We start from the raw sequence: 136,185 nt of genomic DNA, 5'->3' as shown, positions 1-136,185 counted from the left end.
ATATATATATTTCTGCCCGGTTAACCAAAGTAGTGCAGTCGGTCAGGCAGATGTCGTTGGTCATTCTTTAATCACCAAACTTCTCCATGTAGCAGTGACATTTGTTACAGGCATTGCAAGAGACTGAAAAGTGTTACTAAGCGTGTATATGTTTCCAGCAAAAAATCTTCATTTCCATTTAGCTCTACAAGGTAGTATTTTGACCTGGTGTGTTTTTCTACGTTGCTTTAACAGACAGCGGTGCTGTGGCTGGAGTGACCAGTGCTTTCGGGACTTGTGTCACGTACCTCCCTGCTGTGCTGAGCAGGGTCTCTGGAAAGTCTCCCAGTGCGCAGCGAGAGGAGGGGAGTACAGCAGGGGGGAGATAGCTCTCCTCTCTGCACAAGGCTATTTGGAGGGAGTAGCAAATGCCAGAGCTGCAGGAGAGCTCAGGGACCTGGTGTGCTGGGTGTCACGTGGCTGACAAAATGGTCATGGATGTTGAAGAGAATAAACCAGCATGGGCAGAAACATGTGGTCGAGCCAGTCACATTGCCCAGCTCTTTGGAGCTCACCCCCTCGCTGTATAACCCACAGCTCCATCTTTACTCTCCTTCTTTGTGCCTGCCCCCAAGGCCTTACAGCTCTGGTCCCACCTGTGCCTTCTCATGGAGGCATTGCCCTGTGCTCTGCAGACACCACCAGCGTTGTCCCTCCCCTTTGCTGACAAGGCTCTGCTTCCTCTGCCTCCTACCCATGGATTTCTGTATTAGAGCAGTTTGTCAAGTCACCCATCAATTTTCATGAAAGCCCTTTTTTGAAAGCCCTTTTTTAAAAGCCCTGGGGGCAGATGCCTAGCTGGTCTAAGCTGCAATGGCTTTACTGACCTCAGTGGGCGTTCACACTGCCTCAGGATCCACAGGAACAACACATTGAAAGCCACCGAAACTTCATTCCGTCAACCAAGATTCAATTTAATGATTTGCTGGGCTTAAACATTTCCTACACAAAGTCACACAGGCTTCAAGAGATGGGCAATCAGTCACCAGCAGTTTGTTGCAATGGTTAATCACTATCACCGTTCAAAGAAGTTGTACCCATCTTATCTTTGAAAATTATCTGCATTCAGTTTCCGTTTATTCACAGATCCTTCTCAAGGAGGACAAAAAGTACCTTAATAACTGCTCTTTTCACCTGTGGTGCTATTAGAGATACTCTTCTCAGTCTTTGCAATAATCTACATAAATTTTTGTGACATCTTTCATCAAAGGAACTCTTTCTTCTCTTTGAAATATATTTTTGTTACTTCAACACATTTTTAAAAAATTTTAGTCCCTTGCTCATGTGCCGGAGGAGCAATGGGGATTGACAAGCAGTGGAGAACTGTGAATTCACTTAACTGCCCTGGAAAAGCTGGAGGTCCCTTGGTACACATGAGAGGAGGGAAATAGAGGGAATTAGCTAAAAGAAGATACTGAGAAGGCAAAAAAAAAAAAGTGTTAAATTCCGTTTTTCACATTGTTGTTCACAGAAAAGTATGAGCAATTTAAAGAAAAATCCTGGAACAAATTGTCAGACAACTTCTAAACTCCCAGAAGAAAATGACTGGATGAAGGACAGACATAGACTCATCAAGAACAAATATGTTAAACTTAATTTCTTTCTCTGACAGGCCAACAGACTTTGTAGCTTGGGGAGAAGCAGCAGATCTAGATAAGCTTGTAACACCATCTCACATGACATCCCCATAAGCAAGACAGGGAAGCATAGTCCTGATGAAATGTTTGTAGGATGGATGCAAAACATTGCTGCCTTTAGCTTGGTTTACCTTACTGTACTCCAAAGGGTGTTCTCTGTGACTCACTACCAACATGAAAGAAAGTAGCAAGTTTTGCACATGATCTGCAAGGAAACTCTGAACCGACTGGATGCTTAACCTAAAGAGAAGGCTTGGCAAGGGTACAAGTGGTACAGTAGATGTCTTTGGGTATGCAACAGCTGCTTCAGAGAGAAAAATACTCTGTTCCAAATGACCAGGGTATACAGAGCAAGAAGTAACGGGCTGAGAGTTTAGGAGGGGAAAAAAGAGGTTAGGTACTAGAATAGATACTAGGAAAACTTTCTAGCAATAAGGACAGTGAGGCATTGCAGTGGATTATACGGGAAGAGTTTGCAATTGCCATCATCAGAAGTCATTAAGACAGGTATAGCTGATCCTGTCCTAGGACACCATGCCCCTCCAGTTCCTGCCCAGCTCAGGGGCCCTCTCAGCACCCACCAGCTGGCACTGCTTCCCCTGCGCCAGGGCTTTAGCACTTCAGTCACTCCCTTCCTCAGAGTTCAGTGAGACTCGGACTTATACTTAGTTACTGAGGCCATCGAAATGCAGGTTTCCCAGGCTGCCTGGGACTCTAATCCTGCATTTCCTGGGTTTTCGTTAACAAAGGATGATAAGACATGTCACAAAAGCAAACACTTCATTCCATTTGACTGAGCCATATTACTATAATAGACAAATTTTATAAAATAATCATGTTTTGAGCCAACCAAATATACCCTTTTTCCATTTGACCACAGAAAAGTCAACAATTTGCTCAATTCTATTTATAACCCATCTATCTCCAAAATTAAAGCATAGTCAGGAGAAAAAATCAAGGCCTTTTTTTTGCCCGTAAGTCAGCTGTGTACTGAGATGCTGACTTTGTCAGGAGCAGAAATCCAGTCTGGAGAACAGTCACAGAAGACACCAGCCAACACAGGAAGCCACGAAAACTTCTAGCGCACAAGAGGGCAAGGCAGAATGCAGTGTAAGTGCCTGCCACAATGATAACTCCAGTCAAATCATGAACCAGGCCTTCTGTTGTTTAATTAATTACCCAACACTTCAAACATTGCAGTAATACGCAGTATAGGCTGTGTAAATACCCCTGGAGCTATAATCAGACTGCAGCAACCATACATAAAAGAGCTCACAGCATTTACACTTTCCAGCCTCTTCCTTATGGGTGTCTGCCTTTATCTAAAAGCTTTTAATGCAAACATGGATGAATGTGTCAGTGTATCTTCGTGTGATTTACTTTTGGAGTAACTGGGGGAGCACAAGGGTACCTGCGCAATCGATATTATGCTGTTTGACTTCTGGAAAGTTATTTCCCCTGTGCGGTTCTGTTTCTTTCAGAAACGGCACTCCGTGTCTCCAGGGCACACTGCCAGAGTATAGTTTTTTACTTCTTTGGTGCCTTCAGTCATGGGTATTGCCAGAGACTGCAAAAATCAGGCTTAATATGAAGTTAGTGGGGTTTCTGAATCCATTGCTGGTGTCCCATTTTAACAAGCGCACTTCCATCCTTCGGGATGTTCACAGGGGATACATGCTCGCTCTGCATAAGGTGAAACATGTCAGCTGGATCTTTCAGGTTTGTTGGATATAGGACCATCTCCAAGGATGATAAGAGTACCAATGATGAATAGAATTTGAACAACCTGGGGTTGAGTGGCATATCCACTGCGTTTCACTGTGGTGGTGTCAGCGGAGCTGGTGGCCGTTCATAGCACTTGTAGCTCTGCCCTTTGCATGACTTGGAATCAAACTCTCCAGGAAGTTGAGAGGATGAAAGAAGTGGGAATGCGTGTACTTACAGTGAGGTGGTTAAAAGTAAAGAAGCCCACACAGAAAGGGAAAGAAGACATTTCCTCTGCAGGCACAAGAGTCCCTGTGTTTGTCGGGAGCAGAGACTGGGAGCTGCAGGCAAGAGTGGTGCAGGAGAGAACATCCAAACAGGAAGATTTTACTTTTCAGTGTTAAAGATCAGTGTATGAGCTGGCACAAGTGTGCACCAGGGTGGGAATCACGCCACTTTATACTGGCCAAGGATTTCACCACAAATAGCTTTTGTGCTTTATTATCATATTTTTCATTATGGCCCTGCTCCTCTTAGGTCTGTCTTGCACCCCTCACTGATATCATCACATCAGAGCAGGTGCACATGCTCTTTGTGGAAAACTCTGGAACTTCTCCAGGTAGTGATGAGGACATTAGTCAACCTCATGAAATCATAAACACTAATGAATAGTTAGATTTCCATGCAACATGAATGGCAGGGAGGAGAGAAGTGCCAACGAACCCATGACCCCAAGCCTTCTTATCACAGAATAAAAATCAGATAGAGGCAAGACACTGTACATGTGCCTCTAAGCCACTATAAATCCCTAAATGGATTGTGCACTGTATGAAAGGCAAGGGAAATAGGCCAAGCCTGAATTGGGCAGAAACCTGAAAGGCTACAGCAAACAATGTGCTTGAGTGAATTGCAGGGCTTCAGGACTAATGCATTCGGCTGCTGCTTCTCACTGCTGAAAGGAATAACGATGCCACAACCCCCCAATGAGGCACGTCTTTAATACCACTCTGGATTCGTTAGAGCTCTTTCTTCAGCGATGCCTTTGTCCAGTGAATGCTTCTTTTCTCCCACATGACATGTCACTGTGCCCGTGGAGACTTATTTGAGTTTGTAAGTGTCTTTACGCGCCCTTACACTCTGTCTGAGGGATTACGCGTGTTGCGTGCTGAGCTGTGTCCTTTTGTATCAGCCCATTCTGCAATTTTGTGGAGCAGCATTAGCTGGATTAGGCGGCTTTGTGCGTACTCAGCCATGGGGCACCAGACCTCTTTGCATGGAGGTTCTGCTGCTAAAACTGGAAAAAGGTACTTTAAAAAGTATAAGACAAGACAAGAAGACGCTTTTAGAAAGATGTTTTACTTCTAGCAGTTTAAGAGGGCTGAAATAAAATATTGAAATACACACACTAATGCCCAGTGGGGCCCGTTGGAAAGTACTTCTGTCTGCTACTAGCAGATATACTAGAGGAGGCAGATATGGGGTGCTACAGGTGTCAAGGATTCCCCTGATGCTCCCTGTATGTCTGAATCCCCAGAGCAAACAGCACACTCATTTACCAGGAGAGAGTGCTCCCTTAAAGGGTATGAGTTCAGCTCTGTTGGTGTGAAAGCATTCAGACTGGATTGAAATTACTCTCTGCGTATCCTGAATAGGGACTAATTTTGCTCTGACTACAAGATTCTGGTCCTATCCAGCCCATGGCATTCCCTTTTTTTGCAGTAAGTACATTTCTTGAACACAGAACCCCAGCTAAAAAGGGTTTCTCAGTTTGCAATTCTCACAGCCCGTCTGCATCACCCCCTTGGGGAATTGCATCAGTAATACGCTAAGGGCCCCTGCCTGCCAACAAAGAAATAGTTCTAAATGCTTTTCAAAAGGCAGCAACAAAATGGAAGCAAAACGAAGCGTGAAGAGTCAGAAACTCTTCTACATGAACACTGAGAGTCCAGCAGGGCCATCTCCAGGCAAAAGCTGGCGCAGGTGTGAATAACAGCTACAGAACTGTCAATAGCAATTGAGAGAAGTCAGAAGTGCTCAATAAAAGAGTTGTTCTGACAATATTCAGAGGGGATTAAATGAACAACTGGAGTAATTGCAGCTCTCAACCCAACACTGATCTCAGGCAAAATATTGGAATGGCTGATATGACAATAAATAATGAGTTAGAGGGTAATTTGATTAATGTCAATTAGCAGGGCTTTAAAGAAAAATAGATCTTTCCAAGCTAATCCTTTACTGATTAATTTAAAATGTGTTTGCTGGAGGAAATGAAGCTATGCAGTGTGTTTCTGCAAGGCATTTAATGTTTCACCGCATGACATTTTGATTAAGGAACAGCAACAATAGCGTAGCAAGAGAAAATAAGGAAAATATTTTAAAACTGGATAAAAAATTCATATGGAGTATGCCTGTAAATGGCAAATCTTCATCAGACAATGCAATTATCTCCCCAAAGAGACCAGTTCTTTATCCTGTTCTGTTCTTGTCAATAAGCAAGAATGAAACACAAACTGCTTCCTGAAGAAGTCTGCAGTGGCACGAAGTAGATCAGAAAAACTGAAGGATCACTGAGAAGGAGCAAATGGAATATCACAGGGAAAGGCCTAGAAACTACTAGTGTCTTTTAACTACAGCTGATTGCAAAACTATCCATCAGTGAAGAATGTGGGTCATAATTTTAGGATAAGGAGGAGAAATTCTGGACATTAATGGAGAATTTTCTTGGAAAACTAGCTGAACAGTACCTTCCAATAGAAAAATGTGGCCAAAATATGCTAGCTTTTGTGTTTAAAAAAGGGAATGTTGTAAGAGTATGAAGGTTAAATTACCTCTTTATGTGATGATGCAGACTGTCTGAATCTTGGAAGTGAGAGTTCTCCTCTATCCAGCAAGCTAAAGATTTATTAAAATAGCTTTATTAAATCTATTACAAGATCCAGTGTCTGGAAGACCAGAGAAGATAAATTTGAAATAGAAATAAATTCATTTTTACCTTTTTAACAGTAACAACAAAGTTTGTTTCTCTATGAGTGTATTATTTAACTGATGATGGTATGATTTTCTGAAGGAGAAGGGCTAGTTCTCAGATGGGGATAAATCTGGAGAAGCCCAATAGCCAGTGCAATAAGGAAGAGCTGATTAGATGATCCAATAGCCAACGAGACAGGCTCAGAACCATCAATTATTGGCACCAGCTAAGGCAGCAAATTCTAACAGTGCTTTTGAAAGGCGCATTTGTTTGGATCAGACAACCTTTGCTAAATTTGGCAGTGATAATTAACTTCAGAGGAAAGTGTGTTATAACAGTTAAGTTTAATTACACAATTACTGGTCAAAAAAGTGGTTCTTAAATAATAGATTTTAACAATTTGTATTTTTTAAAATACAGGCAAACAAATATCACAATATTCTCCCCTGGCAGATGTACTCTGAGGTACACAGTGGTTTCCAGTAAGGTGCTCCTTGGAATCACCCACTTCCATGGCTGTCCTTCCGATGGATCCACCAGCCAGCCACACGTGATCTGTCCGGCCATCATTCACAGGACTCACACATTTCAAATGTGGCTTCAGCAGCACTTCTAACTTTTTCAGTCAAACACTAGGCATCTGCATAGCTTATCTTGGATTTATTCAGAGATGAACACATGAATGGGACAACCGAGAGAAGCGTTTTCAAGCTACATGGTCTACTGGCAGCCTCTGGACTGTGCCTGAAGCACTCAGCACCTCCCAGCATGTGAGGAGCCGGGGGGCTTGCTTGTCCCAACTCCTTAGCTGCAGCATGGGCAGCCACCTCCGAGCCAGCCATCAAGAGCTGCTGGGGAAGTGTTTCCAGGAAACAGTGCGTTTTATCGGGAGGTAGCTGTCGAAGTCAGGCGCATTGCCTTCCAGCAGATGCTGTCTCGCTGTCAAGGACCGCAGCCGGGTGCAGCTGGCTGGTGTACGGGTAGCTGTGCTGTGGGATCTTCTTCCTGGGCTCGTGAGAGCATCTTTCTAAGTGTGCAGAGTCAATGATGTGATTAAAGTGAGCAAGTTCCACCTTTCTATTCTTGTTTTGCTCTGATGGAGTCTCCTATGTTGAATGCCTGTGGACAACCTGTCCCAACAGCTTCCTACATGTTTCCCTTCACTGGAGTCACTGCTACCTTTTACTTATTCTAACTGAAACAATTGCCTGTTTTATTGTCTCTCAGGATGTCAATTTAGAAAAACATTCATTTGCTTAGCTTGTCTTACTGCTCTTGTTAATGTCTTGATACAAATAGTGGGCTGAATCCACAGTGAAGCGCATGGTGTATCTCCACCACTTTAACTGCTGCCCCTCTCTGCAGATATCATAACGTGCAATAATAATTCTCCTTGTCTGGTATTTATTCTTCCTGAAGTGTCCACAGACTGCAATAATATGCCTTCACAGACATAATTTTGCAAGGCTCAACAGGACAACCTCTTTAACTCACTGCTTGTAAGAGAGTCTCTCTATTTTCCAAGCTGTTCTAGGAGTGCTCCCCTACACCCGCATCTGTTCACATGTGCATTTCTTCAATATAGATAACCAGAATTGTACAGAATATTAAAAATGAGGTCTTACCAGATATTCTGCATCTGGTGATAATATTTTCTGCCTTTACCAAAGTTGTCACCTGCTAAAGAATTACTAGCAATATCTTTAGTATCTAATTTTTCCAACACCCTATAAGTAAAGGAAAGCAATTCACATCCCTATTAAATGTAGGGGTCCTCTGCTTGACCAGCACAGTCAGGCCTCTCTCCTCAGCCCCTTACAACTGATGAAGCCCAGCAGCGCTGAGGAGCGGTGTATCTGACAGTCCAAACTTTGTACAATTTCCCCAGGTACACAAGTTTCATCAGCAACCGTAGGTCTTTATCTGATGTCACACACTGTCAGCAGCAGAGGATGGCTGCATAACGAAAGCCATCTGGGCTCTCAGTGGACCTCAAAATAGTGCAAATGGCAGGCGGGGTTTGATGAAACACCTCGTGGCAAAGCCGTAGGGCTGGATGACAGGGTCTGTTTCCACTTACGGTGGGGTGTCTTTGGGTAAGGGCAATGTGCACAGTGCTCTCCCCCCCGTACAGGTGCTCCACCAGAGTGGGCCTTCTGGTGCTGGGCAGCTTGCTTACAGTTAGGAGGTGCCCCTTTGCTCATCTTAGCCTTTTCTGCTCTAGTGTTACCTCCTTGGAGGCTGCTGAGGTTTCTCAGGGATTCAGCAGAGCTACCAAGTCATGACTTTTAATCCTGTAATTTCCCAGGCTGCATGGCCAGAAGCAGCTATTAACTGCCAAGTCTTCGTGGTGTCACAGATTCGTGTTTGGAACACAGCTTTTATTAATATCAGTCTTCAGATATAATTACAATTTTTTATTAGTGTTATTTTCATGCTCCTTTTGCATCACAGATTATCATTGATCTCTTGAGATTCTACTGAAGTATTTGACAGGCTCATTTCACATCAAAGTCATAAAGCAGTGGGGCTTGGATGTGACTCTGTCAGCCTTGGTGTCTGGTTTCTTGCTATTCCAAGAAATCATTTGGGATCCAGACTTTGTATTAACACAACCACTGTCTAAAGCTAGCGTATTTATCCCACGTCATGGTTTTAATTTCTCCCTTTGGTTTGCAACAACATTTGAATCTTTACGTGACTATGAACTGAGCCTTAAGAGGAAGCCGTGATGTTTGCATTTCTTTCCTGATGAGCATATGGTGAGGAACAGGCTTGTTTTCCTGCATGATCTACTAAAAAACTCTTGATGGTACTTTCTGCTCTTACACCTGGCAGATCCAACTCAGAGCAGGACTCTCAGCACCCTGTACAGTTGTATTTTTCATACTTCCAAGCGGTGAAGTTTCCACAGCCTCTCTGAGTAGCTTTTCCCTTGTACCTTGCTGCAGCCTGTGGCTATCACCTCTTGCCTTTTGCTGAGCACCCCTGAGAACTGGCCCATCCATCCTGGAAAGCATAAAAGCCTCCTGCAAGTGCTGTCGCTGTTACTGGGTGAAGCAGGGCTTCCTGCGCTGACCTGGGAGCAGTGATTAGGTGGGGGACAGCCAGCTCAGCAAGGTCAGAGAAGCCTTGACCTGCCTCAAGCAGGAGCTGCATGGGAAAAACAGCGAGTCAAATGTTGAAAAGGAAGGGCTACAGCACTGGGGCTGTGATGTGGTAGGTGAGCTACATCACAGAAAAAGCCAGTCTTTTTTTTTTAATCTTACCCACGTGGTTTCACTATTGATTCTTTCATTCCCTTCCAAACCAGGTCAGTGCAAGTTATATGCATCTGTGCATGTCCCACTAAAACAGTCGTGCAGATGCCATTGAAAAGAGCCACTGAAGTGTATGAGCGAGCATGAGGCACGGCGCTGGGGGGACCGGGGCACAAAAGGTCCATCAGAAAGGTCTCAGCAGCTCACGGAGGGGGAACAGATAGAATAGGCAGCGTTTACCTTAATTGGCTCTGTTTGCAGATGAAAGAGAGAAAACTGGGAAACAGAGAAAACTGGGTGTGCACCTCCTCACCAGCACACTAGCAGAGTGGTAGAGTTGAAAACATATTCGATACACCCATAAAATAGGAAAGCCTTGACAAAAGCACAAACATAATACAATTTTTGCTATGACCGTATTGGGTTCTCACATCATTGCTTTTTGCACATTTGTCCTCTTCCTGCATGTTTGACCTCTTTATCTTCCTAATTCAACTTCTTGCTCTCCTTTCATTGCCCCTTCAGGCCAACATGTGCAGAAGTGAATGAGCCACAGCAGCAGCAGCAGCAGGACAAAGTGGGCCTGAGCCGCCGCCTGTCCCCTCGGACATGTGTCCGCATCGTGGCTGCTTTGCTTCTGCCACCAGCGCCATTTGCTTGTGTCCCACCTGGGACTGGCTTTGGGGACCTTTGGGGGTGAGACGGGATGGGAGGTGGGCCTTACACCCAGCACTGAAGTCTGTGGCTGCTCCTGCAATTGCAGCCAGGGGAACAGGATCATCTGCAATTTTTATTTCTGTTGGGGTGTGGGGACATAGAGGATAAGGAAAAGAAAGGGGGAATTTTTGTTATTGTTCACTTGATTTTTCTTGTGCTTTTCCATCTGGAATATCAGAGTCTCAGTACGTCTGCCTCTGGGAGCGCAACGTGGGCAGTGGTGCAGGCAGTGGGGCATGCAGGTGGGCATGCAGGTGAGGGCAGTGTTGCAGGCAGGCAGCAGAGCATGCAGCATTGTAGGTGGGCAGTGGTATAAGCAGCAGTGTGGGCAGCAGAGCAAGCAGGCAGCAGAGCAGGCAGTGTTGCGGGCAGGCAGGAAACAGCGCGGGTAGTTTGTGGGTGAGCAGGCAGCAGTGCAGGCAAGCGAGCAGGTAAGAGGGCAACAGTGCAAGCAGTGGTGCAGGCAGAAGTGCGGGCAGTGGTGCAGGCAGCAGTGCAGCCAGCAGTGCCAGGCTGGTGGGCAGGGATGCAGGCCATCAGGAGCAGAGGAAGTGGTGCAGGCAGCAGCACAGGCAGGCAGCAGTGTGGGCAGCAGTGCAGGAAGGCAGGCAGTGGTGCAGACAGGCGGGCAGCAGGGCAGGCAGGCAGTGGTGTGGGCAGGCAGGCAGCGGTGCAGGTAGGCAGGCAGGCAGGACAGGCAGTCAGGTAGCATGGTGCAAGCAGGCAGGCAGCAGCAGTGCAGGCAGGCAGGCAGCGGTGCCGACAGGCACGTAACATGGTGCAGGCAGCACGGTGCAGACAGCACGGTGCAGGCAGGCAGGCAGCAGGGGTGCAGGCAGGCAGCAGTGCAGGCAGCATGGTGCAGGCAGCACGGTGCAGGCAGGCAGGCGGGCAGCAGGGGTGCAGGCAGGCAGGCAGCAGTGCGGGCAGCGGTGCAGGCAGGCTCCCATCTGCTGGAGGCAGGCAGGCAGCTCCACAGCTGCTTTTCCCGGCTGCCTGGCAGGAGGGTTCCCGGTGGAGGGGAGCCTGGCAGGGGTGTCTGCACTGTGCAGCCCTAGCATCAGCGCCCAGGGGCCCGGGGGGGTCGGAGAGGAGGTGAAGAGGGTTTGGGGAGCAGCTCGGGGCTTGTTGCACGTTGGTCACCCTAAGCAAGCCGTGGGAGGAGTGGAAAGGTAAGGAGGCGTGAAAGCAATACAAAAAACTCTTCCTAAGAGGGGGAATTATTTTTTCATTCAGAAAAAACGTAACCAGGAGACTCTCTTTAGTGTATGTGTGGCTTTTGAGGGTCTCACTCATGCAATTTGTTGTATCAGGAGACGAAAAAGAGGGAGTAAGCAGATATGTATTCATGTCTGGAAGGACACACCTTCCTAGTACCTTCTGGGGAAGGGACAGGATTGGGGAGGTCCCTCATGACCCATAAAACTGTCCAGGGTCGGGTGAGAGTGAAAAAAATCCAGGCTGCTACAGTTCACAGCTGCCCTAACATGAGGGTAACTGGAGACTTCAGGGGATCCAGCTGAGCAGCTCCCACGGGTGCTAAAACTCACCCAAAGATGCAAAAAGGCAAAATAAAATGTATCTATCCTTTCTTCCCCCTCCCTCTTCGAAAGACATCACTCTCTGATTATGGAAATCTGCATACCATTAGCAGGTCTGTTTATGGCTTTGGCTTGAATGGCAGTTTCACAGAACTCACAGGCACTTGAAAAGGGGCTCTGATTTCTTGGGGCGAATCCTTTCCCCTCCCTCTCTGTTGAGACTGAATTTGTTATTGGAGGCTTCATACTAATAGCATTTGAATGGTTTATCTTTAAAGGAAATAATGTAATTATTTCAGAGAGAAATCCAGAGCAGAGCTAATAGAAGGGGAGAGAGTGGTTTGAGATGCTCTGGGCAAGGACCCAAAAAGCAGACTGTGGGCATGTGCAGTTGCAAGTTTATGGCTTTGCAGCACGGCGCGCTGATGTCAGCCCAGAAATAGTCCAGGAAAAGCGGAATCCCCTCCAGAAATTCAGCCCGTGGTATGTAGGAACACGATGGCTGAGTTTTGTGCTGAATATATAAAGCATAACATGTCTGGGAAAACAACATGCCCTTGCCAAAAGAAAGAATATTCTAAGATCAGACTAAAGTTTTGGTTTTAACAGGAAGAGACAGTGGGTTTTCCATGATCAAAAATGGAAATATGACATGATTACACTCGTCCCAGGGTCATAAACCTGCTGTCGCTGTACAAAATGGAACTGTGTGTTTCTTCCAAACACAGGCGCTTTCAAAGTGTGACCAAGAGACTCGGGGTGTCTCACCAGGTTACTGAGGACACCCCCCGCTGTGCATGAGTACCCCTTCATGGTGATCCTCTGCTCCCCTGCGCGTACGCTGTCAGAGGAAGGAGACCTGTTTCTTTACAGCCATTGCACTGTAGACTTCCCTCCCCATGGGACAAACCTGCTTTCCCCCATCTACAGTGGGCCCTAGGTAGGATCACTATATTTCTAGAAGAGAAAAAAAAGGGTGGTGAAGAAATATTTGGGAGCCCTTTGCCAAGCAGGGAGATGTGGAAGGACTGCCCCATGGGCCCGCGAGGCCCCGACGCACACACACATTATCATCAGCGGTCAGTGCGTGGTGTCCTGTGCTGCCACCCAGACCCGAGCCCTGAGAATGCTGCTTCTCCAACACTTGAGAAAAACAGAGAAAAAAGAAACAAACACAGAGGGCAAAAAACCCCCAGAATCATCTTTCCTTCCTCTTTAAAATATTTCTGCAAGCTTTTCAAACTTTTTCCCTTTGTTTACTTCCTTCATTTCTCTATCTTGTTTTAATAGTAAGGCTGAGCAAGGAAATTAAATAAACCCAGAAAAACTACAAAGCAAGCATTTCTAAAGCAGCACGTTCTGAGACAGAAAATGTTGGTGAACTTTTTTTTAAGACTTAATTCTTTTAAAACTCCAAAGCCCAAGAACATATTGGGATTTCTGCAAGATGTTGTCTGTTCTTTATTATCTTTCTCTAGTGCCAGAACAAATAAAAAAGTGGTTGTCATTAATTTGTACATGCCTTTTGCACATGGCTTCTGCAGGTCCTTGGAAGAGCTTGTCTCTCCATTTGACATTAAAGTCATTGTCCAGGGTGCCAGAGCCAAAAACGCTATTAACAACCTCCAGGCTGGCATTCCTTTAACAGCAACTCCTTTCATAGCCTAGGCAAAGTATTAGAAAACATTCAGCATTTCTGAGAGATGATTAAGATGATCTAATCGGGCTGTTCCACCTCTGATGTCAATAATCAAATGTCTTCATCTCATTGCTCACTGTGTATTGATGTCTGAAATGTTTCTGTTGGTTATAAATGTGGCCTGTAATTACCATTACGGCACATGCATGAGTAAAAAGAAGTTGGATTTTGCTTTGTGCTGAGAAGCATAATGCTGCTTTTAGGCCTCACGGGTGAAAAACAGTGTGCAAAAAAGGCTCGGAGAGAGGGCGATGGCTATTTTCTCTGCTCACGCCAGTACCCGAGCCCCACTGCTGGCATGGCAGCCTGCTGGGAAGCCTGGTTTGCACACCCAGGCACCATCGCCTGACAGCGCTTTGGAGGTGGGGGACTCCTGGAGAGGTCTTCCCTGGGCAGCAGCCCTATGGGGTTTCTTTTCGTGTCTCATCTGCCACGGTGGCTACTTCAAGCCGTGGAGCGGTTTGGCGGTGCTGCTGGCCAGGCTCTTGCGTTGGCAGCACTATCCCTCAGCAGTGGTGCCCCTGCAGACCAACCCTGGGACCCAGGGAGATGGGAAGCCCTTGAGGGCAATGCCATGCTCCCAGACACAAGCACAGGGCTCTGCCAGGTCCCCTTAACACGAGTGTACGTAAATGGCAAAAACTCTAAGGAATCTCGTAAACAGAAATTCGCAGCGTTCAGCCTCGCCCACACAGCCTGCGCATCTCGCTCCAGCTGCACCGATTAGTTGCAAAGTCAATCACTTGCTGTGTCTCTTTTGAAGTCTCTGGCTATGACAGTATCTCCGCTGCCAGCCTTTCTCCCTGTTGGAAGTCCTTTGCCTGCACAGAGCTTACTTTGTTCTCATACTTCTTACAGATTTAATCTGCTTTCCACAGCTTGGCATCACTGCGGAAAAGCAAGGTGAAATGGAAAGGAGACGAAAGAAAAACCCCATCATCTGAGAGATCCCAGTTTACCCACTGAGGACCCATGCCACTCAGGAGATGCAAGGCTCATTTGTCTTCTCCTGTTCACATGTCACAGCTTGCAGGGCTTCTCCTACTTTATGTACACCTTTTGTGTAAGTCAATATACTGTAAAATATAAAATACTCAAGTAAAATTGAATAATTCTTGCTGTAAGTAATAATAAATAATTGTAAAATTCATTCCAAATTTTTCCTGTGAGATCATCAGTAAATCAGTAGGAAGTTTCCTATCAGATCATGAGTGAAATTAAATATAGTAAAAAAACAGTCCTCAGAAGTACAAATCACTTTCCTGTGTGTGAACAAGTTTTACTGTATCCATATCCTTACGTCACAGGATGATCATAACGATTTTTCTTCTTCACTGATAGAGTAATCGTTCACACTATTTGTTGATGTTCCAGTGGATTTGGCTTTCCGATGAGTTTTGCTTTTGATCCCATGGCTTTGGGAGAATATCCCAGCCCCTCTGCTGGGGTGGGTGCAGGTGCCTCTGTAAGTCCCCCCTGCAAGGGTGATGCTGGCACAGCCTGGAGAGATGGTGTCACCTGCAGAGGAGCCCAGGAACCAGCTCCTGAAGCTTCACCTCAAGGAACATCTTGCGGGAGGGACAGGAAAGTAAGCGAATCAGTGTGCAATGCATTGCTCTCTTGTAAGTGGAAATAAAGGTCCCTGGAGCCTCCTGACGGCTGCGAGGGTGGAAGCCTGCGTGTGTGCGTCCACCACGACACCGGCTGCTGGGATCCAGGCGGCTGCGCCGTCCCTTGCCAGAGCCGCTGCTGCTTAAGCTGGGTTTGACCTCCCGCTTTTCACGGCCGGTTTCCTCCTGGCTGCTGGAGGGTGAGGGCTGGCTGCCCCAGCCCCAGCTGCAAGCACAGCCCAATACAGCTGCACCCCGGCTCCTCGCCCCTTCCTGGGGTGACTGCGTGCAACCCAGTGTGCCCTGGCACCCACCGGCCATCCCCAATCACATGGGACTGTGGCCGGGGACTTGACACCGTCCCACCAGATGCGAGAGCTCTGGCGTGCACGAGACCATCTCCCGCATGCCTGGGGCGAGGGGTCCGCACCGTGCCCCCCTCCCACCTCCCACCGCCTCCTCTACCGCGTCGGCGTCACCAGGCTGTGGTGCGACATATTGTACTCTTTAGGAAACAAGCTCAGTGCTCCTGGAATTAGGAGCCGAGTGACGCTGGCTGAATCATAACCTCTAAAAAATAGCAGATTTTTTTTTTCCGGTCTGTTTTTCCCGCAGTGGAACAAAGCCGGATTTAAAGGTCTGCCGTGGGTGGATGATTGCAACCCTTGATCCCCAGCCAGAAGCATTACATTACATAAAGAGTTCTTTTCTTCATTAGGAATTAATCTGTGCTAACCAACTGTCAACTGCTGGTAACGACCGTTTATTAACATGCTGCCCTCCCAGGACTAGGGGCATTTAACTGACTTATTACATTAGATGTAATATGAAAATGCACTTATCCATATCCCGGGCATGCACGGGGGCCCAGCTTTCCGCCTGCCTGCCCACGCGTGTGCTGGTGCGGGGAGCGAGGGCAGCCGGGCGGGCAGGGCAGGGGCTCAGCTTCCCTCCTGCCGCCCCACTGCCCGGCTGCGGGACGTGGCCTCAGCTCGTCAGAGCCTCCCTGATGGAGAGTCGAGCTGATAGAAGATTCCCAACCTGTGGAAGTCCTGCTTTGGATTATACTGGGGGCACCCTTTGCTGCCACGGCAGGAACCAAAGTTTGCAGTGATGCAGAAGGCATGGAAAAACACTTCGATGCATTGGTGGAAAGCATGAGCTTATTGATGGTTGAGTCAGGAGCAGGGGAGAATGGTAGGGGTTGGAAGGGACCTCTGTGGGTCATCTAGTCCAACCCCCCTGCCAAAGCAGGGTCACCTACAGCAGGCTGCACAGGACCTTGTCCAGGCAGGTTTTGAATATCTGCAGAGAAGGAGATTCCACAACCTCCCTGGGCAGCCTGTTCCAGTGCTCTGTCACCCTCAGAGGGAAGAAGTTCTTCCTCATGTTCAGACAGAACTTCCAGTGCTTCAGTTTGTGCCCATTGTCCCTTGTCCTGTCGCTGGGCACTACTGAAAAGAGCTTGGCCCCATCCTCCTGACACCCACCCTTCAGATATTTGTAAGCATATATTAGGTCCCCTCGCAGCCTTCTCTTCTTCAGGCTGAGCACGCCCAGCTCTCTCAGCCTCTCCTCGTAGCAGAGATGTTCCAGTCCCCTCACCATCCTTGCAGCCCTCTGCTGGACTCTAATGGGACATTCAGTGAAACAGCTGAAAAACATATATGCAAAACAAAAGAAAAAAAAATCGAGTTCCGACCTCAGACCATGCTGCTTCTTCCACAGAAAGAAACGGTGGGGGCGAGCAGGGCTCCTATGGCTTGATGGCATTAAGGCTGCTGTGAGGCTTTTCTGCAAACAGACTGGGGGGCTTCAAGGAGGATCACCGACAGAGTGGAGGTCACCTCCTCCAAAGAAGGGAAGAGTAGAGGAAACCTGACGGATACCTGTGCAAACTGAGGTGCATAAACTTTATTTCATATCCACTGCAGGTAGCACAGGGTGTAACAGGACCAGGTTACAGCAAGGGAGATTCAGCATGGCTACCAGTAAACACTTTTTCATTTTAAGTCTGGTTAACCGCTGGTATAAAATGCCCGGGGAGGCTGTGGGACTGCAGGTTTTTAAGCGCAGGCTGCAGGAGTATCTGTCAGAACTGATTTAAGGGCAGTCGATGCTGCCTTTGGGCGTGGGAGCTGGCTGGCCGGCCGGCCTCCCCACGGTCCCGCCAGGCCAGTCTCGCATGGCTGCTGGGACAGGGCTCGGCATGGCAGCCCTGTCCCCGAGGTGGGGCGAGCCTCAGCCCTGCCATTCCCTGGCCAGCAAGGTTGACACCTTCTGTGTGGGAGCCAGGCTGAGCTGCACTGCGCTGCCCAAGCACCCAGGGACCGAGTGCGGCACCTTCACCCTCTCCAGCCTTCCCATCCCTGGAGAAATGCTTTTCAGCCTCTTTCCCTCTTCTGCGGCTGCCACCAGCTCGTTCCTGGGTGATTCCTGATCTCCTTTCTCAGCCTGATGGGGAGCAGAAACGAGGATCAGGGCAGGCACCAGAAGATTGCTGGCAGGGTGTCTGCTTGGCAGCAAGTGCGTGTGAAGTCCTCAGGTCTGTCACCTGCTGTCATGGCAGCAGAAAGCAGGGAGACTGAGCTGAGATACAGGCAAGGTGCTCAAGATGTTGAGGCATGTCCAGGTTCAGGGAGGCAGCTGGGAAACGGCACCAGAGGCAGTTTGACACCACAGTGCTGAGCAGAGCTTGACAGCCAGCTGGGTGGGTGAGCCTGAAGGCTTGTGAGAAACGAACATCGAGGTGCTCCAAACAGGCTGAGCCAGGGACAAGGGGCACACCTTGGAGTGGCCATGAGGCCTCAGGACAGCCTCCCTACTGGGAACGGACACGGCTGGAAGCAACCATGAGCATTTTAGGGCTCTGGTGGCAGCCCAGCAGCATGGGATGGAGACACTGAGGAATGAAACTCTGGATCTCAAGGGCTTCCTGGGTGGCTGCTCCAGCCCCAGGGGCACTAGGGGGTCCTCCTGCCGGCCGGCTCCCGGACCTGCACCCCCCAGCCAGCCGGGCCAGCTGCGTGTCATGCATCTGCACCATGCTGCTTGCTACCTGAGGTGAGGGTAAGCCTCGGACTTCTTTCTGAGGCTGCTTCCTCCTCCGTGAAATCCAACAGGTTTTTTTTGGTTTTTTGCTTTGTAGCAGGCTGTATTACTTCCTCCTTATCAAACTGTTGCAACCAGTTGGTTTATTGAATTCACTCAGTAAGGAAACGATCTTACGGACAGAGTTTGTACTTGTAAAATAGGCTCGATGGTTTCTTCCCTTGGCAGAGCACCAGCACAAAGGTAGTTTGCACCGGAGCTGTTAGTCACTTATTTTCATGGCTTTTGTCACCAGCTGAGACGTGGGAAGAATGTTGACATGCTGAAATGTTTACGTCAGATGCTAGAGGACTAAGGAGTAGAAAGCACTAATATTACAGCCATGATTAAAGAAAAGCTGGAGATGTGAGGAGCCGCTAAGGGCTTGGCAAAGTACTGCCTTTGGCACAGTCACAAAAATTCTTCCATTTGTGGGGGAACTTTTTTACTTTTCTTGCCTCTCTCCCTTTTTCTACTTTTTTTTAAGGAATCCATGTCCTGATAAGCACTGCATGGCTGGGCCTGCACGAAGGCATACAGGAGGTGCAGAGAGCCCTTCTGTGGGAGGCTGAGCTCGGGGAAGGGCAAGCTGATGGGCAGCATTGCTCCTGGGCAGCACCACTGCTGGGCAGCACCACTGCTCGGTACCATCCCCACCAGGCAGCATCGCTGCTGGGCACCAGCCATTCCCATGCACGTTAGTGAGGGAAAGAATGACATCCACAGATGTCCTCTCCCAGCCTTACTCTGTATCAGTGGCGGTCGGGGCTGTGGGCAGCTCAAGAAGCGCCATTTCTTTTTCCCAGCTCAGTTCAAAATAGAGTGCACAGTTTTCATGTCCTCTGTCATGTAGGACACAGAGTGCTCAATTGTCTGGGACAGACCATTTAGCCCCAATTAATCAGCAGGGCCCCCCATTTCGATCCTACCCCTGCTTTCTGTACCATACACCAGCCCCTCTCCAAAAGAACCATCCCCTTGAAGCAGAGGCTCCTCCTCTTCCTCCTCTCCCTCCTCTCCTGGGCCACTGCTGGGATGAAAGGAAGGTCTGATATGCAGGACTATGACAGGAATATCCTGCAAATAGGCACCACACCTGCAGACTAGGGCACCAGCCTCCCTGAAGGACCTAACACACATGGAGAGCCTCCCGCCTGAGCCCCAGAGGAAAATAAATGTTTCCTTCAGCGCACTGTCCCGGGGCCAGATCAGAGACATTTGGGGCAGGCGGACACTGACCCCACAAAGAAAGGGACTCACAGAGGCACAGCATGTGGGACCAAGCCCTGAGGAAACGTCCTTTGTCACCTTCCCCAGGGTGGTAATTGCATCCGTGTCACCATCATGGCCAGACGTGACCACCTGAGATGACTGCTGTCTCCAATCTGGCCCAAGCAGGAGCTTCCTTTCCTCCCCATGGTCCTCCTTAGCACTGCACCCGAGCACTTAGCAAACATGTGTTAGATGTCGAGGCCACTATCTGGTGCAAATGACACGGTCTTTCTCCTGTCCAGCTCCTTGAGAAACTCTGCCTTTTCCATTTTGTGGAATGGCAGCTCTCCTGAAACTGGAGATGAAAAAAGACTTTTTACTTGAAGGCTGCTGCAATTACAGCCTGTGTGCGGCACTGAAGGTCTTCTTCTTTCAGTGGTGCTCAGTGACAGGACAAGGGGCAATGGGCACAAACTGAGGCACAGGAAGTTCCATCTGAACATGAGGAAGAACTTCTTCCCTCTGAGGGTGACGGAGCACTGGAACAGGCTGCCCAGGGAGGTTGTGGAGTCTCCTTCTCTGCATATATTCAAGACCCGCCTGGACAAGGTCCTGTGCAGCCTGCTGTAGGTGACCCTGCTTTGGCAGGGGGGTTGGACTAGATGACCCACAGAGGTCCCTTCCAACCCCTACCATTCTGTGATTCTGTGATTCTGTGATTCTGTGATTCTGTGATTCTGTGATTCTCCCAACCGTACCTATCAAAATGTGGTCATTATGCACCTTAATAAGAAAGGTTTAAAATTTCATGCTTGAAATTAATTTGGACCCTAATAAAAATCCAGATAAAATGGGAAGAGCCAGGAGGCTAGAGAATTTTACAGCTCTAATGTTCTGTCCCATTTCCCAAAATATATTTGTTCAAGTAATTCAAACTGTCGTTACAATTAACTCATCCTTTCATTTCCCTCTCTGAATTCCCTCCAAGCTAAACACACAATTTTCTTCTATAAATCTGCGTGACAAGTAGAGCAGTAAAATTCCCATCCCCCCCCCCCCCCCCCCCCCCATCATTTATATGCATTTTGCACAGATTGAGTTGCCAGGCACTTCTGCTAAGCTAATTTCTATGGTTGCAAGTGTGCATATCCACACTTAGAGCCCTGTAAAAGGTTTGTGGGAGAAGCCCAGTTTGGACAACTGGCGAAGACAAGTCTTGTGTATTTTCTCAAAGGTAGGAAATCTTAAAAATCGGTCTTCAAATCATCTGCTGAGAGCTTTACTGCTTGCTCCAAGGAGAGGGCAATGCAGGGCTGTCCGGGGGTCTTCTTTTATGGACGCAGTGCAGGCTAGCATAAAAAGTCGGTGGCATGAGGCACGATTCATTCAGAGAAAATTTTGTGGACAGCTGTGGGTGCAAATACTGCTTGTCTTTCAAGGTCCCCCTGCCTCAGGCCCCAGCCCACAGGCAGCCTACACCTATCTCCCAGCAGAATATAGCTTTTTCTTGCCTAAATCAAAGAGTGTGGCCATGTGGCCGTGGTGACGTATGATGCCCAGGCACAAAGTGCTTGGGAAAGCTGGGTCTTCTGATCCTCACCCCCGCAGTGGGTTCTGCTCAGCTTGGGGTCACCCCTGCACCACTGCAAAAGCCGTGCCTTGCCCCCTGGTCGCCCGCGACTTCCCTCCCCACCCTTCTCGCTTCGTCTGACACAGTAATTCCTCTGACCAGGAAAGTAATGACCCCGATACATTATTTTGAATGTCATTTTTGCAAAGGAATTAATCAGCTTAGTGTGAGACTGGATTACATTTTAATTTTAATAATGCTAAAGTCTAGCTGTTTTTTAAATACCTTTTTCCGTTCTTTAAATTTCAGCAGGGCAGTATCTCACTTAGCTAGGCTGTACCTTGCTGTAATCTCTCCGTTGTGGAAATTTGACAGACAACAGCCATGATTCAGTGGCCTGGCTATCTGCCTCACCTGTGCGTGCTGCCTTTAGTCCCCTTGTCTGCTTTCAGGATAATAGCTCGGATCAGGCAGCAGGGACTTCACAGCGGTTTTATCTTCCTTTGGTGAGTGTGGAGACAATTTTTCAAAGGCACAAAGGAGGAATTAAATGACAAGTCTTCATTTATAATCAAATGGAGATTGAGATATATACCTGCCATTTGGGCTTTTGAATATGTGCCCTTAAATGTGAAATAATTACTAAAATATCTTCAGTTGTGGGCTGCACTTTTCACAAAAGGTCTCTGTAGCTTATAGCTGTAATTAACGGCTCAGTTTTCCCAAGGAGCTTTGCATACTTCAAGGTACTCAGATGCTTCCACTACATTTCTTCCATCTTTTGAGATGTTTTTTATTTAAAATCAATCACAAATGAGGTGTTTATTCAAATCCTGTACCCCGGGCATTAGCTCATATCTAACAGATCTCGAAACAGAATTAAAGTCACATTTTAGAGTTCACACCAGGAAACGGACTCTTATCCACTCTGTTATTTTATTACCAGGTTTGATTACAGTGATCAGCACAGTGGATTGTACCCATTGTACAACCATTTTATTATTAGCCTTTCATGCAAACTTATCAACACTTCCTTTTTAAGAAGGAAAATGTGAGACAACCCATAATTTTTGCTAATACCTCATTTCATTGCCCTTGGCTGGCAATAAGAGCCTTTTTTCAATTCAACATAGTAAGTTTTCTGGGCATAATAAGTGGTAATTTACATACAATATATTACAATCTCACATATGTACACTATTTAACATAGGTGTATGTCCCAGTGTCTTCCTCTGTTATATGCTACCTGCATATACATTATATATATATGTACATATCTATATACAGAGCCACTTTCTTTCAAAGACGTGATTTGGTTAGAAGTAAGTAAAAGTACAATGAACCGAGATGCAGAATGCGCAGGGCCAACATTTCCTCTCTCTGCAGTTGGGCCAGGTTATTCAGAGAAGGCGTATTCATCGCTGGGCTTCATTTGCCCAAATCCCTTGTGCTCTTCTGAAAATCCTGTCCTTCGGTAGGTTAACGGTCCAGATGCTCAGTGCTTCGCAGAGTTGGGTTATATTCATCAAACAGTATTCAGGGCCTAGCTGCAGGCACTATTTCTCAAAACATTGGTTGGATCGTGCCAGAAGTTGGACGGTGCTCATGGAGTCTCACAATCCAGGGGAGATGAAAGGTGGAAGACGTTCTCAATGCCATACTTCAAATATTTGTTCCAGCTTCAGGCCTAGCCACTCGCCTCTTAATAAGCACAAAAACACAATTCGTACACTGCCTGCAGGACACATCTTGGTTTTATTTGCATCTATACTTTTCATCTTTTGTTTTAATGAATAATAAGAGTAAGTTGTGCCTAAGGTAGAGAATATTTTTTTTTTTTTACTTAATGGAAAAATACCCTCCTTGATGGTTTTATAGGCTCTATAATAATGTCTGGCAGAAACAGACAGCAATCTCTATCAGTTATGTACATGTGCATATAAAATAACAATAAAGTAGCCTCTCCAAAAGATGTTTATTAGCTAGCATTTCAACTACAGGCAGCACTAGTGCAAAGACGATAGGATCTAAAGGACTGTCTTTGTTGTCACGTAACTTCTAAGGGAACAGAGGATGTAATAAAAAGAAATGGAAAAATAAAGCACTAGGACTTCTTTTTTTGTGTGTATGCCAGGAGACACTATTCATTGACAGTGCTCACTTTTTGGCTGTTGGGCTGCATTTATCTCTGGTTTAATACCATTATAATGCAGGGGAGTTATCTGGCTTAATATCATTATAAGGCGGGGGAGATACCCGCTTACTTCCAGCTGGACCGATTCAGAGAGCACATTTGAAGAACTCGCTGGTAACCAAGACAAAAACCTTTGGATTCCCACTGGGTGACCTGCTCAGAAATCATAACCGCGCCCCACACACATGCTAGTAAGCAAGTTAAGCCCCTCAGCACCTCCTGAGGTAGGTAAATGTTGTCACTCCCCACCTTCCAGATGGAGGGGACGAGGCACTGAGAGGTTAAACGGCACATGCCATGGGTAATGCAGAAAGAGTGGCAAAATGCGGGGCACGGGAACTGAGTTTCTACTCCCTGCATTGGTGACTTCATGGTGCAGTTCTGCTGCCATCCCGCAGCAAAGGTCCCTTCGCTACACTGTCCTGCTGCCAGTCGCGGTGTTGGTTCCTGCCCTACACTCAAAACTGCTAATGTTGAAGAATGCACACTGTTATGTCCAGGCTTTAACCTCTCAAAGGATGGGTGGGCTATTTCTTTAATATTTTTTTCGCCTTTATTGTAGTGATCTCCACCTGTCAGTGTGAGAAGTATCCAGGTTTCAGCTCCAAGCAGAGTGATGTGTGGTAAATGCACCGACCTGGTGGCTCAGGAGAGAACTGGCAGGCTGGGATACCAGGCAATTCTTCCTTCCAGATACTGCCCTTCCATGGCTCCTCTTCTTGCCAGAGATTTCAGGGCTGTACTTTCTTACTTTCGTGACCAGACAGAAATCCATTCATGTCAGTTATTAACACGGCTGATGAAAGGGAAACACAGTTGTTAATTTAAGTTTCTCTCATCAGTTTTGTACCCAGTAAATCAGTGCAACCATCAGTGTGACTTAGGGAGCAATATTTGAGGCACAAAGGTTACTGCTGACAGCATGGAGTTGACACTTCCCTGACATCTTCTACATCTCTTGAGATTTAGAATATAAGAATTACTGCTACGATAAGCACAAAGTTTCACACGCCAACAAATAGTTGCGGTTTATTAGTATTTTTGTTTGATTTTCCTTTATTCATGTAGTTTATCTGAATCTTCACGGCCAAACCCCAGTCAGATGTGTAACTTAATCTTACCATTGAGTCAGAGTCCAACCTCAGTCCTCGTTCTTCACACTTCAGGCTTTGCCCGCCCTGTTGAGTTTCAGCTTGGTAACCAAAGGTTTTGATGCACATAATCTCCACCACAGCCAAAAAGTCATGGTATTTTCTAAAAACAAGGAGCACAGAAACCTGGACATCGTTGTCTTGTTGCTGTCGTGTTTCTACATTTGGGTTTTGTTGTCAGCATTGTTAGCAAAGGAAAGGGAGATATCACAGGATGAAAAATGAAATGCCAAGCACAGAAGCTTGTTATAATAGTCTCCAGCAGCTTCAAAGGACTTACATAGACCCCAGAGCCAGAGGCCAGACATGGTCTCGTTGAATCCCATTGTATTATTCATCACCATTTAATCTCTCACACACCTATGCTTCTGCAGAGAGAGGTTCTGGCAGACATCTCTCCCTCTCGATCCAAAATACCTGAACAGAAGGACCAATGTCTTGACTGGGAGAGGCACATTGCAATCTAAAGGTTCTCTGTGGGTTGTACTTTCCCCACAGGGGTGAGAAAAATCCTTGAAAGCCACCAGTGCTGTCCTCAACACTGTTTTCTGCTTCTGAAGAGAGAAGGTGAAGGTCATGTGAAGGTCCAAGAGACAATACCCACTCCCCATGTGCTGACTGTACATGCTACACGCCAGCTTCCACTCTCGTTTTAGAGGGCAGGTGCTACATATCATATGCTGTGCTGAAGTTATGTGGAGAACACATGCCTAAACCTCCCTGTTTTCATTGCCCATGTACCCTGGGAGCCATCTTCCGTGAGTCTGTGGGCTTCCTTGCGCTGCTTCATCATCACTCTTTACTTCTAATCTGGAAAAAAATGACCACTGACTCAAACATACCACCTGCCCTCTGTAACCAACGCTGTTGATCCTGGCCAGTCACCTGTCCTACTGGTATCGATGAAGGTCCTATCCAGAGGAAGAAGAATTTGGAACCTGAAAGGAGATCTTATCCATAAACCATTGGAAAGAAACATAATGTTCATACACCAAAGAAAAAGAAAAGGATTTGCTCAAAACCAAAGATTTGGTAAAGGAAAGGCCTCATTCAGTTCCCTTACAGGAGATGGACTGTACAGATCCCTCCTCGAAAGCTGTGTTTGTCTAATCCCTCAGGACAGCCTGTGTGAGCACTGTGTCTGGTTGTCCATTGCACAGCAGGCGCCACCACCGTGGCCGGCCCCAGATCAACATACAGCACATTTTTGGGTGAATGGTGAGCACATATTTTCAAGTATGAGAAACAACATGTGTCATAAAGCAAGTGGGAGCTGGGGCGTGGGTTCCTCCATGACGTCTGTGCATGGAGTTGCCCACTGGAGGATGTGTCCTCCCTTTTACCCTCCAAAGAAGCAATAAAATAATCAGTTTTCTGTCTTTGCATCCAGATTAGACTGAAAAAGAACCAACAAAAGAGAGTTTTGTAAATGTCTTCTGCTCCAGTCACTGCTATGCTAGCATGCTTAGCTAAAGACAGACCAATATACCAAATTAAAAAATATATAGGTGCCTGGAAATATTAATCGTGAATATTTATCTATCGCATGAGTGTTCTGGATGATGCGCAAGCCCACATGGCCCTTCAGGCCTTTCTTTCTAGATGAATTAGATTCATTGCTCATAGCTAAGTGCACAACCATCTTTTCTTGTTTTTCTTCCTCTGGGACCATCTGGTTTCTTGTATATCCTGCCAGGCTGTTGGCATCAGATTCACTGTAGTTTCCATCCAGCATCATAGTTTTCGAATGAGGTATTCCACACATACATGGAAGCTAGGAACATAAATAAGAAATATAGCTGAACACTGGAAGAACACATTAGCAACAGAAATGATGCCTTTCTATTAACAGACAGCTTGTAAACAGTTGAGCTTGAAATTTTAGTTGAGATACTGTAAGTTTCTCTTTGAACAAAAAAGTCACTTTTTTTTGCTTCTGTTCCAAAAGGAAGAGACATGGTTTAGCTACATTGCTTGGACAAACAGCTTCAGAAAACGTTAGAAAAATGCTTTAGCTGACACAAAAACTAACCATAAGGCTTTCTTAGCTAGCTCTGTTCAGCCTTGCTGTCTCGAGTTTCCTTGTTTTGCAGTCTTTTGTGTTTATACACACTCAAGGACAAGATGCCGTTTTAGCTGTGGAAATGGCTTATCTGGTACATGTTATGGAAAAAAAAGGGCCAAGTTCTGGTTTCACAGATACACATTTTCTTAGTAAATCTGATTTTAAACCAAGCAGAGGACCAGTTAAAAGCCCAATGTAAAGTCCCAGCTCTGTTGAAGCTGATGTCAGAACTTGCATTGACTTCAGCAGCACCAGCATGGATCTCACAAGTTAAAAAAAAAACAATTAATATAGGCAGAATTTTGAATAGTAAATAGTGTCTTCTGCTGTTTAAAATATGCAGGTTTTCTGTCTCAGCAATATAGATTGTATATTTGTATGCAATGAAAACGGACTCCAAAACCTCCTTTCTGCTAGGAGTTCCCGCCTATGATTCCCCACAGGCTGCTTTCCTTACCCAATAACACTTTGCCCCCAGTTCCATCCTCCACCAGCTTTGATGTGTGGATTTTCAAAGGACTTGTTTTCAAAGATGAGTTCAGCTGAAATAATTAAGTATATGTACACAGAAATTTGTATATCCTGAAAAAATATATATATATAAAAGTGTGTATACCTGAATATGTAGTATTCAGGTTGCCACTGGAAAACTCTGCACTCAAGGCTTTTTCTTCGAATTATTTAACCAACAGATCGCATTGCTTACTGAAAACATGGAAATCAACTTAAGAAATGTTTTCTTTATTCTAGTCATAACCAAACAATTTGGTATTAGCAGATTGCATGCAGAGAAACACAACAAGTTTGTAGCCCATTTGCTCTGCTTGTTAGGCCCATCAGTCCAGGAATTTTTTTGAGCACTCCGTGGATATGATTGAACATCAGCTGGGTTTTAAGACATATTTTATACGAAGTAGGTTTACCTCAAAAAAATAAAAAAAAACCACCAACAAAAGATAGGTAAGAACTACATCAGGCTCTTTATCATCAACTGACGTCAGGCCTGGGAGATGGTGGCTGGGTGGAGGGGAAAGTGGTTAACGGCAATAAGCTAATTGCTGCCAGCTCCAGCAGAGAAAGAAATTCTGCAGATTTACTCTTAGCCCCCAGGTCAAATTGCAGTTCCCACGGCTTCATGTACATGTGATGGCAGTCACTACTATGGACGAGGGAGCCTAATGTACTACAAACCCACCTCCACAGAGTCTTAAATTACTCCTGTCTTCATGTAGGCACATACATGCAGCGGTATGCTATGTAATTTCACCCTGCAGTGATTTTAGTCTATGTCTACACTAATAAATTAAACACCGCCAAAGAGCCTCCCTGGGCATGGGAACTCAGCTGACAATGCTATTAGAGTGTCAGAAATGTCTCTGGTCTGAATTTTGTTCAATACAACAAGCACCAAAAAGTTCCCATGTACGGTTTGGGAATTAGCGTGGGCCGCAGACCATTTGCCACAGGCAGTTCACAGCAACCACTCCAGTTCTGAAGGAAAGCAGGTTTAGTTTTAGATAGTCTGTGTCCATCAGCCTTGGTCCCAGGTACATTTAATTTCTTTATGTAGACGTAACACAGAACTCTTTTCTGGGATGCCTGACACATTCTTATTCAGGTTCTTTGGATCTTTCATAGGAGAGCAGCACTGGATGGCAAGATCTACATTTACAGTGAGAAATATCTCTTCTGCTTCTTCAAGAGCACTCACCTACATTTTTCCACAATCCCCTCAAGTAATGCTGCTTATTATCTCTGTTCTGGTTATCACCACTGAGGATTAATATCGTCACATTCTGAAGACAGGATAGAATATTTTACCTTGTGCAATAAAAAGGCATTTGTTGAATATAGAATTTAATGCACAAGACTCAATAAAGGGCAGATTTGTGATATAAATACCAAGCTATACCATCACTGGATGTGGGAAAACTTCCCTGAAAACTTAGCCGAACAGTAACAAACCCTCTTGAGTTAATTTAATCCATCTGATGCAGAAGGAGAGTTTTCTTGTCATTAAAATGAAACAGGGTTATTCTAGTCAAGTCAAATCTAGAAAGGACTATTTCTGCTGTTTCGTGAGTACTGTCAAGGTGCATTGGGTTTGTAGAAACACTGCTGCCTTTGGACATGGGAAGTCTGAGCAGGGCTGGCTAAATGGCCACAGACCACTGCTCACACACAGCAAGTAAGACACGCTTGACTCACTGCGCTTGTGCAGAGCAGCTCTACCTTGTGTTGCAAAGAACTGCTGGGCCCTGTCTGGGGATGAGGATGGGAGCATAAACAAATCAAGATTTCCAGGACCTATTCAAGTAGCTTTCCAGAATCACACTATTGTTGAGAAGGCCTTGGAGAGAAGTAAAATTTTGTCACAGGAGTCTGTTGAATTTATTAAATTATTATTATTAAATTAAAATGTATCTAAGTTTTTAATGAGATGTCAACTAGGAAAGGTACTGGGCTGACAGGTGGTCTATTCTGTACTTCAAGGAGGTCATAGGAAGAAGTGCAAGGGGAAGAGAAGGACATGCAAAGCCAACAGAGTAGCTCAGAGAGGAAAATGTCATGGTCAAATCACATGAAAGATAATATCTGCATTGGGATTTCTGAAAAGCTGATACAAATTTCTCCAGGAGTCAAAGGCAGTAGGTGACCAGCATTACCTGTGAACTAATGTAGGGAGTTCCTAATGGGAAGAAAGAAACTGTAAAATATGGTGATGTTCTGGTGTGTGGGGACTGAAAAAATTTGGTCCCAAATCTTAGTGTTCAAAAGATGATGGTGCTTTGTTTAATTACAAAGAAGAAGGGCTCACATGTCTGTAGGATAATTCAGGGTGGAAGGGACCTCAAGAGATCTCTAATCCTATCGCCTGCTCACAGCAGGGCCATGCTGCTCAGGGCTGTATCTGGTCAGGTCTTGAAAAACTCAAAGGATGCAAGGTAAGACCTTTCATAGCAATTTAAAAAGTACAAGCATGGACTTGGCTGACTGTTGTTTGTGTTTGGTAATGGGGAACAACTCCATTATTACATCCATTGAATCCAGTTTCCAGAGTAGATCTGATAGTAGAGGGAGGAAATGAATTTGCTCCAAATAACACCTTTATCTTAAAAATATAGCAATTGTGGCAGCTGCAGTGAAGTATCAGATTTGATACTTTCCCCTCTTGTCATCCCCACACAGTTCGGGGTTGCAGTCCCAGTTCGGATCACACTCGCCTTTTCTCTGGTGTTCCTGTCAAGACCCATGAGACCAGCTCCTGTTTTTCTGGTGTTAGCAATTCAGCCTGGGACAAAGCGGTCTAAACAGATCCAATTATACACACGTGGAGTCACTGTTTTCCCATTCATAGGCGCGAGCAAAGTCAACATAAAGACCAGATCAGCTGTAATAAAAAAAGGATTAAATGGATGAATGTAACAAAAGTTTTTCTCACCCTCTCCCGGGGTTTCCTCTCCTTCCGCTCTTGCACCGTAGTCAGGTAATTCACTGCCGCATATTCCAGCACCGAGAGGAAGACAAACACAAAACTGACCCACAGGTAAATGTCCACTGCTTTGATGTAGGAAACACGGGGCATGGAGGCGTTCACCCCAGTGATGATCGTAGACATGGTCAGCACGGTGGTTATCCCTGGAAAGAACCAAGAGAAATAAATTATATTGACTGATACAGTCCAGAAGGCTTTTGTCTCAAGAAAAACGGAAATTATGCTTTACATGATGCTCTAAAAGATGTTAGATATGAAATAAATTTGTGATAAGTATCTCTCCTGCCAACACAGGGCTGTTCCACTGCCTGGACTTCTGTGCGCATGATGGATTTAGTTCTGAGTAGCAACAGAGCAGCCACCTTTTTGCCAAGAGCAACATTTAACTCTCTCCTTAAACTCTAGGGTTTTAACGCACTGCTTAGAGTCAGGTCTGCTAAGACCAGTGGTGACAAGGACTCCTGTTTCCTACCTGTACCAATCTGTGTTGCAGGCACTGCCAGAAAGCCACCTAGTATTGACTTTTGGTCACAGCTAAAGAGGATTTGATCTAAGTCACTGACCTTAAAAGGAATGTGCAATGATGATAAAATGTTTTGCATGAAACCATGCAAAAGAAGAGCACTATGTTTTTACCTCTAGGAATATTTGTCTACAGCTCAAGCTGTGGGAATTAAAAAGTTTTGGACAACCATTGCATTATATATCTATATGTATGCATGCATGTGTATGTGTTTATAAACATATATGTATTTATGTTTATATATATACATTATATATGTGTGTGAATACATATATATATACACATGTATTTTCTACATATTTAGAAATATATAGATACGATCCTGCAAGATAGTATATACTTTGGATCATCATGGAGAGAAAAATATTTACAAGTTCCCAAAGCCACTTAAACAGAGAAAACAGAGCCAAAATGCATCCACAGCTACTTCAGCCATTTCAAAACAGTGACCACTACAAACACAGCTACTGTTGTCCACTTTTCATCAGGATCTAATATTTTTTAAATAATATCCACTGAACACATTTCTTTCCATGCAGCAGACTCTCGACTGCCTTTCCTCATATGTTTGCTGCAGTGCATAGCTCTCTAAATGAGAGAAAGTTGTGGGCTAATACACTGTTTTTACGCTTTTAGCGTTGGAAGCCTTACATATTAACATCCAGACATTTTTCCTATTACATTTTTGCCTTCCGCTAACCTATGCATGGAGTGATAAACAGATTGGCTCTTTTCAAGCTCAGTTGAAAGAATTTCCTCCAGTCCTGACATTGACAAAGCTCCTCCTGATGGGTTTTAAATATGCAGAGAGGCAGATTGGTGTGCACAGGATTTTAAAGCAGCTCCTTCTTCACTTTCCCAGTCTCTCAAACGCGAGACCTCCCTACCCCAGAAACGCTGGACCCTCAGTGCGAGGCACCCTTGGGAGAGGAGAAGCCCAACTTCCACCTCACCTTAGGGCTGGTGTTTTCTCATCCTCAGCACTGCAGATGTGAGAGGAAAGCCACATTCCTTTAACTGCCTCACGGCTGTCTGAGGGCATGATGTTATAGAGAGGCCCTGAGTGTCCCCAGGGACACATCAGATGGAGGGACATCTAAGTCTGCCAGTGCTGACAGGACTAGATCCCTTGCTGCCTTTCTTTCCCAGTTCTGTGAAGATGTGTCACAGCAGCATCCTCCAGGCAGCCTGGAGAAGGCCACCCAGCCACAGCACCAGTGACAGCTGGTTGGGGAGACATATACCTGGGCTGGGATACCCACTATGGAAGGTGGGACATGGCAGGATCCTGCTCATGAAAGGCATTCGTGAAAATTGTAACAGAAGAACTTATCTCCCTGTAGGTGCCTAAACTCCTCTGAAACTACCCTCACCGATGGCAATGCGTGTCTCAGAATTGCGGGACTGGATACCAGGGGAAAATCTTGAATAACTGACTTCTAAACACTGAAACCTCTCTTCTCTGCCCCACTCTATTTTTAAAACCACAGCCTTTTCTGTCTTGAGCTAAGTATAGATTAGGAGGACTGCTTAGTGATAAAGGACTTAAGACAAACTGCAAGTTTTACATTATATTAATCATCAGATAAAACAAGTATTTGTCAACCACCCCGACATCTGCTGGAAAAGCAACACAGCAAGCTGCAGGCAATCCAGCAGGTTCCTAGAATGCATTGAGGACAACTGCTTAAGCCAGGTAATAAGCACCCCTACCCGAGAGGATGCGATACTTGACCTGGTGGTCACCAATGCGAGTGAGCTCGTTGGGGATATCAAGATTGGAGGTAGCCTGGGCTGCAGTGACCACGCGCTGGTGGAACTAACGCTACTGAGGGAAATGGGAATAATGAAGAGCATAGCCAGGACCCTAAATTTTAGGAGGGCAAATTTCCAGATCTTCAAGGAGATAGAAGGACTCCCTGGGAAACGGTCCTCAGGGACAGGGGAACAGAACAGAGCTGGCAGGTCTTTAAGGATGTATTCCACAGAGCGCAGGAGCTCTTGATCCCCAAGTATAAAAAGTCGGGCAGAGAAGGGAAGAGACCGGCATGGCTGAGGCAAGAGATGCTTGTCAAACTAAGGAAGAAGAGGGAACTGCACAGGCAGAGGAAGCAGGGACGGGCTTCCTGGGAAGAGTATAGGGAAGCTGCCCGGTTGTGTAGGGATGGGGTCAGGAAAGCCAAGGCACAGCTGGAACTGAACTTGGCAAGGGATGCAAAAAATAACAAGAAGGGCTTCTACAGGTATGTCAGCCGGAAAAAGATGGTCAAAGAAAGCGTACCCCCACTCATGAGCGAGACCGGCAAACTGGTAACAGCAGATGAGGAGAAAGCTGAGGTACTCAACAACGTTTTTGTCTCAGTCTTCACTGGCAACCTCTCTCCTCACCCCTCCCGAGTTGACGAATTGCATGAAGGAGACCAGGAGGGTAAAATCCCTCCAGCTGTAAGTGAAGACCAGGTTCGGGACCTCCTGAGGAACCTAAATGTACAGAAGTCCATGGGACCTGATGAGATGCATTCCAGAGTCCTCAGGGAACTGGCTGATGTAGTTGCCAAGCCACTCTCCATGATATTTGAAAAGTCATGGCAGTCAGGGGAAGTCCCCAGTGACTGGAAAAAGGGAAACATTGTGCCCCTTTTCAAAAAGGGTAGAAAGGAAGACCCTGGGAACTACCGACCTGTCAGCCTCACCTCTGTGCCTGGGAAGATCATGGAACAGATCCTCCTAGAAGATATGCTAAGGCACATGGAGGCCAGGAAGGTGATTCGAGACAGCCAGCATGGCTTCACCAAGGGCAAGTCCTGCCTGACCAACCTAGTGGCTTTCTATGATGGTGTAACAACAAGAGTGGATAAGGGAAAACCAATGGACGTCATCTATCTGGATTTTTGTAAAGCCTTTGACACGGTCCCCCACAACATCCTTCTCTCCAAATTGGAGAGCCATGGATTTGATGGGTGGACCGTTCAGTGGATAAGGAATTGGTTGGATGGTCGCAGCCAAAGAGTAGTGGTCAACGGCTCAATGTCCGGATGGAGACCAGTGACGAGTGGAGTCCCTCAGGGGTCCGTACTGGGACCAGTGCTGTTCAATATATTTATCAATGACATGGACAGCGACATCGAGTGTACCCTCAGCAAGTTTGCAGATGACACCAAGCTGAGTGGTACGGTTGAGACACCAGAAGGACGGGATGCCATCCAGAGGGACCTGGACAAGCTGGAGAGGTGGGCCTGTGTGAACCTCATGAGGTTCAACAAGGCCAAGTGCAAGGTCCTACACCTGGGTCGGGGTAATCCCCGCTATCAATACAGGCTGGGGGATGAAAGGATCGAGAGCAGCTCTGCTGAGAGGGACTTGGGGGTACTGATAGACGAAAGGCTGGACATGAGCCGGCAATGTGTGCTGGCAACCCAGAGGGCCAACCGTGTCCTGGGCTGCATCAAGAGAAGCCTGGCCAGCAGGTCGAGAGAGGTGATTCTGCCCCTCTGCTCTGCTCTGGTGAGACCTCACCTGGAGTCCTGTGTTCAGCTCTGGAGCCCTCAGCACAAGAAGGACATGGAACTGTTGGAGCGGGTCCAAAGGAGGACTACAAAAATGATCCGAGGGCTGGAGCACCTCTCCTATGAGGACAGGCTGAGAGAGTTGGGCTTGTTCAGCCTGGAGAAGAGAAGGCTGCGGGGAGACCTGATTGCAGCCTTTCAGTACTTAAAGGGAGGCTATAGGAAAGATGGGGACAATCTTTTTAGTAGAGACAGCAGTGACAGGACAAGGGGTAATGGTTTTAAACTAAAACAGGGTAGGTTTGGCTGGATATAAGGAAGAAATTCTTTACAATGAGGGTGGTGAAGCACTGGAATGGGTTGCCCAGGGAGGTAGTGGAGGCCCCATCCCTGGAAACATTCAAGACCAGGTTGGACAGGGCTCTGAGCAACCTGATCTAGTTAGTGGTGTCCCTGCTCCTGCGGGGGGGTTGGACTAGATGACCTCTAGGGGTCCCTTCCGACCCAAAACTTTCTATGATTCTATAATTCTATGATTTGCTTGCCCAGTATCTTTAACCATCAAAATGAACAGTTTCCTCTCCTGCCAAAACTTTCATGTTCACAGACTTTCATGCAGTCATGGCTTGTTGTAGTTGCTCTCACCCAAAGAGACTCTGGCAGGAACTGCTCGGCGATCGATCCAGAAGGACACCCAGGACAACATGACCATCAGAGTGGCAGGGAAGTAGGTTTGGAGCAAGAAGAAGAAGATGTGTCGCCGTAAAGTGAAGTTTATGTAGAGGCGATTGTACCAACCTTTGAGAGAGAAGGAAAGCCAGAACCAGTGAGAACAGCCTGGATGGTAGGCACAGAGAGGCAAGATCTCTATTTTGATCTTTTATTTCTAAAGGGTAGTGAGAAGATCTTTCAAAACATGTATTGTCCAGACTGTGGGGACTACATTTCAGTGACATATAATCCCAAGAGCTCTCTCACAAGTAGTTAACACAGCATTAGCTTTAGCAGTAGCATTAAATCAGAAAAGGTCAATACCTGTGCTACTGTAGAAAGCCAATCTCGATGTAGTGTGGAATTTTTGTATCAAAAACTGAGACAAAGAAATCTTTTCATCAGTTTTCAGAGACTCATTCCCATTTTTCCAATACAGCATCAGATCTTCATCAGTGTAAGCATCTTAGGGAAAGAAGAAACACAATGTAGTGTGGCTTTAGCATGGAGGGGAAAAAAAGTTAATGGATACAGACAAAATTAACAAACACAAAGGCATCTTTGGCATGAAGTAATGCCACAAACAAGTTTGCTAACAAGCACACGTTAAAAAATCTTGCAATATGATATACCATGACAAAAACAACAAAAGCATACAGGCCTTCCTGATTCAGGGAAATGCATCCTCTTTTTACTCCACACTGATGAAATGACAGCTAGAATGGTGCTGTTCTGAGCATCACATACCAAAAAACATAGACAACATATTGCTAATTGGTAAGAATAACTTCAGAAATAGTCATGGGTTAAACACCTGAATTTAGAGGAAGAGGAAACAGACACCTGAAACTGTCTTAGAATGAGAAAAGCAAAAGTGACAGGTGTGATTTGAAGCAAAAGTCTAGACATATTTGAAGACTGAAAATGAAAAGCTTAAAGAACTAGCTAGCACACTAGATGGCAGGAATGGTAAATAAAAAAAAAAAGGTTATTAAGATGCTCAGGGAGCTGGAGAACACGGCAGAGGAGAAGAGGCTGGGGAGCTGGGTTTGTGTGGCTGGAAGCAGAGCAGTCTGTGGTGAGGTCCAGCTGCTGTCCTGCTGAGGGTCATACAGCAGATAGAGACCGGCTTTTCTCAGACTATTCTCTGAGATGCAGAGTGAAAGGACAAGAGAGAAAGGATGCAAGCTGCAGCAAAGGACTTTTTCCAAGCAGGTAAAAAGAAACTTTTCTGGCATGAGGGCTGTCAAACATTTGAACAGGTTGCACAGAGAAGTTGTGGAGCTTCCATTACCTTGGAGATGTTCAAAACCCAACCGGGCACAGCCCTGAGCAATCCGCTATAAAGCTCTCCCTGCTCTGAGCAGGGTATTGGAGCAGCTGACCTCAAGACAAACCTCTCATCCCAATCTGAATTACCCTGTGATTCTGTTGTTTGTAGAGGCAAATTTCAGTTAAATATTTGGGAAGACCTTAAAACAAATAGATGTTAGTCTTGGCACATCCTGGAGAGTTTACAGGACAGCCATCACTTTCTCCACAGAAAAACTCCTTCCCACAAATGCTGAGCCGAAGTCACAGTGTCTGCAGGCTCAGGATTAGATCAAGCATAAACGACATTGGTAATGAAATTTAGAGAAAAACAATGATCATTATACTCAACTTTTTACTGTGACACTTGAAAGCACCACCTTCCCATCAGAAGCAACAAACAGACCAAAACTTCTCTCCCAAATTACTCATCATCAAGCTGCTGAGAACAAGTATCTGTCAAACATTTCTGTTGGTGTTTTTTTTTTAAATTGCCATCTACCAAAATTCATACAAGGATGCTTTCCTTGCAAATTACCCTGTTTCGCAGCATAAGGGCTAGATATACAACACAGTAAGTCAATAGAAAGACTCTTCGTAACTCTGATAAACTATCTTTTCAGGCTCTAAAATAGACCGTATTCTGAAATGTATCCGGTCTGTGTTTGTGTAGCCAGCCACGGAGCATGTCTAGTTAGAAACACAGATACAACGTACAGCTTTCCAGCTCCAGAGAACATGTCTGAGAGTCCAGGGGGAAGCGGCTGAAGTCCATGTTGCACATTGCTGTCACTGTGATCCTAGAAGTTGAAAATGAGAAAGGTTGGTTTCCATGAGGAGCAATGAAGAATGGTGCGACATATAAATCATTCTGTAGCTTTAAAGCGGGCTATTATGCATAATGCTAGCATAAAATCCCCAGGAAAATGCCTACCAATTCTCCAAGTCCAAGCGAGATGGATTATATACAGACCTCCAAAGGAAGCTGTAATTTCAATGTCTATCACGAACCAAAGTACTGTCCTGCACATCACAGCAATACTGTCAGTAGGGACACTTCCACTGTTTTATATCCAACTATTTCCCTACAAGCCAGCAACATAAAATAACTTCATCATTTGTATTTGAAGCTTCCCTTATGTCCAGTTTAATTAGGGTTTCCTCATTTTCCCCATTGCTCAGTTCCCTCCACAGCCACCTCAACAACGACTCAAGCTTGAGGAACATGACCAACATTAATGCAAGCCACAAAATTCCTCCAGTATGTACATTATTAAAGCAAAAGAATTTTATTTCATTTGTTGATCAAATTCTTTTAATCTGGGGGGTGCATTTCTGGGGCAGGGGGTGTAAAATGGGTGCAGCTGTTTCTCCGTCAGTTAGATTTGCCTCTGTTAAATTTGTGTCTTAGCTAAAGAGCTGCAGCAGTCACAGCTCCCATTTTCAAATGAGCCCAGTTGTGCACAACATTATGTAAGATGTTTTCCACTGGGTCAGTGAACTTTCTCGTGTAGACAGATTTGCAGTGGAGCTCCCGATTTAGTAGAGGCAAATCAGCCATGAGTCATCGTTTCAGAGGCCGATTTATGTTGGCCATGACCATTTTTCTAGATTCGTTGCAGATGTTGATAAAGAACTGTTCAGGGGATTGTGATCCAAATCCTACTCTGACCTATGCACTTCTCGCCCCTGAAAAACACACACTGTTCATTTTGACTATAAAACTAAAGCAAAATTTTGCCGTATGAGCAAAACTTAGAGAAGCTATTTGGGGATATGCTCCAGAAGGTGTGTTGCAGCAATGACCTCCCACAATTGTGTGCAGCATTTAAGCACTGCACAATTCCATCTCATTGCAATGTGCTATTTTCTTTCCTCAGGGTCACCTAAACTGTGGCACAACCTGTGGTCATTAACAATCTGTTAGTGAGGGACAGCACTGAAACTTGGCGTGTCCATGAGGTATTCCTCAACTAAAGCACAGTGCTCAGGTGGCCTTGAAAGCCCAGGGCCCAAATGAGGAATGAAACATCCCTCAGCCCAGTGCCAGCCCCACACAAATATCTCAAGACATCTTGATATATCTTGGATGGCATTTCCAACACCATTGGACACAAATGCTTGGGCAGCCAGATACATTCTGAGCGTCCTAAACACCACCAGACCCAAACATCAAGCAGATTCTTGTTCTTCTTTGATTTTACGAATCAAATTATCCATTTAACTCTCGTGCTCTGGTTACTCACATCCTTCGATCTCACGGGGCAACTTTAGAAAGTCACATCAGCTCCTTGACAGCTCACAGAAAACTTTGAAAGTAAAAACTCTGCATGTGGGCAAATGAGCAGAACTGAACAGAGCAAACGTTTGCCATTAAAAATACTTGTTCCATCATTTTGGTTATTGAACACTGCTAACAAGTGACGTGCTGCACCCTTCAGCACATGAAAAATTGTGGGATGTGAGCAATGGAAACCAATAGTCTGTTACACCAAGAAACATCTGTCGAGAAGGTCTGCACCCTCCTCCTGTTCTTCTTCCCTTGGTGCTGACCCAAGCTGACATCTAACCTCCCTCTAAATTTTAAACTCTTCTTCTTGTCACTCCTACTACATGGCACCTTCATCCCTGTCCAGTTCTAATAGAATAGACAGTGTCTTTAGGTGCTTAGTTAAGGTATGACTAATCAGACCTTTCACGCAATAAGTGTCAGAAAAGGGTAATTATGCCTAAATGTTTGGTTAAGATGTGATTTTCATCAGTAAGACTGGGCAAGATGAAGTGGCCATATGGTACGTATTCTCTTTCTTACTTACACACGTGTTTCTTTGTGAGTTTAATAGTTTGTCCAGGATTTTTAAAAATAATTCAGTAGAATTATATTTGGACTATGAAATCAGTGAACTTTAGAGCCTCCTGGTTTGGTGGGATATTGTCCTGGTTGGGACAGTATTTCCCACTATGCTCATTCTTCTAAGAGAAGTAGCCTTATGAATCAAACTTTAAGGAAAACCTTTCGTAGGCTTTGAGAATTATTTTACCATAGCTAAAATGAAGAAGTTCCAGAAAGATCCTAGAACAGAAATCCTTGGCTACAAAACATTCAAAGGTCCTTGTACACTGAGAGCATGTTTTCTGTCCTGGGGAAACGTCCTTTTTTCCGGGCTCTCGAGCTTTTCTCCTCTGGCGGTGTATTTTTCTCCACATCTCTTTTTGCATTCTTCCGAAGGAAGTGAAATCTGCTGTGATGCTGATGTGAGCAGCCATAACCGTGGTCTGGTTAGAAGGGGGAAATCACTGGGCAAAAGAAAATGTTTGCTGAAAAACATTGACAGAGAAAAGCCTGCCAGCCTGGGAACCAGACATGCCCTTGAGAAGCACAGCTAGCCTCTCTGAAGTGCAGATGGGGTACCTAGAAAATGGAGACATCCTGAGATACCACCGATAAGCATAAAAAAAAGGGATTGTGATGTTAATTTATTGTCTGAAAAGGTGGAAAATGGTCTGGAAAATAAAAATTGATCTGAAAGAACAGAAAACACCATCATCTATTGGCTGTCACAGGTGAAAAATAGAAATTAACAGTACCCATTGGCTGCTCAAAGTGGTGGTCTCCTACATGCTCTTATGTCTCTGTGATACAAGGAGGACTTAATTTTTATCTAGAATGGATCCTCTCTCTCTCCAAGAACTTCCCATGTTGCACACACTTTTCCATTCCTAAACGAGTTGAATTTGCTGCATGAACTTTCTACCAGCTCTTGGACTCTCCCCAGGGACACCCAGCTGACTCCAGACTCTGCTCTCTCAGAGTGTCTCTGAAGTTAGACTCTGTCTGTTGCCTCATTGGTCCCCTCTGGGCCCACTTTTGGGGTTGTTTTGGTTTGTCCTCCCACCTGTGGGATGATTTGGTTCACTTTATGATCACTTGACGCCAGTATTACGCATCCATATAAGCAATCTATTCTAAGTATATCTGCTGTTATATTGCTGACAAGTTGCTCTATCAATGAATAATTTGTAGTAACCTGTAAGAGTATATACCTACTTGGTTATTGCTGTTATTGGCTGTTGCTATACGATTGATTGACACTGTATTATTGATCACTGATAGTAATTTGTAATAGTATTTTGTATATCTACGTATTCGCTTTATTAATAGTAGGTATACTTGCTAGTGATGATTTTGTGGTAGTTTACTTGATAGTAGTAGGTTTTGTGGTATTTTTGGTAATCTGTAATAAAGTAATCACATTTAGAGGATGAGGCCTCCATGTCCTTGTGTATTGCAGAATCCCACAAACCCATGGTCACGACCTGCATACACCCATAGGCCGGGTAGCCCTTCGGTCATGATGGACATGCCTCAGGATTCTTCCAGCCAACAAAACTTAAACCTTTACATCAACATGCAAACACCAATAAAAAAAAAAAAAATCTATACAAACAGGAAGCAAAATAGGATAATTGTAGAGGTCACCATCTGGTATATCAGCAGCTTCCAGTTTAATCACACACTGACCCTGGGATGAACATTCCCGCTTGACTAAGCCCTCCTCCGACTGCAAAGAGTTAGGGGAATGCTTCTCTCGGGAGGAGATAATCCCATTACTGCCCACAACATGGTTTCTCACAGCTTCCTGCAAAACATCATGTACTGGACCTGCTGGAAACAGGGCTCTACATCATCGCTGGGAGTAGGAGGGTTGGCAGTAGCAGTCCTGGTAGTCACCAGAGCCATGTTGGGAGCAAAATGAACAGCAAAGCCCCAGGAGATGCTCAGGAGCAGCGAGGCTACACCATTACCTCATGCTGTAGAGAACATGACCATCAGGGAACACTCGCAGCATGATGTTGTCCGTGGTGGTGTCATGAATGAAGGACCTTTTGGAGTGCACAAAGAAGACATCGGGGACCCAGATCTTCTTCACCAGCCTGCCATCGAAGGTCATGCTCTTGTTAGTGGTGCTGGGAAATGAGAGACGCTCATCCTTCCAGTAGTGCCTTAAGTACAGAGTCATAGTGAAATCCTTCATGAAAAGGGAAGACAACCAGAGAGAGCTCTGTCAGAGTTCCTTTTTATACCTAGGAAACACCAGAAGGAAAACTCATTCCCTTCTCAACTCCTGTTTCTTTCCTGGACCCAATGCTCTTTGCAAGTAGATTTTCCTGACAACATAATTTCAGCCAAAACAAAACGTAAACGCCCAATGAATGCATTACAGTACCCAGTAACATCCAGTCCCAAAAGAGGAATAAATATGCCTGAAGAGATGCACCGTCCCACAGAAAGGATTCTTCAATCCTCGCAAAATTATCTTGAAAGACTATGGTATCTATAGTGTGTTCTAGAAGAAAAACTTTCACAATCAGTTTAATGGTCAGGCTAAACACTAAGCAATTTATCCTGAAAATCACAGAATCACAGAATCACAGAATGTTCGGGGTTGGAAGGGACCTCTGTGGGTCATCTAGTCCAACCCCCCAAAAGAACTAAATTGTTGCAAACAGCAGCCAAGCAAGGGAACTGATTTTCCTATCACACAAGTATATAAATAAAGCTCTCTTTAAGCTCAGTGAGGGGGCAGGAGCTTCAGTCACACAAAGGGAAACATCTGTTTGTTGATCCCGACCTGGCAGCTGCTGCTTTCAGAGCTGAATCTACCCTCTCACGCTGAGAGATCAAATACACTTGTTTTCTTTATATTCCCAATTAAGCAAGTGGTTACGGGAGCCACAGCTGCCAAGCCCGGCCAGGCAGCAACACAGGCTGGGATCTCTTCCTAACCACTCGGCAACGGCTTTCTAATACCACCACCGCCACCTCATTTTGCTTTGCCGATGACAAGCCATCGTTTAACAGCAGGGGCTGAACATTAAGCTCATCTGTGTGATCAGAGCTGGGAAAAAGGAAACCAAGGAAGAGGCATAACTGATGATTTTTTAGGAGTCAGTGCCAGTTACACCAGAAGTCAGAAAAGGGGTAAAAAGAAGCCTGGCTATTCAGGGTCCCCAGCCCAGCCTCATGGCCCTGGGCAGGCCCCTGGTCACGGCATGAGATGGAGGGACATGGAGCCCTGGGAGAGGAGGGCCAGGCAGCCTGAGGCTGTGGCTGCAAAACGCCTCTGCCCAGCTCCACCATGGGAGCACAGCGGGACAGAGACCGATGTGGCATCAGCCAGGCACCCTCGGCATGACTTAGAGCTGCCATAGAGGAGGGGGCAGAGACTGCCTGCAGGGACCATGCAGGAAGGGCACACCACCTTCCAGGCCACCCCTTCCCCTGTCCCACTGGGCAGAAGCCTTCTCCTCTCTCACCTTCAGCTCTCTTCTCCCTCCAAACAGGCCTCCAATGCCCAACACACAGGGCATCACGTGCTGCAAACATGAAGCCAAAGTGGCAGCTGACGACAGCTTCGAAGTACAACATCTGGCTTACAGATGTTTTCTCGTGGTGCGAGTCAAACAACAGAGTTTGCAGTCACCGACAGCTTGTTGCTTTCTGACCAGCACATGCACTACTTACAAGCCAAGAAAAGGGGTTTATTTCAGCACTCATGAACAGGAAAATACCTTTAGAAAGAAAATTTACAACAGAGAGAATGATAGTACTCGCTGGAGGCACGGCGACTGAGCACGCACAAGTGCCTCGGTTTTGGCAGCACATTTCGTGTTTGTGCCGCGCTCCGGGCAGCCTGAAGAGCATGCCCTGCCAGTGCACGCACCAGCAGCCCACCCGTGCTGAGCGGACGGGCGCCAGCTTTCAAACCACATGCTTTAAACGGCGCCTGGCTTCTGTCACAGACACGCGCTGCCTGGCAGGTGGGTTGCGGCTGGTGACACTGCGGTCTGGTGCTTCTTTGGGGCACCCAGTGCCTGCTCAAGCAATGACAGGTAAAGACTGCCCAGCCGAGGGTGCCTGGTTTTAGGGCCATCAACCCTTCAGAGCGGTTTGAAACAAGCCCTGCCTGCAGCTCTGCCCTGCCTGCAATGGGGAGATGAGGAGGGCACCCTGCTGCAGGCACAGCCAGCCCGGGTCCCCCGGCCGTGCAGACAGCTTACTGCCTGCTCTCCTCTCCGCAAACACCCACGCTGGGACAGACTGCTGGGAAAACAAACCAACGCAACCCAGACTGACCTGGGAGGCCACTCATCCACCCCAAATAGAAGGCAAAAACCACTACGGAAAGTACTTGTCCTGCCCTGGGAAAACAGGACTGCGGAGCTATCAGCAGCAAAGGGAGAGAACTGACCTCAAACCCTTCTGATGGGTGTAAGGGTCCAGACAATATGAGGTTAAATGTCTCAAACCTTGTCTACGGTGCTAATGTGAAGGATAAAGCCGTGAGTGTTGGATACAGGGGCGTTGCACTTACCTTGTGCCGATAAGCACCGAGCAAAGCGCCTGCTCATCCTGGCGCCTGCCGGACTGGTGCTAAACCAGCCGAGTGACGTCTGGGCCGAGGGAGAGACCCTCACAGCCCAGTGCTGCTCTGGTAAAAAGCTAAGCAGACCACTTTTAATTGCCTCCGTACCCAACTCCCTTTCTACAGCTGACAAGCCAATAGTGCTGCACCGGGAAGAGGTCAAACAGAGGTAACTGTGGCAGGGGGAGATCGCGACCACTGACTCATTTCAAGACCGAAAAGACTTGCCCCCACCCTACCTGTAAGGAGCATGCGTGCTAATTTACATGGGAAGCGAGGCTAACTTAGCCTGTAACAGAAAAGGTGGCTATCACCAACTAATTAATTAGCATGGGAAGCGAGAAACTCAGCTAAGGGGAGGGGGCTAACTACCAATGAAAACTGAGAAAAATCACTGTAAATGCAGCACCCTCCAGGACCTGGACCCCCCTCCCCTCCACTGGCCAGATCAATGCTGGACCCAGGACTGGTGATATCTTTTTGTTTCTTCTTCCTCTTCTTTTCCTCTCTAACTTTTCTTTTCTGTCCCCCCTTATGTTCTTTTCCTTCTCCTTTGAAGCTATACAAGCAAGGCTTATCATAATCGTACCACAGTAGCTTGTCTATCATAATCGTACTACTGTAGTTTGCTTGTTGTAATCGTACTGTCACAGTTTGCTTGTCATAATCGTACCACCATAATTTGCTTGTTGTAATCGTGCCACCATAACTTGCTTGTCATAATAGTGCCACCATAATTTGCTTGTCATTATCGTGCATAATCATGCCTCAGTAGTTTGCCTGTCATAATCGTGCCACAATAAGTTGATTTAGCGTAATCATGAACAAACCTTGTAAAGTGCTACAGGATCTCTGGTGTCGTTTCACCTTAATCCAGCTGAGGGGACTGGCGAATCTGAGTCACTCTCGTTAATGGAGTGGGGCATTTAATTACTCTCATGACTGGGGTGTGACAACGGGCAAGATTTTTGTTGCTCCTGACAGAAAGCACTGCAAGTTATTTATTTGCACTAATTAGGTCTCTCTGCTGCTATGACATTATCTCGATATATCAGAGCCCCGAGTCTCCTTGCGACAGCCATTGCCTGCGCCGACAGCTCCCTCCTATGCCTTTCATCACACAAACCCCCCCAAACCCTGTCTTTCAATACCCAGGCAGGCAAATCCCTTGTTTTAATGAATATGTAATTGCACCACAGTAAAAGTCGATCAACCTAGAGCTCTTCCTTTAAGTTTTGTCTAGACCAGAGAAGGTGCCCAAGAACAGGAAGGAAAAGGCAGGAGGAAAGGACCAAGAAGCTTTCACTTCTCCTCTGTCTTCCCCTTTCCACTTTTCTTTCCAGTGTTTTTGTCCCATTTTCTACTGTGAAAAAAAAAACAACCCAAACATGAAAATGTGTGTGAACTCTCCTTTTGCTGGAAAGACCTTGAAACCTGTGGATGGTTAACAACTTCATGTATTCCTGCCTCTTTTTTAATTAATAATAATAAAGAAATACTAAATCAGTATTGAACTTGGTGCAAGTTTGCTGACCAGCATCATTGGTGACTGAAGGATTTCCCCCCCCCCCCTGCCAAATTCTGCTTGGGCAGTGGCAGTTCCCACTCACGCACCTCAGTGAGGTTACTCCCAGTTCATGAAGAAGCAGGAGCAGCTCCTTCTCATTTACATTGCCAGCTTAATTTTCTAATGTGCCTCCCACAATCATGCATTTAAAACAAATGGAGTCAATAGCTCCCTAAGGAAGAAAACTCTTGCAGTAAGCACAGCTTATGTGAATTTCACCTTATACCTTCAAACATTCATATGCTGCTGTTTATATTTTTGGTTGTGACTGATCCTGCGTAGCACGGATTGTGCTCCCATTTAACGTCCTTTTTCCCTTCATTCTTTTAATCTTTACCTGACATTAAAGACTTATCAAGTCTTTAGTTCTGAATATCAGCCTGTTTGAATTTGCCAAATGCTGTCATTACTTTCATCTGATCAGTAGTTTGAAATCCATAGGCTTCAGGTGGGAAGGACTTCCTATGGCTAGGAATAACTGAGGCTTAAAAGAGGATTACGTACCATGTCAACCTCAGAAATACTGTCCAAGCTTTCAACTTGCACATCCACCCCAACAGGAATTGCAGGGCCTGTAGAAGAATGAGATTTAGGTATGTAAATAACAGTTCTTTTGTATCATCTGCGTTTAATTAGCACTATAAAGTGGCATGCAAAACGTTTCTGAACTTATGTTATATTTTTCTGTCCATGATTCTTCACGAGAGGACTGGGGGAAGAGTCAGTGAATAACCATGTAAGGCCGCTTATGAAAAACTGAATTATCTTCCCCTTGGCATGTGCTGCAATGTTGACACTCTGCCCAGCTAATCCAGAGCTTGGATGAAACATTTGCATAAGTTTTTAAAAACTGAGCCATCTCCTCATAAATTTTAGTTCTTTATGAACAAATTTAGCCCTAAGAACAGAGGACTGAGAGGAAGAAACTGCAAGCAATGAGCTCTTCCTTGTGGGTTTCTCATTTCTCATCAACAAGGCAAGCTACATTAAACTCTCGAGCCCATCACCATTTTCATTAACGTGACTCTTCGATGATCTTAATAGTTTTCCACAGTAGTTTTAAAATCAGGAACCAGAGAATTTACAAAGAGCAAATAAGAGGAAAACATCCCATAATAAATGCATACTCCTCTAGTATTAGAAACCCTGGATCAAATTTTCCCTGTAGACTGCTGCTGATTAGTGACCAGGAGCTCCTCAGGTTACTCAAGGTACCCATACTGTGTCCTCATGCAGCTTTTTCCCTTTTCTGGCGCACTGAGGAGGTATGTGCTCACAGAGACGTGCGCACCAAGCACGACCCACCAAGGCAGGTCAGCAGGAACTGCTGAGGAGCAGTCCAGGTGGATCCACTGTTACCGTGAGCCCTGGGCATGTGGCAGTGGATCTCACAGGGCTCATGCAGATGCATGTACCTAGAGCATATCTCCATCCGGGGCACTGCCAGCAAGACAGACTGTGGCGAAGGAAGCATCGGCTCTACAGACATGTCTGGGACTTGCCCAGCAGAAATTAATTTTCCAAGGACAAAGATGCCTCCATGAAGGCTAGCAAAGATTTTTAGCACCTAGATTTTGAAACTGATTAGAAGTTAGATAGTATTTAAGGGGCCCCATAACTGCTTCGAAGATCCAGACCCTTATTTGCGCAGTGCCATGCAGAGCAGGGCCTGCTGCACACATGTATTCAGCTGCAGTAGCATCTGCCTCAAGACCACACCCAAGCCCTGAATACACTGTAAGCCTAAAAAGCCAGCAGAACCGCTGTTTTGAGAACACAGAGTACGTTCACAAGCTGCCATCCCTCCTGCTCCTCTACGTGCAGTGGCAGGCACAGACTCCCACTCATCTTCAGGGCTTTTGAAGACAACCTGATGTTTGCCTTTGCTGGAGGAGAAAGAAGCACCAACCCAGCTTCAGTACGGAAAGGGTAATTGCAAAGCCCATGAGACAAGCTGATTATTGTGGCTGGCCCCGGTACAGATTTTGCTAGGGCTCTGATAAGCCAGCCTCACCGAATCACAGCAGAGCGTGCTGCCGGTGACACTGTCCCCCGCACGCACGCACGGCTCCAGCCTCTTCCACCCGCGCCGTCCGTCGGTGTCTGTGCTGGGTGCAGGCACCCTGAAGTGAGCCCTGGGAAGCAGGAACAGGCTCCTCAGCACCACCAATTCCAACTTCAGTGACTGCTGCCCCCAGCAATGAAGCTGAAATGTGGCTAACCCAGCACTATCAGATGACTTCTAGATGCTTATAAACACCTACTTGTCACATTCAGACACACAGCTGTACACTTCATGCTTAAAAGAAATGCCAGCAAATATTTGCTTGCTCCTATTCGTGTCTTGGTGACATCTGTCCAAGTTGAAGTGTGTTTGCCGAAAGATTTACTTGGGGAGAAATTCCAATTAATCAGCTGGCATGTTTCTTAGGAACCCAGAGGCTTTGGTAAGATTTTTTCACTTCCGCCACATGAGCTCATCTTGCCCCCTTTTCTCATGTACTCTAAGGAATCTCCGGAGGTCAAGGAAATTCTCACCCTGTGTTCGGTTCCCCTTCTTCCAGGTATTCCCCAAAACTGGAAGAACCCACAAAGCCCCAGCCTGCACCCTCTGATGAAATGCAGACATGCTGTCACAGCCACTTCCAGCAGTGGGGCTGAGAGGTGCTGAAGGTTTTTTCCTCTCATACACATGGTTGTGCTCATCCAGCAGGCGAGAACAGTCCTCAGCCCCCTCCCCAGATTACACGGGGAATGCCTTTCGGAAAAGGGTGAAGTTGCGTAGAGGAGCAGACTGAGCTTGCGGTGGGACTTTATGTAAGACTGCTCATCAACTCACAGAAAATTAACCCAGCCAAAACCAACAGCAAGCAGCAGAAGCATTTGGACTATTTTCTTCCAGATCAGCGACTTGAATCAGCCCAGGAGAAGACCTGTCAGGTGGCTGAGTCAGCCACTGGGGCCAGAGGAGACAGGCAGGGAGAAGGATGACAAGTCAGAGAGCCCTCTGCTTTTGGTGGCACCAGCTCAGCTCCTCATGAGCCAGCCTCTGCCCGTCAGGCCAGGGAACGTGCTCACTCCCTACTGATCTAGCCACAAGATGCCACCGTTCATCAGCCAGTGGGTTCCTTCTCAGACCATCGTAACTCATCAAAGAGAGGCAAATCCATGGCAAAATCACAGACAGCTTTTCCTTGTCACCCTGGCCACGCATCCTTTCCTTTAACTGACTCCTTGCCCTGGGAGGAGACTTTGCTTATGTCTAAGGCAGATGTGTCCTTCCTAAAGCACACTCCAGCATCCTGCAGACAATGACTAGCACATGGCCCTTCTGTCACCCCACAGATGCGTCACCTTCTGGTTTGGCCAGAGGAAATGGTGGCTTCATTCACTGGAAATATTGAGGCAATGGCTTTGCAGTATTCTGCTCCCCTTTGTCTTCGTCAGTTGAATAGTTGTGAAGTGTGATAAGGTCTAACAAGCAAATTAGTTTATAGAGTGCTGTTTTTAAGGAGGTGGTTTGTTACTTCTGGTTCTTTCAGCTGTCCTAATAAGTGATGCTGCATCCCACTACATACCCTGCCTGTCTTACAGTATTTTAATGCAGTCCTTTCCAATCTGAAATTACTACTATGAGTTTGTACCTTGGTTGCAGCCACACTTCTTTCTACTCTCTATGATTATTTAGGACACTGGGTAAGCAAAATTTAAAAACAGCACCAAGAGAATGAATTTCTATATGGCATGCCTCCTGCTCAGTAAATGTGCTTGTTTTTTTTAAACAAGGTAACAAAAAGCACTGTATCTGTGGTGATAACAAGCATTTTGATGTGCAGTATAATGAACAGGGAAACAACACAAGCCTGCTGACAGGCAGTGCCCCGTTGGTAGCCAATTAGCTTTTCTTTGCTTAGATGCCTCCTGAAGTCATACATGGTGGTCAAGAAGAGCCTGGGCAATGATTCAAATACTTACCTATTCCCTTAATGCCTTTAAACACCTAATAGCTCGTCAGTGTAGTCCAGTTTGTGACACTTCACTCAAGCCTCTGCTACAGCAAGGCTCAATGCTCGGATAAAGAAATTTCAGAAAGGCTCCACAGTCCAACACAGCCCACGTCAGGGCGGGCGCAAGGCTGCCCTCCGCACTGCCGCTGGTTCTTGCCAGAGAAAGCATTTGTAATTAATATTATTCATTGTCACACACAGATGTTGACACTGCACCAGTGCCCACAGCACTTCCAAACAGCTGTGCCGTGGTGGGCATGGTGATAACGGAGAAGACACGGTCTCTGCCAGGATGGCTTCACAGCACAATCAGGTTTTGCCAGGAGAGGAAGGCAGCGGTCGGCCGTGGTACTTCCCGCTGGGTCTCCCCGGTGCCGAAGAGCTGTGTGCCCAGCACGTGCTGGGCATCTCCCCTCAACTTCCAGACTGCAAGAGACACTCTCTGTGTATGAATGTTTAATTTAGGCTTGATTCAGGAGATCAACACCCACCCAAAGTCTATTTACTGCTGCATTTTCCACGCTTGTCTGAACACTAATCACAGATTAAAAAAAAAAAACAAACAACCAAAAACCAAGCACCAAAAAGCAAAACTACAAACAGAAGAACACTGCCAAGCTGGTATCTGTGTCTCTCTTCTATTCCTTCCCTATCTGCTGTTGAAGATAAAATACTATGTCTATATTCTTTTCTTTTTTCATGTTCCTGCACCAAGCGCTCAGCTGGACTCCCAGATAACCAGCAGCTGCCTCACTGCAAGGACAAAGTCTAAGGTTCAGTCTGGAGCTGCCATGAAGCTTTATTAAACCCAAAATAAAGGGTGTTCAATGTAAAGCTGGAGGGTCTGGAAAGCCCTTGAGAGAAGAGGCCTGAGGCTGGGTTAGGTGTCCTGTACATCAGCGAAATGCTTTTTACTTCTTTTCTTTTCTGCAGTTAATCACAAATTTGAGAGACGACAAAACAGTGAGTATAACAAAGAGAGTGAGTAATCATCTGCACTTTGGACTTAGATGTGAAGTTACTAACACAGACAGTACGAAGATGAGACTGTAGAACTCACTTCTTAGTGGAAATATTTACCCTGCCTTTCTTGGGCAAAATCCTACTAAAGTCAGCAGGAGCAATCATTGCTTTTCTCTTCTCCCTGCTCCTCATTCAGCAGCTGGGGCCAAGGCGATGAGAAAGCACACAAATGAGAATGCGGGCACGTTGCGACACCAAGGCCTTTCAGAGGAGGCTTGGACAAGAGGTTGGGCTGACCAAGGCAGAGTGGGTGAAGGGCCAGTGAGGCCAGCCCAGATATTGCTGCCTGGGAGTGGTAGGAATCGAATGGTCACCAAGTCCTGCTCTAGGCAACGAGCTTAACTGATAGTCATCACTGTGTATTCAGTCGGCCCATGACTCTTCAAAACTTCTACCAAGATGCAGTTTTGCAGAGGCACTTCATGCGAGCACCACTGTAAATGCATGTAGTGTCTGAAGCAAAACAGAAGCCCTGTAAAGAAATGCCCTCCTTAAACCACAGAAACAAACCCTGTCTTTCCTTAAAGGGCATCTTGGCTCCAGCACATACCATTGAATTAAATGGCTATTGATCAGTCACAGAAAGATGTTGAGCGACCTTTGGTTTCACTAATCCTTGGAGTCAATTGGGAACTCCAAGCTTCTTAATCCTGTCCCTTTGGAAACTAAACTGTTGAACCACTGGGGCTACGGATGCTTCACTATATTCCCCGTTAAATGCCATGAGGGATGAGCAAACAGAAAAAACCCTCTTTATTGAGAGGGAGCAGAGGATGAGGAAGGTGTGAACGGGAATGGAAAAGAACAGCTGAGATGGTATCTGACACATTGAACAGGTAGACAGAGAACAAGTAACTTAGATTACAGCATTAAATGAAAAAAGCCCTCAGCAACTATCTTTTCCTTGACCTAAACAGTATTTTATCAATATCCACTTTTCTTCAGAGACAGAGGAAATACAGAGGGATGAGCTTGGAGAATTACGAGCAGGATAAGACCCAAACACTGCAACACTGGAGAAATCTCAAAGCTCAGGCTCCTCTCTTGGATGTTCACTGCTGGATGGGAAGCTAAACAGATCCATGTGAAAGCTGTGGATCTGGCTGAGAAGAGGAAGCCATGCTGCTTTGCTCAAAGACTGCAGCCCAGCAAAGCTGTTAGCGCATATTTTAGGTCTCTGAAAAGTGCCAGCCAAAATCATGGAATTATTCAAATTAAACACAAGCTCAAGTATTTATAGATCAAGGTCTGGAGAGAAATGGTGTAACCTTCAACTGAAGCATTTCTTCCAGAAACAGTAAAAATGTTCACATCCATTATCTCCATCACTGTCCAGAGCAATATCTTGCAGAACACAAATCCTAATTCAGCAGGACTGATACTACCAGAAAGCAAACCCTGGACTCCTAAAACACTTCGTAAAAGTCACAGACTTCCACTTACAACACAGAAATGAACCCGCCAGTAAACTATTCCCCTTGCATCTCAGACACAGCACAGTGGCAGCTTCCAAGCAAGCTCGAGACACTCGCACAGTCATGAGCAAATTTGATGATATAAAAACTTTAAGTGGAAAATAGGAGATTTTCCTTTTGAAGGATATATTTATATTTGCATGTGGAGAGAGTATATAAGTGACCTGAAGCACAGCCCGAGGCTGATGGGAGTGCTTCTGCTTTCTCTCTTGTACCAAGCAGCATCCATTAGCCTCACAATTTCTGCACAGGATTTACATGTGACATGATGGAGCACCCTTGCACCTTCTCACAGTAAAGGTACCGCTTTCCGAAACTGCATCAGCAACATCTTATTTCTGTAAATTCCTGCATGTTGGTGCCCCAGTTCAAACTTGGGTATTAAAAAGATACTCAAGAACAAGTCTGTCAAGGTGTTTGTGGCTTTATATGTCTTTATTCCTTTTCCAAGTTCACAACCCGGTGTTCTGAGAATCAGTGGCAAGAGTGCTCACTCGTTTCTCTTCCCCCTTCAGTCAGCTGCTCTATTTTGTGACCTACTCATGAGTGAAAGCCATCACACATTCAACTTAGGTGCTGCATAGAGCAAAGGTGCTGTACAGGATACCTTTAGAGAAGACCCGCTTCGCATCTGCATTCAGTGGTTGTGCAAGGAGAACAGACGGACACAACAAGTCTCCATTTTGGGTGGGTTCTGGCATAGAGAAGACTTTATGGCTTGTTTCACCTTACAAAAATTCCAGTTTGAGTACCAAACTCTGCCCTAGGTTGAATGGGACATCTGGTCTGGGGCTAACCCCTCCAGGGAACCCGGGAGGTTTCCACAAGACCCATTCAGGAATGACTTCAGAAGGTGCCAAACATTAAAACCTGTCACATCCCAGCATGTCTTGGCTTCTAAAACCACCCACTGCAGAGCAGCATGACAGCTGCAAAGGGCGAGTCAGTTCCCAGTCAGAAACAGCTACTGGACACAAACACGGTTTTTATTTTTGAACACTCCAGCAGGCTTTGGAAGATAGGGAAGAGCTTGCTGCCATGAAAATGCCTGGAGTCAGTTCTCCAGTCCAGCTCTGAGACTAAAGCTTTGCAACATCTCTTCAATTTTTCTCTTTGGCAATGATTTCAAAGGCTCATTGTTTTTCTCTGAGACAGTCTCTCTGTCCCCTCATGCATCTTTGAAGGAGTAAGGCAGACTTAGGCCCTGAGATAAAAATATCTACATGGGAAACAAGCAGGTTTGAGACTTCTTTGCTGCCAGATATTTTGTGCACACCCAGAGAGGCTTGCAAACGTCCAGAAGAGATCCCATGTCTGCAAGCTACAAAACAGTCTCTGGTGTTTCTGCATGAATGTGCATGTTTATACATATTTTATTCTTTTTAGTAAATGTATATATGTTTAGGACCTCTTAGGTGTGGGCAGCTTGCAGGCAGCCACCACCAGGATACTCATCAGCTGCCACACGACTGCAGAGAGCTTCGTTCTTCTGCATCTCCCTGACAGCTGGTCGTCGAGGGAGAAGCAAGTTTTATTCCAGCCCTTGATACTAACCCTAAGTGAACTACTCACGCTTCCTTCATCCCATCGTTCCTATATCCTGACAAAAATACTGCCCAGAAAGGGCAGCAAGGACCAGCTGACATTAGGCTATTGGGTTATGAAGAAATATGATAAAAGTACAGCATTAGGCTGTTCCTCAGCAAAGAAGATACAGCTATTTTAAGTATCAACTAAAGCTGCTTATTCACAGGCTCCCTGTAAAATATGAGATGTCATAGATGAAATGCTTTAAATAGATGTTTAAGGAAGGCAGCAAAACAAACATTTACATAAGCTTTAAATTTTAATATTTGTAAATAATACCTGAACATCTGCTAGCTAGAACAAGGTCACTGACATGGAGATAACTCCCTAAGGGTCAAAACAAACGCAGTCTATTTCAGCTTATGGAGGCTATTTTGAACATCAGCAAAGCAAAATCTTTGTCATTACCTCAGTACTCAATAGCCTGTCTCTAATGGGCTGAGAGCAGGGAAGACAACCATGCTTATTGGGCTGTTAATAACCCAACTTACACAACATTTGCTTGCTCACTTGCTCTTTACAAAGATATTTTTTCTTGAAAAACCCTTCACCTTTCTCTGATGTTTTTCTTCCATTTCAGCTCGCATAACCCTAGCCTGGTCTGTCCAGCAGTCACAGGTGTGTTGGCTTGGCAGCTTTCTGACTGTCCCTGCGGACCAGCAAGAGACACTGTGGCCACCACAAAGCAGCTACAGACCCCATCCCCTTTTTATCTTAAAGTTCAATGATGAATTTGTAGGCTGGTCCACCAAAATGTTGAAGGTTAACAGCTGCCCATTATTCCACCAAGTATGGAAACCATCACTTTTACAGTACGAAGTTTCTTTATAATCTAATGTCACTCACAATCTCCTTACGATATTATTTATTGTTTTGGTTTGGCCTGGATAAATGCCAGGTGCCCACCAAAACCACTCTATCACTCCCCTCCTCAACTGGACTGGGGAGAGGAAATATGATGAAAGGCTCGAGGGTTGAGACAAGGACAGGGAGAGATCACTCACCAATTACTGTCACGGACAAAACTGAACTTGCAGAGAAAAGGGAGTTTAATTTACCACCAATCAAATCAGAGTAGGATAATGAGAAATAAAACCAGATCTTAAAACACTTTCCCCCCACCCCTCCCTTCTTCCTGGGCTCAGCTTCACTCCCGTTTCTCTACCTCTGCCCCCCTGAGCAGCGCAGGGGGATGGGGAACAGGCGTTATGGTCAGTGCATCACATGTTGTCTCTGCTGCTCCTTCCTCCTCAGAGGGAGGACTCCTCACACGCTGCACCTGCTCCAGCGTAAAGGTCCCTCCCATGGGAGACAGCCCTGCACAAACTGCTCCAACATGAGTCCTTCCCACAGACTGCAGCTCTTCACAAACCACCCCAGTTGTGGGTCCCTTCCACGGGGTGCAGTCCTTCAGGAACAGGCTGCTCCAGCGTCAGTCCCCCATGAGGTCACAAGTCCTGCCAGCAAACCTGCTCTGGCATGGGCTCCTCTCTCCACAGGGCCACAGGTCCTGGCAGGATTCTGCTCCAGCACAGTTTCCCCACGGGGTCACAGCCTCCCTCAGGCATCCACCTGCTCCGGCGTGGGGTCCCTTCCAGGGGCTGCAGGTGGAGATCTTCTCCACCATGGACCTCTGTGGACTGCAGGGGGACAGCCTGGCTCACCATGGTCTTCATCACGAGCCGCAAGAGAAGGCTCTCTGCTCCGGCATCTCAAGTACCTCCTCCCCCTCCTTCTTCACTGACCTAGGTGTCTGCAGAGTTGTTTCTCTCATCATCTCACTCCTCTCTCTCGACTGCCATTTTCCTGCGAGTTACGTTTTTTTCCCGTTCTTAACTATGTTATCACAGAGGCGCTACCACCGTCACTGATTGGCTTGGCCTTGGGCAGCAGTGGGTCCATCTTAGAGCCATCTAGCACTGGCTTTATCAGACATGGGGGAAGCTTCTCACAGCTTCTCACAGAAGCCACCCCTATAGTCCCCCTGCCACCAAAACCTTGCCACGCAAACCCATAACATTTATGTTCTGCAAAGATGAGTTGCCTTTCCCATCTGCACCGTAACATCAGGGCTAAATGCAGTGCCGTGGGGCTGGTCTCTCCGTTAGACTGTAGTCCCTGAGCCCTCTCAGAGAAGAGAGGGGGTCTTAGTGATACCGGGCAGAAATATTTAAGTCGTAGAAACGCTTAGGTTGTAGTGATATAGGGCAGAAATGCTTAAGTCATAGTGACATTGTTTAATTTAGGCCTGACTACTTTGTATCAACAGTGCATGCCTTACTAACAACCATGCCCTTGAAGAGGAGCTAGCAGGCTGATAAAAGGGGAACTTCCAGCCCAGAAGGTGCCGAAAGCTGGACCATTGCCACAGAAGCGTGAAGTTAACAAAGATCGAGGGTAACTAGGAAAAAGGTAAAGGCGGCCGGGGGAGATGGCGACAACTGACTCATTTCAGAACCAAAAAGACTGCACCCCCCTAAGCGTGTGAGCATGCGTACTGAAGTAAGGAGGGAGTATACCTTTAAGATAAGCGTAAAATGAGATGAACCAATCAGAAAGTAATCAGTAATTTCTATGGTTTTTTAAGAGTATATAGTCATTGTGGCTCTGCTGAGTGGTGTGCTAGGTCTGTGGAATTATCACCTAGCACCCATATCTGTGCAAATATGCAGTAAAGGCAATACCTCTGCTCTGTGTGTATATTGGTGTATCACCCATCAGGTAAATCACCCCACTTTTGGGACAACACTAGGGCAGCACCCAGTTACAGTCACTCACGCCCCACAAGCTCCTCTACTCTGCTTCCGCAGTACAAAAGCCTTTTTATCCTACGCAGGTCAGACCACATCAGACCGACTGGGGTTGTCACAGCAAAAGACTGGCAGGACTCACAGGGCACAGCAGATCACTGTGACTGCCTGACAGCAGAAAAGGTAAGGATAACCTCTTACCAGTCTTTTGGTTTCTTTCCTTTATATTTTTTTCCCACCAGGGTTATCATCTGTCACTGAAAATAAGCTCCATAATTCTGCAGCTGTGCAAGAAGCTGAAGCACCCAAGCTATCCCCACAAGTGTGAATCACGCTTCCCAAGGCTGGAGCCTCAGCAAAGTTGTTGCCGAGTTTTGTTCCTCGTCACACGCAACTTCAGTGCAACCTTCCGAACACTCCACCTTTGCCCTGGGTAGCTCTGCAAGATAGTCAGGTTTTGAGCAAAAATTACACTGTGGTTTTCCTTTACAAAAAATCACCGTCTCACCAAAAGCTGTTAGGATATTTCTCAATTTTATGAATGCTACTCCAAGTTTTTACACTCTAGCAGTACCCTCATGCCTGTGAAGGGAGATAGCACAGGAAAACCAGAAAATAGGGAGATTAAAATGCAGTTGCACTAGCACTGGAAGAGTAACCACACAACTATTTGTGTGTACTTCATGCAAACTGCACAAAGGTGTTCCTCACGGACTGAGTGACACTCATGGTAAAAATCTGGTCTCTTTACAGAAGTACAGTGCAGTGGTAACACTGGCCATCAAAACCTAAACCATCAATCAGCACAACAGAACAAAACCCCTCAGCTTCCCCAGAAAGCACAGGCATCATGTTTCTGACTTACATCCAGCTGGGGGGGATAAAAAAAAAATCACAGCGGCTCCCCGGCTATCTCCAACTGAGTGAAGGGGAGGAGTCCAGATCTCCCTCCACAGAAGCCCTGACATCCCACCATGTCAGCCCCGGGAGCCAGCAGGTCTTTCAGCCAGAGCGGTGACTCCGAGGAGAGATCGGCCCTTCCAGTCTGTCCACACCAGGCATTCAGAAATCTTCAGCCAAACTCCAAAAACTGAGGCTGGCTTCAGAAAAAAATAAACTGAAAACCCAGCACAGCACCCTAACCTTTAATTATTTTGGTTTCTAAGGTTTTTGAGGCATTTGCTTTGAGTCTTTTCTCCGCTACCTAGAAGACCAGGAAGATTCTCTCTCTGACACTGATTTTTGCCCACTGAAGGGAAAGCTTGATCCCTTCCCTTTGTGACCAGCAGAGTTTGTCACTGACTTCACTGGCAGGGAAAACCAGCTACCGTTAAAACAAACTCTATTCAACCTAGAGTCACCAAGACAAATAAGAGTCCTGTAGCTGCACTCTCTCCAAGCTGGCTTGCTCTATTCCTTTGCATTTTAATACGATGAAATATGGCTTGGATGACCACCCTCAGTGAGACTGGTTTAGTGGTGACAGCTGCCTTGTGAGCTGGCAAAAGGCAAGCCTTTGGGATTCTCCCCCTTCCCACTTCTGTGATTTACAAGCTGTGCATGGTCCTCTCCACTCAGTCAGGGGTGGACTAGATGACCTTTTGAAGGTCCCTTCCAACCCAAACCATTCTGTGATTCTGTGACAAAGGACTTCCGTGTGGGGCAAATCATGTGGGATGGCACAAGATCACAAGTATCAATGACAGAGCAGTGTGTCACACAAGCAGTGCGTTTCTCTGACGTGCTCACACCAACCACAGGGAGATTTGCTGATGTTCCACTCAGAGGACAACTTAAGGCAAACTGTTCAACCCTAGGAACAGCAGGTAGGTTTACCACTGATGATCAAGAGTTACCTCCAACCGGCAGGCTGGACTGCAACCTGTTAGTAAACTACAGTGGGCTGGAGGGAACCACACATTTTGGACTCTGGAGTTTGGAGAAATACAAATTGTGAGCCTGAGGACAGCACCATGCTGTCAGATCAGCACATCTGCACTGTGGGGCAGGAAACATTTTCCCAGCCACACCAGGATGGGGCAGGTGAGAGCAGCTCTGTTCTACAGACTGGCTGCACAGCGCAAAGCGCCCGTGTGAGCCACCGGACGGGGAGATGCTGCGCTTCAGCCCAGACAGCCGACTGGTAAAGGATGCGGTATTGGTCATCTAGCGAACGCTGCAGAAAACTCTGTCCTGAGCTCTGGAGGGACTCGGTTATTGATATAATCAGAAGAGGGATTTCTATACTGGTATTCAAGCACATTTTTTATTCAGGTACTCTCTTAGCTCTGCAGTAGCGAGCCTAGAAACACCTGGCAAGCACATTCCTGTAACTGGGTAGAACAGAAGACAGAGTGAAGGTGATGGAGGCCTCCTCTCCTGCTCTTTTGGTTGCTTTAGAGAGTTTGAGACAAGACTTTTTATGGCTAAATATACTCCATTGTCTCCTTGCAAGGATGGGATGTGATCCACCTAACGAGTTCTTTACTTTGCAATTTGATCTCATCAGCTGAAAAGGTCATTGCAACTTCACAGCTACATGTGAACATTAAAACCTGCAGCTTGTTCATCTTCTCAACAGTGAAACACGTACCAGAAGGGTCTGTCCTGAGCCCTGTGGAACAATAGCCAAAGAAAGAGCCAACTTCAGCAGCAGGAGGGACTGTAGGAGCTGTGCAGACTACTACGAAGTGAGGATGAGATCTCTCTGAATTGCCTTGAATATCTCCTGAAACCACCCAAGTTCTTTCCCTTCACACCGGTGCATCTGGCCAGAGGCCTTTTTTTTTTTAATTAGATGATTAATTAGATAATTAAATGATTTTTAATTAGATGAGCATGAAATAAAGAGAACCATTTTATTCTCACCTCCAAAAGCCGGCCGCATGGTGAAGTCGTGGTCATCAACCCTGAGAAGCTGCTCTGTCTTTGCTTTCCAAGTTTTGGTCACATCATGATTCTTCTTATAGATGTGGCTGCAAAAGACAGCAACAACGCTGGTCTGACATCTCTGTTCCCAAGCAGCACCCTGCGGCTGAATTCTGCCGCCCCGATTTCAGAGCCCCGGGAGCAGCAGCCTTGTGGGCGCAGCCCCAGGGAGGGAAGCGGGGTTGCTGCCAGCACCCCGGCACGGCAGCCCCGACGCTGCCTCTCCACAGCGTTAGCTCTGAGCCGGCACCGTCCGCGGGCAGCCCTGCCATCTCAGCCGGCCCAAGATGGACACAGTGCTCTCTCTGGGGAGGCTGGAGGCCGAGGGCACAGCATCTCGCGGAGGAGCTGGGATGCAGCAAAGGTGACAGAGCAAGCGACAGGAGAAGCGGCTGACTCTGCCCCACAGGTCACGCAGCCAGGGCTTGGCTGGGTACCAAGGTGATGTTATCTTGAGAAAGCTCTTTTGGGTGGTGGTCATGCAACGTCATACGCTATTCTGAGGCCATTTATCTGCCCCACGAATACCATCTGAGTACCAGCAGTTTGTGTGGACAGAGGGCTTTGCCTTTTGACTTCTGACAACACCAAACTCACCCATTTCCCTCCATGGCAGCAGGAAAAGAGGGGCTCTGTCTAAAGAAGTCAGCAAGATCTGCAATCCTCCACTTTCCTGAGTATTAAGGGAGGAAAAATTCTAAGTTTTCATTTGAGAGATTATATGATAAGAGTAGAAGAAGAATGACAACAAGTCCCTGAGAAAAGTGCAAGAAAGTCACTCCAATTGCATAAGGGGATAACTGAACAGCAGACAGACAGACACTGCATGCACTTCGGGAAGAAAATCCAGATCAGCATCCCCAACCATTCCCCAGTGGTGCAGCAAGGAGGACTTGGACCGCTAAGGTTCCTCAATCCCTTTACTCTGGGCATAAGATCTGACAAAGTTATAAATATCACTGTAATTAGCTGTTTGTCAGTAATTTGCTAAAAATAATAACAATAAATAGAAAGAACTTTATACCAAAGGGTTCAGAATCATTTGCCTGTGTGGGAAAATATTGCTGACAGTAAAGAACAAAAAAAATTTGAGGGAAAAATACAGGGACTACCCTAATAGATACAAAACCGAGGGTGAATTAGGCTTAAAATCTTGGTCAAAAATTCAGAGCTTACAAAACAATCACCACACTCCTAAGGGTGGCTGTGGCTAGGGATGTGCTTATGGGTCACTAAAATACAAAGCATGATGAGTGTGAGCAAAGGGAGCACAAACCGCAAACCAGAAGAAAAGTTTCCCATCAGAGCACTCAGTTCAGAAAAGGAACGATAAAACCTGAGGGGCGTTGACAGCCGCTGCTAACATCGAGAACCCATTTACTTTAACATGGAGGTTAAAAGAAAGCAACAGATTTAAACCATTTGTATCAAAGGGATGTTTTGAAGGAAAATAAGCCCTCGTGCTCCAGGGCGCACGCTACACAGGAGAATCTGGATCCCCTCACGTCACTTTGGGCTCCTGTTTAAATCGAGGGGTCGGAGCATCTCTCTCCCCGCTGGCTGTAAGGCAGGGCCAGCTGGAGCAAGCGCGCTCCCAGCACGGCTGCGTCAATGGTCGCCTAAAAGCTGGGGGACGAACCCGAGCAGAGCCGTTAATGGGGATGCTTGGAGGCAAAAGTTTAGCTTTTAACCGCCTGCTGCATGGAGGGGGTTGTGTTGCTCTGCAAAGGTCAGGGCTGCTGTCTAAGTGCCCCGCTTCACAATCCGCAGCCCTGCCTCTGCGCCCGAGAAGCTACAAGTGGAGAAGAACCATCCTCCGGTGTCTGTCTCGCTTCAACCATCGGGGAAAGGCCGAAGTACCAGCGAATGTTCAACCAAATCTCTCTGCTCAAAGAGTGGGGGAGGGAATCAAACTGAAAAGCCAATAAAACTTTGGATTGCGTAGTGTATGAGGAAACAACATGGAAAACTCTGACGGTATTACAGTGCCATCTTATAAATCGATGGCAGAGCCTCACTGAAATGCCAGGCTCTGATCAATCAATTGAAAACTTGTCAAACAGCAAATAGCACACGGGAGAGCTGCTAAGAACAATTCTGTGGCTGCAGAGGTATCAGAGGGCTGGCTGGGGACATTGACACTGCCTTAAGGAAGAAAACAGGTTTTCAGGAAGGTCCTGAGCCAGGGGTGGCATTTAATAGCCGGCATTTAATTATCTGTTCATGCCCAGTCCTTCAGGTACATGATGGATGACTCAGAATTTACAGATGTTGAGGTCTGCCATTTAATTTTTAACCAATGTAATCCATTTACAAAGACTTTGTAAAGCGCTTTTTAATGACAGGCAGTCTACACAGCCTTTGAAATGTATAATAACTATTTTTGTTGATTTAATCCAAAAGCAAGACTAAGCTTGTTTGAAAAAACCCCATTCTTTATACCAGTAAGTGACATCAGCTATGCTGGTACCTTCTGATCCTCTCCGGCAGGTATCCCACGCCACCCCCACCACCGTTTGGCATGGGAAGGACTCATCATCCGCAGCAAAGGCGAACGCAGCCGCCAGTGCCTTGGCAGAGCTGCTGGGTGCCCTGACCACTCCTGCCCATCGGGCGCCGTTACCGACCGTCTGACCACCGGTATCTCATAAATCCTCCCTGAGCTACTTGCGGTCTTCAGCACTTCTGATGATAGATTTGTCAGGGTTTCTTTTGGCTTTTTGTCCTCTCTGCAATTCACTGCTATTCATTTTAAGCCACGCATCTCTTTTTTTGCCATGTTTTTCATACATAATTTTATCACTGTTTACACTTCACTCAAGGGGGGTGAGTTTGATAAAGCTGTCTTTTGTGAGGACTTGTGCCTGTTTACAGAGGAGGGAAGGGGACAGGTATCACATCACATTTTTGTAAAGGCTTCTCCATTATTGCCCTAATTTTTTTATATTTTCCTTTCCAGCCACTTATAGTCAGAATTGTTCTCAATTGCATAAAATAGATCCATTCTATATTGCCAAATATATCAAAGAAAATCACATTTTGCTGGCATGAGAAATGACAGATAACAGCTCAGCAGGACTTCAAAACGCAGCGGGTATCTCTGCAGATGTTCAGACCTTCTCAGAGCAAGATAAAGAACTTATAGGATTGGAAACAGTCCTCGTGCTGCAGGGTGTAAGTTAACGGCTAAGAAACGTGATCTCTGGCCAGAGCACGGTGCAGCTGCCGGCTGCCAGGGTGCGGGAGGTTTCTGCACCTCCCTCTGCAGAATGCAGCACTGACTTCGGTCACAACAAGATGGTATCTCACAGCCATGGGACATTGGCTCCTATTATCTCATTTCCTACTGGGATTTGGAAAATATTTCTACAGCGTCAGTGAAAATCTTACCACACTTCAGTACATTCTTTGGGGAAAAAACGCATTAGCTGCAGATGTCATTTACTGTGTGTAGCAGCCACAGCAAGCTGGAGGAGATGCACACTCTGGAAACCTAGCACCAAGCAAGGTACTAAACCTCGCATTTTGCTAACCAGCAAAGCATACGACTGCTGCAAAGATGCCCCAGAAGATAAATGAAAAAGAGAAGGTGCAATGACAGTTTATGACTGCCCTGACAATTAAATCCCTCCTAGATTAGCATTCAAAATTTACTCTCTCCATTGCTCTACGAGTGTATCCCACCTAGATGTGTATCTTTAATATTAATGTACACAGATCACACGGGATCACAAACGACTGAGAACTTTCTGACAACGTGCAAACTTCAAGGTCCTCAGTTTTGGGGCAGTCTCCTTCCCCGGCCTGTCAGGGCCACCAACTCAAGGGCTTCATGGGTCCCAGCTGCCCAGGAGGCCCCGGTAGCTCCTCGGCAAGGCAGGTCTACCCTGGTTTACACAGGTGGCCACACCAGTCCTTACTGTTTCCAGAGCTGCAGGGGAGATGGACTGTGCTGCCCTACCTCTGGATGTAACATGCTCCGCACTGACTCAGCTGTGGGTTTAGGCCTGGAGCAGGAGGGAAGGGAAGGTGACTTTTCTTGCCAGATTTATAGAAAAAATCCTAAATCAGACTCCGGAAAAGGAGAGACACAAACTCGATGGATGTGCACAGTCACAGTGATCGTGCACATCAGGAATATCTCATGCTCACATGCCTAACACACCTTATCATCTATTGCCTGGGACCCTCTGTTTTTGCTTGGTCTTTATAAAGTATATTTTTTAAGCAGAAAAAAAAAAATCTGTTCTATGTTTTGTCATTTTTTTAACTTATTAAAGATGAATGCAGAATACATTCGTTCTTCACAGCAACAAATGGAGCCTTTTTTTACCAAGTGTATCCCAAACCCTGCACTCCTTGCCTCTTCCTACATCCATCCAGCCCGAAGTCAACAACAGTCATGTAAGCAGAGGGTAAAATTCACAAGGATGTTTTATGCAGAGACACTCCCTTGCAAGGCTAAAAAGCCCAAACTTCCCTTTTCACAGTTTCAGGGCAGAACCGTCCAACCTGCCTGGCTGTCCCCATGCCCCCTGCCACTTCAGACATCATCTCGGGCTCATGAAAATAAAAAACAATTACAGATCCTTCTCGCTGTGAAACTGGTGCAATGTGCACCCCCATGTCAGCAGAAGCAAAAGCAAACCCCAATGTTTAACCGCCGAGGTACGGCACTGTGACAACGCTCAACTTCCCAGCATAAAGAGGCTGCTTGGGTAGCGACCACTGCCAAGAGCAAAGGGATGGAGACACGGGGGAGAATGGGCCCGGCCAAGGGAGCCAGAAGCCACCGTTCTGCTGGAGGGGCTGGAGGAGGCATGACTGCTGAAGAGCCGGCGCCAAACGCAGGCAGGCCGGCGAGGATGTAGTGTTGAGGCCCTAAACATCTCACAGCCTACATGGACGACTACACAGGTGCAGCACAGTCGGTGGGGGCCACACTAGCAACCGCAGAGAAGTCATAACTGCCAACATGAACCACAGCTGGAGCACAGAGATCAGGTAAGGCAGGAGGTTTGCTTCTCAGATCTGCTGTTGCCATACGTGTGTGTGCGTGTCTCTCCCTGCCTGTTTGGCCCAGCTGCAATGCTGTAGTGTTGGTGAAAAAAATCTCAGGAGACATCAAACCTTGCACAACTAGACGCTGTGCTATGTCCTGGACTTGAACCCAGGTAGAATCACAGCATGGTAGGGGTTGGAAGGGACCTCTGTGGGTCATGTAGTCCAACCCTCCTGCTGAAGCAGGGTCACCTACAGTAGGCTGTAGAGGACCTTGTCCAGGCAGGTTTTGAATATCTCCAGAGAAGGAGACTCCACCACCTCCCTGGGCAGCCTGTTCCAGTGCTCCGTCACCCTCAAAGGGAAGAAGTTCTTCCTCATATTCAGACGGAACTTCCTGTGCTTCAGTTTGTGCCCATTGCCCCTTGTCCTGTCACCGGGCACCACTGAAAAGAGCTTGGCCCCATCCTCCTGACACCAACTCTTCAGATATTTGTAAGTATACATTAGGTCCCCTCGCAGCCTTCTCTTCTTCAGGCTGAACAAGCCCAGCTCCCTCAGCCTCCCCTTGTAGGAGAGATGTTCCAGTCCCCTCACCATCCTTGTAGCCCTCCGCTGGACTCTCTCCAGTAGCTCCTCATCTTTCTTGAACTGGGGAGCCCAGAACTGGACACAGTACTCCAGATGAGGCCTCACCAGGGCAGTGTAAAGGGGAAGGAGAACCTCCCTCGACCTACTGGCCACACTCCTCCTAATGCACCCCAGGATGCCATTGGCCTTCTTGGCAGCCAGGGCACACTGCTGGCTCATGGTCAACCTGTCGTCCACCAGGACACCCAGGTCCCTCTCCACAGAGCTGCTCTCCAGCAGGTCCAAACACAAAGAAAGGTGAGCAACACACCTGTAAAAATGGGTCATAGAATCATACAAGGGTTTGGATTGGAAGGGACCTTAAAAGATCATCCAGTTCCAACCCCCTGCCATGGGCAGGGACACCTTCCACCAGACCAGGTTGCTCAGAGCTCCATCCAACCTGGCCTTGAACACTGCCAGGGAGGGGGCAGCCATAGCTTCTCTGGGCAACCTGTGCCAGTGCCTCACCACCCCAAGAGTAAAGAAAACATTATCAATATTTTAACCACTGAGCCACTTACAAATACTGAATTTTCTGAGAAACCACCGTAGAGCAGAGTGGATCAGTAGGGGCTGGGAGGTACCACAGGCCAGAAGACGTGTCTGCAGCACCTGGTTGAAAGGTGGCAAAAAAAGCAGCCGCGCCAGGCGACAGAGGGAGCACGCCTGCCAGCAGCAGCTGTTTCAGCAGGGATCAGCAGACTGTTTGCCCCAGCTGACCGCTGTTTGGACAGTCTGTGCACGCTGAGCCTCGTGCTCTGCCCCGAAGGTTGTCTGCTGCTTCTGGGTCCCAACCTAAGGCTGGCATGCAGCACACCCTGAAAACCACATCTCTAATGACGTACTCCAAACCACCAACTGCTTCCAAAAGCCTTGGCAGGAAGTCTTCAGCTAACTGAGGCTCAAAGCCACTTCTGTTTCCGAAGGGCAACGTTTCTGCTGGTTGAAGCACAAGGCTTCGCACAACTGGCAGGATGGAGGAACTGGCAGACTCGGAGCCGGACGGGCAGAGGCCACTGGAAACACGGCGCTCACCGGCACAGTCAAGATGGCAAACATCTCCTGAGTCCTCTCTTCTAGGACAATTAATGCAGAGCAATAAGCATTACCAAAAGCATTATCAGCAATATCTATAGGGCAATAAATATGAACATTAGCACTGTTTTTCAGAGTTCCTCTTTCTCTGTGTGGAAATTCTGTCCAGGTGGACAGTCTAGGAGGACTACCAGCATTCGTCTGTAATTCCTGAGATGAAGCCAACACAGAGATACTGAAAAGTACCCCGCACTGTTTCAAATCCAGTGTTGGACATGCCAACAGCACTTGCTTGGCACTTACAGCAAGGCTGATGCTCCGAGGAAGCTACGAGCACACCCACACATGCACTGTACAGTCCGTACTACACATAGCAAGTCTGACCTGTCCAGGCAGCAGTACACACACAGCTCCCTGCAAAATCCCGGCTAGCAACACGGCAGCACAGACCGTGGCCCACCCGACACACACACCTGCACCTTTCCGCACTTCCACCTTCTCCTTCGGCACCAAAGTCTTTACCTCCTCTCTGGAAATTTATTATCTGGTGCATAGCGAATTCTGGGGCCAACCTCCCCTGCCCAGCAGTCACCCAGATGACACTGACAGGTTTTACTTTGCAGTTCGTGTATCACTTGATTTCTCTAAAACAGAACGAACTGCAAAATTTTTTAACCAACAGATCTTCTGCTAGTTATGAGCCCTCGGTTTCATGCACCATTCGCCAGCTTCTACATCAGCGACAAGGTTCCCACCATCTTACAAATAGGTGTCACCAAACCCCTTCACCCATTTTTGAGACAAGAGACAGGGACCGCACCCCTGGAAAGCGTAAAAAACCTACCACAAAAGCACAAAGCCAGGAGCTGCTTACTCAAACGAGCACACACCAATCTCCTGCATGAAGCCCGGTCTCTCCAGAGCACAATGCGCAGCTGCTCCAGGCCCCAGTGACGGCAATGCCGCGCTGAGCCAGTTTAAGTCACACCTCTGTTTCGTGGAGCAGCTGCATTCCCAGTGAGGAGCAAGAGAAAATGAGACTCTACACAGCTTCTAATCAAGTGTTACCCTTTCAGCATGTGGAGTGTGAGGTACCACTCACAGAAAAAGCGTTACAGTTCAGTATTAATGTAAACAAGGGGAGTAATGAAGGATGCGCTGGCAACCCTTAACCGGGCATTTCTTGGAGTCCGTAACTCCACAGCCCTAACCTGCCCTTAGCATTCTCCCTCCCCACGAAGGCACAGGCTCATCGTCTCCACGCACGCGTGGCAGGCGGCCATCGCGACCCCACGCCCGCAGAGCTCCGTGGGTGGGAACCTCTACGCAACACTCGGCAACGAACTACAGAACTGAAGGTGCTCTGCGCTCGCACAACCCAAGCTGCCTTCTGGAAATCAATACAAGGATCTTTAGGTCAAGTTGATGTGTCACCTCAAAGGACACAATCAAATGTAGATTCCCAAACACAGGGAAAATCCTCTCCTGGCTAATACTTCTACTGTAAAACACATTTACTGCATTTCTTATGGTAAGTCAGCAAGGGAAATACTCAGCAGAAAATGTGCTGCAGTTATTCAAAAGGACACTGTTTTCATTTCTCTTGTGTCATTAGAAAACCAGCATAGGAACTGGTTTTAATTTCCTTTTTACTAGAAGAGCCCACTACTCATTGCTGGTTTAGACACAACTGTATTTTTAATATGTAACTGGAAATTTAAGATATCAGTGTCATTGCATCGTTCACTCTTTTTTCGCAATATTGCAGAATTCTCTGTATTCAAAATGTCATTCACATTCAATAGCCCCTAATACTTACTTTTATACACATTTAAAGAAGTACATTGTTTGCACAGAAGATGTAAACATATATATATAAAAGACATACAGTTCCTCAGGTTTGACCTGGCTGGAAAACTGTTCGTTAAAATCATTATTTCACAGGAAACTAAATAGTATCAGTCATTCTTCACAGTAAATTCATCTATATAAATAACTTTAGCAGTGTTTTGATTTCCACTCTATCACAACCTCACAAAAACAAGGGCACTGTAGAAATTGTAAATTATTTTTGCTATGTTTACACAAAGTACAAAATATTCAGACAACTGCTTAACCCAGAGAATGGCACCACTTTTGGATAAAGTCACATTTAAAATTAAGATTCATACTAATTTATTACTTCAAAGTAGATGATCTCTACTACACGTCCATGGTTTGCAGGAAAATGCTACCGTTGAATCCACTGTATTTCCCAGAACATAGACTTGGAAAAATATTCAGAGTGAAGTGAAAGACCTCACTCAATAATGGAGATTCTGTGGAAATCGGTGGCAAAACTTCAGCTGGCTTTAGGATTTCAGGCTCTAGCTGTTTCAGCTTTACAACATCTCTGTCACTAAAAGCATATGCTACTGTATTTTTCAATAAGTAGTATAAATCTGAGAGCATATTAGGTATTCTTTGCTGTCAATTACATCACAACTTTTCTTTGTAAAACGTTCAAGTAACGATGCTCCTTATAAAAGCTTTGACCGAGAAACCCAACAAAATAAACAAAAAGATGAAGGTTTACAGCCGTAGCGAAGCCATTTAGTAAGGTGGATTAACCCAATTTTATTTTTGAGCCCTTCAAACAACAAACAATCTTGTAAGATATAATTGCCACTGGATGACATAACTGCAAAAAAGGATAACATACTTTGGACTGTCTGGCAGGTTTGGAAGATTATCTTTTCCCATGTAAACCTCCGGTCAAATCTCAGCAACAGTAAATCTAATAAACTTTACTAAGACCTTTAACTCTTTCTTGTGCCTTTGCTTGACTTTACAGGTTTTTGTAAATTTTCCATGTATTTCTTCAAAATACATTTTTGATTTTACAATCCCTGGGTAACTTCCTGGGATTTATATGTTATTAATTAATACCACCCGTACTAACCAACACCCCCGCCTCAGACTGTTAGAAAACAACACGCAAATCCATGCGACTATAACTAGCAAAGACACCCCAGCAAGCAGGATGAATAACCTGCTCTTGAAACAGTGCTGGAACAACACGCAGATTTGAACACCTCTGCTAATCGCAACTTCTCTGAATCCTCTCCGTGAGCCACACATGGGGCTAAGAATATTTTTAGCAAGCTGAAGCGGTCAACTTCTCTGCAAAACCTGCCTCACTGAGAGTCAATTATCATTAAATGTGTCCATTTACAGTTAAAACTGAATATAGTATCTGACACTATTCAAAAAACGTTATCTATAAAGCTGTTTGCACATACAACACACACAAAGCCAATGACAGAGCAGATTTTTATGCCTCCGTAGCAATGCATTTATACACTACAGGAAGAGAAACATACGTGTTTTAGTAACCCTTACCTCGCCCTCTGCACCTCCAGCTGGCTCGTCCACCTCCTCCTCCTGTGTTTTCGGCTTTCCACAAGAAGAACTAAGCAAAAGATCAATAAAAGGAGTTTTGCAAAATAAAGCATCTTGCTGGAAAGCGGAGTGGGGCACTCTGCACTCCAGTAACCTCCTGCAGCACAGGTCCCGCCGGGTTTGAACATTGAATCGACTCTAATTCCAGCGGCGTGCGCCCGTCGGAGATGGGCGGCAGGAACGCCGCTTTCCCGACGTGATGCTTTCGACAGGCTTTCAGGGGCTCCTCACCCAATGCTTCTCCCTCACCAGCGCTTAACGATTGGCGATTACTGGTGAAGTTTGCCTCACCAAACATCTCCACTGGGTCCTAAAGGATATTTACTAAAGCCATTATATAAAAACCCACAATTCTGCACGCCGGCTTTTTGCTCAATCCCCTAATCTCAGGGCAATGCTATCTTCCTGTCAGACCGTGTAAAACCGGGCTGTCCCTTTTCATTAGGCTTCCCAGATTTTCTGTTCCTTCGCATGGCATTTTTATCAGCTGGGAAGTGCCTGTGCCATGTTTCAGACATGCATATCGCTATAAAATGTATGTATTTTGATGGTCGTATAGCAGTTGAAATTTTGTTTTCTGATTTAGTCTGGCTCCTTACGCTGCTGAAGATAAAAGATGAGCTATTTGCTCTGAAAATGGTGACTTTATTTACTGTTAACTTACAACAGAAAACACAGTAACCCCCAAAGTACCTATACAAGCAATCAACTCTACATAAATAAAGTTGCCATTAATATTTATTTTTTCAAATAGGTATCTGCACCACCAGGCATTTTATTAAAAAAGGGACTGAAATAAAAAATGAAAGGCTAAAAGCAGCTATTTCTTTAACCAGAAGGAAGAGGCTGTTTTCAGAAACCACTCGAAGCTTATTTTCTCGTAGCCCATTCAAAGGGCAACGCAGACGGCCTCTCTGCAGAAGGCTCAGCTGACAGCCAGCGTGTGGTACAGGCACGAGAGCAAAAGTTTGCTTGGCACAGCAGGGAGGTTCCAGGAAAAGAAAAGCACTTTTAGAGCGAAGCTTCCAAAGGAGCAAGCAGCTCAAAAACCAGCAAAACTGTCTTTCGAGTCAGACCTCTTGCGGAACTCTCTCCTGTGAGCCCAGGTGTGAAATACTTGAATCGGACAGGTATTCAAGCAACGTACCAACCAGCAAACGCAGTACTTCTGTGTTAGAGACTACAGGATCTGGAGAGGGTTTTTTCGGTTTTGGTGTGGATTTTTTTGGGTTTTGTGTTGGTTGTTTTTTAATTTCCAATGAAATAAATATACAAATTACGTAAAAACACACCAATTAATAAATGGACAGTAAACTGTTCTGCAGCCGAGTAAGTAATGGCTGAACAAACTACCTACTTTTGTCTGAACTTCTTAAGAAAACTATTTTTTTATATTTGCTCCACTGTACCCGCAAACAAGATTATCAACAATCCACAAGAAGTGCTAAAAGAGAACTCGGTTTTTCAGGTTTTTTTAATTTCCACATCCCCCTTAAACACACAATGGGCTTTCTTTACTTTACAAATAGTTATAGCTACTTAGTGTTTCAAAACACTAATACATACAATATGTAACAAAATTTAGGAAAGCTGTAGGTAGACTGATAAATACTTGCTGAGAAGCAAGACGAGAATCTCACTTCAGTCAGTGCTATCATGTTTGACAGCAACGAAATGAAAGTTAGCAGGATTTCACTGTCTTTGAAATCACGCTAGAATACATCTAAATCCAAACAATATTACAACAGGAAAATTATCCCACTGATTGCTTTCTTCCATTTCACTGCTTAAACATTCACCAGTAAAATCTCTCAAAACTATAACAATTGTAGGCCTATTGCTTGTGTCTGTGATTTCACAGCACTCATGAACACTACCAATTCTTTATTTTTTTTAATAAACTAATAATGCAGAAAGCCTCTAGGTCCAATATTGATTTTAGGTTTAAAAAAAAAAAAAAGAAACAAAAAACCTAACCAAACAAAAGGCCATGTGATACTTTAAACATAAAGACTGACTTGAAACTCTTTATTACTACCAAGGTTTTAATAAATACTTCTCTTAAACATGTTCATATATATGATAGTTTAAGTAGAATAAGGTTTAAATTTTCTTTAGTAAATAAAACCACATATGAAACATTCAGTTTAACACATAATGTATATTTCTGGTATAATTAAAAGACAATAGCTCTGGGTAAATAATTATATTACATATTTATAACTATTGCAAGAATAGACATGTTTTATATCATCAAATCTTATATCTTCAAATTTAAAAAAAAACAAGATATACAATTGAGAGTATTAGAAGAGGACATTAAAATCTTGCAAAACATTATCCAATCTTTCTTCGAAAAGAAAAAAATCAAAATAATGCAAAATAATGCAAGTAGTTTTCTGGCCCCTTCTTTCCTCCACTACTCCCTTCCCCCTTTGACACAGATAAAGCAGCATCACAACCAATTCATATGTGTTCCCCCTCTAGAAATGTGCCATGGTAAATAACAGTGGTTACAAAACCGTATCCCCCCCTAAATTAAAGAGTTCACTGGACACAAACACACAGCAGTGTTTCATTTTATAATCCCTTCTCCAACGTCAAACCTTATACTACCTTAGATGGGAAGATTAATTGCATTTACATTCCATAAAAAGTGAATCAACCACTTTAAATTGCGTTTTTCCAGTTGATAAATTACTCATATTGACTCCCCTCCCACATGCCTTAATGTTACTACTCCACTGCACTGTTTCTCCAAGCATCTAGTGGGCACTCAGTTAACACTTGTCATCAAATATCCGACTTTGCTTTTCTTACAAGCAATGTATCTGTACGTACATTAACATTCATAAGGACTTAAGCGTAAATACAAAAGGTAATCTTTGTAAACAGTTCTCATGTCATACCCAGCACAGAACGTTCAATGAAGCATTCAAGTCACTGCTGTTAAGACAAACAACCTTACAACTCAAATATATACTCGTTAGCCAAACATATTCTACGAAATATAAGAGCTGCCAATGCAAAAGTCAGAAGAACAATCAGAACAGTGGATCCAGTGTGGTTCATGTTGACTCTTGGTTGCTGTACACGATTAAAGTCAGTTGAAGACGGAGCCCGTCTCTGACTCTGCTGCTGGGCACGGCGCTGCCGAGGACTCATCGACCTGTTAGTGGACACAGCCAGAGTGTGCTCTTGACTGGCTTCTGCACTGCTGTTCTGAGTTTCAGACTAAAAAGGAAACATGAAGACTTGTGAGGTAAGACAATGCGTAAGATTAGCAAGGAATAAAATCATGAGGACTCAAATGTACTTTTCAGACAATTGCTAATACCTGAAAGCCTGACAATACATGTCACTAGTAATTATGAGATTGTTATAGCCATCATTTTCGTCCCTAAGCTATCTTGAGAAGTCTATTTCAAGCCGCAAATCAGCAGTTATAAGGACAAGAAAAGTCTGAAGAAAGTCTGTCAGATAATATTTGAATTCTAGATTGGTTCCAAATCAAGAGGTTTCAAATATCTTTGTCTAGGATTTGCTTAACTCTTTGCAGCTCAAGAAATCTTTAATAATCTTCCAGATAGTTAAGTCTCTGAGGATTTGTAATGTCACCTATACTGAAGGGGAAATGAGTTGGGGAGTGCAAGAAAAGAAGGAGAGAAGTCAAGGGAACTGTAATTAAGCAAGGCTGTGCTGCTCCCTGTGGACAGCTGAGTCCAAAAGTCTGTCCTCATCATCACCAACGATGCTGGTGAAAAACAAAAATCCTGAACACAAAACACCTAAGTGATTGCAGCAGGAATTATTAAGCATTGCACTTATGCATGCACATACCTATTGCCCTCTACTGGTCAAGCACCGGTCTACCATTCTATGCTGTAAAAAAATAAACATTGACAACCGATGTTCAGGTCAGGAGAGTATTACGCAAAATAAAATAATTTTTCAGTCTGCAAGACTGAAACTATGGGTTCTGATACTCCACAGGCCTAATCCTGCTTGCATCACTAAAAGGTTCAAACTTCTGACGTTTTAATACTAAAAATAGTGATGCAGCCCAGCTGCTGGAAATAAACATTACAACAAGGTTAAAATTTAAAGTGTTTAAAAAAAAAAGTAATTCTCACAAAAAGTTCATTTTTTGAAGTCTTCTTTTCACTTCTCGGAACAGTGCGCAGGTATTGCTGCTTAAAGCACCCCACAGCTCTGTCTCCAGAGTTAGGTTCCCCCTGGTCCCGTCAAAAGACTGATTATCATTACAGCAGCTAAAACTACAATTCTGGACATTTTACATTTGCTTCCAAGCAAAAGCTTTTTAATGGACACAATATCCATAACCCTAAGCACTGCTATGGCCAGCTGCTGTATCCACAAAAGAGATCCTTTCTGCATGGCCAGACAGGGAATGTCCTCAACTGGGTATCAGGTTTGATGATCCACAAGACAGTAAGCAGTACTTGGTTCCATGACCCTTTGAACACGTACTCTGCACGTGGGAGAAGAATCTCCAAATTTTCACGCAGTCAGCAATACGACCAGCCCAGGGCAGAGACCTTCCTTTCCTACCTCCTCCTCAATGGTATTTCCCACTGTTTTATTATCAGCAAGGCAGTACTGATGTAATTACTCACCACATTTGACAACCTGTCTGTTTACACAGGTTTCTTGCCTAAGCAAGCAAGTAGCTTGGGTAGCTTCAAAGAAAAATGTTTTTAAAAGGTTTATGTTATCAGCAGAGACAGCCAAGAACACCACCAGCAGCTTGCCACGATTTCCACCACACTGCAGAAGAAAGTCAGTCTGCTTCATACTGAGCCCACTTGAAAGCTGCTCATGCCAAGGAAAATAAAGACTTTGGGATGCTGAGCCTTTGAAAACAAAGTTCCTAGATTCATCTACATTCCCCTCTTTCAGAAAGGGAGAGGGAGAGAAGCGAACTCAGGAAGCAAGAACTGCAAATTCAGCAGGTAAAGTGTTATTCTTCTTCAAGTAGCTTTTAAAAAAGGAATAAAAAAAAGTCTAGAAATATTCCTGATCCTTCATATTTACTAATCAAAGTAACCAGCACTGGCTGCCAGACACCTGGGTTTCTTTCCAACACTGCAAATTTTTAAAAACAAAACAGAAAGACCCTGTTCTGAATGAGACAAGGTGCCATACACTGACTTGAACGGAGCTGTAATTCAAGAGAAACCTCACTGATAATTGCAAAGCTTTAAACTTTTTTTTTTTAAGGAAATTCTATAGATGCATCAGAGCAGCAGAAGACCGAGTGCTTTACCCAAAGCTGAGCTAATTCACTGCTTTGGGATTCCCAACATAATCAATGACCAAGTATTTGCAGACATGCAGAAGCCAGCTAGGTAAGAAACGAGTGATCATTAACCGATATAAATTTGGGACCAGTGTATCTTAAATAATACATAAATCTAGATAAAGATTTTTTTGTTTCAAGACAATAATTTATTTAAAATTTATTTTAGAATTTATTAAGAATCCAAAAAATGGCAGATGGACTGTATTATAAATTTTAAAAAATCATAAACTTCTTGTCTTCACTTACGGCAAGTTTTTAAATTCTTCTTTGGTAAAAATGTGAAGATTTTTAGACTTACACAACACCTCATATGACACAATTTCCATCCAATTTTAACTCATTTTCTGCCAAACCATACTGAAAATGCCAGGGACGACTATTTAATAGACTAAAAATAAAAATATTTAATAAAAGCTACATTGTAGCAGCCACCTTTAGCATCTGATCTTTACAGTCATTGAATATGCACTTCATGTGTCATGTTATCTCTGCAGCTTCTGAAATTATTAAGATTGTTAGAAAACTTTGCTCCAAGGACATGTGAGTTTGATACATAAGGCTAGTTTTGTAAAAGGTACATATATTAGAATTAACAAAAAGTTCTGTCATACAGCAAAATGCAAGTAAGGAAATCTACACTATGTTCAGTCTACTGAAGAATGGTAGCATTCATTGTATCACTTCAGTCTCCAGGCTGTTATTTTACATTTTTTTATGCAAATCCTGGAAGTATTAAATAATGATCTTGGAAGGGATGTTTTAAAAGTATAGCAAACTCTAGGAATGTAAAACTTTATCAATCCTCTGAGTTACTGAAACCTCTTTCAGTTATACTCATGATCTCAGTGAGATACAGAAATAGCAAGATAGAAGGAAAGGTGAAATATTTGTTTATCCTACTGAAGAACAGCTAAAGTTTGACACAGCATGGCCTAAAGGCTAGTAAGAAATATGTCTTATTCTTTAATGAACTGAAGTTGGGCCAAGTACTCCTGATTGCTAAGACATTTAAAATTGTTGCTGTAGTATTGCAAAACTTAAGACACAGCTTAGCAATAAAAGGAAACACTTCTTAACAATATATCATTCAGAACGTGATTAAAAATAAGGGCTTCTATAAATCTCATATATCAGAACATAGCCTCATTTTCTCACAGAAACCTCCCTCTTCAGTTCAAGATTAGCTGACTTCAGTTACACTCTCTATTTCATCACACCTCATTACAACGCTTCATCTGGCCAGTATATTATTGCAGGACATTACTATAATATATCATTTAATAACAGGTGTACTGAGGTTTAACATACTCCCAGGTTATCAGAAAAAAGTCTAATCACAGTTTTTAGCTTGTCGCTTTGATGCTTGATAAGAATTATAATTCTATTCACCAACTATAAGCAAAGTGGGACATTGTTCCAGATCAATACACTAGACGTAGGTTGCTACAGGCATGGTAGGAGTTCAGGCTCCCATAACAGTCCACATGGATTTAGTCAGTGCAGTCAGGGGGACAGACAGAGCAATGCAGCCTACCAGCCTCTGCTGCTCAGCAAGCTGCAATGCTCTCTAGTTCCCACTAACTAGTTCCCATGGACTGTGATGAGAGCTTTGGTACCTGTATTTAGGTGACCACTGGGATAGTAGATGACTTAATATGGACCAGGGTCCAACCTGAGTATCTACAACATACTAATTCAAAAACATTCTTTTGCTCAGATGTGGAAGAATCTCATTTTCTTAATGCTAATGGCAATTACTTCTATCAAGCCAACTTCCAGCAGTGCCGTGCTTGCAGTGCGAATACTCAGACAGGAGTCACATACCATTACTATGCCCTGAGTAGATACCAACAGCTGCTACAAATTTAAAAAAAAAAGTATATATATAGACAGAAGTAGCCTAGTCAGAGGTGTTTTGTAAGTCCACTCTGCACTGGCTTCAGACTCCTCACAAGTACTATGCTGCATTACACTTTAGGTAGTCTGTTGTTCTACCCCTAATAATGCTTAAAGCCTGTTCTTTGCAGCTCTGTATCCTTTTACCCAAGCTGCTGTGACAGCATTTTCCAGAGTCTCCATGGCAGTGCATTTTGTGGTTCTCATGCTGCCCACGCCTTGCACATGCAAACCTTGACAATATTGTTACGACAAATTCTCCTGGGAAGCAACTATCACTGGTCTAAGAATCATCCCCCTCACCTCCTTTTTCTTCCCTCAAAGATAAGGCATTTAAATGCCTGATAAATATTCTCTAATAATACAGATGCACATAATTCTAACAGCTAGTGTGCAACTTGCACTAGTGTTTCACACTTCAGCCATTGCTAACAAGGCTATGAATGGGAACAACCAACAAGCAGGTCTTGATGAAAAACATGGCAAAAAGTCATCTTCACCATCACCTGCTGTGCTGGAGGATGGGCCATCACGGATCCACAGAACGATCATCCATGCTGCGCTGGAGAGACCACCTCTATCACTCTGTCTGTTTTTTAACCAGCAGGGACTCAGGAAATACATATTCAACATTGCACTGGGAAGGTATTTCGTCCTCAGCTAGAGAGCAGACCAAAGCGGACACTGTAGTAACTCTAAGCGTGGCATCAAGATACTGGCTGTTGGTCTGGTAAAATGAGAATAGAGGGTGGGGAGAGAGGGAAGTGACCTTGAAGAGGTCAGGCAGCGACAGCCCAGAAGTCAAGAATGCTGAGTGCACCTCTCCAACAGTATGGACAAACGCACCCACGCAACAACTCCATCACACAATCAGTCTCTTCACAGGCAAAAATCTGTAAGACTGAAGTACTGAATAACACAACAGTTCACACTATGATAGCACTGCTGTTAATATAACAACTGCCATTACCAAAACACAAACTAGTATTTCAAACTGAGTTTGGAGATCTAAAAAAATATTCTTTACTGAAATACTCTAACTCCTGGTGCTTCTTTAGTCAGTGAGGCTATATTCCTTTTTCTAAGTGAAAGCTGACAGAAGAGAAAGTTAATTCAAAATATCTTTTCTTCTGAAGGAATGAGAAATTCTCTCTTCAGGAATAAGGCCCGGTGTGGAACAGAGGAAACAGACTCTAAGCGATTCCACGCCAGAGACCCATTGTGTGTGCGCACTCTTCACACAAGAATTCAGTTAAACCTATCCCAGGAAGGCCATCACTGTACTCAGAATTGTCCTGCTGTTCATTCACTGCAAATATCTCCGTCCTTTCAAGCAGCTTAAAGGTAAAAATCATGGAACAGACAATTGATGCCAGAAAGAACAAACTCGCCCATGAAGCAGTCTGTAGATTGGTCTTCCCACAGTAAAACATAGCCTACCGAGTCCCTCCTCTTCACCTTCAGATACACTCTTTCCTTAGCACCCTTGTACCATCATGTTTTTAAATGAAGACTGGTTGCAACTGCTCCAAGTGCAGAAGAAAGGTGACACTGTTCTTCCTGCATGATTATCACTATTTTATTCCTCTGTATTGTGAAGTAGTACACAAGGTCCCATAACTTCAGTCAGGCACATTAAATCCACTATACCAGAAGGAGTTACACAAGCTAATAAAAGGATTCAGCGTAGGGACTACTTCTGCCCTTTTTATTCTCAAAGGGCATAAATCTCAAGTTCACAACAGCAAATTTTCTACAACAGTGTTTAACTAAACACATATTTGTAAAGCGAGTGGTAAACATTTTACCCAAGAAGAGAAAAAGAACAGTTTTGACGTTGCCCACATCTAACACAACTTCGTAAGGTAGAATTAGGTCTTTACACAACTAGAACTAACTCAAACTGGTTTTACACATGCAAGAAGCCCAACTGAGCAGAATGAGTCTGAGGTTTGCATGGATACTGTTTCACTCCTTTAGCAGATGAAGGCCTCCGGCCCCCTACTTTGAGAAGACTTCTACTAACTTTCACATGAACAGGAACACAAAAATAGAAAGCTCAAAATAATCTTTCCTGTTACACATTTTCTTCCACTGTGTGGCTCTAAGTTTTTCCTCTCCAGTGGCTCCAGAAAATTCCTAACACTCAAAATGTGGCAGCTCAGAAACACAGGTATTGCTTCAAACTCAAACTAATAATCACAACAGTCTGATCTCTTAAAACATGAATTCACTTTTCATCATTTACAGTTTATCACATACCAGTATTTTTACATACATTTATATGTTTAAAGGTCTCATTTTATATAGGACTGTTCTGCTGAAAATCAAGTTAAACATTACTTATTAATTCAGCATAATTTATTAAAACAAATTTCTTAGAAATAGAATTAATCAAAAAAATCAGTCTCTTTTGCCTCAAGAAAATGCCAGCAATGCCTTGGTATTTTGGCTAGTTCTACTATATTAGCCAGGATTTGTAATAAGAAGAATAAAATAGTTAAATAGTATAAAAATAAAATAGTTTATTAAATCCGAAACAATCTGGAAAAATCCTTATTGTGGGGAAAAAGTATGCTATTAGCATGTTTATATTTCTACATAGCTTGAAAATATGTTGCAAACACGCAACAGATGGTCTGACGTTATTTGACATGTTTCAGGTTTTTTTAAATGATCTGCAGCCCCATCCTCTCTAAAAAAGACAGCTTAGCTGGGATTTGTCTGCAGTTTATCAGTGAATTTAGATTGCATTTGCCACAGTCGTTAACACCAGCTGCCTTGGCCCACCACCAGGCCTCGGTCACTTCTGAAACCCTTAGGTAAGCCCTACACACCTAGCAGTATTAAAACATAACTGTCATACCTCAAATGGTGGGATTATTTTAGTCACATTTACTTAAAAGGTTATAAAAAGCAGGCAGATATTCTTAATAAATATTTAGAAGCTACAAATTATCACTGAAACATTTTTTGCCTCTGGCTAAGAACTCTATTGCAAAAACCTGCGGTATATTACACAGAAGATAAACTGTAGTACCTCACACACCGTCATATTTTATTGAACTGTTAACCCATGCATTAAAGAAACTACTGGGAACAGGAACTGCTAAAAGAACATTATTTATTGTTCTTAAGAGAAGAAAGTGAAAGCAAGGAGATTGCCATTTCTAAAAGTGCTTCAGCAAATACTATGCTGAATTATACATATAGGCTTTATATAAAATTACGCAGAAGCTCTAGACAAAATGTATGAACTACATACTCTTAACGAAGCCCCCAATCAGCTTAATAGTACCGATTTCATGTTTGGACTATGCCTGTACTTGCGCTGGTAAAGCTCAAAGACGGACCATACCGTTGAACTCGTTGGATCCTGGAATGCTCTAGCTGCACCACCCTGCTGGGGCTCACGCGAAGCAGCAGAGTGGTTCAATCCTGACGTGTTTGAGGGTCCAGCATCAGACTTCCTGGATGAATTGACTTCTGCCTACAAGAAGTACATATGTACGCTTTAGAGATAAGATCAAAATTGCTCCAAAGAGATATGGTTTATTTTAGAATGTGTATTTTAATGCATGGAGAATATGAGTCTTACTGAAATGTAATAATCAAGTACGCCACCTGCATTTCATTGACACAACAACAGGTTTAGGAAATTCTCATTCTTTAGAAATAAGACTATAGACGTGCAAACACCAGTTTAAAAAACAATTTTAAGTTTGCATGTAACAGTTATAACATTCCAAAAAAAAAATACACATATGTATAGAGAAAAAAAAAAAACAAACACATCTTTAGAAGATCCAGGACAACATTCTGCCAGAAACAATGCCTTTTTTAAAACTTCTGTTTCTCACGTCTGTAAGTGAATGCTGACTACTGTTGTTACAAGTGAACTAATATAGCCTGTTTCTCAGCAGGGCTAATTAGTGCTAATTTAATGTGGCTATACTGGTTCTAGTACCGAAGTTGCCTCACAGGCAGAGTGAGCATATATGCATGGCACTACACTGTGCCAGCCACGCATACCTCAGTTTCCAGTACTTAAATTTCAGGACAAGCACAGCAAAAGAAAAAATACAGATCTTCTAATACTGCTTTTGTATACATTTATAAAATGCCTAACAAGCATCAATTCCCAGAATACAGGTTTCATGCTTTTGGTAATTTGAGACAAGATATCAGAAGTGACATGTAGAAGATCACAGAATATCACAGAATAGTAGGGGTTGGAAGGGACCTCTGTGGGTCATCTAGTCCAATCCCCCTGCCAAAGCAGGGTCACCTACAGCAGGCTCCACAGGACCTTGTCCAGGCGGGTCTTGAATATCTCCAGAGAAGCAGAGTCCACAACCTCCCTGGGCAGCCTGTTCCAGTGCTCTGTCACCCTCAGAGGGAAGAAGTTCTTCCTCATGTTCAGACGGAACTTCCTGTGCCTCAGTTTGTGCCCATTGCCCCTTGTCCTGTCACTGGGCACCACTGAAAAGAGCTTGGCCCCATCCTCCTGACACCCACCCTTCAGATATTTGTAGGCATTTATAAGGTGCCCTCGCAGCCTTCTCTTCTTCAGGCTGAACAAGCCCAGTTCCCTCAACCTCTCCTCGTAGGGGAGATGCTCCAGTCCCCTCACCATCCTTGTAGCCCTCCGCTGGACTCTCTCCAGTAGCTCTTCATCTTTCTTGAACTGGGGAGCCCAGAACTGGACACAGAGATCATGAACAAACCTCTTGTTGAAACAGTATATATGCCTGCAGTACTCCCTTGGGAATTGAAAAGGACACAGCATCACAGTCCTGAACTGCAACACTTTAAAATTCATACATATCAAAAAAAAAGTCATGACCAGATCAGTTTTTATCGGCAAGCAAGTCACCTCTCAAGTCATGTATCTAGATCTCAATTTATTATAAGGATGACAATTCCAAACCTGATACCTGTCTTCAAATGCAGATATAAGTAGTGGTAGTAGTAGTAAGAAATACAAACAGTGCATTAGAAACCAATCAGTTATGGTGATAACAAACTGATAAGATCAGAAGATAGTAATATTCTTTCTTGATACTATTTTGTGTGAAGAAATTGAATTCTCTGTTGATGTACATTAGAATCATAGAAATGTATTATAGAATCATAGAATCATTTACGTTGGAGGAGACCATCAAGATCACCCAGTCCAACCATTAACCTAACACTGTCAAGTCCACCATGAAACCATGTCCCTAAGCACATCTACACGTCTTTTAAACACGTCCAGGGATGGTGACTCCACCACTTCCCTGGGCAGCCTGTTCCAATGCCTGACCACTCTTTCACGAAAGAAATTTTTTCCTAATATCCAAAATAAACCTCCCCTGGCGCGCAACTTGAGGCCATTTCCCCTTGTCCTATTGCCTGTTACTTGGGAGAAGAGGCTGACACCCACCTGACTACAACCTCCTTTCAGGTAGCTGTAGAGAGTGATAAGGTCTCCCTTCAGCCTCCTCTTCTCCAGGTTAAACAATCCCAGTTCCCTCAGCTGCTCCTCACAAGACTCGTTCTCTAGATCCCTCACCAGCCTTGTTGCCCTAAAGAACAGCACTTGTGACCGGCCACCAGCTGGATTTAACTCCATTCACCACCACTCTCTGGGCTTGGCCATCCAGCCAGTTTTTTACCCAGCGAAGCACACACCCACCCAAATCACGGGCAGCCAGTTTCTCCAGGAGGATGCTGTGGGAAACAGTGTCAAAGGCTTTTCTGAAGTCCAGGAAGACAACATCCACAGCCTTTCCTTAATCCACTAAGTGCATCACCTTGTCATAGAAGGATATCAGGTTAATCAAGCAGGACCTGTCTTTCATAAACCCATGCTGACTGGCCTGATCACCTGGTTGAATTACCTCAGGACAATCCGAAAAATGTGTCACTGAAACAACCTGAAGACAAATTTAAGATTTAAAAACATTTCTAATCTGACAACAGTGCTTTCCTTTTGCACTGACTATTATGAATCCTAATATTAGGTAGAACTACTATGAATTCTAATATTAGATAGGACAAGTTATGACTCAAACATGGATCAGCAACAAAGCAACACAGGATTGTGAGTAAATTTGGCCAGAATAGGCCTCTAGATGTCACCTGATTCAACTCCCTCCTCAAAGTAGAGTCATGTTCAGCCAAGTTTTGAGCATCTCCAAAGCCAGAGATTCCACAGCCTCTCTGGGTAGCCTGCTCCATCGTTTGACAACCCACAGGGTGAATTTTCCTTTCCCATATCCAATCATAAGTTCCCTCCCTGAAACCTGTGACCACCGCTTCTCAAACTTCTGCTTTGTCCAAGAAGAGCTCATTTCATCTTTACTGTTAATCAATATAAAGCATATACAATACAAAATATGCATTTGATTTATCTCAGTTTATGAAGTCTAGTATGCTAGACTGAAGCCAGACTAACACTCAAAAAAATAAAGCATCTGAAAGTTCCCAAAACTGAAGTAACTTTTTTGTCTCGTAGTCTTTCTCTTCTCCAGCCCTTACCTCTGCTTCCAGAAAAAGCTGGAGAGAACACACATGAAGAAAAGAAGATGAGCTTATTTAAATGCAATAATGAGGGTGAGTGGAGAATTAATTTTACTGCAAAATATGCCTTGTGATGGCAACATGCAGATAAAGCATATTGTTTTACAGTAATGTGTATGCTATTAGTCATGTATCTTTTCTTTTCGTCTTATAAGTGGAATGGAATTTATGTTACATAGCACCTAAAATGCAAAAACAATTTGCAAGTCCATGTAAAACTGACAAAAAAAAAAAAAAGTAATTTTCTGTTAAAACAGACAGGAACAAAGGTGGAGGCTCACAGAAGCAGGAAAACTGTAATGAGGAAATTTGGTTCGTTATTTTTTCTCCTGAATTTCATATTCCTTTCTCAATACCACACATGGGGGTTTTTTAGAAGTTGCCATTTTGCTTAAGGCTGGTATGAAATAACTTCTCAAAATCCCTGGATCGTCTAGAGAAAGTCAGGAAATCTCTTCTTTAAGGATCAAGATAATGCAGAGACTGCTAGTATGTTTGACAGTAGAGAGGCTCTCTCAAATTATACACTCAATAAGCAATCTGATGTTAAATCTTACCCCATAAATTGACATGGAATATTTCAAAATGATTAAAAACTTCTGTATTCCCTGCTAGTAATTCATACTACTAGCTTACCATAAACATATCAAATGAATGCCTCAGCCTAACATCAATCAAAGAATAACAAAGTCAAGCTAAGCAGAAAAGCACAAAGCTTAAAAGAAAAAAATCAATCCCCAAAATTTGATTTGAGAAAGGGAGGGAAGGTGCAATCAGAGGACAGAACTGATTTACCTTGTAAAAAACCCACAATGCATTGTAAAAGGCTGTAGAAACCTGAGGCTTTTGTTCACTTTTCTCTTGCTGAGTGCTTGCTCTTAGGAGGTGTAGTTAAGTATGTGGATACACGGAATGCACCAATATTCTTTAGAGATTGATGTCCCTAAGTCTTTCATTTTAAAACTGAAAAAGGCATGAAATGTAAGTTAAGAGTTCTTTCCAAAAAAAAAAAAAAAAAAAAAAATTTATACTCTGATATTTCTAGAATTTCTGTGATCGAGATGAGCAGTTCCTAAGTAAAAATTAACCCTACACATTTTAACCCCTATATATTGTAAAACAGCCAGGAGCAGGCAGTCTATTGCTTCTCCAAGTAGCTCAACTTTAAAACTCTGTCCCCGTATCCCCTCATCTTTGTAAAATATTTTGAGATCTTCTTTCGTGTTATTACACATAGAGCCTATCATGTCAACATGTCTAGATGTAAGATGGCACAGGAATATATGCAGGTCCTGAGCAGCCATGCTCAGCAGGAGGCAATCTTTACTCTCATGGCATACAAAAAAAAAAAAAAAAAAAGGAAGTCTTTAGGACAGTGTTAGGAGAACATTGGTCATAAAAGGGGACATATTAGCATCCCTGACCTTACTGAGGCTGTATTCTGCACCAGTGCCACACTGTCATAATATATTTCACTGTAGTTCCCTGCCCTCATGCACAGCAGTCTTCCTTTGTGGCCAATTTAAGAGTTTAGTGGAAAATCCAGTGAAAAACAACACTGTGCATGCAAGACATGCAATTTTTTAAGGCACATATTTGGCTAAACAAACCTTACTTTCACTGAAACACAAGCTAGAGAACACATTTTTGGGTAACAGCAACATCCATACCAGAGTTCAACTTTCAGTATCTTCAGCTGCAGAGTAGTTCAAAAGAATTTGCAACAATTTTTCAGTAGGAATATGTTTTATTCCTACCATAGGCCAAAAGAAGAAGAAAAAAAAAAAATCACAAAGGAAAAAAAATTTAGGTTAGCTTTGCCCACACTTTCCTAACACTTTTCTGATAAGAGTAATTCTGGAGAATTTAATCAAGTTATTAGTGACTGAAAATATGGGAGTAAAATCAACATAGTTAGGCAGTTCTTACCACAGTGCTCACCATTGAAATTAAAAATAACCAATCAGTGCTTGAGATGCACAATTTATTAACTGGTACTCCTATTTTTCTCTTTCAAACTGTCCCAAAGAAACAGGTTTCCATGTAGTGACTGATGAAGGTTTATGAAATGATGAATGTTTCTGCAATTTACAAGTTTTTCCTCTTTTTTTTTGTATGTTAATTCTACGTAACAGAGATGAAAGTTTAAACCGTGACTTCACCTTGAAGCTAATTTGTCTGGCAAGTTCTTTAGCCTCCTTGTCCGCCTGGCTTGACACGCTTCCCGACGTTAGTGGTAAGAGGGCTGTCTTCATAGTTGTGCCACACATTTCACAACAGAAGTCTTGTGACCTGGCCACAAATGACACAGCTCAGAACAGCACGTTCTCATAATGTTCTCCTGAGCTTGTTTAAACAACTATTCGCAAAACAATCCACAGAAAGACAAGTGGTGTCAAGATCAGTAGCTTAAAAGTACTTTCCCCTGCCACAAATCACACTTTCCTGAAAACATGTTGAGAATTATGTATAATACAAATACATACTCTCTAATATCATTTAGAAAAATATTAACAACTGATTACTATTATCTATACCTTATGAATAATTTGCTACCATTTTAAAACTTACTTCATACCTGCAGCAAATAAAAATTGTAAGTTATAAAAATCTAACTACTATTACAAATATTATACTGGACCCAGTACCTTGCACCTCAAATCCAGGAATTTCAGCTTCTGTGACAGCATTACCTTTCCTCTCTTGCACACTTAATTTGTCTACAGTGGACACTGCAGGCAGCTCTCCAGCACAGCGAGAAACCACACAGCCTTGATAATAGAGTATCAAGACCACCTCACTAAACCTTTTATTAGCTTTGACTCAGTGCCGTGCTAACAGGAAAGTTGCAGCTTCTACCTGGCTCAGAGCACAGGCAGAATAAGCTCACATCTGCCTGCAAAATAAGGAACTAGTTACAACTGGGAATACAGTAATTTTGCTTATAAGATAGGGATATGGTCTTTCAAGTATTTTTTCCTTCCCAGATGGGGGCAAGGAAAAAAAAAAACCAACCCACAGGTCTAAGATTTCATTTAAAGATTATCACAGAATAGTTGAGGTTAGGAGGGACCTCTGGAGATTATTTCGTCCAGTCTCCTTGCTCAAAGCAGGGTCAAGCAGAGCATGTTGCTCAGGCCTGTTTCCAGTCACATTTTTAATACCTCAGAGGAAAGAGACTCCACCACCTCTCTGGGCAATCTGTGCTAGTGCTCTGACTATCTACACAGTAAAAAAGTGTTTTCTTGCATTCAGACTAAATTTTGTCGATTTCAGTTTGTGCCCATTGCCTCTTGTCCTGTCACTGGATGCCACTGAGAAGAACCTCACTGTGCCGTCTTTACACCTTCCTTTCAGATTTTTGTACACATGGGTAAGATCCCCTGAGCCTTCTCTTCTCCAGGCTGAACACACTGCCGGCTCTCTTAGCCTCTCCTTCCACGAAACATGTTCCAGCCCCTCAGTCACCTTCAGGGCACTGCACTGGATTTGCTCCAGTAAGAACGTATCTTTCTGGCACTCTGACCTGGATCCAGCACTCCAGATGTCTCACCAGTGCCAAGTACAGAGGAGGTATCACTTCCCTCGACCTGCTGGCAATGCTCTTTCTAGCCCAAGACACCATGAGCTGCCCTTGCTGCACAGGCACATTGCCGCCTCATGATCAGCTTGGTGTCCACCAGGACTCCCAGGTCCTCCCCTTCCAAGCTCCCTTCCAGGTGGTCGGCTGGAGTCATTCCTCCCCAGGGGCAAGACTTTGCTCTCCTCTTTGCTGAACTTGATGAGATTCCTCCAGACCGTTGAGGTTCCTCTGGATGGCAGCACAACCTTTTGTTGTATCAACCACTCCTCCCAGTTCCGTATCATCTGCAGGCTTGGGGAGGGTGCACTCTGCCCCGTCAACCAGGTCATTAAAGACACTGAATACAACTGGCCTCAGTACGACCCCTGGAGCACACCAGCAGTGACCGGGCTTTGTGCTGTTTACCACGATCCTCTGAGCCAGGCAGCTCAGCCAGTTCCTAATCCACCTTACTGTCCTCACTTCCCTAGGCTGTACCTCACAAGTTTCTCCATGAGGATAGTAAGGAAGACAGCACCAAAAGCCTTGCTAAAGTCAAGATAAACAACATCCACTGCTCTCCCCTTGTCCACTGAGCTAATAATTTCATCATAGTCATAAATATAACTAAGTTAATTTCCTAAAAAAAAAAAAAATCATTCAGAAGCAGTTGCTTCAGACTTTTTCGTAGTTGTTCCACTATTATTATTTACATAACAGAAATGATGCATCATTGTTTTGGTTGTTTTCTTCCCCACTTAAACTTACTATCAGTTCCATCACACCAATTTTCCCTCCACACAATTACCACTGTATCAGAATGTTAATTACGTCTCTCAGCCTAAATTTCAGACAAGCCTCTAATTTGACCACACAGTGCTGGAAGGAACATAGCCCTCTCAAAGTATTTTGTTTGACTGTAAGTTCCAAGTTTGCCCAATGTTTAGGAAAAAAAATCTATGTACATACAAGGCTTATAACTTTTCTTTATATTTGGAATAAATGCAAAAGAACTGACTGAAGTGCCTGACTTTCTACTCAATGCCCTACCCTAAAGAGAATACATACATATGTATCTACAGCAATAAACTTAGTGCTTACTTCTTTGCAAGAGCTCTTCTTTCTTCTGGTGTATAATCCAGAGATCCTATTGCTCCTTCACCTTTGGTTGGCATAAATCCAATAATGGCCAGTAAAGCTGTTCTTACTAAAAAGGGAAAACAGAGATACAAACAAGGTTGCAGAAATAACTGTTATTTCATCTCACTCTACACTCAGGAAAGTTGTAGTTCTGCCTGCAAAACTTCATTTTGTCCAAAGGAGTAGCCTGAATTTCATACAAGCAGCACTGAGTTTTCTGGTACACAGCAAGGCTTTCTTCATTTTTTAAACTTTACATTATAAATGAAAGGTAAAGCCTTATTCTTCCATCAGCCAACACAGAGAAGAAAAGATAACCTGTCACAAAAATGGTGCATCAACACACATATTAGAGCTCCAGACTTTAAAAATGGGTTCTGCAGAAAAAAAGATAAGGCATGGGGGAAGGGGGAGGAGGATTCATAAGGCATTCTTCTTTTTGTGCGTGTTTTCTATTAGACACAAATTCTGCAGTTTAGTGCACACCAGCTCAGTGGTCTTCTTTTATGCAATGTACTGCAGAATTTGTTCCTTTTATGTCACCATGTTGGGGAAGGAGCTTACTTAAATACTAATAACAGCTCATAACAGAATTGTCATCTAAAACATTTCTTCTGACAGTATCTATTCTTCGATTTTGTTTTACATAGCCCTGAAATTTAAGAATTCAAGACACTTTGCTGGCAGATTTGGTAAAGAAATATCACATGAAGATAAGTACCACAAAATAGAGATAGGATACTTTTAGCTCCTATTTTGAAGACAGTATTTTCTGCTCTTTAAAAAAATGTAAGAGACTTTACAAAAGTTGAAGAGTGGTCTGCTAGAAAATTCCCAAAATCTTATCAAGGCATTTTAAAAGCGCAACTGATACCCAAAGAAATAACTGATGTACTGTACTCAGCAAAGCTAAAATTACATAAACACAGAAATATTGCCTTGGATGAATTGTGCCAATTCTCAATTTCTGTGATAACGAACCTTAATAAAAAAGAAAAAGGTGGAAAACCTTCAGTTATTCTGAACTCAGACCACGTTGTCTTTCCTCTTGAGTGCTCAGGAGTACAGCATCAGATTTAAAAGCTAACCACACTCCTCTCTATCAATATTCAAGCTGGTTTTAGTGATTATACAAAAACAGGGTAAAGTAACAGTATTTAAAATATTTTCATAAGAAAAATTAAAAAAAACACCAAAGAGTATTCTAAGTAGTCTCAGAATTCTTAACATTTGTGCATCCAAATAAGTAAGAGCTTAGCAACACCCCTCAGTTTCTCAACCCCTTCACCGTGCCTTTATTTATTACCATTCCCAAATCCTCCTATGTTGCTCTTTCAGGACTCCACATTTCTCAAATTCTCCTACACATTTACTCCCACAAAATCCATCTCCTTTTCTACTATAAACATTCTTTGTGAGATTTTTTTTTCATTTTAAAGATCCAGCTGTTTGATGGGGTAATATTTTCCAAATAATTGTTACTTACTACTCCATGAAGGCTGCCATGTTTCAGGATGATGCCCTGAGATGCTTAAACAAATTTTCTTCCCCACTTCAAACCTGCCATTGGCCTTCAAAGGAAGAAGGAGGATATAATAAAATATGCTGGAAGTTAACTCTTGGGTTTTGGTACAAGTTGTAAATATCATAATCAATCAAATCTATATGCAAACAATACTTGATAATTATATTACGGCCAACCTCACAAAATTGGCATTCAGCTATCTGAACAAAGAAGTCTCCCATCTGCCTCTATACATGCATGAAGAAACGCTTAGCCGACCCCTCACATGTCCCAGTGTGATGGGGTGGCTTGCCTGCTGCTTCTGTAACCCACCCACCACACGCAAAGAGCCTGAAAAGCTGTAGCTCTGTGAAACTACGCACAAATGTGGGCCTTTGCCCCAAACCACAGGTCTGCCTTCCTGCATGTGACCATAGTCTCCAACAGAGACCAAGCAGGCCCATGGAGAGAACAGAAGGTTAGACAACCACACCAGCAATGTGATTACTTCTGGAGAAAACTTCCATTTATTAGGTGCAAAGCTTCATGTAATTACAGAATACAAAAGTCACCTTGGAAGACTTCTGGTCTTAACTTGGCAGCATTAACTGTACTATGCCACCTTTCTTATACAAGTAAGATTGCCTTAATGCCACAAACCTCCCTCAGACACCTACAATTAAATCCATCACGTAAAAAGGAAAAACTATTAAACATGCTTACCGTCAGCAAAATAATGCTGGGTGGTTTCATGGGATATTCAGGTGGTAGTACTATTCGCCCGTGATAAACCCCTCCATCAAAATCTGAATCTGGAGGGCCTCTAACAGTAAAGTGCCATTCAAAAAGATTATCCTAAAATGCCCCCACCAAAGGAAGAAGAAAAAAAAAAGAGTGTGTCAAAGAAGTACACAATTAAATACCATTTCCTTGAATAAGGACAGGCTAAAGAAACAGTGCACAGCAGAACTTTTAAGAAGTCAAAATCAAGTGGGGAGTAAGACAACCAACACAGTTCTATGATTCTGGTTAAAAAGATAAAATATTGTAGCTTTCTGGTAATTTTCTTACACAATGGCTTTGTTGAAACCCTCAAATTCATTATTCAAGCTCTTCAGTCTAGTTGTATCAATTATGACAAGAGTTTTATTACCTGACAGATGGAAAACCAAGTCAACTAAGGGAAAACTGGGTCTTTGCCCCAGCGAATAATAATTTCTGGACGACCGAGGGGAGAACCTTCCCAGGAAAAAACATTACTGACAGCCTCCCCAAAGCCCCTTCCATGCTCAAGTCAACACAGCGACTTAACTTACACCTCAGAGAATTCACATCCTCTTTTGCTTCTCCATAAATGTACTGGGTTTGCATGGCAAAGGTTTTGGTAGCAGGAGGTCTACAAGGGGTGGCTTCTGTGAGAAGCTGCCAGAAGCTTCATCTGTGTCCGACAGAACCAATGCCACCAGCTCCAAGATGGACCTGTCGCTGGCCAAGGCCGAGCCCATCAGCGACAGTGGTAGCGCCTCGGTGATAACATATTTAAGGGGGAAAAAGAAAAAATAAACTGCGCAATTGCAGCTGGAAGAGAGGATTGAGAACATGTGAGAGGAACAACCCTGCAGACACCAAGGTCAGTGAAGAAGGAGGGGGAGGATGCGCTCCACATGCTGGAGCAGAGATTCCCCTGCAGCCCATGGAGAAGACCAGGTGAGGCAGGCTGTGCCCCTGCAGCTCATGGAGGTCCACAGCGGAGCAGATCTCCACCTGCAGCCCGTGGATGCCCAAAGGAGGCTGTGATGCCAGGGGGAACCACGCTGGAGCAGCCTGTTCCTGAAGGACTGCACTCCATGGAAGGGACCCACACCGGAGCAGTTCGTGAAGAGCTGCAGCCCGTGGGAAGGACCCACGTTGGAACAGTTCGTGGAAGACTGTCTCCCATGGGAGGGGGCCCATGCTGCAGCAGAGGCAGAGTGTGAGGAGTCCTCCCCCTGAGGAGGAAGGTGCAGCAGAGACAGCGTGTGATGAACTGACCATAACCCCCATTCCCTGTCCCCCTGCGCCGCTCGGGGGAGAAGGCAGAGAAAATCAGGAGAGAAGTTGAGCCTGGGAAGAATGGAGGGGTGGGAGGAAGGCGTTTTAAGATTTAATTTTTATTGCTCATTACCCTACTTTGATCTTGATTGGTAATAATTTCCCGAAGTTGAGTCTATTTTGCCTGTGACAGTAACTGGTGAATGGTCTCTCTCTGTCCTTATCTTGACCCACGAGCCTTTCATTGTACTTTCTCTCCCCTGTCCAGCTTAGGAGAAGGAGTGATAGCACGGCTTTGGTGGGCAGCCGGCATCCAGCCAGGGTCAACTCACCACAATAAACAATTATGAAACAGCTACTGTGCCTTACTGCACAACAGGTACACTTTGAAATTTGGAATATTATTTTTATTGGACATATTAGTAACTTCTCTTTAAGCATTATTTCTTTGGGGTTGTGTGTTTGGCTCTGTGTATCAGATCTCCTGATGCCCACAACTTCCTGAATATTTACAAGCAGAACAATTCCTACTGTTTGGACAGGAGTCCAAATGAGGCTTGCTGTCATCTCTCAACTAATGCTGAACACTGGTATCACAGGGCTGTGACTGCCCACCTATTTACAATTTTATCAAGGATGGGAGGTAACCGTCAACATTTCCAGCATTTCATCTGCCACTGTTCTCTTCCCAGCGAGTCACTGTCCTAATCCAGAAATACGACCTTCATTTAAGTTACAAATAATAGCATGAATTAAACCTTACATTTCACCACAGGAAGGGGAAACACAAGGCACAGACAAAAACTAGTCGATAATGTATATTTTACAGCACCTAGGAACATGCTACTTTCTGTAAGCATGTTAAGTGTGCTACACATTTCTGTGAACAGCTAAATCAAAGCCCCCAACTGAATATTACAGAACATTGCCTTTTTTATTATTCCAAACAAATGAGAAAGGGTTTCTGTTTAAGCTTCTAACCACCAGAACTTCACTGTCCTCTCAGCCCAAAAACTTAACTGACTGTTAAATAGTAGGTTCTTGAAGTCTTCTAAAGTGGAATCTAAGCATTCTCTCTTACAACGCATCCAGAATGCCACATATTTACATTTTTCACAGTTTTTTTTGTACGCAAAACAGTGAATCCTCATAGATCAGCTAGGCTTAAGTGTTTTATTGAGCAACTCAGCAACTCATGATGCCAGGTTTGGGTGTAAAAAGCGTAACTTAAACATAATGCATTTATGTAGTCTCAGGAAGGAGGAGCGGGAATAAACATATTATACCTATGCAATAAAATTATGTAAATAATTTAAAGTAAAATTGGTCTTCTGTACTTTCACTAACAACCTTCCATCATAGGAAAAAATGAACAGAATCAATTTTAAATGGTCTGCTAGTATCTACATTTGTACATTTCAAATACATATGCACACAGAGAACTTAGAGTATATACTAATAACAGCCTAATTACAAGCTCTTGCAAACACATAGAGAAACAAACCTCCAAAGGCTGTGCGTGATAATGATCTGTAGGATCCTTCAGTTCTGCAGCCTCTTTCATCAAACGTTTGACAGCTGAAAAAGAGAAAGTGTAAGACACGAAAATAAAGAAAAAAATTAATATGCATTGCATACAAAAATACATAAAGATTTCTTCAAGAGCTCCTTTCAGCTAACTATTTTTTTCAGCACATTCCAGCTTCTTCACTGGAGTTGTTAATCCAAGACACAATATAAATTACTCACACTGAATAAATCTTAAATGAGTTATACAAGCACAGTTATGAAAAATATATTGCACGGTCACAGAGTTTCTCAATACTGAACAATGAGAGTAAAATAATTTTACATTATTAATTGCACCAAAGGCATGAGGAAAAACATAGGTGTCCTTAACAGAGTTTGACTTTACATACAAGATGTACTAGACTAATAACCTCAATATTTAATCATAAAGGGCATCATGTCACATCATTGAAACCACTCCTGAAAAGCTTTATCCTGACACCTCCCATGACTATCACATGACTACTCCCTTAACTATTCCAAAGGGGGTCACAATATGATTTGAGAGAAACCAACGCACCAGTAGTATGAGAGAACAAAGTTCTAGACTAGATTTGAAAATGCATATGCCTAGTCAGAAAAATTTACCCAGGGCCTTTGTAATTTGAACCTACTACTGAGTATGGACAAACATGTATTTCTCTAACCTAAACTTGTGATAGTCATTAGTTACCCTCTCCAATCTTGTACTTCAGAACAACCAGCATCATTTGTATTTTGTGCATCTCCTTTTTCCTTCCCCTTTAGTAAGTTCTGCTACATCACTTGTCCTGCTAGGTGCCCTCATGTGCATCATGCATTAATGCCTAATAAAGAACTCAACCAAACTGAAGAGCAGACTAAACATAAGAACTGCAGACAAGAAATTCAAGAATGGTACCTCATGAGTAAGGTTAAGTAACAAGTTCTTACTCCTGCCTACTTGCTCGAAAAAGTGCAAATACCAGCTACCTCTTTAAGCAACTACATAGGAACAGGATCCCTTAATCCATCCTCCACATTCAACTCAAACCATGTATGTCCTTCCCACTCGTGTAATTATCTAACTACAAAGGAGAAACACTGTCCAAATTCCCTTACAGTGTTAAGCATAAAGATATGGTGAAAATGAACTGCAGTTCCTCCATTTACAAAGTCTGGCATCACCAGCTGACTGTAGGCTGTGTAGCATGTCCAGACTCCGGGGCTTTGCTCACTTTTGTGACACTGGGAGAGAAGTTACTACAGCCTTCCCACAGAGGAATTTTGATTTCAATGTACTGTGAAAGTTCTTTTCCTCCTTTGCACTTCTTGACAGCTACGAACAACAGCTCAAAGTTTGAGAATTTCACTTCCCACAACCCAAAGAGCACACAGATTATGCGAAAATTTGCTGCTGCCAGAGGGAGGTGTCAATTAAATGCCCTGCTGAGCCCACGAGGTCACGTCACAGGCGGCAGTGTCCGAGCTCCACTGAAAAAGTTTTTCTCTTTCATATACATTCAGGTTTAGCAGTTCATTAGCGAGGAATAATAAGAAAACCAGCCTGGACCATAAAAGGCTTCAGCACTGCTTCTTCACAGCCGACAAGCCTGGACCCTTGCCTTCAGCAGAAGAGTGGCACACACCAGGATGAGCTAATTCAGGAGTGAACACCCCAGGAAGCAAAAGGGTAACCATGAAAGAACTGAGAATGTATACAACACAGCCCAATGAAGACAGAATAGTCGTGGACAAGGCAGACAGCTGTTACTGAGGTTTCCCAGACAAGTCCCCCTACATCAGCATCACGTGCAGTTACCCATGTTAACTAAGGGAAGGCTAACTATTACAGGAAACAAAAAAAATATCTCAAGACCATTATACAAAAGGCTACCGACACTCACAGCAAGGTTTGTGCACAGCCTACCAGCCTAAAACCGAGCGCATGATCTTTGGCAGTGCACGTCAGCGCTTTGGATGTGTCCCAAACGGAACAGCCTTTTTACTGCTTCAGCTGCCAGGCTGTCCCCCGGGTGCCGAGTGCCAGCAGCTGGCAGGCAGAAACTGAGGTACCAAGGGTTTGCACTGAGAGACAACAGAGACAGCAGCCAGGTAGGGACAACTAGTAGGTGAGCTCCTCTTAAAGAGAATTTAAAACAGAAGCAGTTTAAAGCATGGGGTTTAAACATATTTTTGTATTTAATTAACAGTGACAGTGACACTGTACGTATTTTTTTCACAGCATTACTTTATTATGAAGAAGCCAGACTACAGATATTTTAAGAAGCCAGCATAAAATATGCTGAAAGAATATGAAATACTATTCCACTCATGGAGCATGAAATACAGCAAAATACATAATTTAGCATTTGCATACCACAGAGACAATTAGGTTCTAAGAAGTTTTCAGTATTAAGCAACCTAGGGTATCTTAAGAAAAAGAAGCACATGTATATGAAGAAAGGCTGAGAGAGTTGGGGTTGTTAAGCCTGGAGAAGAGAAGGCTGCGGGGACACCTTACGGTGGCCTTTTAATACTTCCGAGTGGCTTATAAGACAGAGACTTTTCACCACCGCCTGTAGTGACAGGACAAGGGGCGTTTCTTTTAAACTGAAAGACAGTAGGTTTACACTAGATTTAAGGAAGAAATTCTTCACTCTGAGGGTGATGAGGCACCGGAACAGGTTGCCCAGAGAAGCTGTGGCTGCCCCCTCCCTGGCAGTGTTCCAGGCCAGGTTGGACGGGGCTGTGAGCAACCTGGTCTGGTGGAAGGTGTCCCTGCCCATGGCAGGGAGGTTGGACGAGATGATGTTTGAAGGTCCGTCCCAACCCAACCCATACTTTGCTTGTATTTCCACATTGCTGAAAAATGCCAACTGACAGGCTGCAAAGAACAGCCTGGACCAATAAAGGCTCATTCTGAGAATGTCTGATCCAGCAAAGAAAGTATTAAATTGTTTCTTCATTAAGCATAGATGCAGTACTCATGAACATAGTCACTCCTTTGGCTACTGAAAACCATAACGGAAGAAACAAGTATAATTCATACAGTCTGCCTTCAACAAGTACATGACATTCTTATCCAAACTTCATTAAAAAGAGTTTTAATGCAAAATATGGTATTTCAACCCACTTAAAATCACACTGAGTCATCTGAGGAAATGTCTGGCAATGGCAATTCTGAAAAATGAAAGTGGTTTGGGCCCACTCAAAATAAAGAATAGCAAACTGTCAATAAAGTCAAAAAGTATCAATAATTGAGAAAAAAAAAATCAAGACATTCAGTTTGTCAAAGACAGGTTTCAGAAACAAAATAATCAAGGTATTTTTTAATGTGGCATGACTGTCAGCATGAAAAATTACGATGCTCTCACAGGTACACTCAGCAACAGTTTATCATAATGTCCACTGCAACTACATACTGAGGAAATTAAGCTTCTGGGATAACTCTACAGAGCAAAGGAGAGCTCCCGCCCTGGCAGGAGGTGTGGGAGCTCTCCACTGCTCTGGGGAGGAATGGGAAGAGCAGGTGCCGTGGGCCAGAGGCTCCGCCTGACAATCTGCCTCTCGTATGACACCGAACTTACTGAATTTTTCTGAAAAGCAAAATGTGGATGTTAAAAACCTGAGAATCAAACTTCAACTCACCAGCTTGTTTTAGGATTGAGCAGCAATGGAATAACACAATTAATGAGCAAAATTTGTGTAATATATGCATGTATGATTTGTAGATATACTTCTGTCAAAAACTGTGTCCTGGTCAAATCCCACTTATTAACATCTACCTTAAACTATCCTGAAATTTCTGTTCAACGCAACTGCTTCTCTTGGATATATCTTGAAGTCACATTCAAGTACTCCTGCTATCACACCCAACTAGACTAGTCTGCACCTCGTGGCCCGGGAAACGCTTCTGCACCCAGAAAATGCAAGTGATCGGTCTGGATAAATGTCAATTTTACTGCTTAAAGAGACGACAGGATTTGAACATTGGTGGTGTTCTCTTGGTAAAATATTATGCCTTTTAAAAAAAAAAAATGTTCTTGTGAAAATAAAAAGTCTTAAAGCAGTTCTATTTAACCTTACAGGGCTTTCTTTTGTTAGTAGCCCTCTGCATTTAATAAAGAAGGATTTTAGCTGATTTTTACATTATCAGTGAACAGTATATGTGGCAATCAAATGAGCTGACCAAGGTTATATTAATGTAAATGTAACACACAATGTTGCAAAGGATTTATTCCAGCATAACAAAGTCGCATAACTTTTGCTCACTGGAAGTTCAGAAAATCTAATGCAAGTTCCAACTCCCTCCAACACTCAGAAACCCCGACACTGTCACAAGCTTCCTGAAGATCTGCCACAACTTGTCTAAAACAGGCAACAGTACTCAAGGTACAAAAGCTCAACAGGAGAAACAGGCCTGGGCGAGGGCAATGGCAGAGGTGAGGTGGGTGACACGGTAACCAAACCCAAGTTTGGAAGCACGGGGAGGGCGAGATCTCAGTTCAGTAAGGCTCAGCCCCTCGTACTTCACCTCACAAGCAGACAGCATTCTGTGCACACAAAGATGACTGCTGTATCATCAGTGAAACAAATTCATATTTAAGTGATATTGGTTGCCTGACAGTATCTTCCTCAAATGGATAGCCACCATTCCATTCTACCAATTTTCAGTTCTTCTGTTCGAAGAAGAAACAGAAAAACACATAACTAAAGGAACACAAAACAGCTGGCATAAAGCTAGAGATCTCCTAATCTTTCAAGTTGACTTACCTGATCTGGAAAAAAATGAATAAAACAACCTGACAGCTTTTACTGCTTCAAAAATGCTTTCGTGTTTTTTTTTTAATGGCTGGTATTATATTTTTTTTCCTTCACTGTAACTAAGATTTAGACATTTACCCAGGAGAACTACAGAAAAAACAGTGATTTTTTCCCATGGCTCTGCTGACCAAGACAGTATAAGTAAGGATGCAGCTTATGTTTCAAATCCAGATTTTCCAATGAATTAGTAAAACTTTTTTATTATATAAGTTTCTCTGGGATGAAGGGTTTTAAGCCCATTTAAGTTATTAGTAAAATACAAGTAATCTTTTGTACGTGTTTGTCTATTAATGATGCTATTATCTAAAATTAGGAAAAATACTAGAAAAAAAAAACACCTGAAACCTCACAACCAATCTGAGACAAGCATCAAGGCCCTTCAGTTAGATGATGTGTATGTCATGGATGACTTTTTGGAAGAGTCTTTTTAAATCCAGTTAGCTTTGGTTTTTCACCCTCCGCTCAATGCCCGACCACTGAGCCAAGAGTGCCTGACCCATGGCTGGTATAACCACCAAGTGACTTCAGAGCTCACAGTGTGACTTGCTGAACCACCACCACCGCCAGTCCTCGCAACAGCCCAAAGAACCTGGGAACCCATTCACTCAAACTGCTTGTATTTGCATTCAAAAGAAAATCTCATTTACTAAATGTAAGCTTAAATTTCATGTAAGGGGAAAAATAACAGTGAATCATAGTCCGTCAGTAGCTCAACTGCACAAAGACTGGATCATGCAATTAAAAAACAGTCAGAATTAAATTTACGTGGAAAGTACATACAATTTCTCGTAAGACGACAACACTTGATAAGCTTCGATGGTTTAAATCAAAAAAATCACTTTAAGTGATAGGGTGACTAAATCATGCAAGAAAATACATTTAAAGCAAAGATTCAGAGCAGACTGGAGAGTTACGAAATACTTTTACTACAGCTCTTTGATATGGAGAATGGTATTGTTTTAAGTAGTGTTGTACTCTCTAGAGAATGGTTTATTTAAACATACAGAGACTCTAACAGGTTCACTGCAACCCGCACAGTGTCACGAGGTAACACTGTGTCACCTGCTCCATTGTGGATGTGATTATCCTGGACAGCTTAGAATCTGTGAATGACATGTGATCATTACTGAATTAAAAACAATAAAAGGGGGAAAAAGGGGGCTGACAAAAGTATCCTGAAACATAAATTACAATCCTTTTTCAGAATAGTGTCAAATGGTATCTACTCTAGAAATAAACACGTTACCACACTTTCAAGCGATCTCCACATTATTAATGCTCTTCTCCTCTACCTCTGCATTCCTTGTGTTTATTCACTTTGTCCCCACCTTTCTTAACCCTTCCAACTTCACAACTGTCTTTAAATAGCTTTTTGAGCTCCTTTATATATTTTTGTATGTCATTTCACAAAAATGTGAGTATATTTTCATAAAAGTTTGCATAGCAGTTTATAGTCACTTAATTTTGAATCAAGACCACATTTAACGTTTCACTAAGAGCAGGATACCTGACCTTTCTTCATAAAAAACCACACATCCCACTCACACCCATCCAAAATAAAGTCCCTCGAAGACAGGTGAACCTTCCAGCTGGGCAAGTCCTTAAACCACTGATAAGGAGAACATACTCAATATTGTGTTTCTTTAAAGCTCTTTTCCAAAGCATTCCCTACTGCCTCTGTCTATGATGGGACACTGGACTACACAACCTCTGCTCTGACAACCCAGCAGCAGCAGTATGTAGAAACAGGCATACCTGCAACAGACCATGCAAAGATTTCCAGAGTTCTCAGTCTTCCAGAACTGGAACGCCAGCAGTGGAAGCAACCCCTAACGCTAATGATCCTTCCCATACCACCAGCGACCACCTTATCAAACCTACATCCTCCAGTGCTAGAGGAAGGGGCAAAATGAAGAGGAGTTAAAAACATCAGTCTCAGGTGAACAGCACCACCATTTTAAAGTCATCTCTACCGAAATCTATGAGAGTTTCAACATTATTGCAAATCTCCCGGTCTGCGAAACACTATTTCTCCATTCTAGAGAAATCACGCTTCTCTGTCTAAATAAAAGTAAATGGAGACAATTAATTCGCTCATCGTTCACTGCTTCTGTGATGTCCTCCACCACTGAAGTTCCCATTTCATGCTGATCTCATGTAACAAGACAAAACAACTGTCCTTACAAAACCAAAATGCATGATTGCAGAACCCTAACCGTTCTCTGGAACAGCCATGGGTTCTAAAATTGCTTTTATTTTAAAACTCAGTTCGGTGGTTGCTTTGACTTCTGCTACAATAACAAACGTAAATACAAGAAACTTCAGACTTTTAGTCCTGCTCGTTTCCCTCCCAGCAGCAGGAAGTACAGGATTCTGTCTATAGTTACAGTTCAAAACAAATGTTCAGTCAACACAAAGGGAGATAAAACTTACCAAATGCAAGATGCTTGTTGAACACACTAAGATCAAACAATGTCTTCAGCTTTAATCAATTTTTATCATCCATTCAACATCTTATTTTTAAAAAATTCTATCTTTATTTTATACACGGAAGGTACTAAGCAGTACCTACCGGCTATTCTCTATTAACTGTTTTTTATTAACAAAGAACCAATGCGTGATTGTTCACATGGAATACCTCTGACTTGTAAAATGTATGGACTGGAGAGAGAAGTATAGTTTGTAGGAAAAACTGCAGATGTACTGAAGATGACAGCTGAGGGGATCGCAATCTCGGCACGTCATGCTCCCTGGGCATCTAAGATGCAAAAACACCATCTCTGGGCAGCAAACGCAGGACAGGCACGTCATGCCTCCCTCCATGTGCTCTCCCCAGTCCTCCAAGTGCCCTCACCAGTCAAATTCTAGACAATGTGGTCTGCTGCAAACAAACAAACCCCACCCAGAACAAAATGCAAAGGCACTATGGTTTGTGGATTCTGAGTCACTGTAGGTAGTTGCTCATAATTCTTCAAGTGTGTCTGTGTGACTATCCGCTCAGAAGACCAGTAGCATCCTACACAAAAGAGGGAGACTGTCACTACAAAAACAGTGACTACAAGATTTGATGTCTGACCCTGCAGCAGGCTGACGGTCACAGCTCTTGGGGGAAAAAAAAAAAAAAAAAAAAAAAAAAGAGATTATTCCAAGTAGCTGTCTTCTAAATTTCAGAAAACAGGAATGTTCCTGAAGCATGAAGAGGATGAAGTCTATGCTTTAGTCAGCTGAGCTTTAATATTGATTGGAGAGGTTTATCAGCCATATGGTAGCAGGCTGATATACATTGACTAATCCATTTTGAAATCCTAAGACAGAAAATACCTTGCCCTTTTACAAGTGCCAAAAATAGTCATAAAAATACAAAGCAACAGCTTAAAAGGCTTTGCCTTATTGAGGCAATGCAAAGAAGCCTGAAGTGTGGAGTGCGAAATTTCTTCCCTTCCAAAATTAATAGTCTTTTGGGGAAGAAATACAAAACCCCACATTCATAGATGGCGTGAGGAGACAGCTTCAGGCGAATGCCCCCACACCTCCTTGCCCTTATAGGGGGTAACTGACAGGGGACAGCAGCAGCCTCACACATCACCCTCACCAAGCCCAGACCTGCGGCGGCCACAACATGTACTTGGGGCGGAGAGCTGCCAGGGCACCAGCTGCGCTGCCTCTCATCAACAGAGACACAGAGTGCAGGGGAACAATTTGTTTCATGTTGTGGAGAGTTACTGTCTTTTAGATACACTGGGATGAACTAACATTAGCCAGAGAAACCAGGATAAGGAAGAAGATGAACATACTGACTAGCAGGAATTCACAGCAGGACAACGCTGTGTAGCAATATTGCTCTTTATGTGGCCTATGTGAAAGCACACAAAAAACAAAGTTACTAGAGAGTCTAACTGATCTGCATTCATCAATCGGGTCTAGCACACCTACTCACAGAAGAGGGATCCATGTAGACATATACAGTCATAGAAGAACTACAGCTCCTGTCCTAGCTGTACAGCACAATTTGGCTTAAAAGAAACATCAGTACAATTACAGACTTCTTTTAACAAAATTTTCCTATTTCAAATGTGTTTTTCTCTATGATATTTCAGCTAAAGCCTACTATAATTAAAATAACTTTTACTAAAACTGTAAGTAGTATTTGCTCTCTCTAAAACTACCGAGCAGACAGATGTCACCATCTGCAACCAGAGTTTGCTCAAGTCCAAAAGCAGATTTCAACCAGAGATGCCTCTTGTGCGGGTACAAAACAATTATTTTCTTCACGTTGTCTCAAGATAGCACATTCCAGATCCCTAAAGCTGACCAGGACCTAAAGGTCAGCAGTTTGGTTCTTCCTCTGTTCAAGTCAGAACAACAGGCACAAGGACAGCTACTAGTTCTAAAGCCTTAGGGGCTCAGTTACCAAAATAATCCCTTCAGTCCTCACATAACATAACCATTCAAAACAGGAAACAAGGTGGATTTGTTTTTATGCATTTCAGTGCCCTTACATTAACTAAAACCACCTTAATGTTAGAACACTCTACATGTCTATCTTAAGCCTTCAGTTGAATGGCAAGTGTAAGATACCATCACTAAACTGCACATGTAACCATCAGAAAATAGCGATTTGTCAAACATACATAAAAATATTAAATAACTGCATATGCGTATCTACCTGGTTAGTAAGAAAAGTACAACACTAAATGCAATGGCTATACATAACTACAATCAACTTGTTTTAATGAACAACTGCTGAAGAAACAGTATTTGTTTTAAATCTTTTTTCTTATTTATCTAATACATTTTTGCCCATATTTTTAAAATAAAGATTTCACACACCTTAAGTGATTGCTGAAATGTCTGATTTAAATCATACTATAGTGATCTAAATAATTTGTAGACTTTTAGCATCCATATGGAAAGAAATAATATATTAATATGTTAGCGAGCTTGTTCAATTTCGGGAAGCAATACTGACCCACTGTATAAATCTTTGCCAAATAAGGTTTATTTGGCTATGGAACAGCACAGGTGCTGAAAACCAATTACAGCAGAGATAATTTTATCTTAAAAACAAGCGGGACTAGTAATAACAGAGGGGAAAAACATGTCTAAATTAAACCACAAGTATTTGTTCTTTCCACCCAGAACCCAGGAGCACATTATGCAGCACACCACCACTATTTCCAATGACGTGGCAAACCATAACTAGTGACCATGTTTGTGTGGCCTTGTAAGTTCACATATGCAACATATCCAGCATATGTTCTGCAAAAAAAAAAAAAAGCAGCCTACCTTCCAGATATTTTAAACTACAATGAGTTCATCATTTGCTTTGTGATCCTTCTTATCTTTTGTTTATGCAACTTGGGTGTGAGGGAAAGGGTCATAATTTAGCAGTAGATATATCATGCACAGGAGGCATGTTTTGTAAACAAGCCTGCCACTTACATTTGTAAGGTACAAGTCATCATCACGTTAAGTTTCTCCCCACCTCCCATGCTGGTAATAGGACAGTACGATTAAAGAATAAAGCCACTATTCATTGTAATAATATGAAGCTGATAATACCTACTTCTCAAAACCGGATGAGGGAAAAGCAGGGACAGGACAGCGATGGACACACAAACCCAACTGGCCCTTACAAGCTGTGGAAGAGGTTTGGCATCACAGAATCATTAAGGTTGGAAATGACCTCTAAGATCGTCAAGCCCAACCGTCAACCCAACACCACCATGCCCGCTAAACCACGTCCCAAAGTGCCACATCCACACGTTTTTTCAGCACTCCAGGGATGGTGACTCCACCACCTGCCTGGGCAGCCTGTGCCAATGCCTGACCACTCTTTCAGGAAAGAAGTTTTTCCTAATATCTAATCTAACCCTCCCCTGGCACAACTTGAGGCCCCTTCCTCTCGACCTGTCAGCGACAGGCCTCCGGCTGCGCCCGCAGCTCCCCGGAGGCTAAGCCCGGCACGGCCGGTGAGGGGCTGCTGCTCCAAAGCTGCCGTACGGGAGGGACCCAACCTGTCCTCAGTTTCCCTTCCTGGGAAACAGAGCCTTCCCTTCCAGTGCTGTTTCTCAGCTCCTGAGGCATCCCTCTCGCTCCGAGGATTCAGAAGAAAGTCTCGGAGCCACAAAGCACAAATTTTACCACGGAACCCCACGAACAGACACATACACATACGAGTAAATACAGCCTGTAGAGTGACACATCAGTAACACAAACTTACACCGCGTCAAGCTGGCGCCGGCAATCTGTCCCCTCACACACACCGGCTCGGCAGGGAGGCGATGCCCAGGGCACCAGGACGCAGCCACCAGACACGAAGCTCCGAGGCAGCGAAAAAGCGCGGGCGCGCCGAGGCACAGCAGACACCCTGGGTGCCTGGGGCCGACCCGCAGCTCGGAGGGAGCTTTCCCCGCACCGGGAAGCGGGAGCGGCCCAGCCGGCCTCCCCCCGCACGCCGCCAGCTCCCCGGGCACTGCCGCGGCCCGGAGCCGCCGTCCCTACTCCCCGCCCCGCCGCGCCCCGGGAGGCGACCGCCGGCCCTGCCACCGGCCCCCGAGCCCCCCGCGAACCGGCCTCCGGCGGGAGGCGGCGGCCTGGGCAGCCCGCAAGGAGCGGCCGCGCACCCTCCGCCCGGCCGCGGCTTGCAGGCGAGCCCGGCGGCCGCCTCCCTGCCGCCCCGCCGGGGCCTGCCCAGCCGCCCCGCCGCCTACCTGGGCTCTTGAGGTTGTAGCGGGCCTCCATGGCAGCCGGGCACTGCTCGCTCGCTCGCTCCGCAGCGTCTCCGGCAGCGGGGGGCGGAGGAAGAGGAGGAGGAGGAGGAGGAAGGCCGGGCCCAGCCCGCCTCGCCTCGGGAAACTCCCCTGACGTGGCAGCGGCCCCGCCGTGACCGCGGAGGGAGGCACCTGCCGCGCCGTCCCCGCCCCGCGGCCTGGCCCCGCCGGGCGGCCCTGGGCAGGCCGTGCCCGGAGGAGGCCGCGGCGGCCGGTGACTGTCCATTTGTTCGGCGCTGGCCGAATTGACGCTCACCGCTGCCCGCCGTCCCCGTCGCGGGGTGGCAGACGCAGGCCGTGTCCAGCCGCGGCGGCAGCACCCGGGCCCCAGGCGCAGCCCGCGCTGTCAGGCTCCCTGGGCCGCGGTTCTGCCGTGGCGGCTGCGGCGGTGAAAATGGCGCCCGCGCCCCCGTCCCGCCTCTGCCTCGAGCCGCAGCGTGAGGTGCCTCAAGACCTCCGAGCACGAGGAGATCGGTTTGGAAGCTGGGGGCTTGGAAAATCACGGAATCACACAAGGGTTTGGGTTGGGAGGGACCTTAAAGGCCATCTCGCTCCAGCCCCCCTGCCATGGGCAGGGACACCTTCCACCAGACCTGGTTGCTCACAGCCCCGTCCAACCTGGTTCTGAACACTGCCAGGGAGGGGTCAGCCACAGCTTCTCTGGGCAACCTGGGCCAGTGCCTCACCACCCTGACGGTGAAGAATTTCTTCCTTATATCCAGTCTAAACCTACTCTCTTTCAATTTAAAGCCATTACCCCTCACCCTATCAAAAGGAGTTTCTGGGACCCCACAGACCCCCCAACACCCCACCCAAGAGACGAATTGTTTGCATGCACAGCTTTGGTTTCTCTGCCACCTGGTTACAGCCACAGTACACCTGGGATAGCACCTTTAACAGTTTACAGCTATGGAAATACATAAAGCAGTCATATTCTCAGCAGTCTCCTTTTCCCTTCAATTCACTACAAGCTGTAGATAAGAAACATGCCTGAGCTTTTCTTGTTTCTAGCTCATGAATTGTCCTTAACTTCACCTACATTATTTTATATTCTTCCTAATCATCTTTATAAAAATTTTCTCGTGTTTTGATGTCTTGGTTCTCTTTTCCTCTTTCCTTCTTTGAACAGCAATGGAAAACAGTTGTCAACAAAAACAGTTGAGTAGGTATATTTTTTTCACCCACTCATGTTTTCAGAATTGCAAAACAAGGCGTTACTCTTCCCTTTCCTGTTCTGTTGCGTAGTGACATTTTGGTAACAGCAATAAATACATAAAGCAACTTTACTCCACCTTAGCAAGTAGCTGAATTTTTGAAAGGGCAAGGTGATCTTCCTTTGTACAGGACAAACCTCTACAAATAATGTATAGCGTGAATAACATTTATAGCACAAGGGAAGGGATGGTGCCAGACCTCTTACACCAAAAGTACCCCAGGGTGTATTTGATAGACAACAATTCTCGATCACATCTCAGCATTTCTGGTTAGTGTCAGCTGATCTGATTGCTCGAGATGGTGAACTGCAGGCATGGGGTGTCAGGTTTATGAACTATTTTGCTCATTCTTAGCAGGTGTGCCCCATCTTTCCTTGTTTGCCAGAGCTGTCTTGCTGTGCAGTGGGAGAAGGGCTCTGGGACCATCTGTGACTAAATCTTGCCCCTCCCCAAAGCAGGAAAGCAGTATTTTGGCTTCACAAATCTGGACTTACACGTTAAAAGTTCTTGGATCTACTTTGATAGAAGGTAATTTTAAAAAATGGAATTATAATGTGAATAATGTAATGAATCGAGAAATAGTAGTTACTGTGAACTAGTTAAGACTGATGTAGAGTTCAGCTTTCTTTTCTGGGCTCTGGCCTTTGACCCTGGCAGTGCTTACAATATCATTTTATATGGTTCAGGGAGGAAGCACCTGCAGTTAACATGAAACTCGGGGTTTTAGCTAAAAAAAGAAACACACAGTCACTGTAACTACATGACAGCTAAACACCATTGAAAATAAACTGAATAGACTTACATTTCAAGTAACAGAAATTCACTGACAGGAGGTGCACATTTTCCCTTTTTAACTGAGCTACATCGTGGCCTGGCTGGGTGCTGGCGTAACTGCCACGTGAAATTGTGCAGAGCCAGCAGTACAAGACCGCTTTCATCTTCAGCTGTATTATTAGTTACAGGTCAGAGCTGCAGGAGGTGAATGTTGCCAGGTGAAAACGCGGATGCCTGTGAGGTAGCCAGCGTAAAAGTAGAAATCTGGGGCTTAATTCCCAGCCCCACATGTCAGCAGCTGCTTGAGGCAGAGGAGGAGCAGGCACTGCAGAGCTCTTGCATAGTCAGTGTTGGCAGTCCGGAGCAGCAGCCTCCCTCCTCTTCCTGCCTCTGGTCAAAATGCCCTTTGGATTTGTGTTTTCATCTGCCTTTTGTTTAGACTTTTGCACGGAGAAGCCATTTTGTGCTAGAACTTGTGGGTTTTTAAACCGAAACACCAAATATAGTAGCAAAATTGCAGGCAAATCCCACACGCTGGCAGCACTTCATGTAGCTTGTGTATCCTGTCATATGATCTAACTCGGTGAAAAAATAAACACGGTCAGCTGAAGTGTACAGAAACTGAAAGTTGGCCTGAACACTGCTATCACAAAGATTTTGTTATTTAATACCAAACTGAATCCTTGCAAGATTTTGTACAACTTCACCAAACCGGTTGCAGGACAGCAAGAATCCTAAGTTTTGACACTTTGAAATACTAAAAATGGTGTGGCTTCAGTAAATGTATTACATTGAAATAAGGCTTCAGTTTGACAAAAAAAAAAATCACTAATAGTTTCTTTTTTGTTTTTTTTAAGTTTCTAATTTCTGAGAGGATGGTTTTGCTCATGTTTCTATGTACTTTTCTGCAGTTGTGATATACTGACTTTTTTTTCTTTTGGCTGAAAACAGAGACTCTGATAAAGCCGTCCAGCTTCAGAGCAAAGGAGCACATAGGCCTCTCTGTTACAAAAGAGTTTACAAAATCAATGATAATCATAAGGTTTGACAAAATGCATAAATCTTCAATTGCAGCCATTTCTGCTGTGAAAGAAAGGCCAAATCAGAGTAAACCTACAGGCAGAATCCCGCTGGACAATTGCAGACTATGGATGTACATTTCTGAGCTGATCACCAGAGGCTCACTTTATAGCTAATAGGGAGAACCAGGAGCTTCTACAGCAGAGTTCATCTTGCCTGGAATAGCTGCTAGCTGCAGATCCAACAAATCATGCTTTAAAAAAGTCCCTGGATTTCTCCATTAGCTGCAAAGGGGCATTAGGCTAAGTCACCTATGTTCTAGACCATACTAGTTAGGTATTTTCATATGCACGTATAGCTGCATCTGATGTATATAGCTCTCTGCATCTGATAGACATGTATCATGCATTTCCCCTCAGTTTAAAAGAATTACAAACATTTCAGTGGATAGAGCCTCTTATTTTTAACATTACAACTCTTGATGAACTGACTTTAAAGGTCCAAGATGGGAGCTCAGCAGGTAGGAATGGGAATCGCGGAGTTCAGCGTGTGGAGCTGGGGGGACTGACGCCAGGAAGCCTCCAGTGGGAGCTCCCAAAGAGGGAGTTACTCCCAAAACCTCCCCTTTCTCCTGCAGGCAGGACACCTGTGTGACACAGGGGTTCGGGTTTTGCCCTTGGGCCTGATGGATCAGTGTATGTTCTTGGAGATCTCGGGGATTTAAGCTAGGTAATGTGACATTGAACTGTTATTTATTTCTCTGTGCAGGTCACGTAATTGTGTGAGGTACAGCACATTTCAATGGCGTACGCTATACATGAAGCGATTACCGAAAGTCAGTTCAGAGTGGGGTTTGTGTGCTTTGCAGGCTGTCTCCCAAACTCAGCTACAAAGAATTTCTTCTAGAGAAGTTTTGTGATCACAAAACTTTATGAAAATACAATGGTTCTTTGTACAAAGCATTCACACCCTGCTTTCACCAATGCACAAAACACAGAGCAGTTTGCTTCATTTATAATGCTACCCTTTCAATACAGACAGTTGGCTGCAGAATTAAACTCTAATGGAATTAAAGAATCTAATATTAATATGCCTATATTATCAGTGGGAACAGATATGACTCACTTGGAAGAGAGATCATTATTGTGCTCATTGGTGACTAATACAGTCTCAGCTTTTAAAGTCCTTTTTGTGAATTCAGACCGGGTAAATCTGGATTCAACAAGTGCACCTCCTCCTCCTCACCGATAAAAACAAGCACGGCATTGTGTAACCGATGCCCTGTAGCAACTGCACAGATGCATGGTGCTTCTCAGGAAAGTGATTGATGTCTTTTCTTCAAGCTTAGTTCTAAAGCAACCGTCTCACAAAACAAGCGGCTTTGCCAGATTACTTTTAATTAGCTTTATTTCAGAAATAGAACAAAGAGAATGAGGGAAATAGGTACCAGATTGCTGTAACTGCCCAAGCAAGCGAGTGCCTGATCTGGACCATCAGTGCAGAGTTTGTGGAGCATCTTGCAGCAGTCCACACTATGTGAAGTCAAAACAAAGATACATATTTTTCACCTTTTTTTCTCCGTGAAGAATGGGAAGAGTCACGCTAGTCACTTGACTCACGGCCCTCTGGCATCATTGTTGTAATAGTTCAGACGGTTTCCTGATTCGGAAGAAACATGCAAAGGCACAAGTCAAGGCTGAAGCTGCTGTCCGAGTGACAGCTGTTCGTGACTCTGGACTTCCCCGATCTAGTTACTCTATCTTTAGCAACCACAGATAACGGCAGAAATTCTCTCTGGTGCATACTCTTCACCGTGCAAATTGAAGAGCGAGCTCCATGGTTGGAGAGTAGTTGTGAACTCTTGCGATTAAAAATTATTTTGCTCCTGTGCCACTATTTAGGGACAAAATGCCAGGAATAGCCTTTGCCTCATGCAGCCAGTTTTTCATGATCCTCCCTCTTCAGCTCTTCAGGCCCTAGAATTTCCTTTTGCCGCTTTTGCCTTATGTGACATGCTCCCCATGCCCCTTCAGTTTAATTTACTCCCATAAGCTTCCTTCTGGGAAGGGAGCATCTGTCTTCACAATTAAACGGCAGCCAGAGGGAAGGTTGTCAGGATTACGTCAGCTGGACTGCCATCAAGCAGTCTTTCCACCTCATCAATTCCAAAAATGTTACTCGCGTCACTCTTGTGAACGTCTTGTGTGTACCTGCTTGCAGACAGCTCCTACTGACTCAGCAATGGGAATAAAGGATTTATGAGCAAGCTCTTAATTTAAAGCTCCTCAAAAAGTGTTTTACAACCAGCGTAAGGATGATTAAAGCTCACTGTGTCATTAACCAAGATATATTGAGTTGTCAGTCATCTCCACCAGTCCCCTGTAGATATCTGGGACACCTGGGAAATCTAGGGCTTGATTCAACAGCACACACGTAAGTGCCTGATGCCATGTAAAGTATCCTAAGGCATGCCAGACATCCATATGGAGCAGAAAGGTATGATATGGGATACCGGTACTGTTCTGAACAAAGCAGTAGCTGAAGGCCAAGTGGAGTGCCTGGAGCAGCTTCAGTGACACAAGGGACCCATGCGGGCAAGTCAAGGGAGCGCAGAGAGTGGCTCTGCCGACCAAACACATCTACCCTCTGGCAAACTGCATTGCTGTCTGGGCCCCAGCCGACCATACTGACCCCATCTCCACTGCCTGCTAGCAAGCCACCTCCCTCTGCAGCTCCAGCTGCTTGGGCTCCACAGCCCAGCCCTGGCAGGACCCAGCCTTGGTTCAGCATGCTCGGCACGTTGCTGCACTGTGAGAGAGGGCTGCACGGCAGAGCCAGGCGAGATAAGGCAGAACCAGAGATGGAGACAGGGTTGTTGAGATGAGGTCCAGAAGAAAAACACTGATGTGAAAAGGTATAAAATGCTGGAAGGGAAAAGCAGAGAGTCGGAAAATGGCAGCTTGGTGACACTGGCCAGTGAAGACTCATCTGGTGTCTTGCAGGGGCAGGTGAGCCTGTTAATAGTCTAGTGGCTTGCTAGTCATAGGTACATGTATTAATCAACAAATTTTTACTTTACACTTTTAAATTGTGTGTATCTGCTTGCAGGGGTTTTTTGCAGATGGTGGAAGGTGTCTACCAAAGTGACTCACGAGGGGTGCAGACTGGCAGGGGATGCAGGCTGCAGAGGAATTTTGTTATTCTGAAAGAGGAATAAAAAAAGCTGAAAACAAGCGTGCAGTCTGGTGCTGTTGTAACTATTCAAATTAGAGATTTAGAACTTGGATTTTACGGGGACTATTCATTATAGCAATATAAAGAGGGGAGAAAAGAATGGAGAGAACCTCCCATCCTAAGAAACTTTTAAGGATGCACTCAGTTCACAGGAGCAGGAAGCTTTCATAGGAGACGGTACACTGAGAAAAGCAGGAAAGGGATTTATAATCTGTCAAGACAACACTAAATTTAAAGCCAATACTCTAGTTTCTGCATAATGGACTTTATGAAGAATTGCAGAACTTGGAATAATGACTGCTGCTTTATAGATAGAAAATGTGGTATTGAAATATGAAACAAAATTGCTGAAGGAACAGGACTGGCAACAGTGCTGAGCAAGGGGAACAGGACTGGAGGGAGTGAGCCGATTCACGTGCGCCTGCTGCAGAGCTTGCATTCAGCACTTGGGATGTGAGACCGGACAGCGTGATGAATGGCTGAATGGCATACTGGCAGTCAAAAGAAGTTTGAGCAGCTGTGGAGAACTGAAAGAGAAGCAATTTGTGGATCAGACCATTTGGCTTGCTAGAGAATGATTCAGTCTTTAAAAAGGGCACTGCAGAAAAGCAGAGTATGGTTCCACCTCTCAGTGCAGGGTTTAGAGACAAAGAAATTCGCCCCTGGGACCTTTTGATTTGGCTCTACTGGATTCCCCAGAAGGCACACCCCCCCCAGTTCTCTCTGTATACAGCTTTGCACAAGGAGCTGAAACAGATTACATTTCCCATGGCTCAAATGGCTCTGGTTGTTGTCAAATGTAGTCCCCAAAACTGATGTGGATATGCATGAACAACAGGGGATAACTCAATCAACAGTTGATGTAACCTCAGAGCAAGTAGGAATTGTATCACGTGTCAGGTCCCTCGAATGATACCACTGGAAAGTGAATGGTGAGGCTTCCAGAAACCCTAGGAATGCTGGTTAAAGATGTTAATTTTATTGCTAGGACATCCACCACTCCATCCGATCAGGCAGTTTCAGCAGCAGCAGCAGCAGAGGAACCCCAGCTGCAGAAGAGAACTCGCAGCATTGGATGTGAAGGACTCTAAAAGCATCACTGGCTCCCAGACTGTTGGATAGTTGTTTTATCCGGAATAACAGAAAGCTGAGGAAGGGTTAGAGCAATATTTATCAAGAAAGCACACACTTAGTACAAGACTTGGGTTTTGTGTGGAAAGGCACAAGGAGTTTGCCTCATTAGGAGGTCCAAGAACATAAGCTTGCCGGTGATGAATGGACTGGTACTGGCTGAGTGGATGCCTACCTGACGTACAAACACCTACGTGCAAACGTGAGTTCTTCTGGGTCAGAAACTTGCAGTGCTGGTGAGAAAGTGAGTTAGGGCTGTAGCACTCCCTGATGCTAGCAGTCGGGTAACCAGCATGCTCACCACAACTTCCACCCCTTTTCATTGCCAAGCTGAGGTTCCTCCTGAACATCACCAGGGTGTTTGCTCTCCCTGCGCCGAGCACAGGCTCCAGGACATCGCTGCTCTCTTGCTTTAGAAATCCATCTCCAATTTCCAGTGTGAATGGGTTCATGCTTGGTTTATACTTACATTTGTACCGGCACTACCCTTTAGTTCAGCAGAGTCCAGAACGGCTTTTAGTTTGCACTGAGCGGAGATTAAAATCTATATAAGGGGAAATCCTGCTATAATAAGCAAAGGCTGCTCTGACACTGTCCTGTAAGTCACTGCCAGGGCACTACTACGTGGGCCTTTGAGGACCATGTGGTGCAACCGAGCTCGCCCAGACCACCTCACCACAGCTCAACGTACATGCCTGCATCTTGTCGTGATAGCCCGTCATCTCTTCTTGGCCTGCATTTTGCGAAAGGAGGCAGCTTGGAATACATGACAAAACGTTCTGGCCCACACACTAGGCCCCTCTGTATTTTTTTGTCTCTCATGTTTGCGCTGATCTACGAGGTGTTTTTAATCTCAACCCTTCTCAATTTAGGCCGTGTTTAGTCATTGGTTTGTTGGTTCTGTTTTTTTTTTTTAAAAAGGACATCAGTGGTGTTTTCTCCACCTTCTGATACTCAGCGATTCTGAAATAAATAATCCTTCCTTCTCCCGGCAGCTCCTGGTATTATTAAGGAAAACAATCAGTGGAGTCTCTCCTCTGACTAGTCTCCTGAAAATCTTTTAACTTACCAAAAATATGTTCATTTAGTCCAAGAGACATTGTGACAGACTAATGCATTAGATATTTTTTTTTCCCTGGACATATTTATCTATATGAATTTTTTCTTTTACAGTATGTTCTGGAGATAATTGAGAAATGTTTTAAAATCTGACTGCCAGCATAAACTGTAAATTGATATCAACACATATTTTATGGTGTGTAGACATACCAAGATTACATGAATTGTATGTATTTTGTATGTGTTCTGTTGTATGTTTAAGGATGTTAGTAGCATGTAATGGATTTTATACAATTCAGGTATTTTTGTACTCAGTATTTTTTCAGTAGCTTTTTGCTCAAGACCTAGCCTGTAGCTCATAAGCCAAAGAGAACAGGCTGGCAGGAACCAAGGAGATGGGTATCTGACCTGTTTACAATAAATCATGTATATAGAGATAGCAAAATGAGAAAGAAAATGCAGAAGGTATCAGGGAGAAGACAAATGAAAAAAAACAGTCTGTTGAAGTCTTTTTTAAATGCATCCATTTGAAGATATATGGATGAGCTAATGTGCAAATATTAATACAGTGGGAAATCAAGTGGGATAACAATCGTATGTCACCGCATCAGAGAAGCCCAAAAAAATTTCCCAAGCAAGCCTATTTCTCATTTTCCACACAGTGGAATGGGTGAAGCTGATGTGTTTGTAATTGAGTATATTTACATGTGGCTATCAATAAATATTTAGAATCTGAAGAAGAAATTTTTGTGTTTATGATCTGATTTCCCCATCAAACAGGACAGAGATAAACCTGCAGCAATAAAAATCACTATGTAATGATGTCATGCACATCATTCCATACAAAAATGGAAAAGCCTCAATGTTCAATTTAAGAAAAAAATCTGCAATGACTATTGCAAATGACAGAGACAATAAATATGTCATTAAAGCAAACAGTTGCTACTTTCTACGATGACCTGTTTAGGGTTATTTAATTCTTCAGCTTAATCTGATGATGCATATAAAAATGGAGGGAGTTTATAGGTTCTTTAAAACTTCTTTTAAAAATTGCTGCAGTACTTTCACAGAATGAACTCCCTTAGTGTAAAACTTTATCACAGGAATGTAATTTCACATGCAAGAAACCCCAGAATTTTTGGTTTAGTGAGGAAAAAAAATTGTTCCATCACAAAACACGAGACCTCAAACGATCCATTTGAATTATGCTTTATCAGAGTAGCTTGCTCCTGTCAATTATACTTCCATGCTAATGCAGAGCACGTCTGTAATCATCGGACTTTAGAGAGACATTCCAGCACTGTAACATTTTAAATAGCCACGTTCCAGTGCATGCTCAAGGACGCATTTCAACTCTTCAAAGAACCCATTAAGTACTCTGGGCTGCTGCGTACTGAATTACTTACAGAGATTTCCTCAACTACAAGAAGTTGTTGGAGCCAATGTTTTACAGTTATTCAGCTCCTGACTTTGAAGTGTCTATGGGATACTAAATTGGTTTCGGTTTATTCTAAACCAGTGTTTTAAAGTGACATGGCTACTTCAATAATGGTCCCTACTATGTCTAGGCAACTCCAACGATACATAAACATGGAGACTCACAGATCAGATATTTTGGAAATACTGCCCTATTTGGGAAATGACTACTTCTTGCACAATTTCTGTTTTTAAAAAAAGGTATCTCAACACTGCCTTGTCAGAATTGTCTTTTGTAGCACACGGCGTATTTTATCCCTTTAAAAAAAGAGACTGGAATCTCAGTAAAATTTAAAAGTAAGAGATCTGAAAGAATATGTTCTTAAAAAAACTCCCAGCCTCGCATGCCTCACTCAGCACCCAATCACTTCAGCTAGAACATGAAAATCTAAGGGACTAGAGAGCTAACTTAATTGTCTTAAATAAGTTGATAGTCTCTAAATACAAGGGTATGCATGACGATATAGAACGCAGGCAAAATATATGGAAACTATATTCTTTAGTTACTATTCATACCATAGCCAGTATGATGAGATACTTTATTAAAAAAAAAACCCAAACAAAACCCAAGAGAGTCTGTTCCAGCCTGGCAGGTGTTCTTTGTCCCACAGTCACCTATACCTGAAGGAGTGAAGGGAGAAGGACAGAGATTGTGACCCAGTGGTGGGTCTCAACAAAATGTGTGGCCAGAAATCATGGCAGCATTTCAATGAAAGTCCTGTGGACTGGAGAGCTGTGAAAAGGTGGTTCTTACCCAGCATTGCTGTGGTGAACTCTGAAGACAGCTTTGTGTTACTTTAACCGAGGGGTTGGTCAGAAGAGCTGCCCTCACCTAAGATGACAGGTGGTGACAGAACCAAAAGGAATTTGAACTCTCTGTGTTCTCTGTTTTGAAGTGTTCTGCTTTGATTACAGCTACTGTCATTATCCTTCACACTGGCACCGGGTCTGGTACTTTTCGCTACGCTCAATGTTTCTCACCTTCCTGAGCACCCAGAACTGCATTACTTATGCAGCTGAGCTATCGACTAGCACCTTTTTCTAAGAACTGCACATACATTCAATAGACTCATGCCAAAAGAGACAATTTGTTCCAAAAAGGTAAGTCACGTGCACCAGGCAGCAGTAAAGGGCTTGGAAACTACTGGTCTCCCTTTTGGCAGATGTTTGTGTAGAGCACCTTTGCATTCATGCTAACTGGCTCTCCCAGCCTGTGTATTCAGTGTAGTACTAAAGCCTCAAGATGTGTCTATATATAGCATACAGAAACTCTGCATTTGCATTCAAACCACAAGCGAACCGAGACTTGCTTAACCACAGGTTAAACCTCAGACTGTTCAGCAGAAGCCAGCAAACGCCGGGGGCTCTGAACTCACTGACAGACACGCAGCATTATGCCGTACCATGGCCAAGAGAAAACTTCCAAATTCCATCTTCCCTCCTGTCTCCAGAGCCATCTCCGCTAGGGGCACGTTAGTTATGAATGAGTGAGATACAGCTTCCCTTACCTGCGTCAGGTGTATGGCAAGCTGCCTCCTGTCCAGGTCAAGCTCTTCCCACTCCCAAGAGCTGCTGACACTGCTGGACCATTCATACAATTGGCTTGCAGCAGGACTGGGTAAAAAAAAAAGAGTTGCTCTTCCGACTAGACACTATAATTTTGCATCATTAATTAAAGAAAAACAGTCAATACAGAACTCAGAGAGTAAGTTTTACTTCTTTTTAAGTTTGAGAGTGCTCTGGTGTCCTGGCTGATCCTGTGGCAAGTCTGCCCATGTTCAATGTTAAAATAGAAAGTAGTGATGTCTGCTGATTACTACAGCAGGTAGATTGTCCAGTCCTCATTTTTGTAGACTCTTCTTGATTTCAGTCACAGACGTACACCTGTTAGAGGGAACCAGAACCCAGTGCTCACATCTTCAGGACTTCTATCAGTCCATTAGAACATCAGGGTGGAAATACATACAGACTCTTCACTGCGCCAACTGTAGATGTGCAGGCTCTCAAAACAAACTTAGTAAATTCAACCTTTCAGACACAACACCCTCCTCTAAAGCCTTATAAAAATACCAGTGCAACGTAGAGCCATTTTACAAAACAATTATCTTTATAGAAAGGTATTTTAGTGGTATATGCTGAGGTAAATAATAAAAACAGACCCAACAGAGGGCATGACCAGTGTTATGGAGAACTCCAGATGAAATTTGGCCAAAAGCCTGTTTTATAAAAGCTAATATTTACCTACCAGTTCTGATCCCTGGTAAGGTGCTTATTGCTGTAATACTTCAAAATTATTCTTCCGTTTACAAATTGAAAAATATATGAAATTAGATCTGTATGAATGTTAGGTATTAGCTGTCACAAATTTTAAAAGGCATTGTACCAAGTTTTCTTAATTGTTTACTAACCAATTTGATTGTAGCAGGTAAATAAACTACAGCATGCATTTTACCTGACACCATGCATCAAAATTACCATAAAAATTAAGTTTATCAAAGTCCAACTCCACAAGGAAAACATGAAAAAGTGCAAATTATGTACCCAGTATTTCTGTCACAGCTGTTTTTTCTTAATATGGCATGAAAAAGGTTTACAGCATATATTAAGAAAATTCTTACAAGTGTTCACCTCAATGCTTATATATACAACATTTTGCTCAAAGTGCTCACTATATGAAAAAAACTGATTGGATAAAAATATTTAAACAGTGCTTTCTGAACGGTCAGGGAAAATTCATATAATACATCAGTCCCATTTGCTTTCCTCTTCAGTGCAATGAGATGCAGAAGTCGCATCAACTTCACGAAAACTTCGCCACAGTGCCAGAAAACCTCAGTTACAGTGGCATTCTTGGTGTCCCATTGGGAGTGGGTCTTTTATTTTTTCGCATGTGGCTTTGATGCTTTCGAGATCTTACTACTTTCATTCTTACTTCAAACACTTCTTGTATGGCTTTTCGAAAACAATGGAAATTGTAGTCTATTAATCCTACAGAGACAGAAATGTTTTCTGTATTAATAAAGACATACAAATTAGGTAATGAAAAAATTGCTCCTGTTCTACATTTAGTGAAATACCACATTGTCTCTCTGGAGGTCATAATCAGTGAATTTTCCAGGCATTTTTTTTCTGTGCTAAGCAAAAGCGCATTTGATAAATACAAATAATTCAGTGAGCATTCCAGTTTCATACTATGTCCAACATGAAATACACTTATTAGTCTTAAGAGAAAACAAATAGAAGTTCATTGGCAGATAACAAAGCCTTAACTTAACAAAGAGCTTTGGAGAAATGCTCAGTACACGACAAGAAAAATTAAAATATTTCTTAAAATTTAGTGTCATTTTGAAAATTTGCTTTACAGAATAACTGTGATGAAAATAAGTAGCATCTAGCAATCATTTTCTTTTTTTTGACAATGCATAAGCTTTGAAATGGAGACAATAGAATTATTACCAAATAACAGCCAGCTATATTTCATCTTACATTGTAACTGAAAAGTAGCACAATAGACAAGCTGTTAGATTACACACATACATAACAGGCAGATAATATTACCATGTGAGTGGGCTGAATGTGATCCCACAGAAAAGCTGTAAAGCCATATTGGTAGTCAATCGGAAGACTTACTGGGTGCTACAATTGTGTAATACTGCAATACAATTTTAGAATTTTGGTGCGAAGCTTATGACCTCATTCAAGGTTAATGCCATGAGCTTTCTTAACTCAAATACCGCAGTGTTTTCCACTTCAATTTCCCTAACTATGTATTTTAAGTGGTGTAAATCCACCATGCTACACTTGTGATTTCTTTCCAGGAATTATTTTCCCTCTCCCTACAGTTCAGACAAAATATTAGATGGAAGTCACCAGGCACCAAAAGCTAATCTGCATTATAATACCAGAACTGTACTGATAAAGATTACAGGCTACAGCACTAAGTGTCACAAACTATGTAGACAGAACAACCTTGCACAGTTGTGGACAAACCCTAATGGGTGTTTGTTCAGCAAATTTATTTCAAATTTTCTAAAAGTGTTCTTAGTAGATACATCAAAGTAACACTTCTTCCACTTACAGGAAAAAAAAGTCACCACATCCAACATCCACAGTACGGACATTAATGAGAAATTCAATCTGTTGAAGTTCTATAAAATAAAAGCTAAATAGCCTGTCAAACAGCCCAGCAGACATGGTATGAGTTCTGCATTCGCAAACACACCCATACCGACTGGTGAATTAGTATCACAAGACAGGGAACAGGGACCCAAGCCCAGATGATGGCTCATTTTTCACTGCTCAGTTCTGGGCTCAGGGTGTTTCACTAAGACCAGCAACTCGTGACCATCATGCCAGCGAGCAGAGCGATCATGAACTAAGCTTTCAATATTGACCTTGACCAGGGTCAGAGAGAGAACCAAGAAATTTTACACCCTTTAACTGCAAAATATGAAAGATATCTAGTTCCCAAACACACAGATTTTCTAAAGCCTTCTTTCAAAGATGAGAAAAGAGAGAACATATTTCTTTCTATCAGCCAGTTTCAATAATTTTCCCTTGGTTATGGCACACAAGCTGTTCCAAATGCATATGCTGATGCCAACAGGTACAAATCAATGTTAGCCAAGATAAACTGACACATTCTAGTGTCACAGATGGAAGCTTTACTGTACTGGATGTAAACCGTCATATGCTTTCATATCAGAAAGTTGTAAAATACACTTATGATTTCACCTTATCTTAATGCCAGCAAAAATACCTCATGCCTTTAAACATGTTATGTAAGCGCTATCAAGCTGTACTTATCTTTAATATTTGTGATGCAGCTAAAGACTGTTATCAGCTAATGACAACCAGTTATTCATTAACTCGCTAATTAAAGGAAAAGTAATGCAATACTAGAAAAAGGAAAAATACCTTTTCTCTCAAAGCTTTCTTCTCTGACAAAACAAACAAGAGCAAGGAATTTTGTCACCTCTTTTAAATAAAGGACAGTTGTATTGTTCAGTTTTATGATTGCCATTGATTCTTTGTCATAAGGAGTTCCAGTGCCATCATCTTTAAGCCTAAGGGGCAATATTCAAACAAAGAAACAAACAAGAAAAGATAAGCCACCAGATAAACTAACAAAAGTACTCCCACATTGGTTATTTCATCAGATAATCTCAAACTTTATGAAATTTTCATTTTAATCTTTCAGGGAGACTCTTCTTCAAACTACATACAACGTAAACTAGGAAGACAGAGATTAAATCATTTATCCAATCACACACCAAATCTAAGATCTGGCACTAGAAATCAGATTGATTGATTGCCAGGTACCTGAACTGGAGCCTTATTTTTTCCTCGATTAATTGCCAACCATTTACCACAAGGTTGTCCATTTTCTTTCAATCAATGCACTGCATTATGACTTTATCTAAAACATGTGAACCAGTAACTATGTACCGATAATTCCAAATCTGGTAACCTTGCTTGAGTAGTGGCAGCTGACTGGTAGTTTAAGCCATCAGGAGACTTTCCTCATAAGATGTTGCCTTCTGCAACATCGTCTCATGAAGAGAGACTTCTCCTTCACAGATGATATGTCATGATGACCACTGTATTAGTTTTATACCTTGTAATTTTACCCTCATTCCTGAATACACACAGAGATCTTGTTAAATAGATAGTTATCACCAACCTCCCAGAACAACTAGTATCAAGAATATATTAACGTAGCAAGTTCCACAGATGCTCCAGGAACAAAGGATAAGAAATGAATTGTAGTATCATGTCTTTAGTCTATAGCTAAAAACATGACAACAGATTTCTGGTGATAAATGCTAAATGATTACACAAAGACAGTGGCAGAGTGACATTTTGTGAATAGAGCACCCCACAAGTGGTGTTGTACAGATAATAATTAAACACATAGTCTTTTGAACTACACAGCAGCATCTTTCTCTGTACAAAAAAAAAACACCACAAAATCTGCATCCTTTATGGTATACCTCTGTAAAACACAAGTTCTTGTACAGTTACTGAAGTGACCAACTCCAAAACCTGAAACACACAGTAGAATATACAAACAAGGAATTTTAGAAAGGTATTCAACAATTTGTTGTTCTTTCGAAGTTCTAATGCTTAGTGCATATCTGCACTAGGATTCTCCCTAGTACCTTCTCCAAGAGTGAAAGAAGTCTATCAATGCGTAAGAATGCAAGGCTACCGGAGACTACCACACTTAAGGCATTCTGGGGTCTAGCCTCCAAGTCTATGCATCTTCACGCACTAATTCTTAATGTGCCCCTGCCTTTCCCAGGAATAGCTGGTGTTACATTTGGCCAAGGGCCAAGCCATTTAAAACACAACTTGCAAGGAGATGTACATGCTACCCCAGGAGATCTCCAGTTGCTAATGTACAAGGAGGGGAAACAAAAAAAAACCAAACCCCACAAAGATCAGATAGAGAAAAGAGGGTGAACAGAGAACTGAAGAAAGAGTGAAGCAGCTCTCTGAGGCCGGTAGAGGCCACTGGCTATTAAAGCAAGCTGAATATGGCCCCACTTTTTCTTGAAATGGGAGGCATCCTTCAGTTGAATTTGTCCCTGGGGAACAAAAAGTTAATGTCAAAGTTTCCTTTTATGTTAGGTTGGTTACTTCCCAGTCCTTCCTCCACATAAAATTATTAGCATAGAAAGAGGAAGGTGTTCACAGAAGAGGCTGAGCAGGGAACAGGGCTTGCTGCTGGCAAGGCGATCTGTACCTCAGAGGCCTGCCGTTTACTCCTTCTCCCCTGTCCTGCCAAATTACACATTCTCATTATTGTTTATACCCACATTATTCTAATTTTGAGGCCACTCAGATTCTAGGTACACAGTTTTAAGAAAAACATTAACAATTTACTTACCCATATATACAAGAAATGTCAATCACAACATCTATCATATCACAGCAGAGCTCATACGTTTGCATATCCACTGGAGTACTGTCCGTTGCAATATAGATCTTACTGACTACATCAAATAAAAATGCTTTTTCGATCCCAGAATTCTATTTAAGAAAAAAAAAAAGAAAAATAAAACAGAAGCCACATCTTCAAATTAATACCAAGCTTTTTTGTTCCCCTATTTGCCTGTTATACAAGAAGCTAGGCCAAAGAAGTGGAAGTTAAACTGCAATCAAGCTCATTTTGCAAGAGCTGTACATATAGCACTGCTGTATTTCTATCAAACCGTTATGTTCACAGACCTTCCAACAATTTCTGCCTCTGAGCAGCCACAATGCCAAGTTACACTCCCAAACTTACCCTCTCTGGAAAACATCTGGAGAAATTACATTTATTTTCAGTGGAAAATGCAGGGGGAAATTCCAACATCAAGCTTTTGGGTTTTTGCTTGTAACAATGGACATAATAAGAAAGCTGTAACTTAAAGTTCTTCTACCTGGACATGTACAAAGGTAGAAGCAAGGAAAAGAAAAAGCTGATGGACAAAGAAGGCAGCACTGTTCAGGAACTAATTTCTCCAGGAAACTGCGAAATAGTCTCATCACAGTCTGTAGCTGTTTTGCTGTCTTGTCCCTTAGAACATCTTTTAGGATGATAGAGGAAAGACCAGTATTTTGATGGTGCTCCTTCAGCTTTGATGTAGCATTGGTGGTTAAAGGCATGTTTATAATGCTAAGGCTTGCTAATGCAATGGCAGCTATGTTCCTGTCATCTTGCCAAGCTGATTAAGACCCTCTCCATAATGGAGACGTGTCGTATTCGCAGCTTTCACAGGCTAACCAGGAATGCTAGCTCATACTATTTGTGTAGATAAGTAAACTGCCATAACCCTCTGCTTCCTGGAAAAAAAGAGGAAAAATGTGTACCGTTTAACTGAAAACCGTAGCTTTGCTTGCTGATATCAAGGGATTGCACCTGGGCAGCTCTCCCAGCATGAACATCAAGGGCAATTTCCCAGTATTGGTAAAGCTCAAGCCATAAAATATGCCTCAGAATCCACCTACACAAGGAAGAGAAGCAACTTTCTCCCATCAAGCCGAATTTTCACCACATACGGGCTTCCAGTTTTCATATGGTTTGGGACTACTGCCACAGCAGTTTTGTAACTAGCAAAAAACACACTGAAAACCCCTAACAAGTTTTAATAGCTTCAGCTTCCTTTGTAGTTACAGAAACTTTCCTTTTTCTTCTTCTTTCCTAAGTCAACTATTTAACACGCAGTTAAGAGACTAAAGTGACCCTCCCACTTTCCAAATTTCCTGAAATACGTAGAAAAATGTCAACCCTAGGTATGCTATTGGAACAACTATCAGCAACATTTTGGGCATTTTCTTCTTGAAGAGGCTTAATTCTTGCACCATCACACACACAACTAAGGCTGGAAACACCCATCAATAATAACAGAGTATAGAGGTCAATTTCGTGCATTTCATTATGGAAAAGACTCTGTGAGGGACACATTTCAGTAATTCATTAATAAAAGAAATATTGAAAACAAAGTATACACTATGGATACCTTAGGTACATGGGCTGAAGCACACGATATACAAGGAGAGTCTCAAAGAACTGGGTTTCTTCAGCCAGAAGAATCACAGAATGGTTTGGGCTGGAAGAGACCTTACAGATCATCTAGTTCCAACCACCCTGCCATGGGCAGAGACCTTCCACTAAATCAGGCTGCTCAAAGCCGCATCCAACCTGGCCTTGATGGGCCAAGAAAAGAAAGCTTGTTGCTATCTACAAAGACTTAATAGAAAGGCACAAAGAAAACAGAGCCAAACTCTTCTCAGAGCTGCAGTGTTGAAGGACAAGAGGCAAAAGGCAAAAGCTGGAATTCTGACTTGATATTTAGCATGAGAGTGGTGAAGCACTGGGAGCATGCTGATCTAAGAGGTTGTAGAGCTTCCATCCTTGGAGACACACAAATCTAGACTGGACCCAGACATGAGCAACCTGCTCTAACTGTCCTGACTCTGAGCAGAAGCTGACCTCTAAAGGTCCCTTTCAGGCTACATGGCTCTATGAGTCTATGTTCTTTGAGCACTATGAACAAAAAATGTATGCATATTTATTTTGGTTCTTCTGGCCACATGTGATAGTTATGTAATTTTAATTTTTAAATACTAATTCTGGCAGCACATCACATACTTCAACAGATGCTGTCAAATAAGATTAATCACAAGATTCACCTGTAAATATCACATAAGTATGTAGCTGTAATTCATTGACAAAACACCTATTTGAAAATACAAGTCATTTTAGACAAAAGAAGTCGAGCCCTGTAGTGTCATTCACGAGGAGTTGATTATAAAATTTTGTATTATATAAAGAGAGACACAGTGATAATTTCAGCTGCACAGGTAAGATGTACCTTAAATTATTAAGATACCAGTGACACTATAATAACATTTAACAATGAGAAGTGATTTTTCCATCTCAGAACTCCAGCTGCTGCAGCCTGCCTGTACCTGCAGTGACAGTTTAAATGGTTTTCATCTTGAGATGTTTGCCATGCCAGCAGTTAGGCCCACTGGTAAGCGATGGAGCTATGCACAACATGGAGAAGATTAATCGCGGGAACGCAGCGATCTGAGCAGGGCATACGGGACAATAGTTATTGTATGCGTGAGTGCATGAAAGGGTCAGGCGGGAAAACCGCCTGAAGCAGCTGGGTGATTGTGACTGAAGACAGTCACGAGGGATGATTGTGTGAGAAAACTAACTCTCTGACTAGGGAGTGTGAGAAAGGAGGGAAACATCCTGTTTGGCCTCATAGCTCAGACCTATATCTGTGGATATAAATATATGCTCTTTACTGCTAAAAAGGAGTTCTGTTTCTTTCACTTGCTTGCTTACTCGCTTGCTTGCTCGCTTGCTTACTTGCTTGGTTACTTGGCTTCGGAACAAAGGAAACTAGATTGGAGAAAAGAAAAAGTCCGACTGATTTCTTCACCGCAGGTTAAGGGCAGAGCTTGGTGTCTTGACTTAAACCATGCTCATTTTCAGTTGAAACTAATACATCGTGGTAGGAAGTGCTGAGAAACTGGCACATATTTGCTTCTGTCAAACTTTGTACAGTGACAGAAAGCTTGGCGAAAGGGTAGGATGGATTGCCAGGAGCAGTAACCACTAAACTCTGCTTACATGACTTCACAGATTTCATTTGCCAGGGTTTTTAGTACAACTTTAACTGAAAAAGCAAAGGATCTTCCAGAACGTTTGTGACGAAATTGCTCAAGGAAAAAAAAAATACCAGTACAAACAATAATTACAAGTCATAAAAGAACAGGAAACAGTGGATAAAAAATACTATTCAAAGAGACATTATGTCATTAACACTCAGTCAGAGAAAACGACAACCAGAAATCAACTGTTTCTGTTGCTAGAGCAGGATGGTTCCCTATCAGAGAAACAAAGGCCAACAGCTGCCTTACGCAACTGAATGAAATGCTGCCATTGATGTCAATGACAGCAGGGCCAGAATAAGCAATAGGCATCTCTGACACAACCCTGCAGTCTGGAAAGAAGATGCAACATGCGCTAGAAGCTGTATCAAGCACTCTGAATTGATGTAAGAGTATTCCGTGGCTAATTTGAACCAAGAGAGTCACTGAGAAAAATCTTCTGCAATGAATATACGAGATTTTATTTTGGATAGGTAAAAAACATGAGGTAGTTGAAATCCAAACCATGTTTCTCAACTATACTCGGCTTGATAAAGAAGGCGGCAGTTTCGATTCTTTAAATGGAATGGATTCAATAGAACTGGTAGTATTACTCCAATTCCTAGGTTAGGTAAATGGACCTATCTTTTTCCTTCTTGAGAGTATGAATAGTAAGCCAGAATTTGGTCCTAAAAAAGTATTTTTAAAAGAACTTGCAGGATATCACCAGTCACTTATAGTTAGGAATGAATTTTGGACAGTTATTTAAACAGGTCTTGCAGCAAACCGCAGGTTTAGTGTGTGAATTTTAATTTTTAGATACTACATATGAATTTACAGATTATGAAATTTAAATCATTAAATAAACCCCCCTATACTTAATTTTATTTTTACCATGATAACTCATTGTTTGTTTTTAACACAGAATTTTTAACAACCCTTCAAAAACCCCCAACCTTAAAATGAAAATCCACATTCCTGTGTCACACAACTTGATTGCTTGGTAAGGCCACGTTAATTAAAAACCAGACATCCTTCTACAGGAAGCTGACAGAGGGTTAGTCAGGTAAAATTTACATGAGTTTTGAATGCCAAAGCATTATTTTATGCTTTACAAGCAGTTACATTAAAGAATGGAGAAGCAGTATTACCACACTGATGGTTCCTCAAACGTACAAGCTGACATACTGTGGCACTATAAAGTTAGGCAAAAGACTGCTGTGAACTTAAAGAGTGATCACAGATCTATTTTTGTAATCATCTGCTTCTCGTCCTGGAAGTCTTCATGGCATAAATGAAAGCAAATCCTCATGAATATTGCTGCAAAAGCCAAACTAGAACACCAGCACACCCACACTTTGATATCCAGCACACTGGTTTCCTGAGGTAAGGCATGACCAAATCCATGTCAAGGTTTGTTGTCACTAAGTTGCTAAAGTGAAGAGGCACCCGCTAACTAATTCTGTGCTGGAGAATGATGTTTAGTCTTCCTGTGGTTGCAAAGAGTCATTCCGTGTCTCCTGCCTACAGACAGAGGATACTCATAAAAACAGACAGCAAGCACGCTGAGGACATAGTGGTGCAGCTACACCTTGCTCTAGGTCATTAATAAGCTGGATTTTGCTCTATTTGGAGCTAAGAAACAGTCTGAGACCGTTTCCTCTACTGAATAGGGGGAACAGCGTACCTCTCTCACTTTTTTGGATTTTCCATTCATTTGAGAGACTTGTTCTTCCTTACAAATTACATCTGATACTCTAGATATTAATGGAGCTGCCTTCTGGGCGTTGCAGACACACAAGCAGCTGTCATCAGTCATTCAGGAATCGGCTTGTGCTCGATTCATCTGGTGGTTTGGCAGAAATTCTTCATGGACTCCAAACAGTGAGGAGACCCCATACAGAGATCTGACTCACAATGTGCATGACACTGTGACACTGGCACAAGGATTATCATTCAGACAGCTTTCCCTTTAAGACTGTGTAGCATATTCAATATCCAATTGCTCCAGAACTGTTGTCACCACTGCTTCATTACCTTTCTGTCCTAAGCGGAGTTCAAGACTGGTTGATAAGTGGTACATGGTCCAGCCATTTCGGTAGAAACAGATCTTTGTAACAAAATATTCATTATGAAATGGCATCATTTGCTGCCTAATAGTAAGAGAATAAGTTTTGGAAAGACTTTCCTCTAATCCTAGCTCTCTCTTTCAGCAACACCTCCAACTTTTCTCTCTCTCCATTTTCACACCTTACACTGAGAAACTGTGAAATCTAATTTTATCTTACAGGCTGTTGAATGATATCCAATAATTTCATTACTTCAAAATCACAAAAAGACACAACAACCTTGCTTAGAAATTGAAGCTTGCCAAATTAATGCTAGGTGCAAGGCGCAAAATTAGAATATTTAGAGAAAGGGTGCAGTTTCAGGAGCTGCTATGACCTGACTTCACCACCACCGAAACAGGTAGTTCCCCCTTTTCACAACCTACTCGCTGTGTTCCCCTTTGCTCATGACCATGTTCCCATCTTTTATCTTGTGTCAAAACAGCATGTTGGGCTCCTCCACAACCTGCTTTTAACTAAACTGAACAGTGCATTAGCGTGCGTCACAGTGACTCCATGAGGGAGCAGGTGAGTGCCAGAACCAGTACAAAGGAGAGGAAGGGACCACACATACAGGAACAGTGGAGCAAGCAATGACCTCCACAGTGACAACAAGCCACTAGATACACAAAGCGCTCTCACTGGCCTTGGGAGTAACTACGGAAGCTGTGAAAGTTGTGATGGACTCTACCTCTAAAAGTTTCAAGACAAGAGAAGATTTTCTTTAGCGAGTTAAACTTTGATACAGAGTAGAATTAATTCTAGGAAGCACTATAGGCAGCTCTACATAAGAGGTTAGACTAGAAGATGTTCCTTTAAGAATTTATTTACACAAATATTAAGTACTACTTAAACAAACGCATGCAGCACAAACCTTTGCAACATTCAGATTAATGTATGAGAAAAGTGATGGCTGCTAACCCACTTTATGCAATTCAGGAAATACTGCGAGTACCTCAGCAGCTCAGCAACACTGTTTAATAGACAGGGAGGTGGGGCCAAGCTGCATGTGGGTGCATTTCAACTAAGTTTTGATAATTTCTCTGATAGTTCACATTGTTCATCATCTCTTAGAAGGTGGCAAACAGAACATCTGAACATGCACGTTGGACACAGCCAGATCTACAGACAAAGTATATAACAAGTACTTACTGAAATAAAGATGTTAAGCAGGTTTTCCAGTGTTGGGAGCTGTGGAATCAGTTTCTGTACCACTTTGCTAAACGCTTCAAATATAGAATGATCATATATGCTTGTCAGATAAAAGCTGGAAAAAAACGTCACCACATTTTCCTTTTAGCCACATACTGTGAACATGATGTACCTTTCAAAATACGAGTGAAATGAAATATTGTCAAGCAGCAAGTGCCTACACTTAATGCCATTACCCCTTGTGATCAAGTGTCACGTTATGACTGAAGCATAGGACTTCATCTCTAGACAAAAAAATCCCTAGACACTGCGAACTCGATGTAGAAATTCATGACCAACTCCCACTTTGGCATTATTACAAAAATATTTTTCACATTGCAGGAGAGGAATATTACCAAGTATGTCTGTTATGATCTACTTTTTGAAAGCTGTGGACCCATCTATCAATGCAATGATGCAGTCAAATTTTTGAGAGCTCTAAAGAGCTGGCATGTTCACAGAGCAGGTCTGTCTTACTAATATATTTGTACTTGGCTTGAAGTGCTAAGAGAGACATGACAACTTGATGTCCTCTAGTTCCCAGTCTGCAGAAGTCCACTATTTTTCATTATTTGCTACAATAATCTGTTTTGTCAGCAGACATAAGGCAAAGATACTACGCCTGTCTTCCCAAGCGGCTCCAAGCAGGCTGCAGCAGTGAGGACTAGTGATTGGGAGGGGACTGTAAGGCAGAGAGGTTTCAAAGCACAGCAGCTTTTCTCACCTGAGGTGAATCTTCTCCAATCCAGCATCTGCAAGGTCATCATTTGCCCTCTGATGAATATCTCTTTGCGTTTCAATCTTGTGATCATCAGATAAACCATCCACTTTATGGATAAAGATTTCAAAGTTGATATCTGGATTCACTTTATAGGCTCTGGTCACAGTAAGATGCAGACGAGCTAATGCTTCCATATAATCATCCTAATGAAGGAAAAAGAAAAGCTAGAACTGTAGGAAAGTTCTTAAAAATATATACAAAATTTTATGACACTTACTTCTAGATAACGCTACAGCTCAAAAATGAGCACAATTTTTTTATTTCTTATAAGTAGAAGCCTGAGCCTACATCCAGCATGTGCACCAATCTCATGCTGTCAGCACTTAGTAATCTGAGCAAGAACCTTGAGATGTTAAAGCAAATTACTTAACTTTTGAACATACTGCAGAGAGAGATTAAAAATAACCAAGCAGCTCTTCCAAGTTTTAATGACTTTCTTTTAATGTGTGTTTGTGATGTAAGTTGAGTCATTTATTTGCTTCGAATAAATGTATGCTTTCCAATTCATGTGTCTACTGCTGAAGGAAGAAAAGAAAAAAGTGGCTTAAACCCCCTTTTTTTACCTGAGAATCAATAACAAATATCAGTGCTCCAGTGCCTCTGAAAATCATCTCATAGTCAAACGTAGGGTCAAAGAAGTCAATTTGCCCGGGAAAATCCCATATCTGAAAGTTGACAAAGGAGCTGTTGGAAACATCCTCTCTGCAGATCTTGTTTGTGCTCTCCAAGAAGAGAGTCTCATTCGGTGACATTTTGTGAAAGACAACTTTCTGAATGGAAGACTTCCCACTTCTTCTCAATCCCATGAGCAGGATTCTTGGCTTAACTTCAGTACTGAAGGGATCATTGAAATCCAAAACTGAATAAAATCACACAAGAAGAAAAGTAGTCTACTATGGCAATACAATTAGCAACTGCCAAATAACATGCATTTGACATTTATTTTCATTACACTTTTACTCAGATTTATGCAAATGTTACCGATTTTTAAGTTTAGGGAACGGTGCTACAGGCATTGTCACTTGAATTATTTGCCCCTTAGGCTCTACTATCAGAAAGCCTACTTCTCGCCTGTAAGACAAAGACTACAAAAGGTTTAATTGCTCAGTTTGTATGTGAAAAATGTGTTATTACACAGAGACATCCTAAAATACCTAGTTTTACTTTAATTAACACTGTGCCACATACATTCTAAGCCAACTTCACGAGAACATAAGCTGGTAACAAATACCCTTATCAACCGATAGCTACATCACACTCCTGGAAGACAGGAGTAAGTTTGTGGTAGTTACATCCGTGTGATCTTCCAAGGGCAACATGAGGGCTTCCTTCCTCGAAAATAAATAAATAAATAAAATCACACATCCCAGGAACTACAGGAAGAGGACAATTCAGGCACATAGTTCCTCTGTGTTGGGCCTCACAACACAGGACTGAGCTCACGAGGAATCCTTTTCTAACATGGTTAGGATTTCACCTGCTATTGAATAACTTGTGTTGTGTAGATGTAAAAACACATAGAGGTAAAAAGCTTTCAAACAGCCCTGTGATATCCTATCTGCAGCATCAAACATAGGATAGCAGTGAGCTGCCAGTGCTAAATCTGCAGAGTAAGGCTCACAGCACACGGTGATCAGGTTTCAAGTACTGCTCAGACAACAGGCTAAACACCCTAGCTGTCAGGCAGACCTTCTCCCACCCACTGCAGTACAGACTATTCAACATCATTCAGAGCACAACATAATTGCATTTCTTTCTCTTTTTCTGCTGAGACAAATTTTGAATTGCAGAAAACCAGCACGTGTCCGTCTATACGCATCCCTCCTGCATATGCCCTGCATCAATCTTATTCCAAAGGTACAAAAATCCAAACCAAGAAACGTCAGCAACAATTTGAACTGGTCAATTTATTACACAGCCTTACAGGCTGAAAAACCCAGAAAGCTTGAAGGAATCCTTTGCCTAGGAGCACGTTTTACACCCAGAGGTGGTAATCACACCCATCCTCTTGCGTTCCTCAAGCCTCACTCACAACTTCCAGAAACCCAGGAGCAGGATGTGCCTGCAGGAGGGCACGGAACCTTCTTCGCGTCTGTTTGGGCCTCCTGAGGTTCAGTGACACACAATTAGGGCTTCTCCGCCGAAGGCCGCGCAGCGCCAGCGTACAGCATCTCCTTGGCACCACCTACCGTCTTGCAAGCAGTGATGCCATTCAGCGTGGGCCCGTGTCACCGCAGCGACTGACAGGAGCCGAAAACTCACTGTCAGTGGGATCCTCTCCATCCTAAATACATTTGAAGGGCCTTGACAGGTATTACCACTTACTGTGTTCTTCTCAGTTACCACACACAGAACTCTGCCAGGCTGGAGCAGCGCACAGACGAAACCCCTTCGAGCAGAACAGCGACAGGTAACTCCGTAAGAACCTCGTCCTCCTAACGCAGCAACGGCCCACTGCTGCTGATCCACAGACGACAAATTTAGCAAGTAACTGACTGCTGTCAACACACTGCTCTACTCCTCATGTCAACCTGAACAGTGACAGTATCCTCCTGTGGCTGCAAGAAACGTGCCTGCAATATTTCACACCTACAGACAAGTAATAAACCTCTGCTCCAGGACGATGTAACATTATTTTATGTTTTGGGGGTACGGTCTTGTCAATAAAGCAAACCAAAGGTGCAAGATTTAACAGTGTTTCCTCCGCCCCACTCTCTAACGTGCATATTTTCCACAGCTGCCAAATGTACAGTCACAGCTTCATTAATGTGCATATATCCATACATCATGCAATTTGCATTTTGGCCACCATCAGGTGTTCAAAAAACGTGTAGATGTGGCACTTCAGGACATGGTTTAGCAGGCATGGTGGTGTTGGGTCGATGGTTGGGCTTGATGATCTTAGAGGTCTTTTCCAACCTTAATGATTCTATGATTCTAAGGCAAAACAATTTATTCAAAGCTTTACAAGAACTAGTTTGAATAAAATGCTTTACAAAGGCATACAAAGAACAGTCTTCTGGTTGAGGCTTTATTGTATGTTTCAAAAAATTGAAAAAAACTCCCATTTGTTCTGTACGCAACAGAACTTATGAAGTCTAACTTGCTATGGATTTGTACTTCGTGTCCCCTTCCTCTCCCCACCACAGTAACACCAACTTCCCCTTGTATGCCTTATGAAATGTCCCCCAAATAATAGACATGACATGCTGTGGCTGATCTGGAGCACAACACATGCCAGTTGGCTAGACCGTACACATGTGTATGCTGGTTTGCCAGCCGCTGCCACAGAGAACACACCCATCTGCTCACCTATGCCTTTGAAGACACTTTCATTTGGGTCTCTCATCTCTTCTGAATGCCAGTTTTCATCGGACTTGTGGGAACTTAATAATCTTTGAAACATCTTTCCTTCAAATTCATTTGAAGGTGGACAGTAGTTTCCAAAGTTCTGACCGGTGATGAGACAACCAGAAGGGAGGCTACCTACATAACTCCCTTTTCTTTAAGAAATAGGCTAAAAATTCACCTGCATCTAAAAAAAAAAGATTTTAAATAATCGGGGTTTTACTTTGTTGTTGTATTAAATTATTCCAGGCTGTTAGATTTTTATGGTCTGTAACACTTACTAGAAAGGAATTGCTTTAAATTAAAGCCATACTAAAGGAAATAGAGTTGCAAGTGCAGAGTTACCGATGAGAAGAATGAACACCAGCTCTTCTGCTAGTAAGACTGTTACTTAGCTTTTGAAATCCTGCCAGTTCAAAGACAGGGAAATGTAAATGAGTATCATCCAAATCTGACTAGATAGCAAGGCTGCTATAGCACTTTCCTCTCAGAGAGAGTTAAGAGATTACCTTATATGTAAAGGAATTGGACGATGCGCTGCCTGCCCACATTCCTTTGCAGAGTGCATGACAACTCCTTCTTTAATTTGCCACAGAAATGCCAGGAGATGTATCACTGCAACTTCCCTGACTAGGTTGCTGAGTGAGATCATAATACGCATAAGAGGAACGCTAAACTCTTCTCTGTTCCGTAATGGGAAAGATAATTTTCTCTGCTGTGAGATGCAACACATTTCCTGCTTCATTCACTTTTGCAAAGAATAAATGTTGTAAAAGGCCAGTTTCTAATGCATATCTATAGTCCTTCATATTTCAAATTTTCTGAGCAGCCATCAACAGAAGTCCCACTGGTTAAAGGCCATATCCTTTGAAGTTTTCACAAAATTAACAAACCCAAAAACACTTTCCCCACTCAGCAGCACTCAATTTCTTACAAAATTTCTGTAATTGCAGTTGTGTCCTTGCTTATGAAGCGCAATTTGTGTGCGTTGCAACATGCAGATGAGCCTAGCTTAAGACGAGTTGATTGAGAACTGCATGTAGTAGTCCTGACCTGTCCCACCAGGATATGCACAGTACACAGTGAACACTCCAGTATCTCCTTCACCCTAGTACAGATATTCATTGCTAGTTAAAAATACTTTAGAAGCCCCTCCTGAATTCCACATCAATTGCAATTGGTTGTCAAAACAGGTGACTACCGGTGCTTCACAGGCATGTGTGACGGGGATGCCACATTGGCAAGTGTATTTGTAGATCTCGCCAGTTTTCAAACATCCAAATAAAGCATTGCAGTTCATCTGCTCAAGTGATGTCAAGCCAAAAAATATTTTGCTCATGTTACCGACTGTAAGGTAACAAGCCTCTGAGTCTAGTTTTAAACTTATCATTTTTTACCCAGTAATGTGATTATGTTATTTTTAAGTTTTAACCTTGTTTGTGTAAAGGAGAATGAGCAGTCCCAGACTTTCCACTCATGTACCTTCAAGCCCATTGATCTCATAGCACTTCCAGTACTACTGTGACTGTGATAAATGCAGCACTTTGGGGTCCTGTCAAGACAACAGCCTTACAAAACACATACAATGAACATCTTCAACACCAACAGATGGCCTGAGCCTAAAGTGTTAACAGAAAAAACTTATATGCCATCAAGAAAGCTGTTCAGCTACCATGGGTTCATAAACATTGCAGAAATGCCTGGTGGAAGGAAATTCTTGTGGCTAATGAAAAGACATAGAACCAGAAGGCCTGGTTCCACCCCACCACAAGTGCGGCACTTGTGTCTTAAAGCTACTTCCTTGGATGCTCTGCAGAGGGTTTCCTCGCTTCTGAATACTTTATAATTGCTTATATCAAAAATATGACTAGGCTTTACGTAAACTCAGTGCTTTAAGATCTCGAAGTATGACCTCGTGTGTAAAGTGAAAGGATTAAGAAGAGGACAACAGATATGGTTTCAGCATTCAGGCTGGAGACAAGAAACCAGTATGGGGTGAGAGATGACCAATATGAAGTTTTGAAATCTCCTGTATGCCTACAAGCACAAAGTATGTTTTTCCTTTTAAGCCTGGCTTCTCCCTTTGCTTTCAACAGTCACGTCTTGAAGCTGTTCTCCTTATACTGCCCTTTCCATTAGTTCCTTGTAGAAAAGTGGAGGCTGTGACAATGAATTTTGGACTGCTTACTGTACAGATCCAGGAAGATAGAGGACAAAAACTGGAAAATGGAAAGCCCCTTTCCCTACAGTCCAGTGTTAAATACACAAAACACAGACTCAAATCCCACCCCCCTCCATTACAGATGCTCTATGCCTCTTTCTCCAGAGACTTCAGAATGAAACAGAAAGCCAGGGGACCTGGACTGTTAAAATGGCCCTTTTTTTTTATCCTGCATAAAAAAGGGTCTCTGCGTGGAATGTCTTCTCCTGCTACTCAGGATGTAAAGGTTCTTTTTTTTGTCAAGTACAATATTCTGGTATTACTCTGAAGAAGTAATTGACATTTTTAGCAGTCTAACAAAGTTCCTGTTGAAAAATATCCAAGTAAATTTCTCTGTGGACAGAATATGGATTATTTCCCTACAAAAAATGCTAAGTTAGTTTAGCACTAAAGAAATATGCTAAAATAGATTCTCTTTGCATCTAAAGCAAGGCAATTCTTTAGCAGTTTCAACAAAGGCTTTAATTAGTCTCAGCTACAGCTTTTGCATGCTAGCATTCCCACAGCCTTTAGCCACGAAGGCTTATACTCAACCTACCGACCTCCCCCCCCTCCCCAAAACTGCATTAGTCAATGCGATACCTGCCATGGTGGCGTGTAGGACTGGGTCTTAAAGGAGAAGGGTTCTGCATGCTATTCATCAAAGTAGCCTTTAAAACACGTGGCCTTTTATTACGCTTTTGTAAAACACCAATTCTTTTTTCACCCCGAGATAACTGAGAGTTCTCCAAGCTCCCCTGCGAAACACGCCTCGGAAGAATGAATTCAGGCTTCTGAATGAAAGCAACAGGCTCCGAGCCGGCATTGCCTCTTTTCACTCAATGAGGCTGCTTTCCCCGGTAAGCCTGTCCTTCCCAGCATCGCCATCCACCCCGACACGGGCAGGCAGCGAGTGACGCGGGTCCTGAGACACACGGACAGACACACGGACAGACAGCAGCCGTCCAGCCGGCTATGGGGACTGACATTCACAGCTGCGGAGCGGCCCCGGGCACAGAGCCGCCTGCTGCCGCTGCCTTTTATAGCCTGACACCCAACCCCCCCGCCTTCCTGGCACCCCCCAGTCACATCACCGGGCTGTGGCCGCTAATAACTGACAGCTCGCCCCCCGGACACGGGAAATGCTGAAAGGAGACGACCCCCGCCACCGCTTCGCCTGCGCTCCCTTCGCCCCCTCCCTCCCTGCCTCCCTCCCTGCCACCTGCCAGCCCTCGCCCTGCTCCCGGCTCTCTCTGACCCCAGGGCAGCGCCCCGTCAGCACCCTGTCCCCTCCCGCGCTCCCCCCCGCAGCATCCCCGCTCGGCCTGGTCTCCGGCCACCCACCCCGGTCCCCAGCCAGGCCTGGCCTGCCCTCCCTCCCTCTCTCCGGACGCCTCATCTACCCCACACCGCGCCCCGACCCCCCAGGGAGCCGCGCCCCGTCCCTGACCCACATCCGCAGGCGGCCAGGGCAGACCCCCCCCCCGCCCCGCCCCGGGGAGCCGAGCCGAACCGAACCGAACCCCGGTCCCGCCCGCCGCCTCACCCCGCACCCGCGCCCCTCGCCGGCCGCTGCCCCGCGGCCCCCTCCGAGGCCGGTGCCTGCCCCACGCCGCTCCCCGCGGCACTCACACGCCTCATCGCCGCCGCTCTCCGCGTCCCCGTCCGAGAAGGACTCGGCCCCGTCGGCGTAGCCCGCCAAGCCCACGATCTCCTCCTCCTCTTCCTCCTCCTCGTCCCCCTCCTCCTCCTCCGGCAGCTTCCTCGGCACCTGGCTCATGCCGGCCGCGCTCCCGGCGGGGCTCCGAGGGCCCCTCTGCCCGCGGGCGGCCTCGGGGAGGGGGTGGGGGGGCCCGGCTGCCGCCGCCGCCGCCCTCCCCCGCACGCCGCTCGGCGGAGCGCGCGGCGCAGCCTGCCGGCGGGGCGCGCAGCCAGCGGGCGGGGGAGGCGGCGGCGGCGTGACCCGCGTCACCTGACGCGGCCGGGCCCGGCCGCCGGGGCCTCCGCGCCCGCCCAGGCCCCAGGCCCCAGGCGCGGCCCCGCCGCTGGCAGCCCGAGCCGCCCGGCGCCGCAGTGCCTGCCGGGCGCCGCCGTCTCCCCCCACCTCGGCCCTGCTGTCCCTGGAGACGCCCGCGGGGCCGGAGCACCCAGATCCGCCGGGCCCCGCTGGCTGCGGCCTGTCCCGCGCTGGGGGTGCGGCCGGGCCCAGGGCGCTCAGCCAGGCGCTGAGGGCGGGCGGGAGCACGGCCGCGGCGCGGAGGAGAGAGGTGATTTTAGGGCTCGGTACTCTGAGTGGGTAAGGGAAGCCACAGCAGCGAAACCTCCTGGGGAGAGGATGGGGTTCGGGAGCCCCTGGCGGGCCGGGGTGCGCTCGGCCGCCTGCCATGGCTTCCTCCGGCCCCGCGCCGTGGAGACGGACCTTCTGCCCCTCAGCCGGGCCCCTGCTCAGGAGCTCCCAGGGCTGCTGCC

General features: G+C 44.1%; 3 protein-coding genes across 4 annotated transcripts; all 3 read right to left on the bottom strand.

Annotated features, from left to right (window-relative positions):
• Nucleotides 1–25,857: 25,857 nt before the first annotated feature.
• On the bottom strand, nt 25,858–69,176 carry GABRR2 (gamma-aminobutyric acid type A receptor subunit rho2). Its single transcript, XM_009939000.2, has 9 exons — nt 68,819–69,176; nt 58,709–58,815; nt 45,503–45,570; nt 40,811–41,034; nt 36,722–36,804; nt 35,018–35,158; nt 34,628–34,780; nt 29,900–30,096; nt 25,858–26,166 (listed from the first exon to the last, which is right to left on the bottom strand). Exons 1-9 carry the CDS (start codon nt 69,004–69,006, stop codon nt 25,858–25,860), a joined length of 1,470 nt encoding a protein of 489 aa, XP_009937302.1. The 5' UTR covers nt 69,007–69,176.
• Nucleotides 69,177–70,323: 1,147 nt separating this feature from the next.
• Nucleotides 70,324–104,168, bottom strand: UBE2J1 (ubiquitin conjugating enzyme E2 J1). Of its 2 annotated transcripts, none has more exons than XM_075414375.1 (8): nt 103,966–104,168; nt 92,403–92,476; nt 89,591–89,722; nt 88,850–88,934; nt 87,325–87,430; nt 84,824–84,953; nt 79,456–79,587; nt 70,324–72,112 (listed from the first exon to the last, which is right to left on the bottom strand). In XM_075414375.1, exons 1-8 carry the CDS (start codon nt 103,994–103,996, stop codon nt 71,843–71,845), a joined length of 960 nt encoding a protein of 319 aa, XP_075270490.1. In that variant the 5' UTR covers nt 103,997–104,168; the 3' UTR covers nt 70,324–71,842. The 2 variants fall into 2 exon arrangements, with proteins under 2 accessions (XP_075270490.1, XP_075270491.1); XM_075414376.1 differs by lacking the exon at nt 103,966–104,168 and adding an exon at nt 103,476–103,676.
• An 11,463-nt stretch (nt 104,169–115,631) lies between these two features.
• RRAGD (Ras related GTP binding D) lies at nt 115,632–135,580 on the bottom strand. The gene is made up of 7 exons (XM_075414374.1): nt 135,349–135,580; nt 128,732–129,027; nt 128,112–128,311; nt 127,349–127,463; nt 120,826–120,968; nt 118,851–118,999; nt 115,632–116,921 (listed from the first exon to the last, which is right to left on the bottom strand). Exons 1-7 carry the CDS (start codon nt 135,494–135,496, stop codon nt 116,770–116,772), a joined length of 1,203 nt encoding a protein of 400 aa, XP_075270489.1. The 5' UTR covers nt 135,497–135,580; the 3' UTR covers nt 115,632–116,769.
• Nucleotides 135,581–136,185: the final 605 nt, after the last annotated feature.

The sequence above is a fragment of the Opisthocomus hoazin genome, chromosome 2 (assembly GCF_030867145.1).
Source record: "Opisthocomus hoazin isolate bOpiHoa1 chromosome 2, bOpiHoa1.hap1, whole genome shotgun sequence".
NCBI lineage: Eukaryota > Metazoa > Chordata > Aves > Opisthocomiformes > Opisthocomidae > Opisthocomus > Opisthocomus hoazin.
Note: the sequence above shows the minus strand (reverse complement) of the source record. Positions and strands in the feature narration are given on the sequence as shown.

Excerpts from the sequence above, each read along its gene's own strand:
- GABRR2 (XM_009939000.2), bottom strand. The coding sequence starts at position 69,006 with ATGTTCAAACCCGGCGGGACCTGTGCTGCAGGAGGTTACTGGAGTGCA. Across the intron at positions 35,159-36,721 it reads TTCTCTGGAGCTGGAAAGCT|ATGCTTACACTGATGAAGAT; the intron begins GTACGTTGTATC and ends TCTTTCCCTAAG. Across the intron at positions 30,097-34,627 it reads TCCTGCCAGAGTCTCTTTGG|GGATAACCACCGTGCTGACC; the intron begins GTGAGAGCAACT and ends GGTTCTTTCCAG.
- UBE2J1 (XM_075414375.1), bottom strand. The coding sequence starts at position 103,996 with ATGGAGGCCCGCTACAACCTCAAGAGCCCAG. Across the intron at positions 92,477-103,965 it reads CTACAACCTCAAGAGCCCAG|CTGTCAAACGTTTGATGAAA; the intron begins GTAGGCGGCGGG and ends TCTCTTTTTCAG. Across the intron at positions 88,935-89,590 it reads CCAGCATTATTTTGCTGACG|GCCAATGGCAGGTTTGAAGT; the intron begins GTAAGCATGTTT and ends CTTCCTTTGAAG.
- RRAGD (XM_075414374.1), bottom strand. The coding sequence starts at position 135,496 with ATGAGCCAGGTGCCGAGGAAGCTGCCGGAGGAGGAGGAGGGGGACGAG. Across the intron at positions 119,000-120,825 it reads GACATTTCTTGTATATATGG|GCTTAAAGATGATGGCACTG; the intron begins GTAAGTAAATTG and ends ATTGCCCCTTAG. Across the intron at positions 116,922-118,850 it reads AGAAAGCTTTGAGAGAAAAG|GATTAATAGACTACAATTTC; the intron begins GTATTTTTCCTT and ends CTGTCTCTGTAG.